The sequence below is a fragment of the Trematomus bernacchii genome, unplaced genomic scaffold (assembly GCF_902827165.1).
Source record: "Trematomus bernacchii unplaced genomic scaffold, fTreBer1.1, whole genome shotgun sequence".
NCBI lineage: Eukaryota > Metazoa > Chordata > Actinopteri > Perciformes > Nototheniidae > Trematomus > Trematomus bernacchii.
The window spans coordinates 91,939-205,000 of NW_022987700.1; the positions used below are offsets into that span (position 1 = coordinate 91,939).

The 113,062-nt window shown below is 38.8% G+C and overlaps 1 protein-coding gene across 1 annotated transcript; it reads right to left on the reverse strand.

Moving 5' to 3' along the window:
- Positions 1-4,934: 4,934 nt before the first annotated feature.
- Positions 4,935-112,545, reverse strand: LOC117490064 (glutamate receptor 4-like). The gene is made up of 15 exons (XM_034139653.1): positions 112,455-112,545; positions 111,292-111,531; positions 94,640-94,824; positions 90,525-90,578; positions 87,405-87,563; positions 82,857-83,024; positions 80,935-81,039; positions 77,296-77,406; positions 63,867-64,073; positions 55,048-55,421; positions 35,995-36,193; positions 31,662-31,909; positions 27,087-27,201; positions 10,098-10,235; positions 4,935-6,888 (listed from the first exon to the last, which is right to left on the reverse strand). The coding sequence occupies exons 1-15, from the start codon at positions 112,543-112,545 to the stop codon at positions 6,724-6,726; spliced, it is 2,559 nt and encodes an 852-aa protein (XP_033995544.1). The 3' UTR covers positions 4,935-6,723.
- Positions 112,546-113,062: the final 517 nt, after the last annotated feature.

Consider the following 113,062-nt stretch of genomic DNA (forward strand, 5'->3'; position numbering starts at 1 on the left):
AAGTCAAAACGTGTAAAAGTCATAGTATAGTAAGTCAAAACGTGTAAAAGTCATAGTATAGTACTTCAAAACGTGTAAAAGTCATAGTATGGTGAGTCAAAACGTGTAAAAGTTATAGTATAGTAAGTCAAAACGTGTAAAAGTCATAGTATAGTACGTCAAAACGTGTAAAAGTCATAGTATAGTAAGTCAAAACGTGTAAAAGTTATAGTATGTAAAAGTCATAGTATAGTAAGTCAAAACGTGTAAAAGTCATAGTATAGTAAGTCAAAATGTGTAAAAGTCATAGTATAGTACGTCAAAACGTGTAAAAGTCATAGTATAGTAAGTCAAACGTGTAAAAGTTATAGTATGTGTAAAACGTGTAAAAGTCACAGTATAGTAAGTCAAAACGTGTAAAAGTCATAGTATAGTAAGTCAAAACGTGTAAAAGTCATAGTATAGTAAGTCAAAACGTGTAAAAGTCATAGTATAGTAAGTCAAAACGTGTAAAAGTTATAGTATGTGTAAAAGTCATAGTATAGTAAGTCAAAACGTGTAAAAGTCATAGTATAGTAAGTCAAACGTGTAAAAGTTATAGTATGTGTAAAAAGTGTAAAAGTCATAGTATAGTAAGTCAAAACGTGTAAAAGTCATAGTATAGTACGTCAAAACGTGTAAAAGTCATAGTATAGTAAGTCAAAACGTGTAAAAGTTATAGTATGTGTAAAACGTGTAAAAGTCACAGTATAGTAAGTCAAAACGTGTAAAAGTCATAGTATAGTAAGTCAAAACGTGTAAAAGTCATAGTATAGTAAGTCAAAACGTGTAAAAGTCATAGTATAGTAAGTCAAAATGTGTAAAAGTTATAGTATGTGTAAAAGTCATAGTATAGTAAGTCAAAACGTGTAAAAGTCATAGTATAGTAAGTCAAAACGTGTAAAAGTTATAGTATGTGTAAAAAGTGTAAAAGTCATAGTATAGTAAGTCAAAACGTGTAAAAGTCATAGTATAGTACGTCAAAACGTGTAAAAGTCATAGTATAGTAAGTCAAAACGTGTAAAAGTTATAGTATGTGTAAAACGTGTAAAAGTCATAGTATAGTAAGTCAAAACGTGTAAAAGTCATAGTATAGTAAGTCAAACCGTGTAAAAGTTATAGTATGTGTAAACCGTGTAAAAGTCATAGTATAGTAAGTCAAAACGTGTAAAAGTCATAGTATAGTACGTCAAAACGTGTAAAAGTTATAGTATGTGTAAAACGTGTAAAAGTCATAGTATAGTAAGTCAAAACGTGTAAAAGTCATAGTATAGTAAGTCAAACCGTGTAAAAGTTATAGTATGTGTAAAACGTGTAAAAGTCATAGTATAGTAAGTCAAAACGTGTAAAAGTCATAGTATAGTACGTCAAACGTGTAAAAGTCATAGTATAGTAGGCGTCAAAATGTGTAAAAGTCATAGTGTAGTCAGTCAAAACGTTTAAAAGTTATGTATGTGTAAAACGTGTAAAAGTCATAGTATAGTAAGTCAAAACGTGTAAAAGTCATAGTATAGTAAGTCAAATGTGTAAAAGTCATAGTATAGTAAGTCAAAATGTGTTAAAAGTCATTAGTTATAAGTGAGTCCAAAACGTGTAAAAGTCATAGATATAGTACGTCAAAACGTAGTAAAAGTCATAGTATAGTAAGTCAAAACGTGTAAAAGTTATAGTATGTGTAAAACGTGTAAAAGTCATAGTATAGTAAGTCAAAACGTGTAAAAGTCATAGTATAGTAAGTCAAAACGTGTAAAAGTCATAGTATAGTAAGTCAAAACGTGTAAAAGTTATAGTATGTGTAAAACGTGTAAAGTCATAGTATAGTAAGTCAAAACGTGTAAAGTCATAGTATAGTAAGTCAAAACGTGTAAAAGTCATAGTATAGTACGTCAAAACGTGTAAAAGTCATAGTATAGTAATTCAAAACGTGTAAAAGTTATAGTATGTGTAAAACGTGTAAAAGTCATAGTATAGTAAGTCAAAACGTGTAAAAGTCATAGTATAGTAAGTCAAAACGTGTAAAAGTCATAGTATTGTACGTCAAAACGTGTAAAAGTCATAGTATAGTAAGTCAAAACGTGTAAAAGTTATAGTATGTAAAAGTCATAGTATAGTAAGTCAAAACGTGTAAAAGTCATAGTATAGTAAGTCAAAACGTGTAAAAGTCATAGTATAGTACTTCAAAACGTGTAAAAGTCATAGTATGGTGAGTCAAAACGTGTAAAAGTTATAGTATAGTAAGTCAAAACGTGTAAAAGTCATAGTATAGTACGTCAAAACGTGTAAAAGTCATAGTATAGTAAGTCAAAACGTGTAAAAGTTATAGTATGTAAAAGTCATAGTATAGTAAGTCAAAACGTGTAAAAGTCATAGTATAGTAAGTCAAAATGTTGTAAAAGTCATAGTATAGTACGTCAAAACGTGTAAAGTCATAGTATAGTAAGTCAAAAAACGTGTAAAAGTTAGAGTATGTGTAAAACGTGTAAAGTCACAGTATAGTAAGTCAAAACGTGTAAAAGTCATAGTATAGTAAGTCAAAACGTGTAAAAGTCATAGTATAGTAAGTCAAAACGTGTAAAAGTCATAGTATAGTAAGTCAAAACGTGTAAAAGTTATAGTATGTGTAAAAGTCATAGTATAGTAAGTCAAAACGTGTAAAAGTCATAGTATGTGTAAAAAGTGTAAAAGTCATAGTATAGTAAGTCAAAACGTGTAAAAGTCATAGTATAGTACGTCAAAACGTGTAAAAGTCATAGTATAGTAAGTCAAAACGTGTAAAAGTTATAGTATGTGCAAAACGTGTAAAAGTCATAGTATAGTAAGTCAAAACGTGTAAAAGTCATAGTATAGTAAGTCAAACCGTGTAAAAGTTATAGTATGTGTAAACCGTGTAAAAGTCATAGTATAGTAAGTCAAAACGTGTAAAAGTCATAGTATAGTACGTCAAAACGTGTAAAAGTCATAGTATAGTAAGTCAAAACGTGTAAAAGTCATAGTATAGTACGTCAAAACGTGTAAAAGTCATAGTATAGTACGTCAAAACGTGTAAAAGTCATAGTATAGTAATTCAAAACGTGTAAAAGTTATAGTATGTGTAAAACGTGTAAAAGTCATAGTATAGTAAGTCAAAACGTGTAAAAGTCATAGTATAGTAAGTCAAAACGTGTAAAAGTTATAGTATGTGTAAAAGTCATAGTATAGTAAGTCAAAACGTGTAAAAGTCATAGTATAGTAAGTCAAAACGTGTAAAAGTTATAGTATGTGTAAAACGTGTAAAAGTCATAGTATAGTAAGTCAAAACGTGTAAAAGTCATAGTATAGTAAGTCAAACCGTGTAAAAGTTATAGTATGTGTAAACCGTGTAAAAGTCATAGTATAGTAAGTCAAAACGTGTAAAAGTCATAGTATAGTACGTCAAAACGTGTAAAAGTCATAGTATAGTAAGTCAAAATGTGTAAAAGTCATAATATAGTAAGTCAAAACGTGTAAAAGTCATAGTATAGTAGGTCAAAACGTGTAAAAGTCATAGTATAGTACGTCAAAACGTGTAAAAGTCATAGTATAGTAAGTCAAACCGTGTAAAAGTTATAGTATGTGTAAAAAGTGTAAAAGTCATAGTATAGTAAGTCAAAACGTGTAAAAGTCATAGTATAGTAAGTCAAAACGTGTAAAAGTCATAGTATAGTAAGTCAAAACGTGTAAAAGTCTTAGTATAGTAAGTCAAAACGTGTAAAAGTCATAGTATAGTAAGTCAAAACGTGTAAAAGTCATAGTATAGTAAGTCAAAACGTGTAAAAGTCTTAGTATAGTAAGTCAAAACGTGTAAAAGTCATAGTATAGTAAGTCAAAACGTGTAAAAGTCATAGTATAGTAAGTCAAACGTGTAAAAGTCATAGTATAGTAAGTCAAAACGTGTAAAAGTCATAGTATAGTAAGTCAAAACGTGTAAAAGTCATAGTATAGTAAGTCAAAACGTGTAAAAGTCATAGTATAGTACGTGTAAAAGTCTTAGTATAGTACGTGTAAAAAGTGTAGAAGTCTTAGTCTTAGTACGTGTAAAAAGTGTAAAAGTCTTCCTATAGTATGTGTAAAAAGTCTTAGTATAGTAAGTCAAAAAGTGTAAAAGTTATAGTATATTAAGTCAAAAAGTCATAGTATAGTTGGTCGAAACGTGTAAACATTTTACAGGGTTGTGAGGTTTTCTCTTCTGTGTGGTTTGGTTTTCATCCACTAGGTGGCAGTGTTTGCTAGCAGCAGCAGAAGGATTGATGCTTGAGGTCGAGATTTAATGCAGTGGTTTTGTACCGTACTCAAATATGTATAAGAAGAAAGTCACGGTAAAGTATTTAGAAAAAATTGAAATAAAAAGTCAAAGTATAGTAAGTCACACGTGTAAAAGTCACGGTATAGTAAGTAAAAGTCTTAGTATAGCAAGTCTAAAAGTGTAACAGTCCAATTATAGTAAATTAAAAAGTGTAAAAGTCATAGTATATTAAGTCAAAACCTATTAAAATCATAGTATAAGAAGTCAAAGAACTTGTAAAACTCTTTAGTATAGTAAGTCAAAACGTGTAAAAGTCATAGTATATTAAAATGTTATTTGAGTGAGATCTTCTCTGGTTTGGTTTTTAATCCACTCGATGGCAGTATTTGCTAGCAGCAGCAGAAAGATTCCTACAGTAGATTTAATGCAGTGGTTTTACTGTGACTTTTTGTAATTTCTTTAGACATACTATACTATGAAAGAATAAATGAAAAAAAGCCATAGTATTTCAAAAAAAGTCAGGGTATGTTATTTAGAAAAATAAATAATAATATTTCTAAAAATGTTTGTCCAAAACTTTTAAGTAATTCTGTATGTGGAGAACAAAATTAAAACTCCTGCTAGTATAGCATGCTGAAACAAGTCATAGCAAAGTAAAAAGTCACGTGACAATATGTCAGAAAACGTAGTATATTGTATCGTGTGCTGAAAACATTTGAAGAAACTTAACTTCCATTAAAAGACGACACTAACACGCATTTTGAAATTTGTTTTTTTTACTTAAAAAAGATCAAAATAAAGATGTACAATTAAAACCTCAAAAGAAGACGCCATGTTACTCTTCAGCTCGAAACAGACGGATGGCATATTACTCTTCAGCTCGAAACAGACGGATGGCATATTACTCTTCAGCTCGAAACAGACGGATGGCATATTACTCTTCAGCTCTAAACAGACGGATGGCATATTACTCTTCAGCTCTAAACAGACGGATGGCAGGACAAACAAAGGCATGACCTGAAATATCTCCAACAGTTTCCTCCTGCCTTTTGGGATTCAAACGGAAAACATCTAGAAACGACGTCATGTTCGTCGCCGGCTGCTGATGTGGCTTCTTGTATCCTATTGCAGATTGTCCCAAAAACAAAAAGAGATGAGGACACTTCAGTGGGAAGGACTGTCTGCTACGGTGTGTCCAGCCTCCCACAATCCACAGTGTTTCAATAAAGGAATAACTTTATTATCAACAAACAACCAGTAGCTTTCTCTGGAAACAGACACTTGAAATAACATATTGAGAAACAAATGGGCCTTTTTTTTTATCATCTTCCCTTCATAGTTTTCGCCTCACACACACATCTATGAAGATCTACACCCATATTGGACATTTAAAACCAGGAGACAGACACTTTAGTTCCTCGGTACAAAAAATAGATCAAAGAATGAGAAAAATAGTTATATTCTGACGGCAGAAAGTTTATAAATACTCATAATAAGCGTCTCTCTGGGTCTACACAGTGAGGGGGTTTTCTGTTTTTAAGGGTTGGGGGTGGAGCTACTTTAACATTCATCGTTGAATATATTAATGAATCTGGGTATCAGAGTATCTGGGCAGTCGATACCCCCTTTTCACATTTAGAGAATACAATAACACATAACACTTTAACTCCTTCATCATGTTTTTCATTATTGCGATTAATAAAATCTTATTTAAAGATGATTTTACAAAAAAACCACTGTCCGTCTGTCCACTACTGCTATGTACATCTGTTTAAAAAGCAAGCATGTTACACAGTCGTCTCTATGTACAGCTAAAGTATTTTTTCCACTGAATATACATATTTACTTATCTTCACAGTTTCTCCTATGTTTGCTCACATATTCAATATCATTAGATTTGTGTTATTATGAGTACAAATGTGTTTATTCTTCTCCTCACCGGGGCTACTGTCCTCCCGGTGTTGATATCTAGTTCTGCTCGAGTCCGTGGAGCAAATTCTGTTTTGAAAACAATCTTGATTGTAAGTTCAGTTTTTTTTTTTTATATTCCCGATTCACAGCAATCCCAAAAAAAGACTTTTCAAGTTTACAGTTTTCTGGTCTTTATCATATTTCATGATATTATTCCTCCTCGTCTGCTCCTCTTCACCAGGGAATGGCTCCATTGGATTCTCATTGGATTCCCATTGGATTTCCTTTTTGATTCAAACATCCCCGAAAAAGAAAAAAAGAAAATCTAGATTGTTCTGCTTCTGGTTTCCGTAGATTTCCGAGAAAAAAAAAATCATCGTTCGTTTGTCCTCTAACTTCCCGGATCCGTCTCGCCCTCGTTTCCGGTTCTCTTGGTAGTGAAGAAGTTTCTGGTAGTTTTCGTTGGCGGTGTGATTATTGTTATTTTTTTTTTCTGGTTTCAGGATTTAAGGCACTTGAGAGGTTTTTGGTTTTCACGGGAGTTCGGAGGAGACGAGGGCGAGGCCGGAGCTCTGGCGGATCGGAGGTCCCGTGTGGACGGCTTTCGGACAGTCGGGCGTCAAAACCCGTCCGTTCTCCCCGACACTTCCTGTGATGGACATACGGGCTTTATTCCTCATGGCCTCTGTGAAGGTCAGCTGAGGAAAAGAGACAGAAAGAGAGGTGTTTGTGAACAGAGACGAGGAAATAAGACACGTTTGATACGAAGCAGATTGGAGTCGTAGGACGGGTTCGAGATCAAGAGTTCTTATGAAGCTTTACTGGCGCTAATTATTGATTTTAATTGTGTAATAGTATCTTTATTTAGTGTCATTTTGTACGTTTATGCCCTTGTTTTGAAGGAAGTGTTGGGCGATGGTTGGTTAGCTATGTATTGGAGACAGGTGGAGGTGGGGTTGACGCACCATATTATTTTTACCAGGGAAAACCATACTGTGTATTATCTGTTTACATCTATATTTAGGAAGTAAAATATAAAACAACCACATGTTTCAGGTGTGGGCCATCTTCCGTTATACTTTTAGAATGATAGTTTGGACACCCCTGCTTTAGATAATGGCAGAAATGTAGGCTGTATAAAAATAATCTGTATAAACTATTTGCTTGTTTACCTCTCTGATCGTTTATCTGCTTGCGTTTGAATGATCAGATTTAGCCCGTTTCAACACCTTTAATGACTTCTGTCTCCAAGAAACGTAAGAACTAGAACTCCAGTCTGCTTCAGCATTATCTGTTCAAACCAACACTTGAATATAAAGACAGAAGTGTAGCAGGACAGACGTTTCAGAGCCATTCAGGACAGAATGAAGCCAGCCCTCATTACACAGTGATAGTGATAGACAGGGAAGCTGACTCAGCAACATCCAGCTAATGAAGGGTTTGAAGAGCTGATGGGGGACAGAAACACACCGAAAGAAAGAGTGTAATGGACGAAGACCTGGGGGAAATATATCCAGAGACAGAAAGCAGAGGCTCTGCATCGATAGCCGAGCTCCAGGGATTCCTCTCTTTATCTTAAAGTCATTGGAGTTGGGATTGACGCAACATATGTTTTTTTTACAAGGGAAAACCAGAAGAAAGGCAGCAGGGCATGATGGGTAAACACTATTGTTCTTTGGATTATTGGAATAGATAGATAGTAGTAATAATTTCTTCCATACATGTTTGGATTAAAATCAAGGCTTAATCGTCCGTTAAAAACATCCCAACATAACTAAGAGTTTTCGGGACCCTTACTCTCCAACAGCCCCAAATAAACAAACGTAAGAGTTGTTCTTATGATGCTAGCTGTTATTAAATGAAGCTCTGACCATCATTTCAGTTATTTTTAACATTTAACAGTAATCAATAAGAGGTGTAAGAAGTACCCAGATCTTAAACTACAGTGTGAAAAATACTCCACTGCTCATTTTCTATGTGAAGAACAAAGTACAGACAGGGACAGATGACCTGCATTTTGATGAAAGGTGTAGACGTGTGAACAAGTAAGACATTGGTCCTCATTTAACATGCCTTTCCTACCTACTAAATATCAGATTTTGATGCTCAAATATTGCATTTATCGTGTATTTTTGACTACTTTAAGTGACTGAAATGATAATTATCTCCGCTCCGAGGTCAGGATGAGGAATACTTTCAGATTTTTTTGTTTTTTGCCCGGAGATGTGTGACGCTAGCTTGATAAATGAGAACCAGCGTCATGTCTGAGGATGACTCAGCGCTTCCTGTCACATTGAGAGGACCAGGACGTCACATGACCACAAGAGCAGATCAGACAAGGAGGTGGGAAGCCATTTATAGCCACGTTTTCACCACAGTCACTGAGCAAAGGAAGGAGACGTTTCACTTACAGATAAGAGGGAGGGGCTTATCGGCAGACTTTACGTTCAACCGTCTACATTTAATCAGCTTCCCCGTCGTTAAAACCATCGCTAAACTGGGCTACGTCCTGGATGCTGGTTCTGGGACTCTTGGGGGTTAGAAAGGGGGTCTTGGGGCTGGGATTGGGACTCTTTGGACTTTTGGGGGTTAAAAAGGGGGTTTTGGGGCTGGGATATGGACTCTGGGGGGTTAAAAAGGGGGCTTTGGGGCTGGGATATGGACTCTGGGGGGTTAAAAAGGGGGTCTTGGGGCTGGTTTTGGGACTCTTTGGACATTTGGAGTTTAAAAAGGGGGTTTTGGGGCTGGGATTGGTACTCTGGGGGGTTACAAAGGGGGTTTTGGGGCTGGGATTGGAACTCTTTGGACTTTTGGGGGTTAAAAAGGGGGTTTTGGGGCTGGGATATGGACTCTGGGGGGTTAAAAAGGGGGCTTCGGGGCTGGAATATGGACTCTTGGGACTTTAAGGGGGTTAAAAAGGGGGTTTTGGAGCTGGGTTTTGGACTCTGGGGGCTCAGGTTGGGTTAAGAAGGGGGGTTTTGGGGCTCAGGGGGGTTAACATGGGGGTTTTGGGGCTGGGATTGGGACTCTTGATACTCTGGGGGGTTATAAAGGGGTTTCTGGGGCTGGTTCTGGGACTCTGGGGACATTTGGAGGTTAAAAAGGGGGTTTTGGGGCTGGGATTGGTACTCTGGGGGGTTAAAAAGGGGGTTTTGGGGCTGGTTCTTGGACTCTGGGGGCTCGGAGGGGTTAAAATAGGGGTTTTGGGGCTGGGATTGGGACTCTGGGGGGTTAAAAAGGGGGTCTTGGGGCTGGTTTTGGGACTCTTTGGACTTTTGGGGGTTAAAAAGGGGGTTTTGGGGCTGGGATATGGACTCTGGGGGGTTAAAAAGGGGGCTTTGGGGCTGGGATATGGACTCTGGGGGGTTAAAAAGGGGGCTTTGGGGCTGGGATATGGACTCTGGGGGGTTAAAAAGGGGGTCTTGGGGCTGGTTTTGGGACTCTTTGGACTTTTGGGGGTTAAAAAGGGGGTTTTGGGGCTGGGATATGGACTCTGGGGGGTTAAAAAGGGGGCTTCGGGGCTGGAATATGGACTCTGGGGACTTTAAGGGGGTTAAAAAGGGGGTTTTGGAGCTGGGTTTTGGACTCTGGGGACTCAGGTTGGGTTAAGAAGGGGGTTTTGGGGCTCAGGGGGGTTAACATGGGGGTTTTGGGGCTGGGATTGGGACTCTTGATACTCTGGGGGGTTATAAAGGGGTTTCTGGGGCTGGTTCTGGGACTCTGGGGACATTTGGAGGTTAAAAAGGGGGTTTTGGGGCTGGGATTGGTACTCTGGGGGGTTACAAAGGGGTTTTTGGGGCTGGTTCTTGGACTCTGGGGGCTCGGAGGGGTTAAAATAGGGGTTTTGGGGCTGGGATTGGGACTCTTGGTACTCTGGGGGGTTACAAAGGGGGTTTTGGGTCTCCACCTTCATTCTCTTGGCCTCGTTGCGGGACTTGTAGCAGAACTCGATGAGCGCCACCAGCATGGCGAGGCCCAGACCCCCCACCAGGATGTAGAAGACCCCCGCCACGTTGCTCAGACTGAGAGCCTGGGACGACTTGTCCTGGATGAAGAGAGAGGGACGTTAGCAGTAGCATTAGCATCGATACTTCACATGTGTACAGGAGTGTGTGGAAAATAACTCATCATGCACACACACACGTTTATCTGTTGGTACGATAAGCAGTCATTCATTTCACTGTAGCATCTGACTTTCCACACACACACACACACACACACACACACACACACACACACACACACACACACACACACACACACACACACACACACACACACACACACACACACACACACACACACACACACACACACACACACACACACACACACACACACACACACACACACACACACACACACACACACACACCACACACACACACACACACACACACACACACACACACACACACACACACACACACACACACACACACACACACACACACACACACACACACACACACACACACACACACACACACACACACACACACACACACACACGTATTTATTTTATTTTAAATGTACTTAGACAGGTTAAAAAACATCTCGCCCAAATAATATATATTGTTGACCAAATATTTCATCATGTTTTTCGCACAGTCTTAGCTGTAAAGGGCCTTTAAGCACTTTTCTTTCTGTAGAGATACTCACTTAAATATATTTTATATATATATATATATGTATATATCATATGTCTATATTGTCTGTTCTTAGGGTTAATACTTATTCAGTATTTTGTGATATTGTGTATATTGATATATGTATTTTCTACTGTTGATATGCATTTATTTACTGTTTACCACTGTTTCTATTATATTGTAATATATGTTTACCTTTGTGTAATACAAACTACATCTAATCTAAAAAACTGCTGACAGCATGCTCTGTGTATAATCTAAAGCAACAGGAAACGTGTTTTTAAAAAGCATTTAAAACTCCCTGCATGCTGAATCTGATCTCGTTCTTTAATTTGTCTGCAGCTTTCACCTCCTCACCCTTTTTATTCAAATGTATGCAGCTCTGACTCCTTATCTCCTCCCACACAAACTGCCTGTCATGCTTAAAGTCTCATTTTGCAGGTGTGTGTGTGTGTGTGTGTGTGTGTGTGTGTGTGTGTGTGTGTGTGTGTGTGTGTGTGTGTGTGTGTGCGTCCACATCTTGTGTTCGTGCTACTCAGAGGTGAAAGACTTTACTGAAGTGAAAGTACAAATACATTAATGTCCAAATACTCCACTACAAGTAAAAGTCCTACATTGTCCTACAAATATACTACAAGGATCAAAAGTACTCAATCTGAAGGAATATTGGTCTCCGTATGCGATGTATTTAATTTAAGTTTACTGCTGTCGGCGAACAAAGAAAAGTGCTAAAGTGCTAAAGTGCTAAAGTGCTAAAGTGCTAAAGTGCTAAAGTGCAAGTTATCCAGGACTCTCTTTTTTGACTTTGAGGGTGATTTGACCTCCTTGTACCTCCAACAGTTATTCCACTGGTTTGATCTTTAAAGATGCATTATGTTAATCAACGAGGTTGGGAGCGTTACTTCTAAAATGTAATCTGTTATAACTCCTAGTGAGCCGACAGCTGCTACGGTGTATTAATATACGTTCATTGTTTTTTAATCTGCAGCGCATTTCTTCTAATGGACATGTTTTTTACCTTTGGGACACCGTAGATACCTGTAACTAAATGTACACACCTGTAACTAAATGTACACACCTGTAACTAAATGTACACACCTGTAACTAAATGTACACAGTAACCTAATCTAGGTACTACAATATAAAAGTAATGTTTTATTACTATCTGTTACTTTTGGAGTACCTCCATATCAAATGCAAGTAGCCTAAATGAAAGCAGAAAATAAATAGCAGGCAGTTCATCTACATATAATATATTTATCTCTATTTTAAAATGCATTGTAACATTTTAATCCTCCTAGTAATCTCGTAATCAGATTTTTTTGATGTCTCTGTGGTCTTTTTTCGTACCCTAAATATCCCTTTATATAACTTATCATGTTTAAATGCATCTGAAGCTTTAAAATAAACGTAGTGGCCTAAAATATACATTATTTCCCTTTTAAATGTAGTGGAGTAGAAGTATAAAGTACCATTAAGTGGAAACACTTTGCTTTAAACTTGTATTTAAGTACAGTACTTGAGTAAATGCGCCTACAGGTGATATATTGTCTGTGATGTTCATGCCGTGTCTGTTTCTGCTGAGCAGCGTTACAGAGCGTGTGCGTGGAGACAGAGTGAGGAGGGGAGGCTGACCTTACTTCCCGAGTCCTTGGGTCCACACTCCCCTTTATCGTACCACCATTTGTTTTTCAGTTTGTCTAAGACTCCTGCTTCGCTCAGTTTCAATACGGCAAGGTTTACAGGCGTTCTTCAAATCACGGGGGTGGGGGTAGGGTGGGGAAAATAACATAAATAACATCATAGGACATGTTATTTTATGTTATTCAATCAGAAGAAGCCCAACAAAGAGCAGCTCAGTACTCTTTCAAAAGTGACGAAGCCGGGAGGGGCCCCACTCACGATACATGTCTCTTTGCTCTTTAATTGGGGGTTTAATTGGGAGATTTTAAAGGGGGCGGAGCTAACAGACATATAAACATGGGGCCCCCGGCTGCATCGCTTTTCTGTAACGGGCACATACTGCCGGGACCTTTTACTTACAAAAACAGAGGCTAGTACTGTCGACACAAAACTATTAGCGTGGGAAAACGTACTTTATGCTTAGAAGTACGTCTGAACCCCAAATATGATGCTACTTTATTATCCTCTGATAAATGACTCTGTAGACTCTTTTAAATCTAAAGACATTCCTGTTTGGGAAACTTGTGTGCTTTTATTCTATGTTTTTCTATTGTGTTTTTAGCACTTCTTAACACGTGCGTTGTGTGGTCATTTCATCTTGTATGATTCGTATGGATGCACTTTGTGACTGTCTGGGTAAAGCGCTTCATAAATACATTGTACTTACTTATTTGACTTACTTATGACATGTCTATTTTATACATGCTAATGATGGAAAGGACAAAAGGACCTGCCTTAAGTCTTTTGGGACAACATACATTATTTTTTGTTTTAAATGTGTGATTTTGAGAGATTTACAGTATTGCAGAACAAGTGTTTGTCCATCGCTCTGAAGTGAGAGCTGCTCCGCCTCGACATCTGCTCAAAGATTGGAGCTCAAACTTTTCAGAACCTCTAAGAATTCATCTGAGATACAGAGTCCCACAGTTTGAGTTAGACTGAAGTCAATCCTTAAGCTAAATACTGAGTTTAAAGCCAGATCAAATGTCATACAGTAAATAATATTGAACATATCGTCTTCAGCGATTGTAATCTTATCTTTAATGTCTGTTTCCTTATTTGTTGTCTTAATATTTGTCGTTTTCAATGTTGCTGTGACGCAAGAGGAATTTCAGACTTGATCCAACAATTAAGTATTATTGTATCGTATCGTATCGTATCGTATCGTATTGTATCGTATCGTATCGTATTGTATTGTATTGTATCGTATCGTATTGTATTGTATCGTATTGTATTGTATCGTAGTGTATTGTATCGTATCGTATTGTATAGTATAGTATTGTATTGTATCATATTGTATTGTATTGTATTGTATTGTATCGTATTGTATTGTATCGTATTGTATCGTATCGTATAGTATTGTATCATATTGTATTGTATTGTATTGTATTGTATCGTATTGTATTGTATCGTATTGTATTGTATCGTATCGTATAGTATTGTATCGTAGTGTATCGTATTGTATTGTATCATATCGTATTGTATTGTATTGTATCATATCGTATCGTAGTGTATTGTATCGTATCGTATTGTATAGTATAGTATTGTATTGTATCATATTGTATCGTAGTGTATTGTATCATATTGTATCGTATTGTATAGTATAGTATTGTATTGTATCATATTGTATCGTATCGTATTGTATTGTATCATATTGTATAGTATCGTAGTGTATCGTACTGTATCGTATTGTATTGTATTGTATCGTAGTGTATTGTATCATATTGTATCGTAGTGTATCGTATTGTATCATATTGTATCGTAGTGTATCGTATCGTATCGTAGTGTATCATATTGTATCATATTGTATCGTAGTGTATCGTAGTGTATCGTATTGTATCATATTGTATAGTATTGTATTGTATTGTATCGTATCATATTGTATCATATTGTATCGTAGTGTATCGTATTGTATCGTATTGTATCGTAGTGTATCATATTGTATCTTATCGTATTGTATCGTATCATATTTTATCGTATCCTATTGAATCGTATCGGAACATATTGTATTGTATTGTATCGTATTGTATCGTAGTGTATCGTATTGAATCGTATTGTATCGTATCGTATTTTATCGTATCCTATTGAATCGTATCGGAACATATTGTATTGTATTGTATCGTATTGTATTGTATCATATCGTATAGTATAGTATTGTATCGTAGTGTATCGTATTGTATCGTATTGAATCGTATTGTATCGTATCGTAGTGTATCTTATCGTATTGTATCGTAGTGTATCGTATTGTATCGTAGTGTATCATATTGTATTGTATTGTATCGTAGTGTATCGTATTGTATCATATTGTATCGTAGTGTATCGTAGTGTATCGTATTGTATCGTATTGTATCATATTGTATCATATTGTATCGTAGTGTATCGTATTGTATCGTATTGTATCGTAGTGTATCATATTGTATTGTATTGTATCGTAGTGTATAGTAGTGTATCGTATTGTATCGTATTGTATCGTAGTGTATAGTAGTGTATTGTATTGTATCGTAGTGTATCGTATTGTATCGTAGTGTATCATATTGTATCATATTGTATCATATTGTATCGTAGTGTATCATATTGTATCGTATCATATTGTATCATATTGTATCGTAGTGTATCGTATTGTATCATATTGTATCGTAGTGTATCGTATTGTATCGTAGTGTATCATATTGTATCGTATCATATTGTATCATATTGTATCGTAGTGTATCGTATTGTATCGTAGTGTATCGTAGTGTATCGTATTGTATCGTATTGTATCATATTGTATCATATTGTATCATATTGTATCATATTGTATCGTATTGTATCGTAGTGTATCGTATTGTATCGTAGTGTATCATATTGTATCATATTGTATCATATTGTTTCATATTGTATCATATTGTATCATATTGTATCATATTGTATCGTATTGTATCGTATTGTATCGTAGTGTATCGTATTGTAGTGTATCATATTGTATCGTATCATATTGTATCATATTGTATCGTAGTGTATCATATTGTATCATATTGTATCGTATCATATTGTATCGTATCATATTGTATCATATTGTATCGTAGTGTATCATATTGTATCATATTGTATCATATTGTATCATATTGTATCATATCGTATCATATCGTATCATATTGTATCATAGTGTATCGTATTGTATCGTATTGTATCGTAGTGTATCGTAGTGTATCGTATTGTATCGTATTGTATCATATTGTATCGTATTGTATCATATTGTATCATATTGTATCGTAGTGTATCGTAGTGTATCGTATTGTATCGTAGTGTATCATATTGTATCATATTGTATCATATTGTATCGTAGTGTATCGTATTGTATCGTAGTGTATCATATTGTATCGTATCATATCGTATCATATCGTATCGTAGTGTATCGTATTGTATCATATTGTATCATATTGTATCATATTGTATCATATTGTATCATATTGTATCGTAGTGTATCGTATTGTATCGTAGTGTATCGTAGTGTATCATATTGTATCGTAGTGTATCGTATTGTATCGTATTGTATCGTAGTGTATCATATTGTATTGTATTGTATCGTAGTGTATCGTAGTGTATCATATTGTATCATATTGTATCATATTGTATCATATTGTATCATATTGTATCATATTGTATCGTAGTGTATCGTAGTGTATCGTAGTGTATCGTATTGTATCGTAGTGTATCGTAGTGTATCATATTGTATCATATTGTATCGTATTGTATCGTATTGTATCGTATTGTATCGTAGTGTATCGTATTGTATCGTAGTGTATCGTAGTGTATCATATTGTATCATATTGTATCGTATTGTATCGTAGTGTATCGTATTGTATCGTAGTGTATCATATTGTATCGTATCATATTGTATCATATTGTATCGTATTGTATCGTAGTGTATCGTATTGTATCATATTGTATCATATTGTATCATATTGTATCATATTGTATCATATTGTATCATATTGTATCATAGTGTATCGTAGTGTATCATATTGTATCATATTGTATCATATTGTATCGTAGTGTATCGTATTGTATCGTAGTGTATCATATTGTATCGTATCATATTGTATCATATTGTATCGTAGTGTATCGTATTGTATCATATTGTATCGCATCATATTGTATCGTAGTGTATCATATTGTATCATATTGTATCGTAGTGTATCGTAGTGTATCGTATTGTATCGTAGTGTATCATATTGTATCATATTGTATCGTAGTGTATCATATTGTATTGTATTGTATCGTAGTGTATCGTAGTGTATCATATTGTATCGTATTGTATCGTATTGTATCGTATTGTATCATATTGTATCGTATTGTATCGTATTGTATCGTATTGTATCGTATTGTATCATATTGTATCATATTGTATCATATTGTATCGTAGTGTATCGTATTGTATCGTAGTGTATCATATTGTATCGTATCATATTGTATCATATTGTATCGTAGTGTATCGTATTGTATCATATTGTATCATATTGTATCGTAGTGTATCATATTGTATCATATTGAATCATATTGTATCATATTGTATCGTAGTGTATCGTATTGTATCGTATTGTATCGTAGTGTATCATATTGTATCGTAGTGTATCATATTGTATCGTATCATATTGTATCGTAGTGTATCATATTGTATCGTATCATATTGTATCGTATTGTATCGTATTGTATCATATTGTATCGTATTGTATCATATTGTATCGTAGTGTATCGTATTGTATCGTATTGTATCATATTGTATCATATTGTATCATATTGTATCGTAGTGTATCGTATTGTATCGTATTGTATCGTATTGTATCGTATTGTATCGTAGTGTATCATATTGTATCATATTGTATCATATTGTATCATATTGTATCGTAGTGTATCGTATTGTATCGTATTGTATCATATTGTATCATATTGTATCATATTGTATCGTAGTGTATCGTATTGTATCGTATTGTATCGTATTGTATCGTAGTGTATCATATTGTATCGTAGTGTATCATATTGTATCATATTGTATCGTAGTGTATCGTAGTGTATCGTATTGTATCGTAGTGTATCATATTGTATCGTATCATATTGTATCATATTGTATCGTAGTGTATCATATTGTATTGTATTGTATCGTAGTGTATCGTAGTGTATCGTATTGTATCGTATTGTATCATATTGTATTGTATTGTATCATATTGTATCGTATCGTATCATATGGTATCATATTGTATCGTAGTGTATCGTATTGTATCATATTGTATCATATTGTATCGTAGTGTATCATATTGTATCATATTGTATCATATTGTATCGTATTGTATCGTAGTGTATCATATTGTATCATATTGTATCATATTGTATCATATTGTATCATATTGTATCGTAGTGTATCGTATTGTATCGTATTGTATCGTAGTGTATCATATTGTATCGTAGTGTATCGTATTGTATCATATTGTATCGTAGTGTATCGTAGTGTATCGTAGTGTATCGTATTGTATCATATTGTATCATATTGTATCGTATCATATTGTATCATATTGTATCGTAGTGTATCGTATTGTATCGTATCATATTGTATCATATTGTATCGTAGTGTATCATATTGTATTGTATTGTATCGAAGTGTATCATATTGTATCGTAGTGTATCGTATTGTATCATATTGTATCGTAGTGTATCGTAGTGTATCGTAGTGTATCGTATTGTATCGTAGTGTATCATATTGTATCGTAGTGTATCGTAGTGTATCGTAGTGTATCGTATTGTATCGTAGTGTATCATATTGTATCGTAGTGTATCGTATTGTATCGTATCATATTGTATCATATTGTATCGTAGTGTATCATATTGTATTGTATTGTATCGTAGTGTATCGTAGTGTATCGTATTGTATCGTATTGTATCATATTGTATTGTATTGTATTATATTGTATCGTAGTGTATCGTATTGTATCGTAGTGTATCATATTGTATCATATTGTATCGTAGTGTATCGTATTGTATCGTATCATATTGTATCATATTGTATCGTAGTGTATCATATTGTATTGTATTGTATCGTAGTGTATCGTAGTGTATCGTATTGTATCGTATTGTATCATATTGTATTGCATTGTATTATATTGTATCGTAGTGTATCGTATTGTATCGTATCATATTGTATCATATTGTATCGTAGTGTATCATATTGTATTGTATTGTATCGTAGTGTATCGTAGTGTATCGTATTGTATCGTATTGTATCATATTGTATCGTATTGTATCATATTGTATCGTAGTGTATCGTATTGTATCGTAGTGTATCGTAGTGTATCGTATTGTATCGTAGTGTATCATATTGTATCATATTGTATCATATTGTATCATATTGTATCGTAGTGTATCGTATTGTATCATATTGTATCATATTGTATCATAGTGTATCGTATTGTATCGTATTGTATCGTATTGTATCGTAGTGTATCGTAGTGTATCGTATTGTATCGTAGTGTATCATATTGTATCGTATCATATTGTATCGTAGTGTATCATATTGTATTGTATTGTATCGTAGTGTATCGTAGTGTATCGTATTGTATCATATTGTATCATATTGTATCATATTGTATCATATTGTATCATATTGTATCGTAGTGTATCGTATTGTATCGTAGTGTATCATATTGTATCGTATCATATTGTATCATATTGTATCGTATTGTATCGTATTGTATCGTATTGCATCATATTGTATCATATTGTATCATATTGTATCGTAGTGTATCGTATTGTATCGTATTGTATCGTAGTGTATCGTAGTGTATCATATTGTATCGTAGTGTATCATATTGTATCATATTGTATCGTAGTGTATCGTAGTGTATCGTATTGTATCGTAGTGTATCATATTGTATCGTATCATATTGTATCATATTGTATCGTAGTGTATCATATTGTATTGTATTGTATCGTAGTGTATCGTAGTGTATCGTATTGTATCGTAGTGTATCATATTGTATTGTATTGTATCGTAGTGTATCGTAGTGTATCGTATTGTATCGTATTGTATCGTAGTGTATCGTAGTGTATCGTATTGTATCGTAGTGTATCATATTGTATCGTATCATATTGTATCATATTGTATCGTAGTGTATCATATTGTATTGTATTGTATCGTAGTGTATCGTAGTGTATCGTATTGTATCGTAGTGTATCATATTGTATCGTATCATATTGTATCATATTGTATCGTAGTGTATCATATTGTATTGTATTGTATCGTAGTGTATCGTAGTGTATCGTATTGTATCGTATTGTATCGTATTGTATCGTAGTGTATCATATTGTATCATATTGTATCATATTGTATCATATTGTATCGTAGTGTATCGTATTGTATCGTATTGTATCATATTGTATCATATTGTATCATATTGTATCGTAGTGTATCGTATTGTATCGTATTGTATCGTATTGTATCGTAGTGTATCATATTGTATCGTAGTGTATCATATTGTATCATATTGTATCGTAGTGTATCGTAGTGTATCGTATTGTATCGTAGTGTATCATATTGTATCGTATCATATTGTATCATATTGTATCGTAGTGTATCATATTGTATTGTATTGTATCGTAGTGTATCGTAGTGTATCGTATTGTATCGTATTGTATCATATTGTATTGTATTGTATCATATTGTATCGTAGTGTATCGTATTGTATCGTATCGTATCATATGGTATCATATTGTATCGTAGTGTATCGTATTGTATCATATTGTATCATATTGTATCGTAGTGTATCATATTGTATCATATTGTATCATATTGTATCGTATTGTATCGTAGTGTATCATATTGTATCATATTGTATCATATTGTATCATATTGTATCATATTGTATCGTAGTGTATCGTATTGTATCGTATTGTATCGTAGTGTATCATATTGTATCGTAGTGTATCGTATTGTATCATATTGTATCGTAGTGTATCGTAGTGTATCGTAGTGTATCGTATTGTATCGTAGTGTATCATATTGTATCGTATCATATTGTATCATATTGTATCGTAGTGTATCGTATTGTATCGTATCATATTGTATCATATTGTATCGTAGTGTATCATATTGTATTGTATTGTATCGAAGTGTATCATATTGTATCGTAGTGTATCGTATTGTATCATATTGTATCGTAGTGTATCGTAGTGTATCGTAGTGTATCGTATTGTATCGTAGTGTATCATATTGTATCGTAGTGTATCGTAGTGTATCGTAGTGTATCGTATTGTATCGTAGTGTATCATATTGTATCGTAGTGTATCGTATTGTATCGTATCATATTGTATCATATTGTATCGTAGTGTATCATATTGTATTGTATTGTATCGTAGTGTATCGTAGTGTATCGTATTGTATCGTATTGTATCATATTGTATTGTATTGTATTATATTGTATCGTAGTGTATCGTATTGTATCGTAGTGTATCATATTGTATCATATTGTATCGTAGTGTATCGTATTGTATCGTATCATATTGTATCATATTGTATCGTAGTGTATCATATTGTATTGTATTGTATCGTAGTGTATCGTAGTGTATCGTATTGTATCGTATTGTATCATATTGTATTGCATTGTATTATATTGTATCGTAGTGTATCGTATTGTATCGTATCATATTGTATCATATTGTATCGTAGTGTATCATATTGTATTGTATTGTATCGTAGTGTATCGTAGTGTATCGTATTGTATCGTATTGTATCATATTGTATCGTATTGTATCGTATTGTATCGTAGTGTATCGTATTGTATCGTAGTGTATCGTAGTGTATCGTATTGTATCGTAGTGTATCATATTGTATCATATTGTATCATATTGTATCGTAGTGTATCGTATTGTATCATATTGTATCATATTGTATCATAGTGTATCGTATTGTATCGTATTGTATCGTATTGTATCGTATTGTATCGTAGTGTATCGTATTGTATCGTAGTGTATCATATTGTATCGTATCATATTGTATCATATTGTATCGTAGTGTATCATATTGTATTGTATTGTATCGTAGTGTATCGTAGTGTATCGTATTGTATCATATTGTATCATATTGTATCATATTGTATCATATTGTATCGTAGTGTATCGTATTGTATCGTAGTGTATCATATTGTATCGTATCATATTGTATCATATTGTATCGTAGTGTATCGTATTGTATCGTAGTGTATCATATTGTATCGTATCATATTGTATCATATTGTATCGTAGTGTATCGTAGTGTATCGTATTGTATCGTATTGTATCATATTGTATTGTATTGTATCATATTGTATCGTAGTGTATCGTATTGTATCGTAGTGTATCATATTGTATCATATTGTATCGTAGTGTATCGTAGTGTATCGTATTGTATCGTAGTGTATCATATTGTATCGTATCATATTGTATCGTAGTGTATCGTAGTGTATCGTATTGTATCGTAGTGTATCATATTGTATCGTATCATATTGTATCATATTGTATCGTAGTGTATCGTATTGTATCGTAGTGTATCATATTGTATCGTATCATATTGTATCATATTGTATCGTAGTGTATCGTATTGTATCATATTGTATCGCATCATATTGTATCGTAGTGTATCGTATTGTATCGTAGTGTATCATATTGTATCGTATCATATTGTATTGTATTGTATTGTAGTGTATCATATTGTATCATATTGTATTGTATTGTATCGTATTGTATCGTAGTGTATCGTATTGTATTGTATCATATTGTATAGTATAGTATTGTATTGTATTGTATCATATTGTATAGTATAGTATCGTATCGTATTGTATTGTATCATATTGTACAGTATAGTATTGTATCGTAGTGTATCGTATTGTATTGTATCGTAGTGTATCATATTGTATCGTAGTGTATCGTAGTGTATCGTATTGTATCATATTGTATTGTATTGTATCGTATTGTATCGTAGTGTATCATATTGTATCGTATCATATTGTATCATATTGTATCGTAGTGTATCGTATTGTATCGTAGTGTATCATATTGTATCGTATCATATTGTATCATATTGTATCGTAGTGTATCGTATTGTATCATATTGTATCGTAGTGTATCGTATTGTATCGTAGTGCATCATATTGTATCATATTGTATCATATTGTATCGTAGTGTATCGTATTGTATCGTAGTGTATCGTATTGTATCGTAGTGTATCGTATTGTATCGTAGTGTATCATATTGTATCGTATCATATTGTATTATATTGTATCGTAGTGTATCGTATTGTATCATATTGTATCGCATCATATTGTATCGTAGTGTATCGTATTGTATCGTAGTGTATCATATTGTATCGTATTGTATCGTAGTGTATCGTATTGTATCATATTGTATCGTATCATATTGTATCATATTGTATCATATTGTATCATATTGTATCGTATCATATTGTATCATATTGTATCGTAGTGTATCGTATTGTATCATATTGTATCGCATCATATTGTATCGTAGTGTATCGTATTGTATCGTAGTGTATCATATTGTATCCTATCATATTGTATTGTATTGTATTGTATTGTATCGTATTGTATCGTAGTGTATCGTATTGTATTGTATCATATTGTATAGTATAGTATTGTATTGTATTGTATCATATTGTATAGTATAGTATCGTATCGTATTGTATTGTATTGTATCATATTGTACAGTATAGTATTGTATCGTAGTGTATCGTATTGTATTGTATCGTAGTGTATCATATTGTATCGTAGTGTATCGTAGTGTATCGTATTGTATCATATTGTATTGTATTGTATCGTATTGTATCGTAGTGTATCGTATTGTATCGTATCATATTGTATCATATTGTATCGTAGTGTATCGTATTGTATTGTATTGTATCGTAGTGTATCGTAGTGTATCGTAGTGTATCATATTGTATCGTAGTGTATCATATTGTATCATATTGTATCGTAGTGTATCGTATTGTATCGTAGTGTATCATATTGTATCGTATCATATTGTATCATATTGTATCGTAGTGTATCGTATTGTATCGTATTGTATCATATTGTATCGTAGTGTATCGTATTGTATCGTAGTGTATCATATTGTATCATATTGTATCGTAGTGTATCGTATTGTATCGTATCATATTGTATCATATTGTATCGTAGTGTATCGTATTGTATCATATTGTATCGTAGTGTATCATATTGTATCGTAGTGTATCATATTGTATCGTATCATATTGTATCGTAGTGTATCGTAGTGTATCATATTGTATCGTATCATATTGTATTGTATTGTATCGTAGTGTATCATATTGTATCATATTGTATCGTAGTGTATCGTATTGTATCATATTGTATCGTATCCTATTGAATCGTATCGGAACATATTGTATTGTATTGTATCGTATTGTATCGTAGTGTATCGTATTGTATTGTATCATATTGTATAGTATAGTATTGTATTGTATCGTAGTGTATCGTATTGTATTGTATTGTATCGTAGTGTATCGTATTGTATCATATTGTATCGTAGTGTATCGTATTGTATCGTATTGTATCGTAGTGTATCGTATTGTATCGTATTGTATCGTATCGTATCGTATCATATTGTATCGTAGTGTATCGTATTGTATCGTAGTGTATCGTATTGTATCGTAGTGTATCGTATTGTATCGTAGTGTATCATATTGTATCGTATCATATTGTATTATATTGTATCGTAGTGTATCGTATTGTATCATATTGTATCGCATCATATTGTATCGTAGTGTATCGTATTGTATCGTAGTGTATCATATTGTATCGTATTGTATCGTAGTGTATCGTATTGTATCATATTGTATCGTATCATATTGTATCATATTGTATCATATTGTATCATATTGTATCGTATCATATTGTATCATATTGTATCGTAGTGTATCGTATTGTATCATATTGTATCGCATCATATTGTATCGTAGTGTATCGTATTGTATCGTAGTGTATCATATTGTATCCTATCATATTGTATTGTATTGTATTGTATTGTATCGTATTGTATCGTAGTGTATCGTATTGTATTGTATCATATTGTATAGTATAGTATTGTATTGTATTGTGTCATATTGTATAGTATAGTATCGTATCGTATTGTATTGTATTGTATCATATTGTACAGTATAGTATTGTATCGTAGTGTATCGTATTGTATTGTATCGTAGTGTATCATATTGTATCGTAGTGTATCGTAGTGTATCGTATTGTATCATATTGTATTGTATTGTATCGTATTGTATCGTAGTGTATCGTATTGTATCGTATCATATTGTATCATATTGTATCGTAGTGTATCGTATTGTATTGTATTGTATCGTAGTGTATCGTAGTGTATCGTAGTGTATCATATTGTATCGTAGTGTATCATATTGTATCATATTGTATCGTAGTGTATCGTATTGTATCGTAGTGTATCATATTGTATCGTATCATATTGTATCATATTGTATCGTAGTGTATCGTATTGTATCGTATTGTATCATATTGTATCGTAGTGTATCGTATTGTATCGTAGTGTATCATATTGTATCATATTGTATCGTAGTGTATCGTATTGTATCGTATCATATTGTATCATATTGTATCGTAGTGTATCGTATTGTATCATATTGTATCATATTGTATCATATTGTATCGTAGTGTATCGTATTGTATCATATTGTATCGTATCCTATTGAATCGTATCGGAACATATTGTATTGTATTGTATCGTATTGTATCGTAGTGTATCGTATTGTATTGTATCATATTGTATAGTATAGTATTGTATTGTATCGTAGTGTATCGTATTGTATTGTATTGTATCGTAGTGTATCGTATTGTATCATATTGTATCGTAGTGTATCGTATTGTATCGTATTGTATCGTAGTGTATCGTATTGTATCGTATTGTATCGTATCGTATCGTATTGTATCGTATCGTATTGTATCGTAGTGTATCGTAGTGTATCGTAGTGTATCGTATTGTATCGTAGTGTATCGTATTGTATCGTAGTGTATCGTATTGTATCATATTGTATCGTATCATATCGTATAGTATAGTATTGTATCGTAGTGTATCGTATTGTATCGTATCGTATTGTATCGTATTGTATCGTAGTGTATCGTATTGTATCGTATTGTATCGTATCATATCGTATAGTATAGTATTGTATCGTAGTGTTTCGTATTGTGTCGTATTGAATCGTATTATATCATATTGTATTGTATTGTATCATATTGTATCGTATTGTATCGTAGTGTATCGTATTGTATCGTATTGTATCGTATTGTATCGTATTGTATCGTAGTGTATCGTATTGTATCGTAGTGTATCGTATTGTATCGTATTGTATCGTATTGTATCGTATCGTATCGTATTGTATCGTATCGTATTGTATCGTAGTGTATCGTATTGTATCGTATTGTATCGTATTGTATCGTAGTGTATTGTATCGTATTGTATCGTATTGTATCGTAGTGTATCGTATTGTATCGTAGTGTATCGTACTGTATCATATTGTATCGTATCGTATTGTATCGTATCATATCGTATAGTATAGTATTGTATCGTAGTGTATCGTATTGTGTCGTATTGAATCGTATTATATCATATTGTATTGTATTGTATCGTATTGTATCGTATCGTAGTGTATCGTATTGTATCGTATTGAATCGTATTGTATCGTATTGTATCGTATCATATCGTATAGTATAGTATTGTATCGTAGTGTATCGTACTGTATCATATTGTATCGTATCGTATTGTATCGTATCATATCGTATAGTATAGTATTGTATCGTAGTGTATCGTATTGTGTCGTATTGAATCGTATTATATCATATTGTATTGTATTGTATCATATTGTATCGTATCGTAGTGTATCGTATTGTATCGTATTGAATCGTATAGTATAGTATTGTATCGTAGTGTATCGTACTGTATCATATTGTATCGTATCGTATTGTATCGTATCATATCGTATAGTATAGTATTGTATCGTAGTGTATCGTACTGTATCATATTGTATCGTATCGTATTGTATCGTATCATATCGTCTAGTATAGTATTGTATCGTAGTGTATCGTATTGTGTCGTATTGAATCGTATTATATCATATTGTATTGTATTGTATCATATTGTATCGTATCGTAGTGTATCGTATTGTATCGTATTGAATCGTATTGTATCATATTGTATCGTATCGTATTGTATCGTATCGTAGTGTATTTTATCGTATTGTATCGTATCCTATTGAATCGTATCGGAACATATTGTATTGTATCATATTGTTTTATACCGTATCGTATCATATTGTAACATATCGCACATATTTTTGCTTCGACAGTACTCGCTCTCCTCTCATTTTTAAAACTTTTCTAGCCTTTAAAAAGTAACTGGGGGGGGGGGGGGGGGGGCGTCCCGGCAGATGCTCCTGTTAGCAACAAAAACACATTTCTCTTTTCCCCACATCAGGTCACATGGGCAAAGCTACGTAGCTAACCAAAGCTAACCTTCTCGCCACCGCCTCCGCTGCCACACTCTCCTTTGTCGTACCACCACTTGTTTTTCAATTTGTCCAACAGGCCTTGCTCATTGAGTTTTAACACTGCCAGGTTAACTGCGCTTCTTGAAAACGATAAAACATATTTGGTGAGAGGGGGTGAGTATGCCGTCCAATTTTAGGGAGGGAAAGGGGGGAGAAGGGGTAAGGGGGGGGGGTTAAAAGGGAGGAGTAGCAGTAGGAGAGGGACAAGGGTGGACAATGCAGAAATGCTTTAAATGAATACATCCCAAGAACAGAACACACACTCAACAAACATCTCTCTCCTCTAACGTGCCGTCTGCAGTGTTATTTTGTATATATTGATTGTTGTGCTTTTATTTAGGTCTTAATGTGTGCATATGTATAAATGTGTCTTTTGATTGTGTATATATATAGGTATATACATATTTGCATACACATTTTTATATATATATTTTTTTGTATTCGGGATTGTTGGAAACGGTTTTTCGATCTCTCTGAAAGATTGACAATAAAGTTGACTTTGACAAGTTGATTAGTTTAACTTAAAATAAAGGGTCAATACTTCCTGTCAAACCAACCAGCTTAAAATGTCTAAAAGATAGTTTTCCATTCAACTCAGAGTTGTAATGTTAGCATTAGCTTATGCTATAGGCTATATCTGATTAAACCATACAGAAGATTAGGAATAATATGTTTTTGCTTCACAAATAACTTCAACAATGACATTGCAATCTTTTTTTCCAGGTTATTCTCTAATATTTACCCTTAACAAAATATATCCTCCATTATCTCAACAAGTGGACATGCATGGTCCCAAGAGGATGATCCATTCACTAACTTCTATCATAGATTAGGCTAAAAATGTAGTGCAGGCATTCAGTTTCCTTTTACTTACGCCATTGTCTGTTTAATTAAACACCAAAGTTTGTTAAATGTAATGCTTAAAAAACGATCAAAGTGAAATAATAAAAATCTGGATTATCTGTGACGATAATCTCTTGCACTATTTTATTTATTTTCTGTTATTTCTTTCACTATTTGTATTGGTTTTATTTGTTTTATGTCCTATATATATTCATGTTGCATTGTTGGAGGAGCCATATCTACGCTGTAGCTACTGTGCACATGACAATAAAGCCTTCAAATGAAAACTATGGTTCACTAATAGAAATGGGTTTGCTTTAAATTATCTACAGATTGGGAATTGCAGGAAACAATTACACAAATTAGATTGTAAGTATATATATGTAAATGAAACATGTTGTTATTTCTACCCTAGCAAAGACAAAAACATAGAGAAAGCTAATTGAGTAATTGATAGTTTATTTTCCTTTGCCATGTGATACGTCTTCAACAATAATTACTGGCACCGAACGTTGGCATTAATTAACATCCTCAAAATATCTGCACCAGCCAGCGTTTTGAGAACAGCCAAATCATTTGGACCGGTTTTACACTTGTGTTTAAACGTCGGCCAATTCAAAGCTCACAGGATTTCTGAGCAATAAGCTGCTCTGGAAAAAACATGATTGACTTGCATAAAACGTCCATGAAAAGCCATTGAAAATAGGTTGTGTGTGTGTGTGTGAGTTTCACCGTGCTGTGGTGGAAATAGTGGAGAGAGATTTTGTTAAGCGTGCGTTTTGCTCCTTTTAAAAGTTATTAGCATCATTATGAAAATAAAAACAGTCAGCAATGGATGAGAAACAGCTGATATTTTGGATGTTTGTTTGCAGAGCCGTGTGAAATTTCAGCCTTGATTAACTGTGTTGCTTCTTGTTGTGTTTCCTGTCCGTTTTTTTGGAAAAGTGACTGACAGAGGATCGTAATGCCACTAAAAAAAACAAGATGGAGTCCCCGTAAAGCAGGAGGAAAGGGCGACTACTGTCAGGGACTCTTCCTGCTCAAAGCAAACCAGTAGAAGTCATGTGACTTCACCACCGTGACCGTGCTGTAGTTCCTTTATAGCCTAACGTTAGCTTTTTACTTCAGAAATCATAAAGTGGTGTTAATATGTGGAGATTATCCTAAACGTTTGTTTTCCAAAGAGAATATTTTCTGCAATAATCCAAAATCCAATTGGCTTTTTGTTGAGGGAACCTGGGCAATGCTAACTACAAAAATACATCATCCCTGCACCGCTCTAATGTGCATACGACATTACATCTTTGAAAGCTTTGAAGCCATCATGGAGCTGGTTTACACACTTGTGAAGTTTTTGAATTTCCTACATGTATCCCTTCAGTGAGACCTCGCCGCGGGGCTTTTTGATTGATGAGGCTGTGGATTGAGAGAGCAACTCCCCACAGTGAGAACAGTGTGCAGGAGGCAGAGTTACAGTTGGCTGAGCATTCAAACGGCTCCAAAACACTGCAGCAGTGGAGCATGAAGGGAAGCTGAAGTAGCATTAGCGTAACACATCTCTGATAATTACATCTGTACATATACAAAATGCATGTTGTCTAAAAGTTTCATTTGTCTAAATAATAGATTTCCAGAAGTTTTACAACAGCCTCGAGCATGCCATTCCAACAAGCGAGCACGAGCACACACAGATTTACCTGCTGTGGAGAGCTGTGGAAAAAGAGAAATGAAGTAACCACCCCTGCATGATCACGATCACGAGCATGCACTTAACACGGATGACAAAAAGCAACAATTTCTGCCCTAAAAAACGAACACAGAAACCCCCCAAAGTAACCCACCCACACCAAAGCGAAGATTAAGATTAAGAAAAGGCGGCACACCAGGGAAGGTGGAATAATTTGGACCCGTTTTTCGGTTGTGTTTAAACGTCGGCCAATTCAAAGCTCACAGGATTTCTGAGCAATAAGCTGCACTGGAAAAACATGATTGACTTGCATAAAGCGTCCATGAAAATAGGTAGTGTGTGAGTTTCACTGAGCTGTGGTGGAAATAGTGGAGAGAGATTTGTTAAAGGTCTCCTATTATGCAAAATCCACTTCTTCATGTCTCCTCTTCATCACCATGTGTCCCCTCTTCTTCATGTCTCCTCTACATCAACATGTGTCCCCTCTTCTCCATGTCTCTTCTTCATCAACATGTGTCCCCTCTTCTTCATGTCTCTTCTACATCAACATGTGTCCCCTCTTCTCCATGTCTCTTCTTCATCAACATGTGTCCCCTCTTCTTCATGTCTCTTCTACATCAACATGTGTCCCCTCTTCTCCATGTCTCTTCTTCATCAACATGTGTCCCCTCTTCTTCATGTCTCTTCTACATCAACATGTGTCCCCTCTTCTTCATGTCTCTTCTACATCAACATGTGTCCCCTCTTCTTCATGTCTCTTCTACATCAACATGTGTCCCCTCTTCTTCATGTCTCTTCTACATCAACATGTGTCCCCTCTTCTTCATGTCTCTTCTTCATCAACATGTGTCCCCTCTTCTTCATGTCTCTTCTACATCAACATGTGTCCCCTCTTCTTCATGTCTCTTCTTCATCAACATGTGTCCCCTCTTCTTCATGTCTCTTCTACATCAACATGTGTCCCCTCTTCTTCATGTCTCTTCTACATCAACATGTGTCCCCTCTTCTTCATGTCTCTTCTTCATCAACATGTGTCCCCTCTTCTTCACGTCTCTTCTTCATCAGCATGTGTCCCCTCTTCTTCATGTCTCTTCTTCATCAACATGTGTCCCCTCTTCTTCATGTCTCTTCTACATCAACATGTGTCCCCTCTTCTTCATGTCTCTTCTACATCAACATGTGTCCCCTCTTCTTCATGTCTCTTCTACATCAACATGTGTCCCCTCTTCTTCATGTCTCTTCTACATCAACATGTGTCCCCTCTTCTTCATGTCTCTTCTTCATCAACATGTGTCCCCTCTTCTTCATCAACATGTGTCCCCTCTGTGGAAAGAGACTCTGAAAGTTTCAGGAACAAAGATTCTCTCTCTTTTTGATCCATTTCTTTAAAAACCTGTCTGAAAATGAGCTGATCAGATTTTGGCCACTTGATGATGTCATAACGATTTTTTGTCTTGTGTAACCATTAGCCAATCAGCAACCAAGGTAACCCCCCCCCACCTTATCACCTGAATCTCCTCCTAGAGCACCATTGAGTTCTTTGTAACCAAATCTCTCTCAGAGGGGCGTGGGGAGGGGCTCCTTATTTTCATCTAAAGTAACAGACAGAGAATCAGCACTTTTGAAACAGGGCTGAAACAGAGGGGATTATGGGTAATGCTGCAAGGATCTGTTTGGTGTTTCCGCCAATCAGAGACAGGCTCTGGATATATCTGAGACCTGTGATATATTGATGAAAACAGTATAACAGGGGAACTTTAAGCGTGCGTTTTGCAATTGCTCAGAAACAGCTGATACTTGTGATGTTTGTTTGCAGAGCCGTGTGAAAATACAGCCTTCATTTAAGTGTTTTTCTCCCTGGTGTGTTTCCTGACTAGTTTTCAGAAAGTTAACCCGGAGTAACCCTCCCCACACCAAAGCAAAGATTAAGATTAAGATAAAGGCGGCACACCAGGGAAGGTGGAATACCATAACAACACGTAGCACATATTGTTACACTATTCCACCCACCTTAACTGTGAACCCTTCGGCGTTGCTACTCCGTATCCTTTGGAGTCGAGGTTCCCTCCCACTTTCATCGTGTCGCAGGGCTTCCTTTGTTCCGTGTACTCGTTCATCGTGGACTCCAGCAGAAAGGCGTATTTCCCTTTAGACTTTCGGACGCGAACCACTCCCTCTCCGGTCGTCTTCGTGAACACGGTGGGCTCGGCAGACTTCATGTAGCCCCACATCTTCTCGTAGACGGCGATTTTCGACCGCTGTGGAGGTTTGTTAGGGAGTCGAGGTGTGAGAGATGGAGGGAAGGGAGAGACAACATGTACGCACACAGCAACCAGGGCTGAGGTCGAACTGTCATTTTAGCTTTATAGTGGCTAGGATATATAGTGGTTAGGATATAGTGTTTAGGATATAGTCGTTATAGTGGTTAGGAAATAGTGGTTAGGATATAGTGTTTAGGATATAGTGGTTATAGTGGTTAGGAAATAGTGGTTAGGATATAGTGTTTAGGATATAGTGGTTATAGTGGTTAGGATATAGTGGTTAGGATATAGTGGTTATAGTGGTTAGGATATAGTGGTTAGGATATAGTGGTTATAGTGGTTAGGAAATAGTGGTTAGGATATAGTGGTTATAGTGGTTAGAATATAGTGGTTAGGACATAGTGGTTATAGTGGTTAGGAAATAGTGGTTAGGATATAGTGGTTATAGTGGTTAGGATATAGTGGTTAGGATATAGTGTTTAGGATATAGTGGTTAGGATATAGTGGTTATAGTGGTTAGGATATAGTGGTTAGGATATAGTGGTTATAGTGGTTAGGAAATAGTAGTTAGGATATAGTGGTTAGAATATAGTGGTTAGGACATAGTGGTTATAGTGGTTAGGAAATAGTGGTTAGGACATAGTGGTTATAGTGGTTAGGAAATAGTGGTTAGGATATAGTGGTTATAGTGGTTAGGATATAGTGGTTATAGTGGTTAGGAAATAGTGGTTAGGATATAGTGGTTATAGTGGTTAGGATATAGTGGTTAGGATATAGTGTTTAGGATATAGTGGTTAGGATATAGTGGATAGGAAATAGTGGTTAGGATATAGTGGTTAGGACATAGTGGTTATAGTGGTTAGGATATAGTGGTTAGGATATAGTGGATAGGAAATAGTGGTTATGATATAGTGTTTAGGATATAGTGGTTAGGATATAGTGGATAGGAAATAGTGGTTAGGATATAGTGGTTATAGTGGTTAGGATATAGTGGTTAGGATATAGTGGTTATAGTGGTTAGGAAATAGTGGTTAGGATATAGTGGTTATAGTGGTTAGGATATAGTGGTTAGGATATAGTGGTTATAGTGGTTAGAATATAGTGGTTAGGACATAGTGGTTATAGTGGTTAGGATATAGTGGTTATAGTGGTTAGGATATAGTGGTTAGGATATAGTGGTTAGGATATAGTGGTTATTGTGGTTAGGATATAGTGGTTAGGATATAGTGGTTAGGATATAGTGGTTATAGTGGTTAGGATATAGTGGTTATGATATAGTGGTTAGGATATAGTGGTTATAGTGGTTAGGATATAGTGGTTATAGTGGTTATAGTGGTTAGGATATAGTGGTTATAGTGGTTAGGATATAGTGGTTATAGTGGTTAGGAAATAGTGGTTAGGATATAGTGGTTATAGTGGTTAGGATATAGTGGTTAGGACATAGTGGTTATAGTGGTTAGGATATAGTGGTTATAGTGGTTAGGAAATAGTGGTTAGGATATAGTGGATAGGAAATAGTGGTTATGATATAGTGGATAGGATATAGTGGTTATAGTGGTTAGGAAATAGTGGTTAGGATATAGTGGTTATAGTGGTTAGGAAATAGTGGTTAGGATATAGTGGATAGGAAATAGTGGTTATGATATAGTGGATAGGATATAGTGGTTAGGATATAGTGGTTAGGATATAGTGGTTAGGATATAGTGGTTATGATATAGTGGATAGGATATAGTGGATAGGATATAGTGGTTAGGATATAGTGGTTAGGATATAGTGGTTAGGATATAGTGGTTAGGATATAGTGGTTAGGATATAGTGTTTAGGATATAGTGGTTAGGATATAGTGGATAGGAAATAGTGGTTAGGATATAGTGGTTAGGATATAGTGTTTAGGATATAGTGGTTAGGATATAGTGGATAGGAAATAGTGGTTAGGATATAGTGGTTAGGATATAGTGGTTATAGTGGTTAGGATATAGTGGTTAGGATATAGTTGTTAGGATATAGTGGTTAGGATATAGTGGTTATAGTGGTTAGGATATAGTGGTTAGGATATAGTGGTTATAGTGGTTAGGATATAGTGGTTAGGATATAGTGGTTATTGTGGTTAGAATATAGTGGTTAGGACATAGTGGTTATAGTGGTTAGAATATAGTGGTTAGGACATAGTGGTTATAGTGGTTAGGATATAGTGGTTATAGTGGTTAGGATATAGTGGTTAGGATATAGTGGTTAGGATATAGTGGTTATAGTGGTTAGGATATAGTGGTTATAGTGGTTAGGAAATAGTGGTTAGGACATAGTGGTTAGGATATAGTGGTTAGGATATAGTGGTTATGATATAGTGGTTAGGATATAGTGGTTAGGAAATAGTGGTTATAGTGGTTAGGAAATAGTGGTTAGGATATAGTGGTTATAGTGGTTAGGATATAGTGGTTATAGTGGTTAGGAAATAGTGGTTAGGATATAGTGGTTATAGTGGTTAGGATATAGTGGTTAGGACATAGTGGTTATAGTGGTTAGGAAATAGTGGTTAGGATATAGTGGTTAGGATATAGTGGTTAGGATATAGTGGTTATGATATAGTGTTTAGGATATAGTGGTTAGGATATAGTGGATATAGTGGTTAGGATATAGTGTTTAGGATATAGTGGATAGGAAATAGTGGTTAGGATATAGTGTTTAGGATATAGTGGATAGGAAATAGTGGTTAGGATATAGTGTTTAGGATATAGTGGATGGGAAATAGTGGTTAGGATATGGTGGTTAGGATATAGTGGTTAGGATATAGTGGTTAGGATATAGTGGTTAGGAAATAGGACCTAATTGATCATTCCACTGCAACCCTGGTAGCAAAAGAACATGGACTCTCATCTCAAACTGAATTACTGATTCAGATTTGAAGCATTTGAACTAATTCTTATCTCTACTTATTCTACATGTTGGGTCAGTTTGCACAAACTATATAATCACATTTTCTCTCAAACACCCCGATCTAATCTATGCAGAGAGTCTTGGTTTCATCTGACTAGGTAACACCCCACAACAAGAGTTAAAAAACAACGTTGACGTGAATCACGAAAAATGTTTACTTTTATATTTAGCTAATTGTTTCTTAGCCCAAGTGTTTGAAATATAACCACAAGCAGGTTTTACATTCTTAGTATGACACTGTGTACCTACAGTACCCTTAATATAATCTGTAGATAGTTTCTTCAATGTAACCTCTAATTTCTTTAATAATCTCATGTTTTATTCGCCTATTTCATACAATAGAACTTTATCTCCTGCCGCTGTTCGTGCTCGTTACATCTACCTGGATCATTTCATTACAACTTGTGTACGATAAACAGATTCATAACTATCTTAATCTGTAAAGACCTTTGCCCCTTAACATCATCTAGTGTAGTTTATTCTCATTTATTCTGTATATGTTCATGAATTAGGACTAGGTATTGTCATTTCTAGGGTTAGGGTTAACCAATGGAGACTCTGGTTTTAAATTCTTAGTATGACACTGTGTAACTACAGTCCCTTAATATAATATGTAGATTCAATGTAACCTCTAATTTCTTTAATAATCTCATGTTTTATTCGCCTATTTCATACAATATATTAATCTCCTGCCGCTGTTCGTACTCGTTACGTCATAAAAAGATTCATAACTATCTTAATCTGTAAAGACCTTTGCTCCTTAACATCATCTGGTGTAGTTTATTCTCATTTATTCTGTATATGTTCATGAATTAGGACTAGGTATTGTACTTTCTAGGGTTAGGGTTAACCAATGGAGACTTGTTACCAATCTTATGTTCCTACAAAGTTCACTACCATCCTTTTCTCAGGTGTGTCCTATAACTATCTTAATCTGTAAAAACCTTAACATCGTCATTAGTGTAGTTTGTTCTAATGTATTCTGTATTCTGTATATTTACTGAATTAGTTTGAGGAAATGTATCAGGACTAGGTATTGTAATCTCTAGGGTTAGGGTTAAGTAAAGGAGAGCAAACATGTCCTTACAAAGTGCTGGACCAGCCTTCTCTCAGGTGTTTCTCCTACCTGTCCGAGAGCACACACTCACCCTGAAGAACTCTTTGGTCGATCCCGAGTCCAGAGTCCCGTAAGCGATGTCCGTCTGTTTGGCCAGATCCTCGGCGCTCTCGATGGGAGAAACCATCCTCTCAACGGTGAGGAAAGCAGCCAAATTAGCGGTGTAAGAAGATATGATGATGAGGGTGAAGAACCACCAGACTCCCCCCACGATACGACCAGATAAGGACCTTTAAGGAGGAGGAGAAGAGGAGGATGTCGCCAGGTTTGGGAGGATTGTAAAGGATAGTAAAACAAAGGAACAGAAGGAAGTAGAGCCAGGGGGAATCAGGATAAGAAAGAGGGAGACGGGAAGACAGAAAACAGCCAGTTAGTGTTTGATAATACGGAGTCAAAGACAATATTTAAAGATAGGAAATATAACTGAAACATGGAGAGATTAGCCATCATAGGAGGAAGAAGTACTTTAGTAGATAAAGTAAGTATTGAGTTGGAAAAATACTCAGTTACAATTACAATCATGAAGTCAAAATCCAAGTGAAAGTCAAAAAGAATCGCCATTAAAATCTCCCGTTAGTAATAGTACAGAAATATGAACAGACATTATTTGTTGTATAAGTAAGTAAAAGTACTCATTCTGCCTCGTTAAATATTCTTTCTATGGTGATATGATATTGGATCAAGAAGCATTTTACAGTCAAAAGTACAAGTACCTTGAAATTGCACTTAAGAATAGTATTCGAGATGTACTTGTACAAAATGCTGTCGTATAAGTATGTTAAAGTACTCATTCTGCCTTAAAATGTAGTTAAATATTCTTTCTATGGTGATATCATATTGGAACAAGAAACATTTTACAGTCAAAAGTACAACAAGAATGTACTTAAGAATAGTATTCGAGATGTACTGTTGAAATGTTGTTGTATCGTTAGTAAAAGTACTCATTCAGCCTTAAAATGTGTGAAACATTGATGAATATCTTTTTGTAACAGTTATCCCACTGGTTTGATCTTCACTAAGGCAGTAGAGTTTCAGGAAAGTAACGAACCCTAAAGCTGTCAGATACTGAAGTGCAGTATTTGTATATATATATATGTGTATTTCCCTCTGAAATGCAGTAGTGTCGAAGTATGAAGCAGCACCACTACCCTCCACAGGGGGGCGCTCTGACTCCGCTCACAGCAGATCTCCCCCTCATTAGAGCCTCAGAAAGAAACCTCACATGATACAGAACATATTATCCCCTCCTTCCTCTTCTCCTCCCTCCTTCCTCTCCTCTTCCTCCTTCCTCCCTTCCTTCCTCTCCTCTTCCTCCCTCCTTCCTCTCCTCTTCCTCTCCTCTTGTATTATTATGTATGTATTTCAGGACCATGCATACTAATACGTTCATCTCAGAAAAAAGACGAGATGAATTATTCCAGAGTTTAGATAATAGCTCATTTCCATCTGCAGTCTTTAATCATTTCAGGATTATTATTATTACATATTATATTATTATCTTCCTCCATCCCTCCTCCTTCCTTCCTCCCTCCATCCTCCCTCCTTCCCTCTCTCCTTGTGTGTATGGGCTGGATGAAAGGTGGACTGCTCTTCTCTTGTTCTCTCGCTCGGGGGAGGCAGAAGGTCGTGAGGAGAATCTCAAAAGCATAAATGCTGCATTGAGGAGAACAAACAGCGTCTCCCCTCGGTGCAAATCAAACATCGAGGAGACAAAACCCTCAGGCCTGCTGTCAGAGGGAGAGGGGGGAGGGAGGGAGGAAGGAGGGAGGAGAGGAGGAAGGGAGGAGAGGAGAAAGGGAGGAAGGGAAGAGGAGAGAAGGTCTGTTTCCACTGTGCCTTATTGCAGTCATTTGAACGTAGCTCCAGTGTAGATATATCTTTCTATTGTTGTTGTTGTTGTTGTGTACACTGTTTATTTAATTTGATCATTTTAAACACGTGCAATGTCTTGTTAACGTTCTGCAGTGGCAACGATTTCCCAATATCAGATCAATCGATCAATAAAGTACATCTAATCCCATTGAATCTAATCGAATCTCTATCTGACAATAAGTGCGATCGATCCCCAGAGACGAACAGTTCACGTGTTTTGGGAATAAAAAGACTAAATGAACTTTTACGGCTAAATGTAGCTCATTTACTCGAGTGCTCATTTTAATGAATAGGAACCGTCCCTTCTCAAATAAATAGATACTTAACTCCCAATTCAGATCATCAAGAGTCTAGCCAGTGCAATAGATTCAATTATTACATGGCTTAGTTGAATACTCGATTCTGATTGGTCAATTCAGAACACGTGACACATTGTTAATCCAGAACAGACAGACCGCTGTCAAGGACTTATTGACCGTTGCTATGGACGCTCACATCTGCACAAACAAGTCCGGTCGATTGAACTGTTTGCTTGTCTTTAGTTTCCCGTTGTCTCCCGTGTGAGAGCAACATGGAGGATTTTAATATTCATTTGAATATATTTGGAGAGCACAGGATGAATGGTTAGTGGCTGATGAGTCCCCGGCGAAGAAAAGAAAAAGACAAGAGGGACAAGAAAACAGTGGAGAAGTAAGAGAGGCGAAAAGACGGACCACATTATGGGTTATGGAACTATTTAAAGACGGACCACATTATGGGTTATGGAACTATTTAAAGACGGACCACATTATGGGTTATGGAACTATTTAAAGACGGACCACATTATGGGTTATGGAACTATTTAAAGACGGACCACATTATGGGTTATGGAACTATTTAAAGACGGACCACATTATGGGTTATGAAACTATTTAAAGACGGACCACATTATGGGTTATGAAACTATTTAAAGACGGACCACATTATGGGTTATGAAACTATTTAAAGACGGACCACATTATGGGTTATGGAACTATTTAAAGACGGACCACATTATGGGTTATGGAACTATTTAAAGACGGACCACATTATGGGTTATGGAACTATTTAAAGACGGACCACATTATGGGTTATGAAACTATTTAAAGACGGACCACATTATGGGTTATGAAACTATTTAAAGACGGACCACATTATGGGTTATGAAACTATTTAAAGACGGACCACATTATGGGTTATGGAACTATTTAAAGACGGACCACATTATGGGTTATGGAACTATTTAAAGACGGACCACATTATGGGCTATGGAACTATTGAAAGACTGGCTGATTGAAAAACCACCAACAGAGTTTGACAGCAACGGGGCAGAAACCATCAACACGCAACGGTCCAGACATCAAACGGCGACACATATTCAGTGTGCAGTTCCTTTGGCATGAGGGCAGGGATATCTAGATCCTTCCAAAGGTCTGACATCATGGAGTGTGCTACTTTTAAAGCAAGCAACGATGTTTTCAAATCTGTAATCAAAAAGCTCCTCAAAAAACGCTATCGAAGCAGTTCCTGCTGTTGCTACGTAGTTCAAACGGTAACAACGGACTATTTTAATATTGGGGGTCATGTCGTTACTTTGTTGAGAATGTGACCGTGTAATAAGCGGGATAATGTGCAGCGAGGCGGTCATTATGAAGAACACCCTTCATGACCGCCTCGCTGCACATTAGCCCTCACTAATCACACGGCTTAGTTGAATACTCGATTCTGATTGGTCTATTTGGACATTCCAGAGGTCTGCATTGTTGGAGGAGCTGTAGCTTTGTGCATATGACAATAAAACATTTCAATCTTTGAGAGATGTGCAGAAAGAAGTCGTAGAAAGGCACGTAGTTGTGGGTAAAGTCGTTGTTTTATTTAGTATTTAGTTTAGCGAGATAATATCCAGTGATGCTAACCCTTTGCTCCATACACACTTTCTTTTGTGCATGACCAAGATTTAGAGGACTTTCCTGCAATTCCCTCATACATGTTCCACTAATTAGACACAGCTTTAAGGCCATCTCATGCCTTCCTGGTTATTACCCGTCCCCTTGTGTTATGAAGCTTCTGCATGTAAACGGTCTGCAGAGTCACAAACCCTCAAAGTGCACCCTGTAGAGAGTAAAGCTCTAACACAGAGAAGACCTGTCTATGCTGCCCCAGAACGCCTCGTTGGACATTTCTCTTTTTCCATTGTTTGCTTCCTGGTTCAGTGACGTGTGAACACCCAGATCAACAACAAATGACCGGATTGGCCCAAATGGACCAATCCTTGGAGCACCTCACACACCAGGATCCCTTGGCTAACTAACAGGGAGTCCCCATTGACTTGCATAGAGCTCCCTGAACGCTGGTAATAGACGAGTTGGGATGGTGGAGAGATGCTCTCTGCAGACCCATTCTCACAGCGTTAGAAACCTCTTACTCAATATCAAGCCACACTTATTGTTTTTACTTCGGCTGTGAGTGTTTGTGTGCTCAGGATGAGTTTCGCTTGTTCTCGCTGTATCGCCGACACGGAAACCTGTCCGCTCCTCGCAGCAACGAGCCTCGCAACGTCCCGACCAATCAGAGCTGGGCTCACAGGGAGGGGGGGGGGCAGGAGCTCCAACAAGCCGTGTAGGACAGAGAGTGAATACACATACAGAGATGCTGTTTGAGAAACCAATGTGAGTTTGGAACATTGAACAATGTAAATCTATTCTAGTAGACCTCAACTATGGAACTATGATCAGTAGAAATGGCCGTGACATGGGACCTTTAAGCCTCATTGCTTTAAGAAACATGTAGGGGATTTAACTTAAACAAATAAGAGCCAAGTCTTTAAACCACAGAACTGGTGGAGAAATGTCTCTCTGTGTGACGCCTGCACACACACACACACACACACACACACACACACACACACACACACACACACACACACACACACACACACACACACACACACACACACACACACACACACACACACACACACACACACACACACACACACACACACACAACACACACACACACACACACACACACACACACACACCAAGCCACTTCCAATAGAGAAAGTGCTGCAGTAGAATGAAATAGACTTACTTGACGTATTAGCTCTGGATTTGAATACAAATAACTTTCCATGTTCTCTTCTCCTCACACACTCCATGTTCTCTTTCTCCTCACACACTCCATGTTCTCTTTCTCCTCACACACTCCATGTTCTCTTCTCCTCACACACACTGTTCTCTTCTCCTTGAGATGATTTCTGGAGCTTTTGAGCGCAGAATTGTAAAATAATGAGTAAAGGGGAGAGGGGGTGCACGATAAGACTTCCTATATCCTCTCTATTCTCTACCTGCCAAAACCCCTTCATGCTACATATCACATCTCCTCCATGCAGTGCATTGTGGGAATGTAATAATGTGAGTGTGTGTTGTGCGGTGTGTGTGCAGGCTGATAGCAGTGACACACTGATGGGTCTGCAGTAAGCAGAGGGGATGGGGGAGGAAAGGGGGAGAGAAGCTTAGAGATGGGAGTTCTTTGGATGTTTCCACCTCGACTTAGTGACGTCAATGGACAGTGGATTCTACATCATGTATATTACAATAATAAAGTCTTATCCCTCCGTTATCGTTTATCCTTAAGTGTCGTGAGGAGGCGTGAGCCAATCACAGCTGACATTGAGCGAGAGGAAGGGTACTGTTCACACCTAAAACCCTAAAGGGCCATTTAGAGTCTGTTACCCTACACCGCATATTTCACTGAAATAAACCTTAAGAAGTGAGATAATGGTTAAACAGAGGGTACAAAGGGGTACAAAGGGGTACAAAGGGTGTCAGCATGTGTCCACAGAGGGCTAGGGGGAGCTGTCCCTTCATATCTCATTAAGTGGAAACTCAAGAGGAAACCAATTCAGAACAACAAGAATTAAGAACAATTTAGGGCAATTTAAAGACGCCAATAACCCTAAGATTCATACGAGTTACTTCACCTTAAGAAGTGAGATAATGGTTAAACAGTGAGTTGTTTTAAACGTTGAACAATTGGAGTGAGGAGCCAATCACAGCTGACATTGAGCGAGAGGAAGGGAACACAATCACACCTAAAGGGCCATTTAGATCAATTTAGGGCAATTTCAAGTTTCCAATAAACCCTAACATGCATGCAATTCATATTAAGTGAGATGATGGTTAACCAGAGAGCCTTCAAAGTGAACATGTGACCGTTTAAGGGTTATGGTTTTTAAATTATTTGTTTACTATGAGTATAATAGAATAGAATAGGGAAACTTAAATGTCAAAAAACCTTAAAAATTGAGATAGAGAATGTTTTAATGTCAGCTTCTCGGCTTTGAGGGATTGGATGACTCATTTCTACTAAAACGTGTGAATATCCAACTGTAGTCGTTATAAGATATGTTTGTGCGGTACAAAAGCTATATCTGAAACAGTTGGAGAGAAACGTTGGGGAGAGTTTGACTTTAACGATGTATGAGTTGAGTTTTCCCACAAGCCGAGGAAGGAGGAAACGAGACGAGAAGAAGGAGGAAGTGTTCGAGGAAACGAGACGAGAAGGAGGAGGAAGTGTTCGAGGAAACGAGACGAGAAGGAGGAGGAAGTGTTGGAGGAAACAAGACGAGAAGGAGGAGGAAGTGTTGGAGGAAACAAGACGAGAAGGAGGAGGAAGTGTTGGAGGAAACGAGACGAGAAGGAGGAGGAAGTGTTGGAGGAAACGAGACGAGAAGGAGGAGGAAGTGTTGGAGGAAACGAGACGAGAAGGAGAGGAAGTGTTGGAGGGAAACGAGCGAGAAGGAGGAGGAAGTGTTGGAGGGAAACGAGACGAGAAGGAGGAGGAAGTGTTCGAGGGGAAACGAGACGAGAAGGAGGAGGAAATGTCGATGACACGAGAGAAGGAGGAGGAGTGTTCGAGGAAACGAGACGAGAAGGAGGAGGAAGTGTTCGAGGAAACGAGACGAGAAGGAGGAAGTGTTGGAGGAAACGAGACGAGAAGGAGGAGGAAGTGTTCGAGGAAACGAGGCGAGAAGGAGGAGGAAGTGTTGGAGGAAACGAGACGAGAAGGAGGAGGAAGTGTTCGAGGAAACGAGACGAGAAGGAGGAGGAAGTGTTCGAGGAAACGAGACGAGAAGGAGGAGGAAGTGTTCGAGGAAACAAGACGAGAAGGAGGAGGAAGTGTTCGAGGAAACGAGACGAGAAGGAGGAGGAAGTTGTTCGAGGAAACGAGACGAGAAAGGAGGAGGAAGTGTTCGAGGAAACGAGACGAGAAGGAGGAGGAAGTGTTCGAGGAAGGAGACGAGAAGGAGGAGGAAGTGTTCGAGGAAACGAGACGAGAAGGAGGAGGAAGTGTTTGAGGAAACGAGACGAGAAGGAGGAGGAAGTGTTCGAGGAAACGAGACGAGAAGGAGGAGGAAGTGTTCGAGGAAACGAGACGAGAAGGAGGAGGAAGTGTTGGAGGAAACTAGACGAGAAGGAGGAGGAAGTGTTGGAGGAAACGAGACGAGAAGGAGGAGGAAGTGTTCGAGGAAACTAGACGAGAAGGAGGAGGAAGTGTTGGAGGAAACGAGACGAGAAGGAGGAGGAAGTGTTCGAGGAAACAAGACGAGAAGGAGGAGGAAGTGTTTGAGGAAACGAGACGAGAAGGAGGAGGAAGTGTTCGAGGAAACGAGACGAGAAGGAGGAGGAAGTGTTCGAGGAAACAAGACGAGAAGGAGGAGGAAGTGTTGGAGGAAACTAGACGAGAAGGAGGAGGAAGTGTTGGAGGAAACGAGACGAGAAGGAGGAGGAAGTGTTCGAGGAAACGAGACGAGAAGGAGGAGGAAGTGTTGGAGGAAAGGAGACGAGAAGGAGGAGGAAGTGTTCGAGGAAACTAGAGGAGAAGGAGAAGGAAGTGTTGGAGGAAACAAAGTGGAAACAAAACAGAAAATGGCTGCAGCGTTTCTATCACAAAACGCCTCGGGGTATTAAAGAAATGTAAAAGCATCATTTCAATTATCCAGCAATTAGTCAGCACATTTCCTACTGGTTGACTCGCTTAAGGTACATCTTTTTAATATTTATTATATAGATAAGAGAGATAGCATTTCTGCACTTATCAGCAACTATTTGATTTGATTAATTTGAACATGATGAAACTGAGAAGTGGAAAGTTAGATAAGGAGGCCACACTGAAAGCTCAACTTATCAACTGAATATCTGCTTTTTACTGAAGAAAGAACATGTTCCTGAATGAACTTGGAAAACATTCATCATAGCAAATAAATGGGAAAGAAAATGTGACATATATTTAATGTGTTGTATATTTGTGTCCCCACCATTGTTTGACTCCATAAAAGATAGTGGCTTGAAGGGGTGTAACGGTATCCGTATTCGTCCCGTCACGGTTCAAGACATTCTTTTTAGTTTCACAGCTTGATGAAACCTTTTTGTTTGACATCAGCCATTATAGATAATACGGCCATCTGAGTGTGTGCTACTGTTTGTGCTTTGTTTTTAACTGTTATAAAGTTAATTATTCAAAATGTTAGAGTTCCTTATTTTTAAACTGAAACTTGCTACTGTTCAAAATAAATAAGAAACAAACCTGGAATTATGCATTTGGGACTTTTGTTTGCTTTTTCTTGTTGTACCGAACCGTGACCCCCAAACCAAGGTACACACCGAACCGTGACTTCTGTGAACCGTTACACCCCTAATGGCTTGTGTTTTAATATTTCACAAAGTGTTTGAAGCTTCAAAGAGAGGATGGAACAAGAAGCATCTGGAATATAGTAGGGATGCCAGAAACTGACCATGATCAAAATCGAAAATCGGACAGCCCTGGCGAATATTAATCGATTATTCGACACCTTCGATCTTGTACTTGAGTAAAAGTAGAAGTACTCAGGTCTTGTTCTTGAGTAAAAGTAGAAGTACTCAGATCTTGTACTTGAGTAAAAGTAGAAGTACTCAGATCTTGTACTTGAGTAAAAGTAGAAGTACTCAGATCTTGTACTTGAGTAAAAGTAGAAGTACTCAGATATTGTTCTTGAGTAAAAGTAGAAGTACTCAGATCTTGTACTTGAGTAAAAGTATAAACACTGTATTAGATGGCTTTATAATGCTATAGTTTAAGTAGTTTAAGTTCAGTCTAACCCAAGGTATGTTAAATAAAGTTTGCAGTTAGGAAATAAAATAAAAATCAAACAACGTGAGCTCTTATTTACCTTTCTACTGGCATTTAGTGTTATATGAATTACAAATCTGTTTTAAAAATGTCTTAAAGGTGGGGTATGTAATTCACTTCAGAAACACTTGTTATATTCCATGGAATGCTCTTAACATCCCGATAGCAATGAATATATGAAATGCTTTGACAATAAATACATAAATAAATATCATCTGTGGAAGCTGTAGTACTGTAAAAAGCACGACCAATCATCTGAGCCGGCCCGGCTAAAATAACTGGATGGCCTACCTGCCTGTCAGCCTTCCATCTGTGCACAAACTTATCTCGTGCCCTCATTGGTCATGTGCGCGTTCGTGTGTGTTGGAGGAGGGGCTCTGTAAGGAAGTGGCAGATTTTTTCCGGTTGTGAACTTTCAAATTCTAGCGATCTCGAGCCGGTTTCTCCAAAATTACATACCCCACCTTTAAAATATAAAATAAAGGGTAATTGCTAGAAAAAATCCAACCGTTTGTGTAAGTTTACAGTAACTCGCAAGGCCTCTAAAGAAAGTTGAAATGAAACAAAGCACCTCCCAAATATTCCCTCATTGTGTTGAAGGATCACAAAACCTAAGGCTCCACAAACAAGAATGTAAACAGCTCAACTTGGGTTGTTTGTTTATTAATGAAAGCTACTTAATTAGCAGCTTCAGCCTCGATATCAAAACATAAATCTGCAAAGTGCCTCTTGACTTTGAAGCCGAAGACCTCGAGATGCAATCAGAGCCGAGCAATCGCCCGTAATCTGCGACGAATCCAGCGAGTGTGAAGGAGGAAAAGAAGCAATGAGTCACGGAGGGAAATGACGAAGCTAATTGCCGTAGAATTAATAGAATAATGGGATTTCTGCAGAAAGACCTCTTGAAAGTCACGGCCCCCTTTTTTTTTTAGAAACACAGCTTTGGTTGGATTCACAATGAAGGTAATGTGGAAGTCATTTTCACTGATGATATCATATTTAACCATTGAACGCCTCGCTGCACATTCTCCTTTACTTATGTTTGATTCCTACCTGTCCTTTACGGCATGTCACTCGTATTCCTCTCGCTGCTTCAACACCTCCTATCACCTATCACTACCTCCACTATCCTAAAGGGTTCAGTACAGACTTATTCAGGTTTCTGACTTTCCCTCAGAATCCTGACTTTTTCTGTCTTTTTTCTCAGATTTCTGACTTTTTCCTAAAGATTCTGACTTATTCTGTTTTTTTTTAAATAAAGGATAATCGTATCTCATCTGACTAATCACAGCGCCTCGTTAGCTCAACCATGACTCAGCAAAAGAGACAAAGATAATATATCTGAAGGCATGACGTGACAGAAAACACCTGATGACCGTTTTTTGTCACTTCATGGCACTTGGCACTGGGCCAGATTAGTGAGTCAGTTTGATATGACGAAGGCATCGAGACAGCGCTGACTCATTTTCTACTGAAATCGTCTAAAATAATGTGAAAAGAGTGAATATTATGGGATTTAGAGTGGGTTTAAGATCTTTTTTTTAAGCAGAATTTAAAGACCCTTTTACACTCTAAGTGATGATGTCATCACTCTGAACATTCCGTCACATTATAAAATCTGAAACGCTCTGAAAACTTCACCAAACGTAAACTGTGATTGTAGGAAAACTGTTCCATCTATCCTAAAACCATTTGAGTCCAATAAAGTTGAGAGTCTGGAGAGTCGTGTACACTTTGAATCTTTCTCCTACGATAAAGTAAACTGAATTAAAATGACCAGCAAAGTTGGATGAGTTTCAGCATTCATTTCTATGGGGTCGCACACATTTCCATTCATGTGGGATTTAGTCAATAACTAAATGAAAGCTGCCTTCTTCTCCAGTTACCACGGAGACCGGGGGGAATTAATCACTGAATTAATGATTATGGGCTGCCTTCAGGGAGCAGAAGTGGGTATTAACCCTTATTAATAGAGAGTAAAAGAGGAGGGGGAGAAGACACTTTGCTATTTCAACCTCTGTGTCATGAAACGAGGGAAAACACATGAGGAGAATTACACTTCTATTAGAGATGATTTCATGATGTTTAGCAGATTATCCAGCTCTTATTCTCCTGTTAGCTGGTGGCTACTAAGCTGTCAGTGGCACTTTGTATTTTTTTGAGGAAAATTAAAGGGGTTTTCACAATTTACAAGACATGTGCTAATCTCTACAGCTGGATTCACTGTGGTTCAAGCTTGCTATTCAAGTCTCTTTTCTTTCAATGAGTCTCTGCGTCTAACAATGTGAAGAATGACAAGTTGGTCAAAAGCATCGGATTCATTCATTTGCCAAAGTTACGTTTTACGATATGCATTTAGCCCATGAAGTTCTTTTGCAATCCCTTTTCGTGGTCCATGAACTCTTTTCCTCGCAGAAGTCTCAGAGAACAAGTTCAACTCCAGCTTATTCTCCTTATTTAGCTGAGTGTAGTCACTTAGTCAAACTGTCAAAGTACCGAAGCCTAAACAAAGGCTGGTCTGAACTTAAATGAAGTTTTAAATGATAAATAATTGTTAGAATGCGTGGAAAAAGGTAGGACCCAAATGCAGACTACAAAAAAAGGTAAAAAGGTCTAGAAACAAAAAGCGAGCTTTATTTTTAAAAGCTGATGAACAAAAACATGGCATGAAACACACAGGTAGCACAAGGTAACAATAACACCAAACCTGACCGTGACCAACATGGAGGGAGACAGGAAAGACAATGAACCGACAAGGAACACAGGGGAAGACAAGACTAAATACAAAGAGGGGTAATCACAGGACAAGACACAGCTGGGCAAGGGAGGCAGAAACACAAGGGCAACCGGTGAACACAATCAGACAATCAGACAATCAGACACAGCTGGGCAAGGGAGGCAGAAACACAACCGGTGAACACAATCAGACAATCAAACACAGGAGGAGAAACACAGGAAGGAAGACAAGAGACAGGGAGAACAGAACAGCAAACTAAAACCCATTACAAGACAGACAAAACTAAAACCGTGACATAACATAAGATCATGACAATAATAAGATAAGAGGTACTTTATTGATCCCAATTTGGGACATTTTTGTGTTGCAGTAGCATCAAAATCAACAAAAACAAAACAAGGCATTGCACATAAGTAGAAATGAAAGAGTAGAAATAAACTAAACAATACTAGAATTTAAACATCTCAAAATAGAATTAAGGCAGTATTATGCATGACGCACTTCTGCGGTGCATGAACACTTTCCCTCCCAGAAGTCTCAGAGAATAAGTTCAACTCTGAGTGTAGTCACTTAGTCAAACTATCAAAGTACCGAAGTCTAATTGAAGGCTGGTCTGAACCTAATTGAAGTTTTACGGTATGCATGACATACTTTGGCTTCTTTTTTAGTGGTGCATGAACACTTTCCCCTCACAGAAGTCTCAGAGAATAAGTTCAACTCCATCTTATTCTCCTCATGTAGCCGAGTGTAGTCACTTAGTCAACTATCAAGTCTAAATTGAAGTTTTACGCTATGCATGACGCACTTTTGCAACGTTCTTTGTTGCTGCATGAACATTGTCTCTCTGGACTCACGGTGGTTCAAGCTGGCTATTCAAGTCTCTTTTCTTCCAATGAGTTTCTGCAGCTAACAATGTGAAGAATGACAAGTTGGTCAAAAGCATCGGATCAAGACCTTCATTCATTTGCCAAATTACGTTTCCACAGCCGCACTTTATATTGAAGTTTTACGATATGCATTTAGCCCATATCTTATTCAATCCCTTTTTGTGGTCTATACACAACTTTCCTCCCAGAAGTCTCAGAGAATAAGTTCAACTCCATCTTATTCTCCTCATGGAGCTGAGTGTAGTCACTTAGTAGAGATGGCTCTGACAAACTATCAAAGTACCGAAGTCTAAACGCTGGTTTGAACTTAATTGAAGTTTTACAAAGCAAAGCGAGTCTTAAATAAAGATCAGGGGCCTCATTTATAAAGGGATATACGCTCAAAAAATGGCGTACGCCAGTTTCTACGCAATGTTTGCGATTTATAAAATACTAACTTGACGGGAAAATGTGCTGTCCTCCACGCAAACTCTAACCCATGCGTACGCACTAAGCACACAAACGGGAGAGACGAGAAACTGCGACACCGTTGGCAGAAGGAAGAATGGAGAGAAATATGTGGAAATAATACCATAAATAAAATGTTACCTCTCATTTATCAAATATGAAGAATTCATTTTCAAACATTGATTAAAGCCAATCTTTAAATGATGAAACAAACGCCTGTTTGAGACTCCTCAGTGCACACAAAAACATAACTTGGAGAAATAAATAAATACGGATATGCTATTTAAAACCACCTCGAATATGTTGTGTTAATGTTATGAAATGTTTTCTCATAAATGATGCGGTAAGCAGGAGGACAGAATTACGTCTAAACTGACGCCGTTTTGCATTTCTATAGGTTGTAGATACGAGCATGGTTTTATATACTATCACGTTTAATCGTGTTTTATGCCGTTTGCCAAGACTTGATAAGTGGCTCGTAAAACACAGGAGGTATGGAAACTAAGAACACCATATGTGGTAAACAGCTAATATAACACAACACATTGTATTTCCTTTAACTGGTGGATTATGGAGATATAGTTGCTGATAGACAGCTGGAACACAAACCACCAAATACAACACAAATAATTCAGATCCAGTCGTCATGACTACACTCCGGAGGGATTCCCCGATCATTTCTTAGTTTCTCATCAAGGGGGGGGTCTCCTGTCCCCGGGACAAACACACTGCCTGAGGAAGGTTATGTGTATTTGTTTTGTCATTAACTTTTTTCGGACCACTTATTTATTTATTTTGGTGACGATCCGACCTCCATGCTGCTACTCTGGTTCAAACTGCATCCACCAAACAATATGATTTATCTCGACCTCCCCACAATAACCTAAATCTGACACGGTGTGAGATGTCTTTTTTAGCTGTTCTATCGTAATTTCCTGCGATCTTCTTCATGCAGTCAGTCAAAATGAATGAATGAATGGGCGTTTCTTTGACTATGTATAGGCAAATATGGGCGTTACGAGTCGATTGTGATTTATCAAGGGAAACAGGCGTAGGGAGTGCCGTACGCACTTCCCTCGCCGGTACGCAACGTTTTGTGAATCGGAAAATGGCGGAAAATGTATGTACCTATTTTTGTGCTTTGTACTACGTAAGCAACCTTCCTACGTCAATCCTACGCAAGGCGTTATAAATGAGGCCCCAGGTCTCCTCTAAAGGTAGCAGGAGGTGAGAGGAGTACTCAGATCTTGTACTTGAGTAAAAGTAGAAGTACTCAGATCTTGTACTTGAGTAAAAGTAGAAGTACTCAGATTGTGTACTTGAGTAAAAGTAGAAGTATTCAGATCTTGTACTTGAGTAAAAGTAGAAGTACTCAGATCTTGTACTTGAGTAAAAGTAGAAGTACTCAGATTGTGTACTTGAGTAAAAGTAGAAGTATTCAGATCTTGTACTTGAGTAAAAGTAGAAGTACTCAGATCTTGTATTTGAGTAAAAGTAGAAGTACTCAGATATTGTACTTGAGTAAAAGTAGAAGTACTCAGGTCTGGTACTTGAGTAAAAGTAGAAGTACTCAGGTCTGGTACTTGAGTAAAAGTAGAAGTACCAGAGTGTAGGAATACTCTGTTACAGTAAAAGTCCTGCATTCAAAATGTTCCTCAAGTGAAAGTAGAAAAGTATTCTCATCAAAATATAGTGAAAGTACAGTAAAAGTAGTCGTTGTGCAGATTGGTCCATTTCAGAATAATATATATGATATGTTTTATAATGATTGATCATGAAAGTGTTCTCAAAGCTGGTAAAGGTGCAGCTAGTTTGAATGACTTTGTATACTGCAGGGTAGCTTGTGGATTTACTCCAGGTGGAACTAAAGTCTGATTTAACACTTGGTTATATTTCACATCATTCATCCACATCTGAGAAGTAACTAAAGGTATTAAATACATGTAGTGGAGTAGAAGTACACCATGTACCTCTGAACTGTAGTGGAGTAGAAGTACTAAATAGCATCAAATGGAAATACTCAAGTAAAGTACAAGTACCTCTAAATTGTACTTGAGTAAATGTACTTAGTTACTCTACACCACTGCTTACGTAATATAATGAACCGTGGGATCCTCCATCTTCTCCGCTGGTTTTGGGGGTGTTTGCTGGAAGATATAGACTTGGTTTGGTCCATCTTTCATCTCTTAAATAATCTTACCAACTCTATCAGATCCATACGGGCTTAAAGCAGATAACAGACGTACTATATGAGAGACTTAAAATAACTATACGAGCCGTTTTTATAGCAGCTTCTTAAAATAACCCAGACTATCCATGTGCCTGAACCGTAAGCCTGACAGAAACATTTCAACAGATGGAGAGGCTTTACAGGAAATGGAGAACCTTTAAGAGTTACAGGCTTTAGTGTTTCACTAACATGATGAAGACGTGATGACGGACAGGAAGCTGAAGATTTCTCAAATGTCTACACGCCTTACACCGAAGCATTCAGAGTATTCAGATATAGTAAAAATGCTTATACAACATTGTGAAGAAACTTTGTTAAAAATAGTAAAAGCCCTACATTCAAAATGTTACTTAAATAAATGTACTTCTAAAAGTAAGAGAGCTAAATGCAAAAATCTCCAAAAATATTTTTTAAAGATTCAATTATTAATTATTCTTCTGTCGGCTAATTGATTGACTGATTAATTGTTTTAGCTTTATTATACTGTTCATATCATATTCATATCTTAAGGGATTTATTGTATGCAAACCCCTTAATTGTCAATTACCAGGTATAAATACTTAAATTGCAGCAAATCCTAACTGCAATAATAATGTTTCTGTTGTCCAATTAACTAATTGATTAAATCGTTTTGACAATTTTATTATTAATCAATTTATAAAAACATTAAGGTTATTAGTAGCTGTCAAGAAAAAAGTAGTGCAGTAAAAAATACAATATACATTTATTGTATTTGTTTGTATATATATTTGTATTCTATTTTATTTTATTTTAACTTTTTTAAATAATTCTTTAACTTTTTTTTTTATCAATTTATTCTGAATTGAAACCGAATTTCTCTCGGGATAAATAAAGTATTTTGATTCTGATTTGAGGTGTAACTATGCAAATCAAGTGCAATTACCTCAGATTTCTACGTAAGTACTTCTTCTTGAGTACTACTTTTGTACCTTTTTAGTTCGTTTTTTCCCCAAGGGATTGATGTAATTTGTGCAAATGGAGGAGAAGCTACAGACACAGTGACAGTATGTTCTCAATGAATAACATCACTTTAAACTTTGGAACAACACGCACGCATCCACGCACGCACGCACGCACGCACGCACGCACGCACGCACGCACGCACGCACGCACGCACGCACGCACGCACGCACGCACGCACACACACACACACACACACACACACACACACACACACACACACACACACACACACACACACACACACACACACACACACACACACACAGCTGGACACACACAGCATGAGCAGCGGACACTGTGGTAAAGACAACACAAACTTAATATTTAATACCTCTATGTTATGTTTCTTAACTACAGTTCCCATGCACATTACCACTGATATAGTATATTATAGAGTAATGCAGGAATAATGGATAAATCCTATTGGCTTTTTGTCCAGGGATCCAGGGAGAGGCTAACTTCCAGGTCAGCTTTCAACAAAACATCTTCACTGCACCACTCTATATGTGCAATAACTTATAATATGAAAGTAGGTTACAAATGTTAAGATGACGTACAACAGTGCAGATGAAACCATGTGACCGTGCTGTAGTTCCTTTATAGCCCAACATTAGCCACCTTTAGCTTAGTGCTGGTGACGTGAAGTCATGTGACCGTGCTGTAGTTCCTTTATAGCACAACATTAGCCACCTTTAGCTTAGCGGTGGTGACGTGAAGTCATGTGACCGTGCTGTAGTTCCTTTATAGCCCAACATTAGCCTCCTTTAGCTTAGCGGTGGTGACGTGAAGTCATGTGACCGTGCTGTAGTTCCTTTATAGCCCAACATTAGCCTCCTTTAGCTTAGCGGTGGTGACGTGAAGTCATGTGACCGTGCTGTAGTTCCTTTATAGCCCAACATTAGCCTCCTTTAGCTTAGCGGTGGTGACCTGAAGTCATGTGACCGTGCTGTAGTTCCTTTATAGCCCAACATTAGCCTCCTTTAGCTTAGCGGTGGTGACGTGAAGTCATGTGACCGTGCTGTAGTTCCTTTATAGCACAACATTAGCCACCTTTAGCTTAGCGGTGGTGACGTGAAGTCATGTGACCGTGCTGTAGTTCCTTTATAGCCCAACATTAGCCGCCTTTAGCTTAGCGGTGGTGACGTGAAGTCATGTGACCGTGCTGTAGTTCCTTTAAAGCCCAACGTTAGCCTCCTTTAGCTTAGCGGTGGTGACCTGAAGTCATGTGACCGCGCTGTAGTTCCTTTATAGCCACAACGTTAGCTTTCCTGCAATCACCCAAAAGCCAATGGAGAAATCCCATTGGCTTTTTTTGGAGGGAGATGCTAAAGTTCAAATAATGTTTGCAAACTATGGTCATTTGTGTTCTTTACAAGAGTGAGAAGAAATATCAATGTCATGACTGTAGGTTAAAAGAAAAGGTGGACATGCAATGTGTTTAGCTTAGCTTAGCATAAAGACTAGAAACGGAGGGAAACAACAAGCCTTTCTTAAATAAATAAATGCCGTCATGTTGCAGTTTAAATCCATTTGTGTGAAATCTTTCCATGGTTTATGATGAAAGCTGCAGCTTCAATATTACATATATTGTGAATCAAGCTAGGGACACATTACATAGAGTGTACAAATATAAAAACTAAACCTCATTATAAGTTGAGATCATCTCCAGTTGGACAGATATCTGGATTTATGAACTCAAACATGATCCAGAGTGAGCGGCATGCTGATTGTTCTTCTTTCTGTCACTGGAGGCTGTCAAGATGTGTCCATCACACATCTGATTGGTTTTAAATAATGACGAACGTCTCAACAGGACTGGCAGACGAGAGATTTGAGTTTCGTCTAGACTAACGGACGTGACGGCACATATTGATTATAACTGGCCTAAAAGTCGTGTAATGTGTCCCTGGCCTGAGGACAGGAAAGTAGACTTTGTTGGGAACATTCAGAGACTGTTGTACCATTTTAGGGATTGAATTATTTGACTGTGGTTTAAAATGTGTCTAAAATGTACCTTTAAAGACATCCTGGAGTGACACATGTTTTAAGGTATAGGAGAAACAAAGTGACTCCCTTTTACACCCGTGTTTATGTGATGTGTGTGTGATTTATTGTTCTGACTTACTACCTTAAAAGTTGTCTTACTTACTGTAGCGTGCAAACTTGTAGAAGAAGCCATGCTTGCAAGCTTTAAAGATCAGGTGTATATCAGTATGTCGTGTCTCTACTTTAAAGAGTCCTCTCCTGCTGATGTTCAGGTGTATATCAGTATGTAGTGTCTCTACTTTAAAGAGTCCTCTCCTGCTGATGTTCAGGTGTATATCAGTATGTAGTGTCTCTACTTTAAAGAGTCCTCTCCTGCTGATGTTCAGGTGTATATCAGTATGTAGTGTCTCTACTTTAAAGAGTCCTCTCCTGCTGATGTTCAGGTGTATATCAGTATGTAGTGTCTCTACTTTAAAGAGTCCTCTCCTGCTGATGTTCAGGTGTATATCAGTATGTAGTGTCTCTACTTTAAAGAGTCCTCTCCTGCTGATGTTCAGGTGTATATCAGTATGTAGTGTCTCTACTTTAAAGAGTCCTCTCCTGCTGATGTTCAGGTGTATATCAGTATGTAGTGTGTAGGAGATAAATACATGGATCCTGATGATTGAAGCTCAAGCCGGTGATGAGTGATATTTTTCAAACAATACATGTTGAATTACAAATGAAAAGCTAATAGAGCATGTGTCCTACCTGGGGGAGATGTCACAGCCCTGCTGCATGAAGGCTCCCAGGGAGAACCAGAGAGAGTTAAAGATGCCAAACTCATTGGGGGGCTGGTCGCTGGGCGGACCGTCGGTGCCCTCCTCGGGCTCCTCGGTGTGCCACTCGTACGGGCTGAAGCGGCTGACCAGGAAGAGCACCACGCTCACGCCGATGTAGGCGAACACGATGCACATCCAGATCTCGTAGGCCAACGGGTCCAGGAAGGAGAACACCCCCGGTTTGGATTTCTGGGGCTTCTTGATCATGATGGAGATACCCAACGACATGAAGGGCTTCGAGAAGTCGATCACCTCCTCCCGGACCAACGTGATTGTCAATGGGGCCACAGCGATTTCCGCTTTCTGGGGAGGAGAATTGAGAATGAGAATCAGGAACAAGGTTTTATTTTGTCTTGCAGCGGGGTATTTATGGTGTTACAGCGGCAAAGGTACAGTGTAGAAAAAACAGGGAGAGCCGGGACGAACATAAGACTTTCAGACAAACATGTGTGCCCCAAAATATGGCTTGTCTGGAGGTCAATGGTTTTCTGAACATGTTTTTGGATGTAAGCCTAAAATAAGGTCTGTGGTTAACACAAGCTGAAGAGATTTTTGTCCTATGATATGAAACACGTCAGTAAATACCCCACTGGTGAATTCAAAAACGGCAGATGCTAACAAGTGTCTAAATGAGACGACTAGACGTCATCACGCCCAACATTAGCCATCTTTAGCTTAGCGGTGGTGACGTGAAGTCATGTGACCGTGCTGTAGTTCCTTTGTAGCCCAACATTAGCTACCTTTAGCTTAGCGGTGGTGACGTGAAGTCAAGTGACCGTGCTGTAGTTCCTTTGTAGCCCAACATTAGCTACCTTTAGCTTAGCGGTGGTGACGTGAAGTCATGTGACCGTGCTGTAGTTCCTTTGTAGCCCAACATTAGCCACCTTTAGCTTAGCGGTGGTGACGTGAAGTCATGTGACCGTGCTGTAGTTCCTTTGTAGCCCAACATTAGCCACCTCCAGTTTAGCGGTGGTGACGTGAAGTCATGTGACCGTGCTGTAGTTCCTTTGTAGCCTAACATTAGCCTCCTTTAGCTTAGCGGTGGTGACGTGAAGTCATGTGACCGTGCTGTAGTTCCTTTATAGCCCAACATTAGCCACCTCCAGTTTAGCGGTGGTGACGTGAAGTCATGTGACCGTGCTGTAGTTCCTTTATAGCCCAACATTAGCTACCTTTAGCTTAGCGGTGGTGACTTGAAGTCATGTGACCGTGCTGTAGTTCCTTTATAGCCCAACATTAGCTACCTTTAGCTTAGCGGTGGTGGCGTGAAGTCATGTGACCGTGCTGTAGTTCCTTTATAGCCCAACATTAGCCACCTCCAGTTTAGCGGTGGTGACGTGAAGTCATGTGACCGTGCTGTAGTTCCTTTGTAGCCCAACATTAGCCTCCTTTAGCTTAGCGGTGGTGACGTGAAGTCATGTGACCGTGCTGTAGTTCCTTTATAGCCCAACATTAGCCACCTCCAGTTTAGCGGTGGTGACGTGAAGTCATGTGACCGTGCTGTAGTTCCTTTGTAGCCCAACATTAGCCTCCTTTAGCTTAGCGGTGGTGACGTGAAGTCATGTGACCGTGCTGTAGTTCCTTTGTAGCCCAACATTAGCCACCTCCAGTTTAGCGGTGGTGACGTGAAGTCATGTGACCGTGCTGTAGTTCCTTTATAGCCCAACATTAGCCACCTCCAGTTTAGCGGTGGTGACGTGAAGTCATGTGACCGTGCTGTAGTTCCTTTGTAGCCCAACATTAGCCTCCTTTAGCTTAGCGGTGGTGACGTGAAGTCATGTGACCGTGCTGTAGTTCCTTTATAGCCCAACATTAGCCACCTCCAGTTTAGCGGTGGTGACGTGAAGTCATGTGACCGTGCTGTAGTTCCTTTGTAGCCCAACATTAGCCTCCTTTAGCTTAGCGGTGGTGACGTGAAGTCATGTGACCGTGCTGTAGTTCCTTTATAGCCCAACATTAGCCTCCTTTAGCTTAGCGGTGGTGACGTGAAGTCATGTGACCGTGCTGTAGTTCCTTTATAGCCCAACATTAGCTACCTTTAGCTTAGCGGTGGTGACTTGAAGTCATGTGACCGTGCTGTAGTTCCTTTATAGCCCAACATTAGCTACCTTTAGCTTAGCGGTGGTGACTTGAAGTCATGTGACCGTGCTGTAGTTCCTTTATAGCCCAACATTAGCCACCTCCAGTTTAGCGGTGGTGACGTGAAGTCATGTGACCGTGCTGTAGTTCCTTTGTAGCCCAACATTAGCCTCCTTTAGCTTAGCGGTGGTGACGTGAAGTCATGTGACCGTGCTGTAGTTCCTTTATAGCCCAACATTAGCCTCCTTTAGCTTAGCGGTGGTGACGTGAAGTCATGTGACCGTGCTGTAGTTCCTTTATAGCCCAACATTAGCTACCTTTAGCTTAGCGGTGGTGACTTGAAGTCATGTGACCGTGCTGTAGTTCCTTTATAGCCCAACATTAGCTACCTTTAGCTTAGCGGTGGTGGCGTGAAGTCATGTGACCGTGCTGTAGTTCCTTTATAGCCCAACATTAGCCACCTCCAGTTTAGCGGTGGTGACGTGAAGTCATGTGACCGTGCTGTAGTTCCTTTATAGCCCAACATTAGCTACCTTTAGCTTAGCGGTGGTGACTTGAAGTCATGTGACCGTGCTGTAGTTCCTTTATAGCCCAACATTAGCCACCTTTAGCTTAGCGGTGGTGACGTGAAGTCATGTGACCGTGCTGTAGTTCCTTTATAGCCCAACATTAGCTTTTTACTTCAGAAATCATAAAGTGATGTTAATATGTGGAGATTATCCTGCTGAACAAAACATGTAAGTATCATAAATGTTTTTTTTACACAGAGATTATTTTCTGCAATAATCCAAAATCACATGGAGAAATCCCATTGGCTTTTTTTGGAGGGATCAAAGGAGATGCTATATCTTCAGGGTCAGCCTGCAGTAATGCGTCATCACTGCACCACTCATACATCTCGGAGTGATCAAGTTAGGAAAGAAAAGTCTTTCTGTCTCTAATGCTGAGAGGCTTAGCTGAAACTCCGGGAGAATCAGCAGGGAGGAGAAAATCATGTGTCGGAGAAAATATGCTTACAGCAGAGGAAGAGCAAAATGTGATAGAGCAACCCCTGAGGTCTGCAGCTGTGAAAAAGTGCACAAACGAGATTATAGTTAGTGACTTAGCATCACTTGTGACCTTGTCCTTCCGGCTCTGGAGCAAAAGGGCTTAATATCAGCACAAATTTAGAGTTTCATAACGACCAGCTGACATTTATAGGGAGGCAGGACCGGAGAAAACAAGAGGGGAGAAAATGAAAGAGATTTAAGTTCTTTCATCCTCAGCAAAATGCACTAAGATGACAGCCTGGGGGCATTTAGTGCGTGCTAAAAAACATGCCAGGTTAGAAGAAGGCAGGGCTTTTGTGTGTGTGTGTGTGTGTGTGTGTGTGTGTGTGTGTTTTCTGTTTTTGAACCGCGAAGAAATGAATAGATGCTATAAGAAAAGTCTCAGAGGGGAAAGTGCTGATGTCCTTCACATGAACGCTGTAGAAAAAGCTGCCCGAATCACACACTATGAAGCGATGCTGAAAACACACACTGGTGCACAGCATATATTCTTAAACACACACACATATATAACTGTATATCTGTACTTGTGAGGGCCTTTCACTGGCATTGTTTGACCCAAAGCGGTACATTGTGTTAGGGTTTATTTACACGTGTCAAGATATCTTGTCTTTTTAAAGAACATCCATAAACATTCATCTGTTTGCATCTTGCTAATTATTGATCTAATATATCATATTCCATTTACTTGTATATAGACTCTTCTTGCACTATTTCTATTTGATTTGTATTTACTTGCACTATTTGATCTGTTGTATTTGTTCTATGTCCTCTACATTGCTCTGTTGGAGGAGCCTGTGACCTAAGTGTTTTATTGCCTACACTAGCTGATGTGCACATGATGATAAAGCCTTGAATCTTGAATTGAATCTTGAATTTGTTCGCTACGGTTTGCAATGTTTTAGCCAATTACGAAACCAGTTAGCTTTTCCACCAACCAGAGTGCCGGCGTCAGCGTTTGTTTGAAGTCGCAGCATTTCTTAGCAACGCCAGAGTAAATAACAACAACAATGCTGTACTGCGTTGTTGACATGTTGCTCTTTTGAAGCCATATCAAATGAAAGAATGACTTCTGGATTCAGGTTGGTCTCCACTGCAGTGGAAACCTGAACACCTGGTTCGCAATAAGGCAGCGAACACTTTGTTAAAGGGTCATAAAAACAATACAAAGGTGCAAGGAGCTCTTTTCTGATGAAATGCTGCGAGGAGGCTTTGCACACCGCCTTTCTGCCAGAAAAAGCAGCTATATGGACACCAAGGTCTTCACGATATGATACGATAATACTTTAATGGTCAGAGCAAGTCTGAAATTGGACTTGCATCACAGCAGCTCCATGTGTAACATCAACATGGACAAATATCTTGTCTTTTCTGCTAAGACCTAAAACAGCTGCTTTGAAAAAACAACTATATTTCACCGAAACAAAAAAAGCGATGTTTACATTAATAAAGCCACCATCGCAGGTATCCCAGCATGCATTGTGTAGCTTCCTGTACACGACTGTTGGGAAAACACTGAATGTCCTCTTCCAATATGAGAGTAACATGATAACAAAGGTATGATTAACATGATGATTCAGCCTCTATGGAGATAGACATATGACAAGCATGCTCATTTCTGACGTGGAGCTAATCTGAAGTAAACATTGAATACTGCTTTCTATTCCTCCATCTTGTGACTGTGTAACTCCCTCTCTTGGATATCAGCATGTGAAGGACACTGTTCAGGAACTAGTTGATGCTCTGTATGTGATGACTACTTCCATTCTGGAGAGGATCACAGATACATGGATCCTGAGATTGAAGCTCAAGCCGGGGACCAGTGATTATTAACATTTTTAAGTATTCAGAAAAAGTCAGATTTTTGAGAAAAAGTCAGATTTTTGAGAAAAAAAGTCAGATGTTTCAGAAAAAGTCATTTTTTTTTGAAAGTCAGATTTTTTTGAAAAAGTCATTTTTTTGAAAAAGTCAGAAAAAGTCAGATTTTTTTGAAAAAGTCAGAAAAAGTCAGATTTTTTTGAAAAAGTCAGAACAAGTCAGATTTTTTTGAAAAAGTCAGATTTTTTTGAAAAAGTCAGATTTTTGGGGATTTTGAGATTTTGAGGAAAAAGTCAGGATTTTGAGAAAAAGTCAGAATGTTGAGAATATATTCCTCCATCTTGTGACTGTGTAACTCCCTTTCTTGGATATCAGCATGTGAAGGACACTGTTCAGGAACTAGTTGATGCTCTGTATGTGATGACTACTTCCATTCTGGAGAGGATCAGAGATACATGGATCCTGAGATTGAAGAGCAAGCCGGTGACCAGTGATATTTTGTCTGCAGTCTCGTCACGTACAGTGGGGACGGCACCTTTTATATTTTCATGTCTCACATTCACAGCGAAGCGTAAAGACAGGAAGAGTTTCGCTCACAGAGCTTGTTAGCGAGAGGAGAACACAGCTGCACTTTTGATTCCCGTGCTTTGGACCAACCTGGTTAGTCTTTTTACACCAAAAGTGCTGTGTTCTGCTTGATCAAACCTGACACTTCTCTGTGACTCACTGCAGAGCCACAGAGGAGCCGGAGAGAAAAATGCCACTTTGTGAAAATGCCACTGAGCCAAACCGCAAAAAAAAAGACTAGAAAAAGTGAGGTCTGAGATGTATTCACTGAAGGGCTTTTGCTGCAAACTTACATTGGATAAAGGCAGAGATGGCAAAAGTACACACATCCTTTACTCAAGTAGAAGTACAGATACTCGTGTTTAAAAATACTCTGGTACAAGTAGAAGTACTCACTAAACTTCTTTACTCAAGTAAAAGTAAAGAAGTATGGGCTTTGAAATGTACTTCAGTAAAAAGTACCCATAACTAGCAGCTGTTTTAAAGAGTACCTGACCTCCCTTTATATTAATAGAACAATAATGTCATTGTTAGCTAATGAATGTTTCCATGCTGAACAACGGCAACATGACAACGTTTTCATTGGTCCCTCTTCTTTAGAGAAGACCAGGAAATGATGGATACACGGATCGTGTTCAAATCAATAGGCACGCAATGACTCTAAATAATAATGATCACGCCACCAAACACACATTCAAACTAAAGGAACCAGCCTGTTTGGGAAATGTGAGAAGTAGAAAGTACAGGTATTTGTGTTCAACATGTGAGAAGTAGAAAGTACAGGTATTTGTGTTCAACATGTAAGAAGTAGAAAGTACAGGTATTTGTGTTCAACATGTAAGAAGTAGAAAGTACAGGTATTTGTGTTCAACATGTAAGAAGTAGAAAGTACAGGTATTTGTGTTCAACATGTAAGAAGTAGAAAGTACAGGTATTTGGGTTCAACATGTAAGAAGTAGAAAGTACAGGTATTTGTGTTCAACATGTAAGAAGTAGAAAGTACAGGTATTTGTGTTCAAAATGTAAGAAGTAGAAAGTACAGGTATTTGTGTTCAACATGTAAGAAGTAGAAAGTACAGGTATTTGTGTTCAACATGTAAGAAGTAGAAAGTACAGGTATTTGGGTTCAACATGTAAGAAGTAGAAAGTACAGGTATTTGGGTTCAACATGTAAGAAGTAGAAAGTAAAGAGTCGTCAGAAAAATAAGTAGTGGAGTAAAGTACTGATACCAGAAAAATGTACTTAAGTACAGTAATGAAGTATTTGTACTCCACTACTTCCTCCCTCTGGATAAAGGGTTAATAACTCTTGTGACATAGAGGACTTTTATTAATTGAACATGGTTTTGATTAGGGTCCAAGCGGCAAAAAAGGTCAGGTTGTTGTTCACACTAAAGGAACAGAGTTTTGAATGTCTTAAAGTGCTCCGAAATGCCCTTTCTTTGGCATGAAAACATGGTGAACATGTTAGGAAATATGCAACGACGACGCCAAGAAGGCAGCCCCTATAGTATTTGTACAATTGTCCTACAAATCTGAAGTTTGGTGGGTTTATGTAACCCAAACATATTGGAGTGAGACCGTTAAACCAACAGGAAGTCGTTTCTTTGACCATTCGATGCTGCTGTATTTGAACAAACTCTTAAAATCTTAAGACTTTAAGGATCAAACATCGTTAAAGTCTTTACTGTTAAAAAAGATCCTTACGCCGTAAAACAGGAAGTCAATGTAACTCGAGGATACGATAAAAATAGTGCAGTTTATATTAGATTTAGATGACGTAAGAATAAATGTACTCTACTGATCCCAAATTGCACATTAAGGCAGTAAAGTGTCTACAGAATAGCTTACTCAATATAAAATATACAGAATAAGTTGGATATCGATCCAGTTTCAGTCCTGCTGTAGCTCAAGGACACAAACACTTCTCTTTTCTTTACTTTGATGTCTTTTAAGGCCGTCAAATCCCAGCATATAAGCTTTTTGATCGCACTGCAGGGTCAGAGAGAAACCTCACCCCTAAAATATCGAACGGTCACCTCTGAGGTTGTTTTTTAACGAGCTCCACACCTCCACATCTCTCCGTTTCCTCCTCCTGCAGCTCGGCTCTAATGCTCCACTAATTCCTGCTGGCTTTTAAAACCACCAGAGACACACCGGCCTGTTTACAGTTTCATTTCAGACTTAATTATCCTCACGGTAAACAACACACGGGGGGATTAGGTACAACTCTGCAGAAAAATAAATACTATCTGTCAAGAAGACGTCTGTCCACCGTCTGAAAAAGCTTTATTCTGCATGCATCCTCCATTTGTATATTACTGAGGTAACTTGAGGGGGTTCGACACACATTTCCAAAAAGCATGCACGGATATGCTGTTTAAAATAAGAGAGGGGACATATGGGTATGTAGAAAAGACATGAAAAAGTGGATTTTGCTTAAAGGTGACCTTCAAATGGTTCCCAGGTTGAAAAAACCCAGCCCCAACATGGAACTAGACAGAGATGGTAAAAGTACACACATCCTTTACTCAAGTAGAAGTACAGATACTTGTGTTTAAAAATACTCTGGTGAAAGTAGAAGTACTGACTAAACTTCTTTACTCAAGTAAAAGTAAAGAAGTATGGGCTTTGAAATGTACTTCAGTAAAAAGTACCCATAACTAGCAGCTGTTTTAAAGAGTACCTGACCTCCCTTTATATTAATAGAACAATAATGTCATTGTTAGCTAATGAATGTTTCCATGCTGAACAACGGCAACATGACAACGTTTTCATTGGTCCCTCTTCTTTAGAGAAGACCAGGAAATGATGGATACACGGATCGTGTTCAAATCAATAGGCACGCAATGACTCTAAATAATAATGATCACGCCACCAAACACACATTCAAACTAAAGGAACCAGCCTGTTTGGGAAATGTGAGAAGTAGAAAGTACAGGTATTTGGGTTCAACATGTAAGAAGTAGAAAGTACAGGTATTTGTGTTCAACATGTAAGAAGTAGAAAGTACAGGTATTTGTGTTCAACATGTAAGAAGTAGAAAGTACAGGTATTTGTGTTCAACATGTAAGAAGTCAAAGTAAAAAGTCATCAGAAAAATAAGTAGTGGAGTAAAGTACTGATACCAGAAAAATGTACTTAAGTAACAAAGTATTTGTACTCCACTACTTCCCACCTCTGACTAGAACAGATCATTAAAGGGGTATAAGAGTATAAATATCAGATTTCTCACCCCGTACACCAGCTCCCCGACCATCCCATTCCAGATCTTCGTCTCCGGGTCCCTGGCTCCGTACTTCCCGTCAGGAACGATGGAGATCTTGTATCGGATGCCGATGTGTTTGGCGATCTCCGAGGCCAGGTCCACGCAGTAACCCTCGTACTGGTCGTTGCCCTCGTACATCTCCCAGTTCTTCTTCAGCATCACGTAGGGACCCTCCTACACAGGGACCACAACGTGAGATAGACACACAAACACTCGCACAATCCACACAACACAACAGAATGACAAACAAGAAGTACTTTAACACCACCAGGGTCGAGTTAAAACCAAGCCCCCAGGAATTGCTACGGACTCTGAAGAAAATATTCGTTGTGTCCAAACGGCGGTACTACAATTTCTTTATCAGTCCGTGACGTCACTGGGCCCAGAAAGACTTTTTCCCAGTGACTAACATGGGGAAAGAGACGTCTGTAAATCAGCGGATACATTTTTTAAAACTAAATAAACTACCCAGTATGAACTATTGTATAGCCCTTATTAGAATCATTAGGTCCTAAGAGTTGTAAAATGCACTAAAAACTGAATCTGGATTTATTTTCTCTCTCATTCAATCTACTTAGCCGAGAGGGGGCGGGGCTTGATTGCAGGAGGCAGGGCTTAAGGAAAATTGGAGGATTCGACCACTAGGAGTGCTATAGTGAAGGAATTAGTACATCCTTCACTTAAAGGTCTCCTATTATACTATTTTTAGGCATATATTATAGGTCTCAGATATATAAAAATATATAAAAAACATGTCTCTGAAGTGTTTTGCTCAAAATTGGCAACTGTAGGTTAACTCAACAAATACATTTTCTAAACATAAGTAAGCTGGCACACTATGAAAAAAACTCACAAAAATGAGGTATTTATGGAGGTTACATGTGGTTACATGTTTCTGAAAATACTTCTACTGTGGGTAATATTTGAATGCAGGACTTTTACCTGCAGTAGAGTACTTTTAGACGGTGTTAAAGGTCTCCTATTACAGGGGTTCCCAAAGTGGGGGTCGCGGACCCCCAACCCCAAGTGGGGGTCGCGAGATGATTACAAAATAAAAATTGAAAATTAATTAAAAAAAATTTAAATCAATTTTTTTTAAATTATTATTAATAATAACGTGTGCATAGACATTTTTCAGGGGCGGGCTGGCCATCTGTATAATTTCCCCGAAGCGAGGCTCACCCCTTTGACAAAACACTAGTGCAGTGTTTCTCAAACTTTTTCATACCAAGGACCAAAAAACACTCACGGACGACGTAACTCCGATAGGCTGCTTAACACTCCAACAGTTTATAACAAATTACAGCCTAATAATGACAGCCTAACCTTCTCTGTATCGCCTCGTTCACACATTAAATCAACAATACAAATACAACTACAGATTATATAAGCATTTAGTTCAAATGCGATTTAAAATGCTCACAGGTTTTACACCTCTTATGAAATGTAGACTACATTTATTACGGAGTTTATGTCCGAGCCAACAGACTCACAGATCGTTGGCTACTGAGAGATATGCAAAACACACCGCATGTAGTACGACACAAACCTCCGCTGTGGATTTTCAAAACAAAATACAGTAAAACTATGGTCGCAGGCCCAAGTTTAACTCTCTGAGGTCTGAGCCCTTTGTTCACGTTAGGCTCGTCTGGGCTTTTTTTGCAAAAATGCTATTAAAACATGAACCTTGGTGACCATCGGGCTGGCCTGCATGGTCTGCCTTCAAAACAAAAATAAAAAAACGTTTTTGAAGCCCCAACAACAGCCTCTGATCATCAATGCTTCATTGGATGCATATATTAGATAATAATAATTCTAATTCTACTTCCAGCATGGATAAATGTTCATAAAATACATCCATTGTTTGTTCTATATGCTTCTTGAAATCCTAAAAATCACATTTTTCTAGAACAGATTAGAAAACGCCTGAAAATGATACAAACAAGTGGCAACATGTGTGACGAAGGTGTTGCGCTGGGCTCTATCATGCAATCGGAAGTGAAACTTAAGCTCGCTCCATTGCGGAGATATTCCCACGAGAGTGCGGAAAACTTAAATAAATAAAATGTTTCATGAGGTGTGTTTATATCCAGTGATGGAAGAAGTACATCCTTCACTTAAGTAGACGTAGACATTACTCCATTACAAGTACAAGTCCTGAATTGAAAGGGAAACTTAAGTAGAAGTACAGAAGTATTATTTTGTATATATTATGTCTTTAATGTGAGCATGTATAAATGTGTCTGATTGTGTATATAAAGGTATACATATTTTTATATATATTTGTATTTTGTATTCCTCTGGATTGTGGGAAACGGTATTTCGATCTCTCTGTCTGTACCGAGAACTGGAGATGGCTATCCATTCCTTTATTTCATCCCGGCTTGATTATTGCAATGCTCTTTTTTCCTGCCTCAACAAAACATCAATAAACCGGTTACAACAGGTCCAAAATGCTGCAGCCAGATTGCTCACTCGCTCCAAAACAACATGCCACATCACTCCGATCCTTTCTGCCCTGCACTGGCTCCCTGCACTGGCTCCCTGCACTGGCTCCCTGCACTGGCTCCCTGCACTGGCTCCCTGTCCTTTCTGCCCTGCACTGGCTCCCTGTCCTTTCTGCCCTGCACTGGCTCCCTGTCCTGGCTCCCTGTCCTTTCTGCCCTGCACTGGCTCCCTGCACTGGCTCCCTGCACTGGCTCCCTGCACTGGCTCCCTGCACTGGCTCCCTGCACTGGCTCCCTGTCCTTTCTGCCCTGCACTGGCTCCCTGTCCTGGCTCCCTGCACTGGCTCCCTGCACTGGCTCCCTGCACTGGCTCCCTGTACTGGCTCCCTGTCCATCCCAGAACCCATTTCAAGGTATTGGTCTTCACATATAGAGCTGTCCATGGCCAAGCCCCAGCCTACGTTAACGACCTGATCCACCCTCACAGCACGACCCGGGCCCTGAGGTCCTCTGAGCAAGGCCTCCTAAGGGTGCCCCGAACCAGGCTAAAGACTAAGGGCCTCCTAAGGGTGCCCCGAACCAGGCTAAAGACTAAGGGCCTCCTAAGGGTGCCCCGAACCAGGCTAAAGACTAAGAGACTTTGAGGCGGTGGCCCCAAGGCTTTGGAACAAACTCCCCCAGAAACTAAGAGCCTCTGTCTCAATAGAGATTTTTAAGGGGCAGTTAAAGACCCACCTTTTCCGACAGACCTTTGGGTCGCCGGAAGAGGAGGAGGAGGAGGAGGAGGAGGAGGTGAGTTAGTGGCTGTCTTTCATTGGTGTTTTATCCTATGTGTTACCTGCTGTTGTTTTATGCATTTTATTCTACATGTTATAGTTGTACTGTGAATTGTGTCCTGTGTACTGTAAAGCACTTTGTACATCCGTGTTGAGAAGGGTGCTATATAAATAAAGTTGTACTTACTTACTTACACACAAACTGGAAGATTGACAATAAAGTTGACTACAAATTGTAAAGATTAAAATAAAATGAAAAATAAGGTCCTTTGTTACGTTCCTCCACTGTTTGTTTTTTTGCAGATGGTTTTTCTCTCCTTTTCATTGAGGCGACGCTTTGTGAAATAACAATTCTAGTAACACAGAAAAGCAGCAGACGAACGGGCGAACATAAATATAAGAAATGTAGGCGTTAAATGTTTTAAAAATGTTAAGCCTCAAGGACACACACAATGTACAATTGTTTTGATTTTTACAATAAAACTTCCCAGTTCAGTCGTTTGTGAATGTTTTTGTTCTTCAGGACTGAATGTGGAAAACATTTAGTTTGTAATCAAAACCAAATTATACCTTTTTTGAAAAACAACTCAAAGAAATCAGCCGAGTTTGGCATCATCACTGATTGATGCGCTGCAGTAATTGTGATTATGGCTCATTTCCAAAATCAAGTCCACATAATCAGAAACCAGGCGCTAAAATGACGAATCTGACTTTTTCCTGATGTTTTCAGGAACAAGTCACAGAGCCAAAGCTTCCACATTCATTACAAATTAAACCGGCAACAACAGAATTTGAAGTTCATTGAGATGCAACTTCCCTTCTACTCATTGTACATGTACCTCGTGTCTTTTTCATCAAACAATCACATATTTTCTTACATAGTTGTTCATCTTTGGTGCTGGTTATTTAAGCGCGACGATTTAGTGTTTCTTACCTAATAATTTCTACAAAAGAATTAGCAAGAATTTTACTTCTGGACTCTTAAATTAGACTCATTTTGGGGATTGTATTAGTATTTGTTGCCTCTACTGTGACATGAGACAAAGGGATTTAAGCCTTTGCAGACCATTGACATGCACTAAAACCTATATAACACTACAGGAAATTGAAAACCCAAAAAGCAGAGTAGGGCCCCTTTAAATAAATTCCACCACTTTGTAGAAGAGACTTCCCTTCTACGCATTGCACCTGTACCTTTTGTCTTTTTCATCAAACTATCAGATATTTTCTTACATAGTTGTTTATCTTTGGTGCTCGTTATTTAAGCGTGACAATTTCCTGTTTCTTACCTAATCATTTCTGCAGAAAATGAGCAAGAATTGTACTTCTCGGCTCATTTTCAGGTTCATTTGAGTATTTTGTGCCATACTGTGACATGAGACACAGGGATTTTTTTGCTTTTGCAGACCATTTACATGCACTAAAACCTATATAACACTACAGGAAAGGAAAAACTTCAAAAAGCAGAATAGGGCCTCTTTAAATAACTTCCCCACTTTGCAACAAACCTAAAAGTCCACTTCCCACTACCTTCTACATCTATCAAAGTAAAACACATGCAAAGTGCAGCTGTACATGTTGTGAATCTGAACTGAGATGATCCAAAAGGCTTGAAGCAGCAAAAGGGGGATGCATGTATAATCGTAACGACAGCCTGACGCTGAATTTACAGGAAAGAGAGGAGGAGGGAAGTGTGACTCAGCAGACATGAAGCTGGAGGGAAAGAGCTGCAGTCAAACTCTGTGACTCAAAGCAACTTGGAGTAATCAGAGGTGGAGACGTGCGTCTGCTCTGCAGGTTAGGGGTCATTAGTTGCAAGAAAAATGATGTTAATGTAAACATTGCAAGATTCTGTATATATGTCTCCAAACTAATGAGTTTTGTCATGTACGCCAGCAGGTTACATCTTCTAGAAATGTCAAACAATCATTAACAGTTTGCCTTAAACGACAGAGTATCCATCATTCTGTAACGATGCATGTGAATGGTCTGCAAAGGCTAAAATCCCTAAATCCCTAAATACACTCGTGCTTCTATTGGCTAGCGCTTCAACACATTGTACGTGATTGGCTAAGGGGCGGGACTTCTCTACGCGGTTGACCAATCGCAACAGAGCCGGCCAGCTAACCAATCAGAGCAGACTGGGCTCTGGTTTCAGACAGAGGGTGAAAAGAGGTGCTGTAGCACAGACAGTATGAGAAAAATAAAGAGCTTTTTGAAAATTAGAGCATGGAGACATGTAGAGACACTACATACTGATATACACCTGAACATCAGCAGGAGAGGACTCTTTAAAGTAGAGACACTACATACTGATATACACCTGAACATCAGCGGGAGAGGACTCTTTAAAGTAGAGACACTACATACTGATATACACCTGAACATCAGCGGGAGAGGACTCTTTAAAGTAGAGACACTACATACTGATATACACCTGAACATCAGCAGGAGAGGACTCTTTAAAGTAGAGACACTACATACTGATATACACCTGAACATCAGCGGGAGAGGACTCTTTAAAGTAGAGACACTACATACTGATATACACCTGAACATCAGCAGGAGAGGACTCTTTAAAGTAGAGACACTACATACTGATATACACCTGAACATCAGCAGGAGAGGACTCTTTAAAGTAGAGACACTACATACTGATATACACCTGAACATCAGCAGGAGAGGACTCTTTAAAGTAGAGACACTACATACTGATATACACCTGAACATCAGCAGGAGAGGACTCTTTAAAGTAGAGACACTACATACTGATATACACCTGAACATCAGCAGGAGAGGACTCTTTAAAGTAGAGACACTACATACTGATATACACCTGAACATCAGCAGGAGAGGACTCTTTAAAGTAGAGACACTACATACTGATATACACCTGAACATCAGCAGGAGAGGACTCTTTAAAGTAGAGACACTACATACTGATATACACCTGAACATCAACAGGAGAGGACTCTTTAAAGTAGAGACACTACATACTGATATACACCTGAACATCAGCAGGAGAGGACTCTTTAAATTAGAGACACTACATACTGATATACACCTGAACATCAGCAGGAGAGGACTCTTTAAAGTAGAGACACTACATACTGATATACACCTGAACATCAGCAGGAGAGGACTCTTTAAAGTGGAGACACTACATACTGATATACACCTGAACATCAGCAGGAGAGGACTCTTTAAAGTAGACACTACATACTGATATACACCTGAACATCAGCAGGAGAGGACTCTTTAAAGTAAAGACACTACATACTGATAGACACCTGAACATCAGCAGGAGAGGACTCTTTAAAGTAGAGATACTAAATACTGATATACAGCTGAACATCAGCAGGAGAGGACTCTTTAAAGTAAAGACACTACATACTGATAGACACCTGAACATCAGCAGGAGAGGACTCTTTAAAGTAGAGACACTACATACTGATATACACCTGAACATCAGCAGGAGAGGACTCTTTAAAGTAGAGACACTACATACTGATATACACCTGAACATCAGCAGGAGAGGACTCTTTAAAGTAGAGACACTACATACTGATATACACCTGAACATCAGCAGGAGAGGACTCTTTAAAGTAGAGGCACTACATACTGATATACACCTGAACATCAGCAGGAGAGGACTCTTTAAAGTAGAGACACTAGATACTGATATACACCTGAACATCAGCAGGAGAGGACTCTTTAAAGTAGAGGCACTACATACTGATATACACCTGAACATCAGCAGGAGAGGACTCTTTAAAGTAGAGACACTACATACTGATATACACCTGAACATCAGCAGGAGAGGACTCTTTAAAGTAGAGACACTAGATACTGATATACACCTGAACATCAGCAGGAGAGGACTCTTTAAAGTAGAGGAAGTGATTTCCCCACTTATTTTCCACTACCATCTGAGTCTATAAATTAGTTCGTAAAATGCACCACTTGCAGACTTTAAATAATCAGGGTTCGACCACATCTGTCTGCACTATATGTTACAGATCATTAGATGTAAATGTAACCGTTGCACGCTCTGTGTTCATGTCTCTCTAGACACATTACTCTTGCCATGCACGGCAGCAGGTTGCATATTGAAACAGGAGCAGTTTATTCCTGAGTTGTGTTTGCTTGACATCGCCTCGGGCCGGAGCGAGTAAACCAAAGTCTCCTCGGTGCAGAGAGAGAATGCTAATGCTCCAAATGCTATACTTTACAACATAATGATGAATCTAGTCTGCAGCATTGGGACACAATGAAGATGTTCACCATCTGAAATCTATGTTGATTATCTTTTCGGGAACTAATCACAGAGCCATAGCTGCCAAATTCATTCATTTTTTTATCGAAAACAGAATTTGAAGTTCATTGAGATGCAACTTCCCTTCCATGGTCAGTCTTGCCCTCATGTACATTCCCAAAGATATTGAAGTGACTGTTATTTTGTATATATTGATTATTGTGAAACGGAGGATGTTATGAAGTAATTGTTATGAAGCAAATCATCGTGCAATAAAAAAAGCGTATTCCCTTACAAATATTGCGTTTAACTTCAGAGTGTCAATCGTTCTCACACTTATTGCAAACTCTGACCATAATACATACACAGTTATACAATCAAAATGTTTAAAAACACATATTAAACTGCTGTGGAGGTCCTCGGGCAAAGATATAATAAGAATTAGGTCAAGATGCCCCTTAATTGGTATTAAAATCTATCAATAAACCCCAGGGGGAAAGGGTTAGGGTTAAGGTTAGGTAGCAGTTCAACCATATTAGCATAAACTAAATAAATACTTTTACATAAATAAGAAGTTAAAGTATGTATAGTGGACTCTAGTCTTATTATAACTGAAAAAAATTAAAGAAATAATCACATTTGAAGGCTTTAGCTGTCCTATTAAATGTGATTAAAGTGAAGCAGGACCATGTTTCCTACAAACCTGTACAAACAATGTCTGAAATTCATTTAATTACATTTTTTATTTACACGTCTCCAACTCACAATAGAAGTTATCTAAAGCATGACAGTTGTACTGAAGCTCGACCAATGCGTAATTTACAAGCTGATGTTGGCAGATGTTTCTGGATGTATATCAGAGCGGGAACATGTGATTAATGATCAGTGTTTCTGGCACGAGAAGAGAGGACTGACAGCCGCTCAATGATCCCAAACACACTGCTTCACTCACGGCCTAACGAGGCTAATTAAACATGCCATTAACACACACACACACACACACACACACACACACACACACACACACACACACACACACACACACACACACACACACACACACACACACACACACACACACACACACACACACACACACACACACACACACACACACACACACACACACACACACGTTACAGGACCAACTTAATAGAGTGGTGCAGTGATGACGCATATGTCTGAAAGCACATGATAGATACAAATTGAATTTATGTTAATTCCAGAAAAGGATGTTTGTTATGAACTATCATTAACTTAATTAACTATTGTTAATTTGTCTTAATGATGGCTGAAAGGATGATCATTGTAGTTTCCCTTCGGTAGTTGATTGTTAACGAGATCAGTCGTTGTGCTTATGTTAATTACACGAGATCAGTCGTTGTGCTTATGTGTGGAGATGTGTATTTAAAAACTCTAAATTGGACAGAAGCTATTTGCCTTTACGCTCTGATGATGAAGTGATTTATGATAAGGCTTGCTAACTGCTCCTAAAACACGGAAAGGAGGACTGCTGCAATATACCACTGGGACACTTCATTAAGTTTAAACAAACATGACTCTCACCAACAGTTAAAGCGTGAAAGGCAGCCGTAACTGTAATGTTACTGTAATACCATGCTGCATAAAAGCCTGATGGATATGAAAAGGGATGATTATGAGAGCATCAGTCTTTCTAAGCTGTTTTAATGCTAACAGGAAGTGTGTAATGGACTGTACGCTGGGGCAGGTAGTCAGAGGAAGTGACACCTTGTGCTGCTGTAGGGCGCTCAGCATTGCCTTAATATGTTGGTACATCTGGTTAAACTGTAATTACTATGACTTAGCTTTATCAAACATTACTTGCCAAAGAAACTGTTTATAAGCTTCTGAATTAACTTGTAATAGGTTACCGATCTGTGAATAGTTTGTCCAAATGACGCATATTTGGGAATTTACAGCCATGTTTGGAGCTGCTGCTGTTTGAGAGCAGCCGGTTGGTTTCAGCCAGAAGGGCAGACACAATCCTGCATTGCAAGATAATCATCGAGATATAAATAATATTTCAATTTAAATCATGAGATCGACAAATGTGGCGGTAGCTAACTTTAGCTAACATTGCAACCCAGTCTCACGGCATTTCGTGTTGTCACGAAATTAATGTAATCTATTGATTCGTGTTCACCAACACGATTTTCACCTTTTTTTCGTGTCACACAGAACGATTTTAAAAGCAATGTATTTCTATTGGTAGTATGTTTCGTGCCTGCAACACGTCTTTTTGTCCGGTCGGGTCTTGGAAGACCAGAAGCTGTGTGGTTCATAAAAACATGTTCTTACTCAATATCTTACCTTAAAGGTGGGGTAGGTAAGTTCGCGAGGAAAAGAAATGGCTCAGAGCCTCAGAATACTGACATCTGTATTTTATGTCATCTTTTTTTCCTTCAAATTTGTTATTATTTACATTGCTTTTAAATAGATTCATTTCGTGACTATAACACGAAATGCCGTGAGACTGTGTTGAACATTGGCTAGCCAGCTTATTGGATAGGTAGCTAACTTAAGCTAGCTAACTAGTTGAATAGATAGCACACGTAAGCTAGCTTTCAAATAAGATTGTTAACTAACACAAGCTAGTTTACTCATCAGATAAGAAACGTTAGCTAGCTAGCTTGTTAGATAGATAGCTAACATCCGCAAGTTAGCTTGATAGCTACATTTGCTAGCTAAATAGCACACTGACTGAATTGGATTCAGCTATGAAGACTTGTTTTGACTCATTTGAAAACTGTGGCAGTGAGAGTCTTTATAAATTGTCCACATGAGCTTTCTGCAGTACGACCGGCTGATGTGATTCTGTGCTGTGATAGTTAGCAAAAAATTTGGTCATGTAAGATTTTGGGCCATTTTCATGTCATCCTACAACCTCTAACAGAGGGTTGATGTGGTACAGTAAAACAATTACATAGTTAAATTGTAGCGGTGAATGATCCCAAATAAAAACTGGAAGAACTGACACTTTTGCGTTTGAACCATAAGTGGTAAAAGGGTCGGTGCTTCATCAGCTGAATATTCTAGGCTTCTTCAACTCAGGATGGGATTCAAGCCACACAAACACACAATGCATGACTCTAACACACAGGTGTAGTGGAGCTGGTTTAGTGAACAGATACTGTGCTGTCAGAGAGCCTCAATGGGTTTCCATCCGTGAGCACCGTCTTTAAAAAAGACAGTGTCTTCCTCCCTCCATTTGCATTTCATTTTCCTCTCGAGCGGCTCCATTACGCCTCTGAGTTGCTCCATTTCTCGTTCACTTTCTCCATTAACAATGTTGCAGTGTGTCTCCTCTCGCCCCGTGTCTTTAGGGCTTCATTTGGGCTCGGGCGTGAGGGGTAGCTGTTTCCATCACTGCCATTAAGGGGCTTTTCAAATCCTGCTTGCGTCCAACTGGGGCTCAGTTTCTTAAAATGGGGTTCCTCATCAGGGGCTGGAAAGAGGGAGGATTGTGCTGAGCTGTGACTCTCCATGTTCACCTCCTTCCCTCCTGCAATCAGCTCAACCTGCCTGTTGTCCTGCATGTCAGAGTCACTGCTACAGCCACATATAGACCATGCAAATACCATTCATTTCCTGTCATGTGTGAAAAATGTTCTGATTCTGAAGCTGTGTTTTATGAAGTCTTTTATCCGTGCAATAGGGACCTCAGTAACAGCAGCTGTGTGACTGCTCAGCAAGATGTTTATTGGTGCCATAAAAGAGAATGTAAGTGACGGTAGTTGATTCTGGAGTAGTTTCTATTGAGGTAATAACAAGAAAAGCCCATTTCTTTAAGAGTCTCTTTACTGATTATGTTGTAACAAAGCATGTTTAATCCCTGAACATTTGTCAGTCATAGCACTCAACACAAGGGCCTTCGGGGGGAGGGTAAGAGCTGAAATCAGCCCACAGTTTGCATATTTCCTATAAATTCTAGGATGTAATCAATGTGATGTTCAAGGAGTTAAGTGGGATATCCAAAACACACATTTCCCTATCGTAGCTGCTCTTTAATTCTGGTATATTGGGGCGTCTATTGGTGTATAATTGGTATTTTTTTATGGATTGCTCCCAGTTGAAGGCTGGTAACCCAAACAAATATTTTACTGTTTGGTTTTTAAATTGGTCTACCATACATGAACTTTGCTCAATATACAAACTAATTCCTCTACAGGCAGTACAAGTAAATCCAAGCAAAGAAACATGCCTTATTGTATGCCTTAAATCCCAAAGCAGTTTTGTTTTTAAAATGTAAAAGTATAGTATGTTTGCATCAATGATAAAATGTGGCGTCAAAAAGAAGAATTACCGAGGAATTCAAGGCTAATCAGGAAAAGGCGTAACAGAGGAAAACTTCCAAATTCAAAGTAATACTTAAAACGGAGGTACTTAACAAGAGGCCGGTGAACACCATATTATGTCAGGTTGTAAATAAAGATTTATGAAGAAGGATGTGTGATGTATAGCCACTGAAATCTTGACTCTGCTTATACTGCTTATAAGATTTACTAGGTATGATTACACGGCTTAGTTGAATGCTCAATGCTGATTGGTCAATTTGGACATTCTGGGGGTCTGCTATTTTTTGCTCGCAGACTGTTTCTAAGGAGAACAGACCGTTGCTAAGGAGAACAGACCGTTGCTAAGGAGGATCAAGGGACTATGTGCAGTCATATCAGTCCGGTCAATTTAACGCCAGCTGTGGCCAAAAAAATAAAGTATAATATATTTTCAGACAGTAAGTAAACACTAAAGGGAACAGCAGAAGAAGACAGACAGGAAGTAAACACTAAAGGGAACAGCAGAAGAAGACAGACGGGAAGTAAACACTAAAGGGAACAACAGAAGAAGACAGACAGGAAGTAAACACTAAAGGGAACAGCAGAAGAAGACAGACAGGAAGTAAACACTAAAGGGAACAACAGAAGAAGACAGACAGGAAGTAAACACTAAAGGGAACAACAGAAGAAGACAGACAGGAAGTAAACACTAAAGGGAACAGCAGAAGAAGACAGACAGACAGGAAGTAAACACTAAAGGGAACAACAGAAGAAGACAGACAGGAAGTAAACACTAAAGGGAACAACAGGAGAAGACAGACAGGAAGTAAACACTAAAGGGAACAGCAGAAGAAGACAGACAGGAAGTAAACACTAAAGGGAACAACAGAAGAAGACAGACAGGAAGTAAACACTAAAGGGAACAACAGAAGAAGACAGACAGGAAGTAAACACTAAAGGGAACAGCAGAAGAAGACAGACAGACAGGAAGTAAACACTAAAGGGAACAACAGAAGAAGACAGACAGGAAGTAAACACTAAAGGGAACAACAGAAGAAGACAGACAGGAAGTAAACACTAAAGGGAACAGCAGAAGAAGACAGACAGACAGAAAGTAAACACTAAAGGGAACAACAGAAGAAGACAGACAGGAAGTAAACACTAAAGGGAACAACAGAATAAGACAGACAGGAAGTAAACACTAAAGGGAACAGCAGAAGAAGACAGACAGACAGGAAGTAAACACTAAAGGGAACAGCAGAAGAAGACAGACAGGAAGTAAACACTAAAGGGAACAACAGAAGAAGACAGACAGGAAGTAAACACTAAAGGGAACAACAGAAGAAGACAGACAGGAAGTAAACACTAAAGGGAACAGCAGAAGAAGACAGACAGGAAGTAAACACTAAAGGGATTTTCTTTTTTTAAATCAATATTGTGAGTCAAGTCGCCGGTTCATTTAGTGCATAGCCGTGTAATAAGTGGGATAATCGCTGCACATTATCCCTTACGTAAAGTCTCCTCGCGTTACATATTCCTAAGAACAGGTCTGCATGTGTGTGTGTGTTTGTTTGTGTGTGTTTGTGTGTGTTTGTGTGTGTGTTTTGTTTGCCGGTCTCTTACCATGATGGTGGTCACTACAACGGTTCGGTTTTCGATGCCAGACGTGTCGTTAGGATGCAGCGGAGAGTCCTGGATCAGAACCAGTTTGTCGGCATCGTTCCAGTAGCCGATCTGCAGGGAAATCAAGAAGTTAGATGGTGTATGTGTGTGTGTGTGTTCATGTGTGCATGCAAACATATTGTATAATGCAGCATGCACAATTTGCTTTGATGCAATCCCTGATGTGTTAACAGGAAGTGGAGCTATTGGCTTGACATCATTTGATGTCAAAGAACATGGAGGAAAAGCTCTATGTTGATATATCGTCACAAAAATGCTAAGTTTTGGTAAGTCAAAATGGTCTTATGTATCTTACATTTATTTGATGTATTATCCCTGTGTGAACTCTTACCTGTTCTATTCTGTGTTTCACTCTTATTGCTTCTCTGACACCTGAACTATTTATTTCTCTACTGCAACTATTCGATGCTAACGTTGTGGTATTTCAAGAAAAAGCCAACATTTGTGAGAAAAAAAAAAATATGTGTCACAAAAAGAGTCTTGTATTTTCACTACAATCAAAGTAGTAAGTGTCAAAATGTGTGGTTTTATTCTATGATGAGTCTTGATCAATGTAAATATTTCTTTGTAAAATATGACATGTTTTCCTGATGATTTGTTAGCAGGATTACAGAAAAGCTATGGCCTGATTTTGATTAAACTTGGAGAAGATCCGGTAATGTTTCCCCTGAATTGGACCTATTGTATTGTATGGTTTGTCAAATTAATGTTGACTGAAAAGCCATTCAATATCTTATTATATATATATATCTGTGTTTGGTACGTTTTGTTTTCAGTGAAGGTCTTTGAATTGTGTTGAAAATGAAAAGAATGTTAAATATAAAAGCCTTGGTCACAGCAGGTCGGTAGATTCAACATTATTTCGTTAAACTGTGGTTTCCAAATCCAAAATAGCACTTTCATGCTCATGTTGTTGTCATTTCAAATCATGCATTCATCAAGCTGTGATTCAACTTTAAAACAGTCTTAACATTGACTCATTCCCCTGTTCTCATGCAATATTCCAATTTTAAGCCCAATGTTGAGCTGCTTCTTTTCTCCGAAAGACATTTCATGTTCTCCTGACAGATCTGTCGTCTTCAGTCCTTCAGGGTCAAACTGACCGACTGGAACTGACAGACATGATATGTCGCGGTCACAGCATTTGCATCCTCCGTCTGTAGAGAGCAGCTGCATGCACTACAAAATGGGATTTTTTATAAAGTGGTGAAGGGATGATGTATTTTTGAAGTTAGAATCTCTCTAGTTCCCTCAACAGAAAAGACAATGGGATTTTTCCATTAGACTTCAGAGTAGGAAGTAAATAACCTCAACGTTTATGATGTTTGTTCAGCAGGATAATCTCTACCCCCCTCTCTACTAACACTCCTTTATAATTAAGAATTAAAGAGCTAATGTTGGGCTATAAAGGAACTACAGCACGGTCACATGACTTCATGTCACCACCGCTAAGCTAAAGGCGGCTAATGTTGGGCTATAAAGGAACTACAGCACGGTCACATGACTTCATGTCACCACCGCTAAGCTAAAGGCGGCTAATGTTGGGCTATAAAGGAACTACAGCACGGTCACATGACTTCACGTCACCACCGCTAAGCTAAAGGTGGCTAATGTTGGGCTATAAAGGAACTACAGCACGGTCACATGACTTCACATCACCACCACTAAGCTAAAGGTGGCTAATGTTGGGCTATAAAGGAACTACAGCACGGTCACATGACTTCACGTCACCACTGCTAAGCTAAAGGAGGCTAATGTTGGGCTATAAAGGAACTACAGCACGGTCACATGACTTCACGTCACCACCGCTAAGCTAAAGGCGGCTAATGTTGGGCTATAAAGGAACTACAGCACGGTCACATGACTTCACGTCACCACCGCTAAGCTAAAGGCGGCTAATGTTGGGCTATAAAGGAACTACAGCACGGTCACATGACTTCATTTCACCACCGCTAAGCTAAAGGCGGCTAATGTTGGGCTATAAAGGAACTACAGCACGGTCACATGACTTCATGTCACCACCGCTAAGCTAAAGGTGGCTAATGTTGGGCTATAAAGGAACTACAGCACAGTCACATGACTTCACGCCACCACCGCTAAGCTAAAGGAGGCTAATGTTGGGCTATAAAGGAACTACAGCACGGTCACATGACTTCACATCACCACCGCTAAGCTAAAGGTGGCTAATGTTGGGCTATAAAGGAACTACAGCACAGTCACATGACTTCACGCCACCACCGCTAAGCTAAAGGAGGCTAATGTTGGGCTATAAAGGAACTACAGCACGGTCACATGACTTCATGTCACCACCGCTAAGCTAAAGGTGGCTAATGTTGGGCTATAAAGGAACTACAGCACAGTCACATGACTTCACGCCACCACCGCTAAGCTAAAGGAGGCTAATGTTGGGCTATAAAGGAACTACAGCACGGTCACATGACTTCATTTCACCACCGCTAAGCTAAAGGCGGCTAATGTTGGGCTATAAAGGAACTACAGCACGGTCACATGACTTCATGTCACCACCGCTAAGCTAAAGGTGGCTAATGTTGGGCTATAAAGGAACTACAGCACAGTCACATGACTTCACGCCACCACCGCTAAGCTAAAGGAGGCTAATGTTGGGCTATAAAGGAACTACAGCACGGTCACATGACGTCACGTCACCGCCGCTAAGCTAAAGGCGGCAAATGTTGCCCGTGATGACGTTAAGTCGTCTCATTTAGACACTTGCTAGCAACCACCGTTTTTTAAATCCACCCGTGGGGTATTTACTGACGTGTTTTATATCATAGGACAAAAATCTCTTCAGCTTGTGTAAACCATACCCAGACCTTATTTTAGGCGTACATCCAAAAACATGTTCAGAAAACCATTGACCTCCAGACAAGCTAACAGAAAGTGCTAATATACTGACTCAATTTGTGTTTTAGGACCCATTTCTGCACCACTCTATAAACCAATCCAGTGTCAAAGTGATGGATCTTTTAATAGACAAAGAGCTTTGACAGCAACTACAAGCCGCTATAAGTCAGCGAACAAGGTGGGCAGCCGGCGGGAATGGAGAGCTGTGATTGGCCAATGCCTCCTGTGTGTAGGGGCATTGGGATGATTGAGGAACATACGGGAACACACACACACACACACCCACACTGTGTCCTGACAGGACCCTCGCTGTGCAAAGACAGGCCAAAGCAGTGTCTGATTGATGGTTCTTCCTGTCTGCTTCCTCCCTTCCTCCCCCCTCTACCTGATTGCTCTCTATTTCATTTCATCCTCTCGCCATCACTCTCACAATCCCTCTGTCTCTCTCTCTCGCTCTCTCTCTCTCTCTCTCTTTTTCCCATTTTCTGCTAAATTCTGCCGGCAGACATCCATCCTGTCACACCCATAGCTTTTTTTTTTTTTTACATCCTACTTATGATAATAGAAAATGTCACAATATATATTCAGTTGTCGCCCCAGCCTTCAGACGTTTCACATGACAGCAAAAGGAATATATTGCATATGCTAAAATATAGAGACTAGACACATATACATCCATATCAGAAATGTAGGCAGTGTGTTGTGGTGCTTTACCCGTCGCGGTCCATTATTCTTCAGCTCAAACACGTCCATTGTGTAGTTGACCCTGCGGCCATAGTGGTCAAACTGGACATTACCTGTTAATCCCTGCAGCCGGACCTGAGGACAGCACAGGAATAACAAACAGTATTAATTTACTGCACAGAAAGGGTGAAGGAAATACTGCAGCACATCCTTCAAAGGGGAAAAAACAAGCTTTTCACAAAGTGTTAAAAGACATTCAGAACGAGTTGTTGGCATATACAGTATGTTTTGTGCTATGCTGTTGTGCCACATGTGTTGTTGACATTTACATTTAGTGTTGATTTGAGTTTTGTTCTGTTATAACGCCTTGTGCTGAATGCTTTGGCAATATTATGTTTAAAATGTGGTCATGCCAATAAAGCCCCTTTGTATTATATTGTATTGTAGAAGGAGAACAGGAAATAATGATATGATGGTATGATATTTAAAGCTAGAAATGTCAAGTCTGTTTGAGAGTGATAGACAGAACTACAGTGATTCTGCAAAAACGCAGGTGGCTCAGTGACTACTGACTGAGTGGTTCAGTCAGTAGTGGCTTGGACTGTGAGCTGCAGGGTCGCCGGTTCAAGTCCCCCGACCAGACCTAAATATGGAGTGTGGACTGCTACTTGGAGAGGTCCCAGTTCACCTCCTGCCCTGCCGTGGTGCCCATCCCTCCCAATTATTATTATTATATTATACGTGTTGCTCCATGCACAAAACATGTAAACTGGGCAATCAAATGTTGCAGGACAAAATAATTGTGGCATTAATGCATTATTGACAATGCAATTTTGTTGTATGGACATGTAATTACTTAGGAGACAAGGCTGTAATAACTGCATCCTCAATTACGTATTTCTTCTGGATTAAGGTGTTTATTGTGAGGTAAAGTGGACCAAAACAAAAGTGCTTGGTTAGATTAGAGAAACGTCTTGGTTTGGCTTAACATAAGTATGTTTGTTATGTAAATAAAGGAAGGGGTAACAAAAATGGATTTCAGGAGATGTTGAGCTCTTTCTGTTTGAAAAAAACCATAGATTGGACTGATAATGTTAGAATTAATGACACTACACCAGTGCATATTGACCACAACATATTACTATATCTACTGGAAAACTGTGTGGGACTCCTTTGAATCCTACTTAAAGGAAAGGAAACACGTTGTTCCTATAGGTATCTACACATCTGAGTTGACAATAATGATATGTGGGGTTCCTCAAGGCTCTATCCTGGGGCCTCTTCTCTTTAACATCTACTTGCTACAACTGATTCAGATAATGGAAAACATCAAAATAAGATACCATAGCTATGCAGACAACTTACACATTTACATAACAAGCACTGAGTAAGTGCATTAAACCAATCAATGACTGGATGTGCCAGAACTTTCTTCAATTAGACAAAGATACAATTTAGGTAATTGTTTTTGGAGCCAAGAAGGAACGAATAAAGTCAGCGCTGAGCTTAAATCGGTTAAAAACAATGGGAAAAGCCAGAAATCTAGGTGTATTCATGGACTCTGACAAGAATTTAAAGTATAGTCACATTGAGAAAATTACAAATTCACCCTACTATCACCTTAAGAATATATCTAGGATTAAACGACTAATGTCTTTTAGCAGGATTTGGAAAAACGGTCATGTTACAGGTATTAAAACAGGAAGGAATTGGTTAAGTATTAAAGCCTGCCCCTTGAATAATTTGATTGATTGATTACAACTCAACAGATTGCAGTTAAAAGCTGCGAATTACTACTTTTAAGTAAACTTACTGCCTTCGCTACGCATGCTACTGTAGGAAATATCTAACGTTTTTTTTTTTTAGACAGCATATAACGTCAGTCTGTTATTTTAGGGGTAGTTTAGTTCAAATCAGGAGGAAATCTCTCCTTTTGCCTCTCTCTCTCTCACCTGTTTGAGGGTGCGCTCCATATCGATTCCTTGGTTCCACGGGGCGGCGGGGTTAGCGAGACAATCGCCAGCGTTTCCCCGTCTGGAAATATCTACTTTCTGCCGGCGGAGATTCCTGAACGCCTCGGCCATCACCATCACCCCGTCATAGGTCAGCGCTGACGTGTACTGAGGAACAAAGAAGAGAAAATAACTGAACATCACAACAACACTGGTTTGGGGAGTAAAAGGTTACATGTAACGAGATTACGTAATCATTTTTTATGTCAAATATAGTGGTTTCTTTCTACCTACCTACCTACCTACCTACCTACCTACCTACCTACCTACCTACCTACCTACCTACCTACCTACCTACCTACCTACCTACCTACCTACCTACCTACCTACCTACCTACCTACCTACCTACCTACCTACCTACCTACCTACCTACCTACCTACCTACCTACCTACCTACCTACCTACCTACCTACCTACCTACCTACCTACCTACCATATTTTTAATATCAAACATATTGGTTTCTTCTTTTCTATGGTTATATTGTTACGTTCACTTAAGTCAAAAACATCTGATTGTTGTTTATTGTCTCTTGTTATTATTTTGCATCATATTTGATAATGAGGTAATCCGAAACTAACGGAATGTAGTTATTGTAACAGATTAGATTTCTAAAGTAACCCTCCGACAGGTGTTCAACAACACAGACTTATTGGATTTATTTAAGTGGAAACAAAACCCCAGCACCATGTGATTTTGTAAATTACAGTCTTTAGCTCCCTTGCTGTTCAGTCTGTTTTGGTGTATATACAATACACACACACACACACACACACACACACACACACACACACACACACACACACACACACACACACACACACACACACACACACACACACACACACACACACACACACACACACGCACACACACACACACACACACACACACACACACACACACACACACACACACACACACACAGAGTTCCTGCAGTGCCTCGTGTTGCAGAGGAGCAGCACTTTCACTCATTATTTCTGCAAAAGGAAAGGGCATATACTCACTTTCATTCTCCCCTAATCCTTATTTGACCTTGATTATTTGCATCGAGACAAATCCCACTACCTGTCACGAGACATATTTCCCTAAAGCTCACCTCCAGAGAGGCAGGAAGATGGAGAAAAGAGGGGAGAAAGGCGAGTGTTTTGTCCAGAACGGGAAGAAGTCTGGCATTAATTATCCCGGCTATCAGGAGTTCATTAACTTTGCCTCCAGCTCGGGGTGGATCCTATTCATTATCCCACCGCTCACTGTGACATTATGGCGCTCTGCTGCTCTCTATTCCCATGCTACTGTTTGACAAGCACGCCTAAAGAAACACACACACAAACACTGGAGGTGCAGAATAAACTCATGAAAGGCAGGACTGAATACACACTGCTAATACAGACGTATAATTATTTATTATTAAATAATGATTGTCTCTTTGATTGATTCTTTCCGTGGTCAGTCAGATGACGAAAGCCAGACTTAAAGCCATTTATAAACTAAACAAATGTGTAAAACAACAAAAAAAGAGTAAAAATACCAGGTATAAATAAATGTTAAAATCTTGATCGGCTATTTAGCTAGCGAACGTTAGCTATCTAGCTAACTACAGAACGTTAGCAATGTATTTTACAAGCTAACTAGCGAATATTAGCAATGTAAAAGCTGGCTAGGTCACGTAAGCTTTCTACCTAACATGCTTGCTATCGAAAGTTAGCTATCTACTTTACAAGCTAGATTACGTTCAATTTAAATCTAACTAGTTATCTATCTTATAACAAGCTAGCTGGATAATATTGGCTATCTAGCTAGTTATGGCCAAATTACTGGCTCTCGTAATTTAAATTTGAATTATTATTTGATTACATGTGATTAAATCTGCAGTGAAGACCTGTGTCTACTGTTCAGGCAGCAACACATTGTTTTTAAGACAACTGGCTTCTTTCACACAGCTTCTTAAGTCTTAAACATGGCTTTCAATTCCCAAATATGTGTTATCTGGATGAACTAATCATACATTGGTAATCTGAAATGGTAAGTCTCCTGCCTTATTTAAAAACTAAACAAATGTGTAAAACCACAAAACAATGCTTAGGAATACCAGGTGTGAATGCAAAGATCTTGGTCGGACAGCACTGATGCTATTTAGCTAGTGAACGTTAGCTATCTAGCTAGCTAGAGAACGTTAGCTATGTATTTTACAAGCTAACTAGCAAACATTAGCTATCTAAGAAGCTGGCTAGCTTACATTAGCTTTCTACCTAACATGCTTGCTATCGAAAGTTAGCTATCTACTTTAGAAGCTAGATTACGTTCGATTTAAATCTAACTAGTTATCTATCTTAAGTTAGCTACCTATCTATCAAGCTAGCTGGATCATTGTTACTATCTAGCTATGGCAAAACTACTGGCTCTCTTGAATTTAAATTTGAATTACTATTTGATTTCTTGCAGTGAGGACCTGTGTCTATGTTCTGGCAGTGAGAGCAAGTATAAAAACATTGTTGACGTGTGTGTTGACGTCTCTTTCACAGAGCCAGAAGTCTCAAACATGGCTGTAAATTCCCAACTTTGTGCTATTTGGATAAACTAATCACATATTGGTAATCTAAATGGTTAGTTTATTTTCTTTTAAAGTGTTATTATTTAATAATAGCTTATTAAAAACCTTAAAAGCTGTTTATCTGGCAGTTAAAGGTTGGTAAAGACGGTAACGCTATGCAATGTAATAGCAATTACGCTTTAACAGGAAGAACCAACACAAAATGTTACTTTTATGTTATTGGATACCTGTCAATGTAAATAGGTTGCTAATGTATACCCCTGTAATTATGTTGTGATGTCCTTTTGTTTTCTGTTTGTTTTTATGTGTAACTAATGTACCGCAGGTCTCCCTTGAAAAAGAGATCGTTGATCTCAATGGGATTTTTTAACCTGGTTAAATAAAGGCTACAAACAAACAAACAAAAATAAGGCACTATGGAAACGCCTTAGAGCAGTTGAAGCATGAGGTGAATAGAAAGATAACTTTTGTGAAACCACAGGAATCTCTCATTAGCTCACTACCTGCTGATTGCTGTTACTTTCAAACAGCAGGCATTGCATTTGTCTTCACAAAGTGAGTTAAAGCTGCCGGGGGAAAGCCCAAACTCACCGCTGCTGTTAATATATCAGGAGAAAGAAACCGCGCTGTGGACAAACTTAATGGGGGAGCCGAGTAATTTAGTCTGAGTGGATTTTCCAGGAGTGAGAGAGAGAGCAATTTATCAAGAAATGGAGTGGGGATACACACACACACACACACACAAACACAAACACACACACACACACACACACACACACACAAACACAAACACACACACACACACACACACACACACACACACACACACACACACACACACACACACACACACACACACACACACACACACACACACACACACACACACACACCGTCATGTGATATCGCCCTGTGGTGTAAACTTTTAATTTGAACCCCCTGAATCCATCACACACACGACACACTACACACTGCCTGACTCACAGCGTTTCCACTCCACTGCTTCTGGATTTTAAAATATAAATCTTAGTTGGACACAGATCTGCTCGGAGGTTTTTCTGACCACCGTGGCGTGATGCCTTCTTGCCCCAGTGCCATTTTAAATCCGTGTGCAAGAGAACAATGTGGGTCAATCTGTCACATCTGTGCTGTAGGAAAGCGTTGGACGAGATGGAGCAGATCGCTGCTGTGTGCACACGTTTTATCACAGTTTGCTATTTATTATTTTTTGCATTAAGTCAGTTTTTAATGCAGTTCTGTGCGTGTTGTGTGCTCACCTTGCACATTATTATATTCATCTTATCTGACACTGTTCTGTTCCTGGTGTTATCTTTCTTTGCTGCATCTGCTGTTTTCTCGCTGTTGCAACAACTCCAGTCACCTCAGGAATTATTAAAGCACAGAAAGCATGTGCAGTAATTCACACGACTATGCACCTTTCTTTGAATGCATACTGTACGTTTTTGCACTGTGAAGTCCGCTGATCTTGCTAAGACTTATCATCTTATATCAAGCCAAACTGAACTCTGTTTGAATATAATGTACCATGCAAGAGCTGCTTGTTTAAAAAGGTCCTTTTACCCTTTCCTTTGTATCAACCTAGACCTTATTACTGGCTTTATGTACCATTAAGCACTAACACAAGATCATTGTATGGTTATTTTTACAGAGTAATTTGTCATTTTCTTAATAAATAATGTCTTTTTTTTCTTCAGAATTGTATTATTTTCAATATAATATTTTTGCTTTAAGAACTGGATAATGGTTTCACAAAAAGTTCGATAGTTGCTGCTTTACTGTAAATCAAATTCATTCCTGTGTTTATGCACCATTATACACCAAAACCAATCATTGAATCGGCACTAATTCTAATCCCTAAAATACCCCAAAATCCCCTCCCAAAAAACAGACAAAGTGCATTACCGTTAGACATACCTTGGGGGGGGCGTCGGAGCCGGGGTACTCCCTCTGGTCCAGTTTGTTCCAGCGCTGCATCAGCTTTATGACCATGGGGTTACTGAAGTCCACCAGCTGGAAGCCCGTCACGTTCGCTCCGCCGTGCATAAAACGCTCCAGATTAATGTCCTTAAAACCCTGAGGAGAGAAACCAGAGAGAAACCAGAGAAAACGCTGAATCCAGGGACAGAAAAACTGGAAAAAATGCGCTCCAGATTAATGTCCTTAAAACCCTGAGGAGAGAAAAGAGAGAGAAACTGAATCCAGGGACAGAAAAACTGGAAACAAATCAAATGACTTCTTAAATTCCAGAACATTATGTTTAAAAAGCCCCCAGTACGCTTTTATCCTTTCCTTTATATCAACCTAGACCTAATTCCTGTGTTTATGCACCATTTTAAACTCAAACAAGGTCATTTCATGTTTTTTTTACAGAGTAATTTGTTTTTTTAGAATTGTATTATTTTCAATATAATATTTTTTTAATTTTAGAATTTGTTAATGGTTCAAGCCATGCATGAAACTCTCCAGATGAATGCCCTTAAAACCCTGAGGAGGAAACGAGAGAGAAAACACAGAAAAACTGAATCCAGGGACAGAAAAACTGGAAAAAAATATATAAAGGAATTCTTCCATTCCGGAACACTGTGACATCACTACGGAACACTGTGACATCACTACGGAACACGGTGACATCACTACGGAACACTGTGACATCACTACGGAACACTGTGACATCACTACGGAACACGGTGACATCACTACGGAACACTGTGACATCACTACGGAACACTGTGACATCAGTACGGAACACGGTGACATCACTACGGAACACGGTGACATCACTACTGAACACGGTGACATCACTACGGAACACTGTGACATCACTACTGAACACGGTGACATCACTACGGAACACTGTGACATCACTACAGAACACTGTGACATCCCTACGGAACACTGTGACATCACTACGGAACACTGTGACATCACTACGGAACACTCGACACCAACACACAGAAAATTCAAAAATATATTAAAAGAGGCCCTGTTATGCTTTTTGAGTAACGCCCTCCATCACTATGTAATGATCGGGCTCCTATTGGCTAGCGCTCCAACACATTGTACGTACGTGATAGGCTATTTTTGTATTAGTTAATAATCTGAATATGTAAAAAGCTGTCGGATAAATGTAATGGAGTTAAAAACACAATATTAGCTTCTGAAATGCAGAGGAGTAGAAGTATAAAGTAGCATATATTGAAAAAACTCAGATATATAAAGACACATTAATTGGACACTTTTGTTTACTTCTCTAATACAGTGACATCACTACGGAACAATCCCGCTCCAATTGGCTAGCGCTCCTACACATTGCACGTGATAGGCTAAAGGGGGCGGGACATCTCTAAGAGGTTGACCAATCACAACAGAGCCGGCCAGCAACCAATCAGAGTAGACTGGGCTCTGGTTTCAGACGGGGGGTGAACAATTATTATTATTTGTATTATTATGATCAATTTATATATTTATTTTTTATTTATTTTACAAGTGTTACTATTAATTTTATATATTATTATTATTATTATTATTATTATTAATAGTAATAATAATAATAATAATAATAATTATTATTATTATTATTATTATTATTATTGCCAAGATATTTCTTTATTTAATTATTATTCCTTTCATTGCCAAAATATGCTGTAGCTATCTTACACATGACAACATAGCCGTGGGAACATGTTTCAAATGGGGGGTGCTGTGGGGATGACACCAGGGCTGGTTCTGACCAATGGGCTGCCCTATATGCAAGATTTTAGCTGGCAATGAAAAACCTCTAGACCAATACACTACAAAAAGAGAAACTTATTGACATGGTGGACAGTTTATATAAAAAGGCTTCAAATGCATTCAGTATTGTATGAACATGTTTTAATTGGGGGGTGGACGTCACATCCTCTAGGGGGGTCCGGGAAGATTTTTTTTTTTTTACATTTTAAAGTAAAATGCTTCAATCTGGTGCACTTTGAGCGCCCAATTACTAGAGACCTGATCTAGGGGGTACAACTTTAAAAACCCATATGATTCGAAAAAGATCGGTTTACATTTTAATAATCAAAGAAGTATGTGTATATCCGAAGGTCTCCCTTGAAAAAGAGATCGTTGATCTCAATGGGATTTTTTAAGCTGGTTAAATAAAGGCTACAAACAAACATGTGAACATAACCAATAATGTACCATAGCCAATAACAAATACATGTAACTTGTTTTATTTTTGTTGTTCATTTAGCCTACATCTTATTTTACCAAGTTAACATTTATTTATTCATGCATATTTTTTAATCTCTCCAGTTTTAAACGATATGTTTGGTTTACTGTCCTATAGACTATAGTATACACTGGAATGATTTCAAACCTGTTTTTATTTATCCTAATAATTATAAAGGAGTGCCTTGGTTACATTTTCCAAACCGTTTGAGACCCACGGAGATAACTGAGACTAAAGTGAACTATCTAAACCCTCAGAGTCCTTTACCTCACTGAGCCTCTCAGGCTGACAGGAGAGAACTCTCCCTCCACATTATTGTAGAAACAGCTTCTTATATCCGTTAGCGCAACCGAAGCTAACAACAATCCCCGCCGGTAGCCTACCGGTGAGCCCTCTCTCTCTCTCTCACTTTGGCTTTGAGCTGCGGGCGCCTGATAAGCAAACATCCCCCACTTTCATCACTTACATCGTACAGGGCAAATGGAAAATGTAACCAGGGTGAAAAGGGTGTTATCTTTACTTAATTATGAATGTTGTTACATCAAGGCTGAAAATTTGTTTAAAAAAAAATGATATTTGTATTATATTTCCATTTAATCTTGTGGACGTGCAGATTCCCTGTCCTCCATCAGGGGGTGCTGCAGCACCCTCAGTACCCCTACTTCCCACGGCCCTGCATGACAATACAGCCTTTACATCTTGACATCGTTGGACAATAAACACACAGAAAGCACAGGAACATTTGGGAGTGAACCAAATGTTGGAAATAAAGAGAGAAATACAGGAAAGAAATGAAGTGACAGACAAATGAATATATTCCTCACCAGGTTGGCCATGATGTAATGGTAGCCTTTGACATGTTTCCCCACGCTGACGATCTGCAGGGAGCCAAGCACAACTCAACGTTAATGTGAGTGGATTACAGCAGAGCATACGTTAATTACAGTAAATGATGCGTGTGACAGGTGTGTGTGTGTGTGTGTGTGTGTGTGTGTGTGTGTGTGTGTGTGTGTGTGTGTGTGTGTGTGTTGTTTAATCCATGGAAGATCGGACGTCTAAACAAATGAACAGGCAGGCGTGTCACCGAGGAAATAAACACTTCACGCTTTCAGAGACGTGCCAATGCTTCTCGACACTCCTACGCAACACACACACACACACACACACATACACACATACACACACACACACACACACACACACACACACACACACACACACACACACACACACACACACACACACAAAGAGCTGACATCTGCTGGAAAATCCTACTGGACGTCCGGTTAATGCGGGCGTCAATTAAGATGAAGACACAGCTGCGATATGCAAGATTTCAAATCAAACACACTCACCTTATATTGATCTGTATCACAATTATAATACAATAACACACTACTGAGACGTTTAACATCTATTAGTCTACAAAGTGGTGCAGGAATGAGTCCTCAACGTAAACATTTGACAGCATTTTAGCACTTCCTGTCCTTCACCTGGAAGTCAATGTTTTTTTTTGTGTGTTTTCGTTGTTTGCTTGAAATAAGGTCTAAAATGTGTAATGGTTTATCCAGAAGGTCATTCTGTGCATAAGAGATGATAATTAGAGGATGTATTAATGCCAGTGATCTTTGTAAAACAGGACGTTTATATTGAACCTTCTGCTGAAGCCTTTATGTTAATGATGACATTTACTGTAACGCTCCACATCTGACTTTAGTGTTTATTCAGGTTCGAGAGCTTTAACATTAACATTGCTGATGTATTTAGTGCTTTTAAACTTCTCGGACATTCATTTTAAAAGCCATGTTTTTGTAAGGTTACAGGGGATTTATTGGCCGAAATGGAATATAATATATTCATAATCATTATGTTTTCATTAGTGAATAATTACAGGAAGCGCTGAATGGGATGTGAGTCATTTGCTCAAAATGAATCTTTTATGTAAATAGAGTTAAAAAAAGACCAAGTTTGGCTAAGATTGGGCTTAAAATTAAAATACAATTCATGACAACGACAACCTTACAAATATTCAAAGAAGATGTAAAAAGTACCGTTTTCTTGATTAAAGTTGATAAAAACTCTCTTGTTTCACGTTGTACCTTTAAACTCTGCAGCTAAGGTACAGTTTCTCACACATGAGCCTGCAGCAGGTTAGCTTCCCGTCTGTAAATGAAACAGGTTTGTTTTCACAGATCTCGTGCTCTGACATTCAGAGAAACATCTGGAGGCTCGTGAGCCTCGTTCTGACCGGCTGGAAATAAGCAGCTCATGAGGTCAAATGACAGATCCTCGTTCTGCAGAGGAGGAGCTGGACAGATGCAGAGATGAAAACACCATGAAATAGATCCAGGACTTGGGAGGGTTACATGTCGTCTGTTACATTTAACATATAGGAACACCTGCCTTTCATAAAGCACATTCAGGCAGTAGAACCCTTAAAGTATGATCCTACAGAACAGCTCTAAGAGAAGAGAGAACATCCGATCCTTTACAACAAACACTAGATGCTCTTTTTAGGTTTGAACTAACTCTGTAATCCTGATAGAAACCTCCAAATGCCTCTTTGTCAGGGAATCAGTTACCAGTGGTGTAAAGTAACTAAGTACAAGTGAGTACTTCTACTTTTACTCAAGTACAAGATCTGAGTACTTCTACTTTTACTCAAGTACAAGATCTGAGTACTTCTACTGTTACTCAAGTACAAGATCTGAGTACTTCTACTGTTACTCAAGTACAAGATCTGAGTACTTCTACTTTTACTCAAGTACAAGATCTGAGTACTTCTACTGTTACTCAAGTACAAGATCTGAGTACTTCTACTTTTACTCAAGTACAAGATCTGAGTACTTCTACTGTTACTCAAGTACAAGATCTGAGTACTTCTACTTTTACTCAAGTACAAGATCTGAGTACTTCTACTTTTACTCAAGTACAAGATCTGAGTACTTCTACTTTTACTCAAGTACAAGATCTGAGTACTTCTACTTTTACTCAAGTACAAGATCTGAGTACTTCTACTTTTACTCAAGAACAAGATCTGAGTACTTCTACTTTTACTCAAGTACAAGATCTGAGTACTTCTACTTTTACTCAAGTACAAGATCTGAGTACTTCTACTTTTACTCAAGTACAAGATCTGAGTACTTCTACTTTTACTCAAGTACAAGATCTGAGTACTTGTATTATTACATGTATTTCATTTGTGCATCAAATCCTCAAAAATGGTTCTTTATCAATATTAAAGGGTTTAAGGTCATTTTGGGCATAAATGATGATAAAAAGGTAGATATTTATTCCAGTGAAACAAAGATCAGTATATTATAGGAAGACGTACCTGCCTGAATTTATTGAGGCTACTTTCATTTTACAATATCATGTTTAACTGCAGTAGGTGGACACCTGATTTATTTATATCTAATATATTTTGAAGAGACCCCCATGTCCCTGCATGGCTCTCCTTGTGGAGGAAACACCTTTCATCTCCAACTAGGAAAGGATAGAAGGATGCATCTTTCTGTCTTTACGTCTCACCTGTTTCACTGTGAGCTGAAGCTTTACGTCTCACCTGTTACACTGTGAACTGAAGCTTTACGTCTCACCTGTTTCACTGTGAGCTGAAGCTTTACGTCTCACCTGTTTCACTGTGAGCTGAAGCTTTACGTCTCACCTGTTTCACTGTGAGCTGAAGCTTTACGTCTCACCTGTTTCACTGTGAGCTGAAGCTTTACGTCTCACCTGTTTCACTGTGAACTGAAGCTTTACGTCTCACCTGTTTCACTGTGAGCTGAAGCTTTACGTCTCACCTGTTTCACTGTGAGCTGAAGCTTTACGTCTCACCTGTTTCACTGTGAGCTGAAGCTTTACGTCTCACCTGTTTCACTGTGAGCTGAAGCTGAGATTGATCCACTTTGTACTCTTACTGATTGCTCTGTAATGTCGCACAGCTCTCATCTGTTCTGTGCTTTAAAATATATATATAAATAAGAATATTCTGTGGCAGGGAGGAGTAGAAAGACTCCTACACACATCTGTAAAGAAGTAAATAACTGACAGATGTCAGCGAGGAGATTTGCTGAATAATTGAACATTTACAGAGACACCTGTCGCCCGGGGGAAACAGGAGGAAGAGGAGGAAGAGGAGGAGGAGGAGGAAGAAACATCATATTCTGAGTGTGTTTGTGCCAAACCGCTCCACCGGAGATCAGAACAGACTGTTTACTCTAATGAGCAACACAGACTGACAGTTTGTTAAGTATTCATTTCTGTCATTTCTGTTCAGTAGCGCTGCATGATTTGGAAAAAATAACTAATGGCTATTATTTGGATATAATTAGAGAGTGTATCATTTTAGACTCATTATTCCCATTCAGAATACATATATTTAATAATCTGATCATTAAAATATCAGCTCACGGTTTGATCTGCAGATGCTTTAATAAAACTAATTGAAAGAGCAGTTTACTGGAATTACTACCAAAATAATGAAATTACTTTCGCTCATTTCACACACGTACGCACGCACGCACGCACGCACGCACGCACGCACGCACGCACGCACGCACGCACGCACGCACGCACGCACGCACGCACGCACGCACGCACGCACGCACACACACACACACACACACACACACACACACACACACACACACACACACACTGTGAATGCAAGTGGATTTTTTAAGCAACAGTAGTGACAAAAACATCTGAAAATACTCAGACAGTAAAAGTCCTGCCTTTACATTTTAGTTAAGTAAAAGTGCAAAGTATAAGAATCAAAATATACTTGAAGTAACAAAAAGGAATGCGTAATTGTCCATCACCTAAATGAAGTTGATTTGGAGGTAAAACAAAGTGATGATCCCTGAAGCACAAATCCACTTTCAAACCTGTTAATAATAACGGCTCAAACCTAAATGCAGTGTAAAGGTAGCTTCACCTGTTCCAGCATGTTCTGCAGCCGCTCGGCCTCGAGGTCGATCACAAACTTCTTCTCATGCCTCCGGTCCAGATCCTCCAGCAGCCGGCGGTAACTCGCGTCGTTGAAGCTTTCCACGCAGATGGCGCTGACCTGCCAGTTGTTTTGTCCCGCCTTCTCCATGATGGACTGCAAGATGGCGTATCCTGAAGCACACACACAGGAGGAGAATGAAAACAGGGAAGAGTATCTGAGGATCATTCACTGGATCATAATGCATGATGAGACTGTATTAGTCAATAGGTGGTGCAGGAGTGAGTCCTCAAACACTGAGTCAGAATGTTCTCACTTCCTGTCCCCTTGTCTGGAAGATAATCGTTTTACTGTGTTTCTATTGTTGTTATCCTGATAAGAGGTCTGAGGTTAACACAAGTTGAAGAGATTTTAACATTTTGTTCTACGACATAAAATACATCAGTAAATACCCCACTGGTGAATTTGAAAACGGCGGTTGCTAACAAGTGTCTAAAGGAGACGACTAAACGTCATCACGTCCAACATTAGCCTCCTTTAGCTTAGCGGTGTCGACGTGAAGTCATGTGACCGTGCTGTAACTTGCAAACTGGCTTCAATTTACACAAAATCCTTGGCAAGATGAACCCTTTCAAATCCAAAAGATGCCCTCTAAATATAAATATGTTATGTTTCTCCAACCAGACCCTGTCTTTCTGTCCAGTCGAGGAGCAGGTGGTGTAACACTCAACTCTTTTGGGGGTCTCGCTGTCATGTTTGTGTCTGAAGACGACGAGGAGAGGAAGAGCAGCAGGAACAGATGTCCCTCTTAAACGTTCCCTCCTGGAAGCCATCACAACCTGGCAACCCGTCTCCCTTTGCTCCCAATTACAAGATTAACCCGCACTCTGGCATCCCGACCCCCCCCCCCCTCCACCTCGCTCCCCATTAGAGGGAGGTCTGTGCCAGCACGCACGCACGCACGCACGCACGCACGCACGCACGCACGCACGCACGCACGCACGCACGCACGCACGCACGCACGCACGCACGCACGCACGCACGCACGCACGCACGCACGCACGCACGCACGCACGCACACACACACACACACACACACACACACACACACACACACACACACAAGGACAAAGCGAGTCTTGTCCAAACTGAACGTTTTTACTTTATATGAATATAACAGTTTTCCAACAAGAACGGTAGAAGACGGGAAAACGCACTCGACATACTCGTATTCATTTCAAAACATAACAGGTAAAGAGCGAGAGCAGGACACATACTTGCACTTCAAAATGAAAGCATTTCCTGTCAAACATTTCACCCTGACAACATAATGACAACAGAATGACAACAGCACTAACACATGAATGAAGTGGATTTAAAGTAGTGTCAAAAACATCAGAAAATACTCTGTTACAGTAAAAGTCCTGCCTTTAAATCTTATTTGAGTAAAAGTGCAAAATATAAGAATGAAAATATACTTAAAGTACCAAACGTAATGCGTAATAGTCCATTAAACGAGTGGATTATGATCATTGATGCATTCATGTGTTCATAGCTGCTTATGGTGGAGCTCATTAACATATTACGTACCAATGTTTACGTATAAGTTGATTTATGGATCAATCAACTATTAACACTAACATTTAATCATTAATAATTCATTGATGATTTTAAACACAAAGAAGGCCTTATAATGTTTTGTCCCTTATCTGGAGAATCAGTGTTATATATTTGTATTAGCTAATAATCTGAATATGTAAAACGCTGTCGGATAAATGTAGTGGAGTTAAAAGTACAATATTATCTTAATAAAGACTTTGTTGAACATGAAAGCATGGACTCTTTACCCAGGGAGCGGCAGGTTATACATCCTTCTGATTTCTCTCAAAGGAGGAAAACAGCTGAAGCATTTTATTTATTATCTTAACGTTTACTTTGTGTCTACCTGCACAGAGACGATATATATGTCACTATAGTGGTGTGGAAATACCCCTGGTTAGCAGAAGTCATGTTGTGATGCTCAGAGGAGACGATGTGCTCAGAGGAGACGATGAGACACTAACCTGAACGTGTCATTAAGAGTTGCCCTTTATGCTTTCTAACGATCTGCAGTAAACCTTTTCTCTATGACAGCACACTTTAGAGGAACAGCACATCATGAAGGTGCATTACATGTCATGTTTCTAACAGTATACTTCCTACATATTCTGAATCCCTCCTTGCTTCCTTTCTCCCTAGTGTTGACTCCTCTCCTTCCTCTCCTTCCTCCTCTCTTCTTTCCTTTTTCCTCGTGTTTTCTGTTTCCTTACCTCTTGTGTACTTTCCTCCTCCTTACTACTGCCTTGGCTCCTCTCTTTTCATTTCCCCTCCTCCCTCCTTGTTTCTTCTTCTTCATTTCACATCTCATCTCTTTCTCTCTCTCTGTGTGTGTGTGTGTGTGTGTGTGTGTGTGTGTGTGTGTGTGGGTGTGTGTGTGTGTCTGTGTGTGGGTGTGTAATCTCTGTGGTGTGTGTGTGTGTGTGTGTGTATCTGTGTGTGTGTGTGTGTTGGTGTGTGTATCTGGTGTGTGTGTGTGTGTGGTGGTTGTGTGTATCTGTGGTGTGTGTGGTGGTGTGGGTTGGTGTGTGTTGTATCTGTGTTGTGTGTTGTGTATCTGTGGTGTGTGTGTTGTGGTATATGTGTGTGTGTGTGTGTAATCTGTGTGTGTGTGTGGTGTGTTATCTGTGTGTGTGTGGTGTGTGTTGGGTATCGTTGTGTGTGTGTGTGTGTGTGTGTGTGTGTGTGTATCTGTGTGTTTGTGTGTGGTGTGTATCTGTGTTGTGTATTGTGTGTGTGTGTGTAGTGTCTGTGTGTGTATTGTGTGTGTGTAGTGTCTGTGTGTGTATTGTGTGTGTGTATTGTGTGTGTGTGTGTGTGTTGTGTTTGTGTGTGTGTTTGTGTTTGGTGTGTTTTTTTTTTTGTGTATCTTGTTGTGTTGTGTTGTTTTTTTTGTGTATCTTTTGTGTGGTGTTTTGTTGTTTTTTTTGTTTTTTTTTTTTTTTGTTTTTTTTTTCTTTGTTTTTTTTTTTTGTTTTTATTTTTTTGTGGTGTATCTGTGTGTGTGTGTGTGTGTGTGTGTGTGTGGGGTGTGTGTGTGTGTGTGTGTGTGTGTGTGTGTGTGTGTGTGTGTGTGTGTGTGTGTGTGTGTGTGTGTGTGTGTGTGTGCTCACAGTGATAGTAGAGGAAGCTCCACAGCTCCTCCTCCTCTCATTGACGGAGCTCAGCCATGCGTGTCTCATTTTACATTTCAGTCAATACTGCATGAAGCCAGTGCTGCAGCCCAGAAGCCTCTGAAAAGCACTTGCATGTACACATAAAAGACAATAACACACACACATCCAAGTCCTTTTAAAAGGATGTAGATATATAAAGACTGCAATGCAAACACTCCTCTAGAAACCCAAATTAGCACTTTGGGTGAATGTGATCTAATTATATCTAAAAGAACAATGGTTTCTTTGCTTTTCTTGCAACATCATAGCCTTGTAATTGTTTGCATTGTTTAATTTAAACTATAGGTTGCAGGTGAAATGAATGAAATCATTAAGACCAGACCAGATCATTACAATTAATAAACGATATTTCTATATATTTTTGCATTATTTAAATTGACAAGAAATCTGCCTTTCAATACTACTGTAGGACTTTTGGAGAAATGTCAAAATAATACTTCGTTTTTAGGAAACAATCCAAAGAAAACTCCCTTTTTGTACATGCAGCAGTGAGGACTATAACTCAAGGTCATCTGGACATTTCTCTTTGTTAAATCAAGAGAGTGTTTTATCGCATTCAAAGTCACTGTTTCCCAGTTTCAGGATGATTTCAGCACCATGGAGAGAGACATTCATTACAGGAGCACCAGAGAGGAGAGGACTCTTTAAAGTAGAGACACTACTTACTGATATACACCTGAACATCAGCAGGAGAGGACTCTTTAAAGTAGAGACACTACATACTGATATACACCTGAACATCAGCAGGAGAGGACTCTTTAAAGTAGAGACACTACATACTGATATACACCTGAACATCAGCAGGAGAGGACTCTTTAAAGTAGAGACACTACATACTGATATACACCTGAACATCAGCAGGAGAGGACTCTTTAAAGTAGAGGCACTACTTACTGATATACACCTGAACATCAGCAGGAGAGGACTCTTTAAAGTAGAGACACTACATACTGATATACACCTGAACATCAGCAGGAGAGGACTCTTTAAAGTAGAGACACTACATACTGATATACACCTGAACATCAGCAGGAGAGGACTCTTTAAAGTAGAGGCACTACTTACTGATATACACCTGAACATCAGCAGGAGAGGACTCTTTAAAGTAGATACACTACATACTGATATACACCTGAACATCAGCAGGAGAGGACTCTTTAAAGTAGAGACACTACATACTGATATACACCTGAACATCAGCAGGAGAGGACTCTTTAAAGTAGAGACACTACATACTGATATACACCTGAACATCAGCAGGAGAGGACTCTTTAAAGTAGAGACACTACAGACTGATATACACCTGAACATCAGCAGGAGAGGACTCTTTAAAGTAGAGACACTACAGACTGATATACACCTGAACATCAGCAGGAGAGGACTCTTTAAAGTAGAGACACTACATACTGATATACACCTGAACATCAGCAGGAGAGGACTCTTTAAAGTAGAGACACTACATACTGATATACACCTGAACATCAGCAGGAGAGGACTCTTTAAAGTAGAGACACTACATACTGATATACACCTGAACATCAGCAGGAGAGGACTCTTTAAAGTAGAGACACTACAGACTGATATACACCTGAACATCAGCAGGAGAGGACTCTTTAAAGTAGAGACACTACATACTGATATACACCTGGACATCAGCAGGAGAGGACTCTTTAAAGTAGAGACACTACATACTGATATACACCTGAACATCAGCAGGAGAGGACTCTTTAAAGTAGAGACACTACATACTGATATACACCTGAACATCAGCAGGAGAGGACTCTTTAAAGTAGAGACACTACATACTGATATACACCTGAACATCAGCAGGAGAGGACTCTTTAAAGTAGAGACACTACATACTGATATACACCTGGACATCAGCAGGAGAGGACTCTTTAAAGTAGATACACTACATACTGATATACACCTGAACATCAGCAGGAGAGGACTCTTTAAAGTAGAGACACTACATACTGATATACACCTGGACATCAGCAGGAGAGGACTCTTTAAAGTAGAGACACTACATACTGATATACACCTGGACATCAGCAGGAGAGGACTCTTTAAAGTAGAGACACTACATACTGATATACACCTGAACATCAGCAGGAGAGGACTCTTTAAAGTAGAGACACTACAGACTGATATACACCTGAACATCAGCAGGAGAGGACTCTTTAAAGTAGAGACACTACATACTGATATACACCTGAACATCAGCAGGAGAGGACTCTTTAAAGTAGAGACACTACATACTGATATACACCTGAACATCAGCAGGAGAGGACTCTTTAAAGTAGAGACACTACATACTGATATACACCTGAACATCAGCAGGAGAGGACTCTTTAAAGTAGAGACACTACAGACTGATATACACCTGAACATCAGCAGGAGAGGACTCTTTAAAGTAGAGACACTACATACTGATATACACCTGGACATCAGCAGGAGAGGACTCTTTAAAGTAGAGACACTACATACTGATATACACCTGAACATCAGCAGGAGAGGACTCTTTAAAGTAGAGACACTACATACTGATATACACCTGAACATCAGCAGGAGAGGACTCTTTAAAGTAGAGGCACTACTTACTGATATACACCTGAACATCAGCAGGAGAGGACTCTTTAAAGTAGAGACACTACATACTGATATACACCTGAACATCAGCAGGAGAGGACTCTTTAAAGTAGAGACACTACATACTGATATACACCTGAACATCAGCAGGAGAGGACTCTTTAAAGTAGAGGCACTACTTACTGATATACACCTGAACATCAGCAGGAGAGGACTCTTTAAAGTAGATACACTACATACTGATATACACCTGAACATCAGCAGGAGAGGACTCTTTAAAGTAGAGACACTACATACTGATATACACCTGAACATCAGCAGGAGAGGACTCTTTAAAGTAGAGACACTACATACTGATATACACCTGAACATCAGCAGGAGAGGACTCTTTAAAGTAGAGACACTACAGACTGATATACACCTGAACATCAGCAGGAGAGGACTCTTTAAAGTAGAGACACTACAGACTGATATACACCTGAACATCAGCAGGAGAGGACTCTTTAAAGTAGAGACACTACATACTGATATACACCTGAACATCAGCAGGAGAGGACTCTTTAAAGTAGAGACACTACATACTGATATACACCTGAACATCAGCAGGAGAGGACTCTTTAAAGTAGAGACACTACATACTGATATACACCTGAACATCAGCAGGAGAGGACTCTTTAAAGTAGAGACACTACAGACTGATATACACCTGAACATCAGCAGGAGAGGACTCTTTAAAGTAGAGACACTACATACTGATATACACCTGGACATCAGCAGGAGAGGACTCTTTAAAGTAGAGACACTACATACTGATATACACCTGAACATCAGCAGGAGAGGACTCTTTAAAGTAGAGACACTACATACTGATATACACCTGAACATCAGCAGGAGAGGACTCTTTAAAGTAGAGACACTACATACTGATATACACCTGAACATCAGCAGGAGAGGACTCTTTAAAGTAGAGACACTACATACTGATATACACCTGGACATCAGCAGGAGAGGACTCTTTAAAGTAGATACACTACATACTGATATACACCTGAACATCAGCAGGAGAGGACTCTTTAAAGTAGAGACACTACATACTGATATACACCTGGACATCAGCAGGAGAGGACTCTTTAAAGTAGAGACACTACATACTGATATACACCTGGACATCAGCAGGAGAGGACTCTTTAAAGTAGAGACACTACATACTGATATACACCTGAACATCAGCAGGAGAGGACTCTTTAAAGTAGAGACACTACAGACTGATATACACCTGAACATCAGCAGGAGAGGACTCTTTAAAGTAGAGACACTACATACTGATATACACCTGAACATCAGCAGGAGAGGACTCTTTAAAGTAGAGACACTACATACTGATATACACCTGAACATCAGCAGGAGAGGACTCTTTAAAGTAGAGACACTACATACTGATATACACCTGAACATCAGCAGGAGAGGACTCTTTAAAGTAGAGACACTACAGACTGATATACACCTGAACATCAGCAGGAGAGGACTCTTTAAAGTAGAGACACTACATACTGATATACACCTGGACATCAGCAGGAGAGGACTCTTTAAAGTAGAGACACTACATACTGATATACACCTGAACATCAGCAGGAGAGGACTCTTTAAAGTAGAGACACTACATACTGATATACACCTGAACATCAGCAGGAGAGGACTCTTTAAAGTAGAGGCACTACATACTGATATACACCTGAACATCAGCAGGAGAGGACTCTTTAAAGTAGAGACACTACATACTGATATACACCTGGACATCAGCAGGAGAGGACTCTTTAAAGTAGAGACACTACATACTGATATACACCTGGACATCAGCAGGAGAGGACTCTTTAAAGTAGAGACACTACATACTGATATACACCTGAACATCATCAGGAGAGGACTCTTTAAAGTAGAGACACTACATACTGATATACACCTGAACATCATCAGGAGAGGACTCTTTAAAGTAGAGACACTACATACTGATATACACCTGAACATCAGCAGGAGAGGACTCTTTAAAGTAGAGACACTACATACTGATATACACCTGAACATCAGCAGGAGAGGACTCTTTAAAGTAGAGACACTACATACTGATATACACCTGAACATCAGCAGGAGAGGACTCTTTAAAGTAGAGACACTACAGACTGATATACACCTGAACATCAGCAGGAGAGGACTCTTTAAAGTAGAGACACTACATACTGATATACACCTGGACATCAGCAGGAGAGGACTCTTTAAAGTAGAGACACTACATACTGATATACACCTGAACATCAGCAGGAGAGGACTCTTTAAAGTAGAGACACTACATACTGATATACACCTGAACATCAGCAGGAGAGGACTCTTTAAAGTAGAGACACTACATACTGATATACACCTGAACATCAGCAGGAGAGGACTCTTTAAAGTAGAGACACTACATACTGATATACACCTGGACATCAGCAGGAGAGGACTCTTTAAAGTAGAGACACTACATACTGATATACACCTGGACATCAGCAGGAGAGGACTCTTTAAAGTAGAGACACTACATACTGATATACACCTGAACATCATCAGGAGAGGACTCTTTAAAGTAGAGACACTACATACTGATATACACCTGAACATCATCAGGAGAGGACTCTTTAAAGTAGAGACACTACATACTGATATACACCTGAACATCAGCAGGAGAGGACTCTTTAAAGTAGAGACACTACATACTGATATACACCTGAACATCATCAGGAGAGGACTCTTTAAAGTAGAGACACTACATACTGATATACACCTGAACATCAGCAGGAGAGGACTCTTTAAAGTAGAGACACTACATACTGATATACACCTGAACATCAGCAGGAGAGGACTCTTTAAAGTAGAGACACTACAGACTGATATACACCTGAACATCAGCAGGAGAGGACTCTTTAAAGTAGAGACACTACATACTGATATACACCTGGACATCAGCAGGAGAGGACTCTTTAAAGTAGAGACACTACATACTGATATACACCTGAACATCAGCAGGAGAGGACTCTTTAAAGTAGAGACACTACATACTGATATACACCTGAACATCAGCAGGAGAGGACTCTTTAAAGTAGAGACACTACATACTGATATACACCTGAACATCAGCAGGAGAGGACTCTTTAAAGTAGAGACACTACATACTGATATACACCTGGACATCAGCAGGAGAGGACTCTTTAAAGTAGAGACACTACATACTGATATACACCTGGACATCAGCAGGAGAGGACTCTTTAAAGTAGAGACACTACATACTGATATACACCTGAACATCATCAGGAGAGGACTCTTTAAAGTAGAGACACTACATACTGATATACACCTGAACATCATCAGGAGAGGACTCTTTAAAGTAGAGACACTACATACTGATATACACCTGAACATCAGCAGGAGAGGACTCTTTAAAGTAGAGACACTACATACTGATATACACCTGAACATCAGCAGGAGAGGACTCTTTAAAGTAGAGACACTACATACTGATATACACCTGAACATCAGCAGGAGAGGACTCTTTAAAGTAGAGACACTACAGACTGATATACACCTGAACATCAGCAGGAGAGGACTCTTTAAAGTAGAGACACTACATACTGATATACACCTGGACATCAGCAGGAGAGGACTCTTTAAAGTAGAGACACTACATACTGATATACACCTGAACATCAGCAGGAGAGGACTCTTTAAAGTAGAGACACTACATACTGATATACACCTGAACATCAGCAGGAGAGGACTCTTTAAAGTAGAGACACTACATACTGATATACACCTGAACATCAGCAGGAGAGGACTCTTTAAAGTAGAGACACTACATACTGATATACACCTGGACATCAGCAGGAGAGGACTCTTTAAAGTAGAGACACTACATACTGATATACACCTGGACATGAGCAGGAGAGGACTCTTTAAAGTAGAGACACTACATACTGATATACACCTGAACATCATCAGGAGAGGACTCTTTAAAGTAGAGACACTACATACTGATATACACCTGAACATCATCAGGAGAGGACTCTTTAAAGTAGAGACACTACATACTGATATACACCTGAACATCAGCAGGAGAGGACTCTTTAAAGTAGAGACACTACATACTGATATACACCTGAACATCATCAGGAGAGGACTCTTTAAAGTAGAGACACTACATACTGATATACACCTGAACATCAGCAGGAGAGGACTCTTTAAAGTAGAGACACTACATACTGATATACACCTGAACATCAGCAGGAGAGGACTCTTTAAAGTAGAGACACTACATACTGATATACACCTGAACATCAGCAGGAGAGGACTCTTTAAAGTAGAGACACTACATACTGATATACACCTGGACATCAGCAGGAGAGGACTCTTTAAAGTAGAGACACTACATACTGATATACACCTGGACATCAGCAGGAGAGGACTCTTTAAAGTAGAGACACTACATACTGATATACACCTGAACATCATCAGGAGAGGACTCTTTAAAGTAGAGACACTACATACTGATATACACCTGAACATCATCAGGAGAGGACTCTTTAAAGTAGAGACACTACATACTGATATACACCTGAACATCAGCAGGAGAGGACTCTTTAAAGTAGAGACACTACATACTGATATACACCTGAACATCATCAGGAGAGGACTCTTTAAAGTAGAGACACTACATACTGATATACACCTGAACATCAGCAGGAGAGGACTATTTAAAGTAGAGACACTACATACTGATATACACCTGAACATCATCAGGAGAGGACTCTTTAAAGTAGAGACACTACATACTGATATACACCTGAACATCAGCAGGAGAGGACTCTTTAAAGTAGAGACACTACATACTGATATACACCTGAACATCAGCAGGAGAGGACTCTTTAAAGTAGAGACACTACATACTGATATACACCTGAACATCAGCAGGAGAGGACTCTTTAAAGTAGAGACACTACATACTGATATACACCTGGACATCAGCAGGAGAGGACTCTTTAAAGTAGAGACACTACATACTGATATACACCTGGACATCAGCAGGAGAGGACTCTTTAAAGTAGAGACACTACATACTGATATACACCTGAACATCATCAGGAGAGGACTCTTTAAAGTAGAGACACTACATACTGATATACACCTGAACATCATCAGGAGAGGACTCTTTAAAGTAGAGACACTACATACTGATATACACCTGAACATCAGCAGGAGAGGACTCTTTAAAGTAGAGACACTACATACTGATATACACCTGAACATCAGCAGGAGAGGACTCTTTAAAGTAGAGACACTACATACTGATATACACCTGAACATCAGCAGGAGAGGACTCTTTAAAGTAGAGACACTACAGACTGATATACACCTGAACATCAGCAGGAGAGGACTCTTTAAAGTAGAGACACTACATACTGATATACACCTGGACATCAGCAGGAGAGGACTCTTTAAAGTAGAGACACTACATACTGATATACACCTGAACATCAGCAGGAGAGGACTCTTTAAAGTAGAGACACTACATACTGATATACACCTGAACATCAGCAGGAGAGGACTCTTTAAAGTAGAGACACTACATACTGATATACACCTGAACATCAGCAGGAGAGGACTCTTTAAAGTAGAGACACTACATACTGATATACACCTGGACATCAGCAGGAGAGGACTCTTTAAAGTAGAGACACTACATACTGATATACACCTGGACATGAGCAGGAGAGGACTCTTTAAAGTAGAGACACTACATACTGATATACACCTGAACATCATCAGGAGAGGACTCTTTAAAGTAGAGACACTACATACTGATATACACCTGAACATCATCAGGAGAGGACTCTTTAAAGTAGAGACACTACATACTGATATACACCTGAACATCAGCAGGAGAGGACTCTTTAAAGTAGAGACACTACATACTGATATACACCTGAACATCATCAGGAGAGGACTCTTTAAAGTAGAGACACTACATACTGATATACACCTGAACATCAGCAGGAGAGGACTCTTTAAAGTAGAGACACTACATACTGATATACACCTGAACATCAGCAGGAGAGGACTCTTTAAAGTAGAGACACTACATACTGATATACACCTGAACATCAGCAGGAGAGGACTCTTTAAAGTAGAGACACTACATACTGATATACACCTGGACATCAGCAGGAGAGGACTCTTTAAAGTAGAGACACTACATACTGATATACACCTGGACATCAGCAGGAGAGGACTCTTTAAAGTAGAGACACTACATACTGATATACACCTGAACATCATCAGGAGAGGACTCTTTAAAGTAGAGACACTACATACTGATATACACCTGAACATCATCAGGAGAGGACTCTTTAAAGTAGAGACACTACATACTGATATACACCTGAACATCAGCAGGAGAGGACTCTTTAAAGTAGAGACACTACATACTGATATACACCTGAACATCATCAGGAGAGGACTCTTTAAAGTAGAGACACTACATACTGATATACACCTGAACATCAGCAGGAGAGGACTCTTTAAAGTAGAGACACTACATACTGATATACACCTGAACATCAGCAGGAGAGGACTCTTTAAAGTAGAGACACTACATACTGATATGCCTCTTGTAGGGCAGAACGGTCGTACAGCTAACCTTTGTTGTGTTTCTGCAGAACATACAAGTGGGTTTTGTTGAGAGGTTTTTTACCCAGTGAAGGGAGTGGAGATAAGAGATAAGAGAAAAGAGAGGGAGGCCATCTTGATACGGACCCGTTCAGCCAATCTCACTGCAGAGAAACAGAACCTCTGACTCGCTTCTGTAAAATGTATGAAAGCGAGATCCAAGTGTTTGAAATGTGATCCAAATCTTAAATCCCTCCTCCAACAATGCAACATCATATATATAATATACAGGACATTTCACTCCTAATGACTCATTTAACGCCAAACTGGGATTTTCTTTCGTTGCAGCAGAATGAAAAACAAGTTTTGCTCATAATTAGAAACAACAAAACAGTCGAACATTTAAAATATACAATATAAACATCTCAAAATAGCAGATAAAGCTAAAAGAGTGACAGTATAACAGAAGATACTACATGTAAACTATCCGACATATAAAACACTATTGAAAGCTCAATGACTGCTAACACTAAATAAACGGGGGATATTTTGTACATTTAGTGTGCAAAGAACGGCGTATGGAATTGGATATAAATGTGTAATGGACAGTCCAAATTGTCATTGTCGGTCAAACACTGATGGAGTTTTCTAATGTCCTGGAAATGTGGCACTGGGGAGGAGGAGAGACTTTAGAGACTCATGCATTCTTAGCTTATTGTATTCAGAGGTGGGAAGTAGTGAGGTATGAAATACTTTTTGCACTTTTATTGTCATCACAGGTACGATGTAACAAAACGGTTTCTCTGCATTTGACCCATCCTCGTGTTCGGAGCAGTGGGCTGCCATTATGAACGGCGCCTTGCTCAGGGACACCTCGGTAGCACTTGGTCTTGGTGGGACTTGAACTGGTGACCTTCCAGTTGCCAAGCCAAGTCCCTATGGACAGCACTGATACCAGATTATTCTGATAATAATAATAATAATTCCTTACATTTATTATAGCGCTTTTCCAACAACTTCCTGTCAATAGTGTAAACTCGCCTTCAAAATAAAAGCATCTCAATAAAACAGGAAGTTAACCTAAATTACATTTAAGACATACTGCAACAAAAGTAATAAAACAATGTAATATCCTTTTCAGTTTCACAGAACACAAATCGTACTATGATACGATGGCTACACGACAGCATTGCGAGGGCTTCACGTAGTCGTGTTGCCTTCCTAAGACAATCGAGCAGCTTCTTGTTTCCTTCCTATTGTCTTCGTGAGGCGAAAAATGCCCGCTGGCACCGATGATCACACGAAGTAAACACGAAGATGACACGATTTGACACGATGCCCTCACGATGGCCTTACGAAGGGCAAAATGGACACACGAATTCAACACGAAAATGAACCTTCGCAAGGTCTTTCGGCAATTTTTTGGCATGCCAAAGATTTTGCCACCGCTCACGAAGTTGCTGCCGGAGCCTGAGAAACTCCACCGGCGGTCATACGATGCCTTAAGATGTTGTTACGATCAGAGCCGAATTTGAACATTTCCTTTATCGTGTGTCCATCTGGTGTACATTTCGGGACAGTGTGACACGGGCTTTAAGATGTACATTGCCATATCTACATATAAATAAAGCCTCTGAATCCTTTGAGTTTCAGGAGAGGGTTGAGTACAAACCTATTGGGTCTGTGAGGTGAAGACTGGGTGGAAAAATAAAAGATGTTTATAATATATAATTCTTTATTTTCTACTCTTTTTGTATTTCTTATCATGTGCAATACTTGTTTTTCATTCTGCTGCAAAAAAAACATTTCCCAATTTGGGATTAATAAAGTGTATCGTATCTTATTGACAGTATTACACCATTTACCTCTGAATTGTTATAATTGTAATAAATAGTAAATACAGACATCGTAACTGAGTCATGTCTGTTTATATATTATTATATATATTATGTTGCATTGGAGGAGCCTTGGACTCTAGATTTACATTGCCATAGCTACACTGTAACTACTGTGTACACGACAATAAAGCCTTTGAATTTGAGGAGAGTGTTGAGTAACTACAGACCTATTGACTCTGTGAGGGGGTGGAAAAATAAGAAATAAAAACACATATGGATGAGAGGAATATGTTGTCCTCAGAGAGAGACGTCCAACACCCTCCACAACACCTCTAACAGCAGTGCAGGAACTATTGATCATTTTGTGGCCCCAAGACATGTCACGGATTAAAAAACAGCCATTATTTTAGCATCCATTCACAGCTCTGTGTTCGCCGTGGAGACATCGCACACACTTTTATTGCATTTAAATCGAATCACTTTGAGTTAAATATGTTTAAGGTAGTGTAATGTTTGAGAGACATTTTTTAATCCCTTCAAATTAGATTTATTAGAATGAATCACACAGCAGTTCATACCTGAACAATGAAATAGATATTTAAGCATTTTATCTCTGGTTAATGTTTGGTTTAATTGAGTGTTCAATAATCTAAAGGTGGTTAATGTTGGGCTATAAAGGAACTACAGCACGGTCACATGACTTCACGTCACCACCGCTAAGCTAAAGGAGGCTAATGTTGGGCTATAAAGGAACTAGAGCACGGTCACATGACTTCACGTCACCACCGCTAAGCTAAAGGTGGCTAATGTTGGGCTATAAAGGAACTAGAGCACGGTCACATGACTTCACGTCACCACCGCTAAGCTAAAGGTGGCTAATGTTGGGCTATAAAGGAACTACAGCACGGTCACATGACTTCACGTCACCTCCGCTAAGCTAAATGTGGCTAATGTTGGGCTATAAAGGAACTAGAGCACGGTCACATGACTTCACGTCACCACCGCTAAGCTAAAGGTGGCTAATGTTGGGCTATAAAGGAACTACAGCACGGTCACATGACTTCACGTCACCGCCGCTAAGCTAAAGGCGGCTAATGTTGGGCTATAAAGGAACTACAGCACGGTCACATGACTTCACATCACCACCGCTAAGCTAAAGGTGGCTAATGTTGGGCTATAAAGGAACTACAGCACGGTCACATGACTTCACGTCACCACCGCTAAGCTAAAGGCGGCTAATGTTGGGCTATAAAGGAACTACAGCACGGTCACATGACTTCACGTCACCACCGCTAAGCTAAAGGCGGCTAATGTTGGGCTATAAAGGAACTACAGCACGGTCACATGACTTCACGTCACCTCCGCTAAGCTAAATGTGGCTAATGTTGGGCTATAAAGGAACTAGAGCACGGTCACATGACTTCACGTCACCACCGCTAAGCTAAAGGTGGCTAATGTTGGGCTATAAAGGAACTACAGCACGGTCACATGACTTCACGTCACCGCCGCTAAGCTAAAGGCGGCTAATGTTGGGCTATAAAGGAACTACAGCACGGTCACATGACTTCACGTCACCACCGCTAAGCTAAAGGCGGCTAATGTTGGGCTATAAAGGAACTACAGCACGGTCACATGACTTCACGTCACCACCGCTAAGCTAAAGGCGGCTAATGTTGGGCTATAAAGGAACTACAGCACGGTCACATGACTTCACGTCACCACCGCTAAGCTAAAGGTGGCTAATGTTGGGCTATAAAGGAACTACAGCACGGTCACATGACTTCACGTCACCACCGCTAAGCTAAAGGCGGCTAATGTTGGGCTATAAAGGAACTACAGCACGGTCACATGACTTCACGTCACCACCGCTAAGCTAAAGGCGGCTAATGTTGGGCTATAAAGGAACTACAGCACGGTCACATGACTTCACTCTCAGACTTTCAGACAAACCCTTATTCGAGGCTTCTAACCAAAAATCATTGACTTACAAACAAGGTAACAGAAATTGCTAAAATGCTGACTCATGTACCGTTAATAAACGTTTATGTACTTGGTGTATTTTGCATGTGTTTTTTTTGTCATTCTTGTGTTGTCAGGACATTCTGTAAAATGAGTCAGATTTCACACGTGTTTCTGTCCTACATTTTTGCAGATAAACATATAATCAGTACTTTTTAAAAGGTTGTCACTTCCCCACCCTGACTGTTTAAATACACTTCTAGATTAAAACTCTCTCTCGTCCACTCACCCCGGTCGGTGTCGTACAGGAAGACGAACTTGTTCCAGTCGTAGTGGTCGAGCAGCGACAGCAGCGCCCCGCGGATCGAGGGTCTCAGCTGCAGAGTGAACTGACTCTCGCCCTCCGTGGGGAAGCTGGGCGTGATGAGGGAGATGTGCAGGGCGCTGCAGAACGACGTCAACGTGTGGACCGAGCGCTTATCATACAGGCCGAAGATGGCGAAGACACCGCGGGAGTACTGGGAGCAAACTGGGGAGGAAGGAGAAAGAACAGTTAATATATGAGAGGATAGTAGGGGACTTCATTGGGCTATATTTAAAGATTTACATGAAATTAAAGTAGTGCGATGAAGGTAACGTTTGAGGATTGGAAGCCAAGGCTAAAAAAGGCTTGAAAATATAACAATTTATAAAAAAAGATATACTATTATTAAAAACCCCTGACACTGTGAGAGTACTGGGAGCAAACTGGGGAGGAAACAGAATGTTAATGAATGAGACGTTAGTGGGGGTGTTACAGTTGTTTTCGGTTGCTAACACACTAAAATGTCACATAAAGCACAATTATTTAAACTCACACTCAACGAGCAGAACCTCAGCCCAAATCTCCAAAACTCCAAACACATTTTCAGCTCTGCAGCCAATTTGCAATTCAACTTTTTGCAAAACACTGCACACGGTTCTCTGAGTAAGACACAGAAATCTGACATAGTCACTTGTGATTATATAATACTGCACACATCGACCAGTTAACACCAAACTGCTTTATTGTTGATTCAGCAATCAGGATGTAAGCAGTAGAAAAAGGCTTCAAGTAAGAACTTTTTACAACAGAAAGTGAAGAAAATGTTTTAGGAATTGAACCAAAACTTTAATTGGATTATATTTAAAGATTTACATGAAATGAAAGTAATGCAATGAAGGTAAAGTTTGTGGATTAGATACAAAGACTGCGGGCTGAAAAAGGCTGAGTGTCAGGCCTTCTGGGAGAAACAGAAGAATGAAGGAATTAGAAGATTGTAGCACCTGAGCACAGGATACGCTCGCACGCACGCACGCACGCACGCACGCACGCACGCACGCACGCACGCACGCACGCACGCACACACACACACACACACACACACACACACACACACACACACACACACATAAAATAACAAACCATTATACCTCTGATTACCACTTTACATCCTTTCAGGGGGAAACGCTGAATACGGTAAACACAGATCAAAACCAAACACTTCCTCTGAAGCTGCTCCATCATTTACACAACAACAACAACAACAACGGCATTTCCTCACAGCGCTGTTTGTGCAGATATCCAGAGGACGTCTTGCATTAACTAAACACACCAAACTGTTTCATCGGTCAGACATTGAATTAAAATGCTCATGTTTGTCCTGCTTCAGGACAGTTGCTCATTATAGGAAGGCTCTCTAAAAGAGGATAATTGGACACTTTTTTTTACACAACAACAGAGAGAGCGGGAGATAATGAGCATCCTCTGCCAGGCGCCGGTAAGAAGAGGAGAATCAGAGCGACACAAGTGAAGGAGAGCTCAAGATGTTCTCGTTGTTGGAGGAAAATGGGTGGTGGGGGAGGCATTGTTAGAATACAGAGAGCAGTAAAGAGAGAGTCTTCTCTGATGTGCAGCGAGAAAAACAAGGCAGAGAAAAGATTGCTTCCTCTTGTGTTCACAATTAAAGTACAACGAGGTGTCGGGAACTACAGTATCTGAGGTTTGCTGCAACATCACACGTACAGTTAGCTCCTTCTGT

Excerpts from the sequence above, each read along its gene's own strand:
- LOC117490064 (XM_034139653.1), bottom strand. The coding sequence starts at position 112,545 with ATGGAGCAGCTTCAGAGGAAGTGTTTGGTTTTGATCTGTGTTTACCGT. Across the intron at positions 83,025-87,404 it reads GCTCCGACGCCCCCCCCAAG|TACACGTCAGCGCTGACCTA; the intron begins GTATGTCTAACG and ends TTTGTTCCTCAG. Across the intron at positions 55,422-63,866 it reads TCGGGGAGCTGGTGTACGGG|AAAGCGGAAATCGCTGTGGC; the intron begins GTGAGAAATCTG and ends TCTCCTCCCCAG.